Source organism: Physella acuta, unplaced genomic scaffold (assembly GCF_028476545.2).
Source record: "Physella acuta isolate Inbredline_101_S28 unplaced genomic scaffold, ASM2847654v3 ptg000447l, whole genome shotgun sequence".
Taxonomy (NCBI): Eukaryota; Metazoa; Mollusca; class Gastropoda; family Physidae; genus Physella; species Physella acuta.
In genome coordinates, this window is record NW_026731966.1 from 54,525 (window position 1) to 198,703 (window position 144,179).

The window sequence follows — 144,179 nt, forward strand, 5'->3', positions numbered from 1 at the left end:
AATAGTACTCAAGTTATAGGCTTTTGAAAAATTCAAAGTAAAAAAAGTACCACTTCCGGTTATCGGAAATCGCTCAAAAGTTGATACGGATCTACGATTTTGATAAAAAACTTATATATGAAATTACATCAACCTAGCTGTAACGGTACTCAAGTTATCGTGTTTACACACACACACACAGACAGACAGACAGACAGACACACACACACAGAGAGACACACAGACATACGGACAAGATTGCAAAATTATGTTTTTCCGTATCAGTGAGGTTTAAAACGTCGAGATTTGTAAAAATCTCGATTTTTTTTGCACGATTACAAGACTTTCTCTATACTTCTTACATACCAGAAAGTAATAAAAAATAACAACTGAAAATGTCAGTACTTAGTTGATAAATTGTGAGTGTGTGGAAAGTTAGAAAGAACTGAATAAGTGGCATTTCTTTTTTTTTTTTTTTAATAAGTAGCAGTGCTGAAACTTGAAGGACTGAAGGACTCGTTCAAAACGTTAATATAATTAATTGAAGTTTTTAATATCGTTTCTGAATAATAAGAAATGTTCAAGCATTTTAATTTTGAAAATCATCAGATTATAAGAGTAATTCTATTTGTTATATGAATATTTAGCTACATTTTAAGTTATATTGTAAATTAAATAGTTTATTTTAATTTTTTACACTCATACTTGTGCAAAATATTACCCTTTCTGTTTTTAAGGATTTAAAATTAAAAATATATTACTTGCGTCCCTTTGATTACATTTGGAGGTATATTATGATGTTCAGCCTAAGCAAAAAAAAAAAAAAAATCATTGAAAATTTGGGGACAATTAAAATGTTGCTATACGTTATATAAAATTAATGATCTGAAATTACTAACAACGAGCTCGTATTAAATATTTCGCAATGAGACTGGCAGACTCACCACCTCTGATTTAACTTTAAAAATTTAAAAACATCATTTTAAAATCTTGAAAACTATGATGTTGCTCTACAAAACTAGAAGTCTATTCATTGGTGAGATAAACAACATAACTCTCGATACTAATTTATGCACAGAATTTTTTATAGGGTATCGCTGTTTTCGTGGATTTTTTTAAAGCTAAATAATAATTTGCTTTCTTATAAAAGTTGAGTATATAATTAATATTACACAACAAGGACCTGCAACTGTGTTAGCAACTGTGGGCTAGTGTAGCCACCCCCCCCCCCCTCCCCGCTACATTTGTTCATCCTAAAATATATATATATATATATATATATATATATATATATATATATATATATATATATATATATATATATATATATATATATATATATATATATATATATATATATATGTGTGTGTGTGTGTGTGTGTGTGCGTGTATGTGTGTATTCCGTGTGTGTATAATTAATTATTAGTTTTAAATCAGCATACGTTTTTTTTTTCATAATGATGGTACAGTCGAGGGGAACACATGATCTTTGTCTACTATATCCTTGAATCAGTTCACAGATAGCACTGTCACATATTTATAGTTTCTGATGATTTTTCTAAATTAGAAAAGAAATTGCACCTATCGTTACCTGCGCACCGGGTTGTCGACTAAAAGACATGTGGTTTAGAAAATAAATATATAGGGCCTATGAAACTTTAAAAAAAATATAGGTTGGCCTAACGGAATAATAAAGAACACCTTAATGCTAATCTGAAAACAACGACTCCTTTACAACAGTACTGAATTAAAATTGTATTCAGACGATAAAAAGTGACTACCTCCAAACATTATAATAATAAACCCATTCAAACGACTAAATATAATATATCTTAACAAAAAAAAAACACTAACCTAAATCAAACGCTAACAAAGGGAAATAATTATAATGTTAATTATGAGATTTGTTTTTTTATCAGTTGCTTCCCCTTAATTACAGGTTTTGCTGAAACGCAGATTGTAGTTTGTTCTTGGTTTTGACAAAAGCTATGGAGGCAAATCCAAAAATGAAAGCAGGCTGAAATCGAAGTCAACGGCCTATATGTAACATAACAAGTAAACAGGTAATTCTTAATTGTGTTGGAGGACATCTCTTTCAACATTACAATTTAGAGCGAAGAAGTATATTTATATGTAGACGACTGTTTAAACTTTATAAAAACAGACAAGGAAGAAAAAGGGTCAAGGAGGGAGAGAGGGAGACGGTCAAGGAGGGAGAGAGGGAGGCGGTCAAGGAGGGAGAGAGGGAGGCGGTCAAGGAGGGAGAGAGGGAGACGGTTAAGGGAGGAGAGAGAGGCAGACGGTCAAGACAGTGAGGCAGACGGTCAAGGAGGTAGAGAGGGAGACGGTCAAGGAGGGAGAGAGGTAGGCGGTCAAGGAGGGAGATAGGTAGGCGGTCAAGGAGGGAGAGAGGTAGGCGGTCAAGGAGGGAGGGAGGCGGTCAAGGAGGGAGAGAGGGAGGCGGTCAAGGAGGTAGAGAGGGAGGCGGTCAAGAAGGGAGGCAGGCGGTCAAGGAGGGAGAGAGGGAGGCGGTCAAGGAGGGAGGCAGGCGGTCAAGGAGGGAGAGAGGGAGGCGGTCAAGGAGGTAGAGAGGGAGGCGGTCAAGAAGGGAGGCAGGCGGTCAAGGAGGGAGAGAGGGAGGCGATCAAGGGAGGGAGAGAGGGAGGCGGTCAAGGAGGGAGGCAGGCGGTCAAGGAGGGAGAGAGGGAGGCGGTCAAGGAGGGAGGCAGGCGGTCAAGGAGGGAGAGAGGGAGGCGGTCAAGGAGGGAGAGATGCAAACGATCAAGGAAGAAGAGAGGCTTATGGACACAGAGGCACGTCCAATGGAGTTCTAGCTACTACTATATCAAGGCAAAGAATCGCTAACCTATTTATAACCAACTCACTGGATACGTGACGCAACGGAGCGGGCTACTGACTTTTTCAATCAAGCTTTGGGGGAAGGGGGGGGGGGGGGAAATCTGTTGCTACCTGTCACTACACCTGGCTAGCAGCAGACGGCAACATCTGTTGCTACAAGCAATGAAACAGTTGGACAACATGCCTTGATGTGTGTAGGGGGGGGGGGGGGTGTAGGGGTGACAATGGTAGTAACACACTGGTCGTTTTGTGCAAGAAATATTCAGGGGAGGAAGGGGGGGGGGGCCTTGATTGAGTATATATGGCCAGCCTGTGTGGTGTGTATGTATGTGTGTATGTATGTGTGTGTATGTGTGTGTGTATATGCGTACTTGTATTCTAACGTCAAATTCTAATTTAACCACTACTATACTTCTGAGAGGAGAATATTTTTCCTGAATCAAATTTTGTTCTCGCCTAAGCCCACACTTACAGGTGTTCATTTAAGCCGTTTTTGTCAACTCAACCCTTTCCTCGGGCTTATCTTATTATTTATCTTTAGTATACTGTCAGTATACCCATACACTCCAGCATATCAGTCTTCGTATGAACTATATAAATATGCCTCTAAAGCATATACCCTCAATATTTGATACATATTACATGTGTATCCTAACTTGGTTTTGCATACCCCCCCCCCAAACCTACAATGTATATCGTAACATTTATCTTCTGTATATCACCGCCAACTGTTATTATTTTAGCACTCTATACATATAACCTCATGCCATACATTTGTGTATTTCCAATAATCATCCTATACAAATCCTCACTCTTGTATATTTCATTATTCTAACACTATTCTTCTTCATACTCTCCAATCACTTTTGTGTGTCCATACCAACACTTCTTTGAAGCATATCAACCTATCTATTACGTGTGTCTCCCCTACTACTTCAACCCACTAGTGCCTGTAAGTATCGATACTCCAGTACCGGTCAGCAAACGGTTGACCCCCCCCCCCCCCACTCCTCCAACACCCATAAATCACCGCCGTCAACCAATGCAACACCACCCTCCAGTCTCACACCCCACACGAACAAACAGCGGCCGGCAGGGGAACAAACCGGCATTGTCCTAAATCTATGACCGGCATTGTCCGGCCGTGTGACCGTTCAGCAAATGACCGGCAGCCCCCCCCCCCCTGGCCAATGTTTGTTTAGACGCCGCTGGGTCCTGGGGATTTAAGCTGACCTGATCACGTGATGCGAAAATAGTTCATCCGCCCGGGCATCCTATACTAGCTCCCCACCCCCCCCCCCCCACCCCCACTCCCCACACACCACACACACTTGGGGTAAAACGGTGACCCGCTGGATGGGTAAATTTACTTACCAGTATGTACCCCTACCATGGTTAACTAAACAGGTTACCGATACTATGTCAACAGAGTTGCATTCAGAATGTCATAATTTCAACTTTTTGACTTGTCGCGAAAATGTCACATGGACAAAAGTTGTAGCAATGTAGGGTTGCACGGCGCCGGACAGACAGCACTATATATACAGTGGCGTAGCGAGGTCGGGTGTCACCCGGTGCGGCACTTAATGTTGTCACCCCCCCCCCCCCCCCAGAGGCATAGAGACCCTTCCCAGGGACAAACTTTCAAATTTTCGATTTGCACCCCCCCCCCCTCAAACTTTCGATTTGCACCCCCCCCCCTCAAGTTTTCGATTTGCACCCTCCTCCCCCCCCTCGAACTTTCGATTTGCACCCCCCCCTCGAGTTTTTCTCTATATATTTTGCAATTTTTTGCCTTGGTGTCACCCCCCTAAATGGTGTCACCCGGTGCGATCCGCACCCCCCGCCCCCCCCCCTCGCTACGCCCCTGTATATATATATATATATATATATATATATATATATATATATATATATATATATATATATATATATATATATATATATATATACATATATATATATATATATATATATACATATATATATATACACACATATATATATATATATATATATTTATATATATATATATATATATATATATATATATATATATATATATATATATATATATATATATATATATATATATATATATATATATGTATATGTATGTATGTATGCTTGTAAGCTGCCCCTCCCCCTCCCCCCAACTCTGAGGAATTTCACAGTTTTACAAACAATGCGCATCATCGAATTATTATTTTTTTTGTTCTCTAGTGGAAGGCGATACCGAAAACAAATCTCCGTAAAATTTAAGAGATTTTTTTTTGGTAAAGGGACGTAACAAAAGGGGAGATAATAAAAAGTCCCTCTTCCTGATTTACGAATATGCCGCCGCCCTAGACGATGACCATTTGTCTGGACCTTTACTTTACTGCCCCTTGTCACATAAATTCTTCCATTTGGAAAGGGGAGAAGGGGCGTGGACCGAGGAATTTAATTAGTTGTCTTAAGAACAGCAGACATGCCAAGATTTTTGTACATTTTGGTCGGCCCTTTCTTCGGTTGTCACAATGCCTTAATCAAAGTAAGTAATATAAAAAAAAAAAAATACGTAAGCCTCACCACGAAACACAGCGACAAAAGCCGAGGGTTGAAACACAATCCTATTCAAACCAGGGGTATCAACTCCTGCTCAAACATGAACCCCCTTACTTTAATCAGGGGAAGCGACTGGAGAATAAAGGGAGGCGACTCTCGAAGAAAAAAGGGGGAGGCTATATTTGAACAAGGCGAAGAAATACTTGAACAGGGACGAAATGAACAGGTCCCACTCGACTGGATTGTAATAAAAATGACAGCTAAACAAACAAATTCAAATATCAAAAGTTGAACGAAAGTTGATATTTCAGGGGGGAGAAAGTTTTTCAAGGGAGAGAGTTCATTAAGAGAGACGCGGACAAAGAAACATTCACAGTTGTGTCCCCTTATTAGTATGCGGTATTGAATGGCCGACGTAGATGTTGCGTGTCTGACAACACGAGGGTGACACGTTATGTTTTATTCGCGGTTTTTTTTTCCCCCGGTTGGCCGGAAAAAAAATATTCGGAAGCAGCAAAAAGCAAGCGTGTCGTCCGGGACGTAGGCGAATAATATTCAGTCAATATTGACGTCTGCCGTGAAGCCGGTAGCATTCAGCGCGCGCATAAGCTGGTTTAAATTAAAAATGTTTGATTTGCGGACCTTGCCCGACCCCCCCCCCCCCCTCCCCCCCTGCTCTTCGCACCAAAAATCATACCAGTGTGCACAATCATGGACGCGTTGCTTGTTCAATCATAGACACGTAGTTGACTTGTCACAGGTTTGTTTCAATCACGGCCATGTTGCTAGCACAATCATGAACACGTTGCTTGTTCAATCATAGCCACGTAGTTTGGCCAGCCAAAGTTTTGTTTCGAATATGGCCATGTTGTTAGCACAATCATGGACATGTTGCTTGTTCAATCATAGACAGGCAATTAAAACATTCACAGTTTTAAACATGAACAAATTGCTTGCTCAATCATAGGCATAAATCTATCTTATTCATGCTAGCTTTCTTATTCAATCATGGACATAAAGCATGTTCATTCATTCTTTTGCAGGTTGCTCAATCATCTCCAGAAAGTTCATTCAAATACAACTGTATTCAAATACAACTGTATTCAAATACAACTGTATACATTATTCAGTCAACACCATATATCTTGTTTGATCATGTTTAATGTCTTGCAATGTCGGATAACTGCATGCTGTATGACTATATGTTGTATGTCTGTATATTGTATGACCTTATGTTATATGACCTCATCTTATTTGACATCAAGTTGTATAATCTCATGTTATATGATATCATCTTGTATGACCTCATGTTGTATGACATCTTATATGACCTCATCTTATATGACCTCGAGTTGCATAAACTCATCTTATATGACCTCAAGTTGAATGACCTCAAGTTGTATGACCTAATGTTATATGACCTTATGTTGTATAACCTCATGTTATATGACCCCAGGTTGTATGACTTCATGTTATATGACCTCAAGTTGTATGACCTAATGTTATATGACCTCAAGTTGTATGACCTAATGATGTATGATCAAGTCCACCAACGATATGTTCTTTTTCAAAGTTCTATACCCGCTACCTTCTCTCTCCCCACCTCCCTACAATCACACTTCATCCCTAAATCAATCTAACATAACATCCTACCCCCGCTCACTAAAAGCCATTTCTAAACCGATTTTCATCTTAACAAAATTACTGACGTGAATTAACAATGGTCGAGCTAATCAAGTTTTATTACAGCTAACTACCACATGTAGAAAACAGAACTTATCTCACTCATTTATATGAACGACAAAGGGCAAAAGACATCATTTGTATAGAAATAAGATGCTTAAACTAGTTGCCGCCCACCCCTGGAAAACTTACCCCTCGGAAGTCCCTCGGAAGTTTTCTACACCTTCCCCCCAACCCCCAATTCACGGAGAAAACGAAAAATTAATATGACCTTTTGCTGTATGACTGTATATTGTATGACCTCGTGTTGTATGACCTAATGATGTATGACCTCAAGTTGAATGACTTCATGTTGTTTGACTTCATGATGCATGGCTGTATGTTGTATGACCTCGTGTTGTATGAACGAATGATGTATGACTTCATGTTGTATGCACTCACATTGTATAATTTAGTGCAGTATGACCTCTTGCAGTATGACCTAGTTCTGTATGACCTTTTGCTGTATGACCTCTAATTGTATGACCTCTTGTTGTATGACCTAATGCTGTATGACCTCTTGCCATATGACCTAATGCTGTATGACCTAATGCTGTATGACCTAATGTTGTATGACCTAATGCTGTATGACATCTTGCTGTATGACCTAATGCTGTATAACCTAATGCTGTATGACCTAATGCTGTATGACCTAATGCTGTATGACCTAATGCTGTATGACCTAATGTTGTATGACCTAATGCTGTATGACATCTTGCTGTATAACCTAATGATGTATGACCTAATGCTGTATGACCTTATGCTGTATGACCTCTTGTTGTATGACCTAATGCTGTATGACCTTATGCTGTATGACCTAATGCTGTATGACCTAATGCTGTATGACCTCATGCTGTATGACCTAATGCTGTATGACCTAATGCTGTATGACCTAATGCTGTATGACCTAATGCTGTATGACATCTTGCTGTATAACCTCATGCTGTATGGCATCTTGCTGTATGACCTAATGATGTATGACCTAATGCTGTATGACCTAATGCTGTCTGACCTAATGCTGTATGACCTAATGCTGTATGACATCTTGCTGTATAACCTAATGATGTATGACCTAATGCTGTATGACCTTATGCTGTATGACCTCTTGTTGTATGACCTAATGCTGTATGACCTTATGCTGTATGACCTAATGCTGTATGACCTAATGCTGTATGACCTCATGCTGTATGACCTAATGCTGTATGACCTAATGCTGTATGACCTAATGCTGTATGACCTAATGCTGTATGACATCTTGCTGTATAACCTCATGCTGTATGGCATCTTGCTGTATGACCTAATGATGTATGACCTAATGCTGTATGACCTAATGCTGTATGACCTAATGCTGTATGACCTAATGCTGTATGACATCTTGCTGTATAACCTCATGCTGTATGACCTAATGCTGTATGACCTAATGCTGTATGACATCTTGCTGTATAACCTCATGCTGTATGACCTAATGCTGTATGACCTAATGCTGTATGACCTAATGCTGTATGACCTAATGCTGTATGACATCTTGCTGTATAACCTCATGCTGTATGACCTAATGCTGTATGACCTAATGCTGTATGACCTAATGCTGTATGACCTAATGCTGTATGACCTAATGCTGTATGACCTAATGCTGTATGACATCTTGCTGTATGACATCTTGCTGTATGACCTAATGCTGTATGACCTAATGCTGTATGACCTAATGCTGTATGACATCTTGCACTATGACCTAATGCTGTATGACATCTTGCTGTATGACCTAATGCTGTATGACCTAATGCTGTATGACCTAATGCTGTATGACCTAATGTTGTATGACCTAATGCTGTATTACCTAAAGCTGCATGACCTAATGCTGTATGACCTAATGCTGTATGACCTAATGCTGTATGACCTCTTGCTCTATAACCTAATGCTGTATGACCTAATGCTGTATGACCTAACGATGTCTGATCTAGATGTCTACAAGTCTCACCACGACGTTAAGACCGTGTGTTGCCGCTACCACTAAATCCCCACCCCAACAATAACCCCCCACCGACCCCCACCCACAAATTTCTCTACCCCATACCCTCCCAGCCCTCTATCTCCTTGTAATAAAAAACTTTTAATACCCACAAACTCCAGAAAGCTCCAGAACACCGCCCGGCTTATCGGTTTGCGTCTTAACGTCCCAATTAACTAACAACTTCCTGTTTATTGCCAGACATTTATTCTCTCCCGTCTTTCTGGAACCGCGTCTGTCAACTTCCCAAAACCACGTGACTCATATTAATTACCCAAGATGCCCCTAAAAAAACAAAAACAAGCCCCGAAAATAATTTCATTCAGTAGCGCAGATTCGCATTAAATTGTTCAGTTTTAGTAGCCGTAGGTTTAAAAAAAGAAACGGAAATTCCCGGACGGGAGAAAAGAGGCGAAATTTATGTTGGGGTTTTTGTGGGGCAACAGCGGAGACGGGCGCTGATGTAAAAAATTCAAGGTTTTTGTTGGTCGTGGTAATCTAATCGCTTTCCAAGGGAGCCACTAAGTTTATGGCCTCCTCGTAAAGAAGATGGGAGGGGTATGGGGTGAGGGGGGAGGGGGTGAAGATTCACCTACAAGGTGGGAACGAGTGGAGTCATTCTAGAATTTGGCACTGGTATAAATTAGGGTGACACTAGAAGCGCCTCCATACCCCAGCGGTCGCCAAACCTTCCCCCGCTCCCCCATGCCCAGGTAAAGTATCACGTGACCGGATGGCTGTGTGTAACTTAACGACAGGGCTGTGGCCAGTTTGACGTGGCTAAAAATAGTTTATGTCCTGTCAATGTCACTAGATCCCCGTGCTCGCTAGTCTCTTGGTGGCCTGTTGGTGGCTTTTTATGGCTTTTTGGTGGCATTATGGTGGTCTTTTGGTGGCATTATGGTGGTCTGTTGGTGGCTTTTTATGGCTTTTTGGTGGCATTATGGTGGTCTTTTGGTGGCATTTTGGTGGTCTGTTGGTGGCTTTTTATGGCTTTTTGCTGGCATCATAGTGGTATTTAGATGGCTTTTTATTGCCTTTTGGTGGCATTATGGTGGTCTGTTGGTGGCTTTTTATGGATTGTTGGTGGCATTATGGTGGTCTTTAGATGGCTTTTTGGTGGTCTGTTGGTGGCTTTTTATGGCTTTTTGGTGGCATTTTGGTGGTCTTTTAATTGCTTTCGATGACATTTTGGTGGTGTTTTGATGGGTTTTTTGGTATTTTTTTGGTGGGTTTTTATAGCTTTTTGTTGGCGGAAAATTGGTGGTATTTTTTGTGGCGTTTATGTAATGGCGCCTTTTTGGAGTCTTTTAGATGGCCTTTTTGTCGTTTTTTTTTTTAATTTTTTTTTAAAAATTTTTTTGTGGACTCTCTGTGTTGGCAATTTTGTGGCTGTTTTGTGTTGGTATTGTAATGGTAACCTCTTGGTCTTTCTTTCGGTGGTACTAACCTTTTGAAAGTACTTGTTAACATGGTCTTTTAAGGCAGTCTACTTGTTGTGGTCTCATTATTGTGGTCTCTATAGTGGTGGTCTATGTTTTGTGGTCCCTCTGTCGTGGCTTTGTAATGGTGGTCTACTCGCTGTGGTCCGCTGTCGTGGTTCTATACTGGCGGTCTGTTTGTTGTGGTCTATCTATTTGTTGTCGTCCCGCTGTAGTGGCGGTCTACTGGCTGTGGTGTCACTGTTATGGTCCACTGGATGTGGTCTACTGGTTATGGTCCCGCTTAGTCCAGGATTAGTGGCCTGTGTTATATTTGCCCTTAGATCGTACTCTATCTTATACCGATCTCTGGGTGGCGTCCCTTTAGTACTGCCCATGTAACCGTGCCCCTGTTAATCCCCTTACTGAAGAAACCCGTACGGGTCCTATTGTAGGTCGCTAGAAGTGGACACACAAGACAACTCGAACCTGCTTAATTCCCTTGGGTCTGCCAAGCGATTTGAAATGTCATTGTCCTGTTTAAAAAACAAAATGTCCAGAAAAACAATGGCTTGACTTCGCAAAATGAATCTTTAAGCCTGTTAAAAAAAAACATGTTCATTTCACGCAATCCACTGCTGTTGTAAGTATAAGATTGTATTTAATTTTATTAAAACAACAACCGACTATTGAAAATCAAAACTGGTTTTATCAATCATTGAACAAACAGTTGTGATCTAAAGAAGATCTTGGGTCGAAATATCTGTGTGAGGTTGAATAAACTTTCATAGTTTTGTATTGAAAAGTACTTAAACACTTATCTTGTTAGTGTTTGGTTTTCAAAATATTTTACGCATAAATAATTTATTGATCCGTGATGTTTAAAGTAATAAGTTACTTTAGTATGATTTAACTAGTATACGTCTATAATATGTAAAAAATATGTATATAATATTAAGCCTATTATTTTTATATTACAAATAAAACATTTTGTATCCCAATAAAAATAACAACGTAAATTTGTTGTCTCCCCTACCCACTATTCCCTAAAGCATTTGCTTAAATCCAGCACTACGGACAAAATTCCTTACAATAAAATCAGACCAGCCTCCCGGGAATAAGAGGGGATTAACAACCAGTAAAATAAAGACCGACAACAAAACATGAATCCCGGGTAACGACTGACCTTCACCTTGGCATCCGACCTACAGCCAAGTAAAAATATCAACTGGCAAACTACGGGATTTAATGTCAAGTTGAGATACAAAATTGTCAAAGTCTGGAGTCTAATGTCAAGTTGAAATACAAACTTGACATGGAAGATTTGGTCTGGTCTTGTTGACTGGTGTCACCCTGCCTGTCACCGCCTATTGAAAGCTCCAGGTGTAACAGAATACAGATTTATTTTTTCTCTATCTGTCACCTGGACAACACCTGCTAAAGATAGGCTTGAGTCGGGTAGTTGTTTGGCTGTAGGATAGTTTCATGTATAGCTGTTTAGTTGTAGTATGGCTAGCTAGGTGTATAGCTGTGAGATGGTTGTTTGTAGGATAATTATATGCATAGCTGTGGGTTGTAGGATAGCTAGTTAGGCTATAGCTGTGATGTGGTTGTTTGGTTGTAGCACAGCTAACTAGGTGTATAGCTGTGGGGTTGCAGTTTGCTTGTAGCATAGCTTCTTGTATAGCTGTGGGGTGAATGTTTGCCTGTAGGATAGCTAGCTATGCGTACAGCTGTGGGTATATGAATTAGATGACTATAGGCTAGCTATTTGCAGAGCTGTGGTGTTGCTAGTTTGGCTGTATATAAGCTATTTATATAGCTATAGAATACTGGTTTGATTTAGACTAGCTACGTGTAGTTGTGGGGTTCTTTGTGTGTAAGCTAAGGGTTTTTGTAGGGGCAAGTAGTTTAATATAGGTTAATGGTTATTTACACAGTTTATTTAGGATGAAGGCATGTTAGTAGCTTAGCTGCTAGATAAACATAATAAACAGCTATCTTAGCTAGGTTCTAGTTAGGGAGCGGTAAATAAATGACGTCAAGCTTTTTGTAGATTATTTATACCTCATCCCCACGTCACGCATTGTCACAATGTCACACATTGTCACACATTGTCACATTGTCCCACATTGTCACACATTGTCACACATTGTCACACATTGTCACATTGTCACACATTGTCACACATTGTCACACATTGTCACATTGTCACACATTGTCACACATTGTCACAAAAAGTCAGGCTACTCCTAAAATAATGTAACGATTAATATTCAATTTTTCTTTAAAAAAACATCATTCACCATTTTATGCTGAAAATGTTAGCTAATTCGTTTCCAGATTTAGCACCATAATCGATGTCATTACAACTTAACCAAACAAAGTCATTTAAAAAGTCGAAACAGTTGCTAAAATCGTTATTTAAAAATTACTTTTAAAAAACAACATGGTGACCAGCTATTACACCCCTCTTCCTACACGTCAAACTAATTCTGAACCCCCCCCCCCCCTTCAACGGGGGTTGCGAGGTCAATTATGGACGACCCCTAATCATAAAATCCTCCCCGAGCTAGATACTGCTAACTGTGATTACTACATTTTTAAAAATAAATTCCGAAATAGTCAATCAATATTTTAGATGAATAGTTATTTTTTTTATCCCAAATTAATTAGCTGAGGTTATCGAATCGTGAGGCGGTACACGGCGCTAGCATCTCCTAATTGAATGGGGGAATTATCGATTACTTTAATCTCGCGAGCAATTTTACCTTGGGTTTGGTCTTAGTTGAATAATTCATCATTGTTATGTTGTACAACGTGTATCCAATAGGACTCGAATATTTTACTCGTATGTAAGAATGGGATCGATATTGTCCACAGACTCCGCCCAGGTTCGATAACCATGCGGCGCTGATTGGTTCAGGTGAGATCAATGGGTGAATCTAGAGGCCAATAGTCACAGGTGTAGTGGGGGCGCCGGGCGGTGGGGGGGGGGGGGGGCGAATTGAAGTGAGGGTTATAGTGGGAGTTGTATTCAGTGGCGTAGATACATGTGTATGTACACGGCGAGTGTATCGATTTTTGCCTCTTCAGAATTTTCACTCAAAATAATGTTTCCCGGGGCGGTGCACCCCTTCACCCCCTAGAAACGCCAGGTAACGAAGTTGAAGTGTGATGTGGTGATTCTGGTGGGGGTGTAAGATGTGTGTGTCAGGGGTAAGACACTGGTTTAAAGGTGACACTATGTTAATTCTGACAATGTGTTAGTGGCAGTAAATTTTTTAAAGGTGATCAAATTTGATTGATTTGACCGCTATTTCGGTGGTGACATGCTGCGAAAGGTGACACATGAAAGCGCATATGCACTAATGATGTCAGTGCTTGTAGTAACATCCTTTTAATGGTGACACAATGTAAATTATACACCTGCACTAATGGTGTCATGGTAAATAGTTCTAAATTTTTATTTACGGCGACACTACCTACATTGCATGGTGACGCTATATTTACGGCGACACTGGCTACATTACATGGCGACGCTATATTTACACCGACACTACCTACATTACATGGTGACGGTATATTTACGGCGCCACTGCCTACATGACATGGTGACGGTATATTTACGGCGACACTACCTACATTACATGGTGACGCTATATTTACACCGACACTACCTACATGGTGACACTATCACCATATTTACGGTGACACCACGCAAAGGGTGACAACGCATTCGTGGTGACACATTCACGAAACCCGCAACTCCATAATATAAATCACTGAAATGATTTTATTAACCGTTTGATAACAGCACAAAGCCGCCCCGGGTTAATCAATCGTTGCTCCAGTCAGCTACACGAGTTACCTCCCATCTCCCCCTGCCCCTTTTACTCCATTCTCAGTTCACTCCCCTTTCGTCGGTGACAGCCCGCGTCGCCGCTTGTCGTCACGACACGCTGTCCTTACCTGTGTGTGTGACGGACGAAGGGGCTTATGAAACGTCAATACCAATTTATCAGAAGGAAACTAACAAACGTATTTCTGTTCGGGTTTGCAGGCGGCGTTACGTTGATGGTTCGTGGATCGAGGTTGACGAGATGAAATGGTGAGTCGTCTGCCACACAGAGCCAGGTGCCTCGACTCGAAAACGTGGATGGGATTTCGTTTTCTCTCGTAGACTTCAGCGTGAACGATATTGTTGTTTTTATTTTGAGTGAACAAACACAGTGGTAGAATCTGGAGTCTATACATAGTGAAGGCTAGCATAGTAAATTGACGTCCTGTGATATTGCTTATTAAATGTGTAGTTAATGAAAATTGTTAATTTTTGTTAATTAGTGAATAACTATTCTTGATTTTAAAAATTGTTTCAATCGACCTAAATAAGAAACTGCGACTATTCACAAGAACATTCAACCTGGACATATATTTCTTTATTCCTCATCGGGATTTTAACTTTATTCTCACAGGTAATTATAATTAATTTTTATATATACTTCATTAACAGCTCATGAAATTATAATAATTGTATTATATCTCACACAACTAAAAAAAAAAATGATAAGCAAACGTCCAAGAAGAAGTCATTTTTTCCACATCAAGTTAGAGTTTTTTAGTCAGGTGAGAATAGGAAGAATACACCTTCCCCTTCCGCTTGTAATTAATTACTAAAACATTCTTTGACCAAACTCTCCTTATACCTGTGTGTTAAACTTCTGTCAATTTTCATATAAATTTAAACTTTATTTTAATAATCTTAAGAAATATATTTTTGTATAAATTACTGTATAATATTAAACATATTTTCTTATTTTAACGTACCGTTCAATAAATATGCACTTTAAAGTTCATACACATTTAAACAAATATACATTCTATAGGCCTACTTGATTTTGAACTAATTTTAGAAACATGTTTACATCAATTTAAAAACGTATAATTTATACATGACCTGTCGTTCTACATCGTATATCACCTGGTTTCTTAAATATACTTTCTACTGTCTACTACATATATAATTTGTTTATAACAATATAGACCTACTTTTACTTCAAATATAATATGTTTTTGTACTGTCTACTTCATATATAAGTAGTTTTTACTTTTACTTCATATATTATAATTTGCTCAAAAACTTATACTTTCTACCACATATAATACAGGTATATAAAAATATACTTTCTACTTTATATATTAGCTATTGATAAACATACACTTTCTCTTACATATATCACATGCTTATAAACATACACTTTCTATTATATATAATTTAAGCTTTTCAACAGACACTTCCTACTACATATGACCTATTTAGAAACATAATTTATATTACCTATATTTTACCTCTAGAAATAAAAGCTGCTGTTTCTGTATAGGGCCCACATTAATGTCCAATCTATTTCTTTACAAACATTAATTTTATTTACCCCTAGGTACACACAAAGATTGTTTGTACAAGGTGACAAACGCTTTTTAGTGTTTGCTTACAAACAGCAGTTATTTCAGTTCAAAATTGTATGTTACCTCTACCTGTTTATCCACAAAATATGCATTCATTTGTTAACGAGCAAACTTGTTCTATCTACAAGTTTACCGAGTTAACAACAAAACTTGCCCGATCCCCACCACTTTTACCTAAAGACCCGTCTCACCTATACCACAAAATTACAATCTAAACGGTCAACCCATCATATTATACAAACGTTTTTAAACTGAGTTATTTGTAATTATAAAAATATGGGCTTTTTATATTAAATAAACATTAGAAAAATAGATTGTACAGAAAATTCTTGTTAAATATATTCAGAAATTACCATAAAAGACTTATGATATGTATACAAGAAAGTAAAAGGGAAATCGAAAGTCCATTCGTGTCCACTTATTAATCGAATAATTCTAAACTGTTCTGCAAAGTTTGGGGACTATAGACTAGAAAATAAAACAAAACAGTGCTAAAACAGTCTTTTTATACCAACCCTACGTTATATCAAAATATACAACATTAGGCTTACAACAAAATAATATACCACTACCTCGCCCACTTGATAATATATGTGTTATGTGCACAATCCCCAACCATACTGATATGCTTCTGGTGTTTATAAAAAAAAACGAAACAAAATTTTATTCTGTAAACAAATGGATTACACATGTAAACCTGTGTTTATCTGTGAACACCTTTTATAACATGCTGTCTATTGAGACACGTTATCGCTGTCTTAATGTTTTACATATAAACGTTATCTAAGGTTTGAGTTTTAATTCTATTTTAAACAACTTCAGCAACAAAATTTTCTTTAGCTTGTTGGTAAAATCACACCAGACATCAGCAATGTTTCTTCTAAGAGGAAAAAGCTAGTGTGTAACGTGTATTTTTTGTGCGGAGTGTTCTTAAAGTAAGTTACAATCTTATACAAGGGTATGTGAATTTTACAACATGATAGTAGTATATTAGGTCCCTTTTGGGTCGTATGGGTGAGGGGGATGCGGATGCGGATGCGGATGCGGAACAAAGGCTATATAGGAAAATACTCACCCAGCCTGGGACAACGACATATAGCAAAATACTCACCCACCTGGGTAAGTGGGTGAGCAGCCTGGGACAACGAGATATAGTAAAATACTCCCTGGGGGAGGTGGAGGTACACCGACATATAGCAAAATACTCACCCATCTGGGTGAGGGTGGGTGAGCAGGTGGCGCAGCCTGGGACAATGAGATATAATAAAATACTCACCCACCTGGGTGAAGGTGGGTGAGGGTGGGTGAGCAGCCTGGGACAATGAGATATAGTAAAATACTCACCCACCCTAGAGTGGGGGATGCGGATGCGGAGTAGGTCAGTAGGTCACCTTTTGGTGACCTTGTGACGTAATCATTGACCTAGTTACGTAATTTTAATGAGTTTTTAATGAGTTTGAATTTAATTTTTAAATTTTAATTAATTTTTGACCTAGTTACGTAATTTTAATGCGTTTTTTAATGAGATTTAATGAGTTTTTAAAGTTTTAATTAATTTTTGCCCTAGTTACGTAATTTTAATGTGTTTTTTTTATTAGTTTTAATGAATTTTTAAAATTTTAATTAATTTTTTATTAACGAGTTACGTAATTTGATTATTTGTTTACTTTTTTAATTGTTTAATTTGTTTGATTTAGATTGTTTAATTACTTTGTTTATATTGTGTAATTTTTATTAACGAGTTACGTAATTTGATTATTTGTTTACTTTTTAATTATTTTTATTTTGTTTATTTTTAATTTAATTTTATTTTTAATAAGTTTAATTAATTTGATTTTTATTTATTTTGTATCTAGTTACGTAATTTTAATTTTATTTTATAATTCGTTTGAATTTTTATTGACTAGTTATGTAATTTAATTACTTTGATTGTTTAATTAGTTTGTTTACTTGTTGTTTAATTTAATTACTTTGTTTATATTGTGTAATTTTTATTAACGAGTTACGTAATTTGCTTATTTGTTTGAAATTCATTTTAATTAATTTGATTTTAATTACTTTGTTTAATTTATTTATTTGATATATTTCTTTTCTTTGTTGTTTAATTTGTTGGTTTGTTTATTTGGTTGTATGTATGTTTTAAATTCTCCCCTACAACGACCGTGTACAAAAAACAGGTTAAATTCTCCCCTACAACGAACGTTACAAACATAGAACATTCATTAAAGATAACGATTAACAACACCTGTTACTCGCTAATGGCACCCGGCACGTATCGATTCACCAGCGATCCTTTGTTCTTATCAAGCACCGTACAAGGGCCAAGTTCATATCGATCGCACCCACGGGCCATCACACCTAATTAATTTGGTCACGCCTCGTGGGTTTATGTGTTGTTCACTAAAGCGAACACAGCAGGGGGTATGATAATTAATTGAAAGAGCTAAGTGTCTCTCCGCGAAGCCAGCGTTAAGTGTGGGAACATCTGTTACCACGTTAATCGGTTTTTTCCCCCCGGTTGGATCCCGTGCTTTTCACTAACAGTTATACGGACAGTATCATAGGTTTTTGGTTTTCACCGAGGCAATGTTTTGTTGTTGGTTGGTGTAGAGTTTATACGAGGGTCGGTGAAGTTTTCACCGAGGTTGGTTTTGAACTCGGAACATGCATGTTTAAGAATTACTAGGTGTAGAGTTTATACGAGGGTCGGTGAAGTTTTCACCGAGGTTGGTTTTGAACTCGAACCATACATGTTTAAGAATTGCTAGGTGTAGAGTTTATACTAGGGTGGTATGGTTTTGGTTTCACCATGGCTTGGTTCAAAGTTGTTACAGGCATGCTTTGGAGTTGGTAGGTTTCAAACTAGGGTCGGTGAAGCTTTCACCGAGGCAGGTTACAAAGTTGATACAGGCATGTTTTAGGAATTTGGGTGGGCCGTGTTCATACTAGGCTCGGTGAAGTTTTCACCGAGTGATGTTGGTACACGATGTTTTGGAAGGGGTTGGTGTAGAGTCTATACTAGGGTCGGTGAAGTTTTCACCGAGGCAGGGTTCGAAGCTAGACCATGTATGTTTAGGAATTGTTAGGGGTAGAGTTTACACTAGAGTCGAGGGAGTTTTGTTAACACCGAGGCATGTTGGTACATACATGTTCTTGGAATTGTTGTGGGTAGAATGTATACTAGGGTCGGTGAAGTTTTCACCTAGGTAGGTTTCAAAGTTGTTACATGCATGTTTAGGAATTGTTGGCAGTCGAGTTCATACTAAGATCGGTGAAGTTTTCACCGACGCATGTTTCAAACTCTGTCCATTCATGTCTTGGAGTTGTTGCGGATAGAATTTATACTAGGGTCGGTGAAGTTTTCCCGATGTAATATTGTTTTTGTCTTTACCAGTTCGTTTTGTGATGGTGTGTGTGTGTGTGTGTGTGTATGTGAGAGCTTTTTGGTTTGAGTGAAAAAAGTTTGGTTTGCGGTGTATAACTGACACCGATGTTTTGACTGCGTAGGATTTCAAAGTTGGATGGGAAAGTTGTCACACCTTTTAATCAGCTATTACAATTAATCACAAAAGAGCATTTAAATGTATATAAAAATTTTATTTACTTAAAACAACTCCTGATTGTGTGTGTGTGTGTGTGTGTGAATGTGCAGCCCGTACAAAAGGACAGTCTGGATAATAGCGTCGATGTTCTTCTTCTACCACACCACCCGTTTCCCAACCCCTCAACGTATTCAAACAGAAAATACACTTGACAAGGTCACCAGGTCCAATGAAGATAAAACCATTTTTAGCCAAACTGATAGGGTCGACCGGGTAGACGTCGGACCAACACCCCGAAAATGTTTGCAACCTTTCCTCCTCATCATGGAACCTGATGTCACTGTCCCTGTCAGAAGCTGGGTTGGGTGGTGGTGGTGTCTCATCAAGGGGTTCAATAAAGGTTCCACCTATAGGTCGCTGTACAAACACTCTCTCATAACCTAGATTCATCTCCCCTTGATTAGTCTCATGAAAGGTACTGATCATCTGTACAGGATACAATCTCACTTCCTCGGGTCCAATATCAAGACCCGTTTCCGTTTGATCCGACATTCCCGTGCTCTCACTGGAATCCCATCCACAGCACTGAAGACAAAAACATTCACCGGACATGGTATATGTTTCTTATACTGCGGTGTATATAGTATTCCCTGAATACTGTTTTACCACACCTGGGTGGGTTACCGATCAATGCCGTAAAGAGCTGTTTCCAACTCGGATCCAGTATTTTAAATGGTTGATTTTGATTCCAGTCATACATCTTATACAGGATACCGAGTTACATAACTTTCAGGGACAAGTAACAAAACAATAACTCACATCAAAAATTAAAAAAAAAAAAAAAAAAAAAAAAAAAAAAAAAAAAAAAAAAAAAAAGACCGTTTATATCATAAGTTTTTTATTGAATAAAAACAACCCCATCAGCATACCGTCATGGTTCTGTCTTATTTACATATTTACATTAAAGTCTCGTTAAAGTCATGGTTGGTAAACTAAAGGTTCTTATATGTCTAGGGGAGATGTTGTGACATTGTCTGCGTCTACTTGTCTTTTAATGTAAAAGTAAGAAAGTGAGTTTCTGTGTTGGGTGTAAGTGTATATCCCCGTGTTGTATGCTCTGAACCCTGTGTTTGTCCCACCACTTGGTTCCTTTGTTGTGAGGACCTGCATGAAAGATTCTTTGCCTAGTGTGTTGTGATTTTTAGATAATCCTTTGGTTGATGTTTTATTATACTCGCCAAAACAGTGGTACGTCTTACTACATAAAGATACCATCCCATCCCCTTCATATTCTAGCTTAAACAACCCCGGTGTTCTTTTTTCATAAATTTTCCTAGCCCTACACCCCAGACAATGACTATCTACCGTGCCTTTGCCGCTTATAAATTGTGGTCTATGTGAGTCACATACTTCTGAGGGGAACCATTTATCGTAAATGTCAAAAAACTCGTGTTCTAGTCCCGGTCTAACGGCTTTTAACAAGTCATCGGTACTTAAGGCTACGTATAAACTGTCCGTGTCCATCTCACATAGCTGAAAGTCGGTTCTATCTATATATTTGTCTATAAAGTCATAATAAAATTCTAACATTCTAAGTTTTGCGTACTGATAAACGAAAAAGCCTATCTGAAGAGGGAGATCCCAAACTATCTTCTTTTTTAACGTTTCTACTTCGTAAACAGCGTCGGTAAGTTTTGTCATTTTTTTAAATCGTGGATTATTAATACAATCCCCTATATCCCTATCACTACAGTAGGTCATGTCCGCATGTCGTGTTTTATCCGTCAAAGTTTTACCGTATGCCGCGTTTCCTAACAATTTCATTGTTTCACTAGTTATCGCGTATTTGTCGTCTATGTCCCCCTTTCTTCGCGCGTCTGAAACTGTATCCCCAAATGTCTTAAAACATGCAACTGGATTATATTCAACGACTTGATAAATTTTACTGACTACCAACCCATGATTTAAATACCACTTTAAAAGGGGGGTCGCTAATAAAATTTTCTCCCCTGTAAAGCTACCGATTAAAGTCCGTCTACCGCTAGTTAATAAGTTGTTATCGATCGCGTATTGTCTCATAAACGGTCCGATGTCATCCCGCGTAACGTCCGTATTTTTAAAAATAGGTGTCATCTCACTAAAATGTTCTCTTAAACTATCCGGTACTTTAATGTCGCATTCTATCAGTCCAAAACACGAGTCGTCTAAAACAGAATCGATGATCTGTTTTTCAGTCAGGGGCCATTTCTTACCATAGGTCGGTGTCGGTGTCTTTTGTGATTTGTCAATAGAGTTTAAATAGTCTTTAATAGTTGGGTTCATTTTTTTCTGGTTCCCCCACTCACATTCCCACATTTCTACGACTTTAACGTCAACAGTCTCGGTAAGGTACTTCGTAATTTCGTTTGTCTTTTTAAATAACTCAGTCAAGGGTCTTTTACTAATGGGGTTTACTGTTCTGTCTTTAGTTAAAGGGCAGTCAGGGTGTCCATGAAAGAGGCAGCCATGGAACTGATAAACGGTTCGAGTGTTCGCGTCCCACCCGTCTACTCTTATATGGCGAGATCCTAAGCTAAATTCGCCCCCGTTAAACGCGGTTTTTAAAGTTACCCCCTTTGTTTTTGAAACCCACGATAACCACTGAAAAGCCTGTTCCCCGTAATGATTCGTTTTACGCGGTCTAAACCCCTCCTCACTATTTCTAATAATCGGAAATCCCGTCGGCATTTTTTGCATTAAAGACCATAAATAAAGCGCGTTCGCATCGTACCCCTTAATTGCCTGTACCACCTTTTTACTATTCCCCCTAATGAACGTTTCACCCTTTTCGTGATGTCTATGAAAAATAATGGAGGGGCCCCCTACGATATTATTTCGGATTGTTTTATGTAACTCTGATTCGCGCTCGGAACACAAAGAAAAAGAAACGTTTTTGGGTAGTGTTTTGAATAAGTATTTTAAGGTTACCCCCGGGACAGAAATCGCGTCTTTAAAAATATCAACCCCTAAATTTCTGTAAAAATTCGTTTGCTGCTCGAGCGCTTCGATAAACGGTTTTACATCGATATTGTTATACCAAATAAGATAATCTTTAAACGTTTGCATCCCCTTCTCTACCCAAATTTGCCTACACGTCGCGTACTCCTCGGCTGAAATGTTACAATTTTTTAATGATGAAAAAAAGGCCGAATGCGGAGGTAAACCTGTTTCATCTAAGACGGCTAAATTTTTGACATATTCGTACGGAAAAAATCCCTTGGTCTCTTTAACATTATATGCGGCGAGGTATTTACTATAGCTAAACCCTGGTGCTAGATAATTAACTATATCTAAGAACTTTAATTTATTTGTTGATATACACATAAAATTATTATTTCTTTTAACTACATATTTAAACGGTGTTTGTTTATCTTCTACGTCGTCTTCATCATCGTTACAACTAGCTCTAGGTCCCTCCTCTAACCCCTCTTCTGTGTTTGAATAAGCTAAAAAGTACTGAATAAAATACGGCTTAACGAGATTTATATCATATTTTCCTGAATTAAACCCTATAACCGGCATTTGTCGCAAATACTCGTCTAATCTACCGCTAAGAAACCTATCAAACCCTTTGTCGTTCGACTTATTATCACTACCCCTAGCTTTAGGTGGAAATAACTTCCTGATTTGCTTAAAAACAGGCTCGAACTGTTTTTTCAAAATTCCATAAGCTGCCTCGGCGATTATGTGGAGTCTGTCAATAACTCTAGTCACTAATTCTTGAGGGTCACCAGTCGAAATAAAACAGATGGGTTCGACGAACCCATCTACGTTTGAGGCGACAGAGCAAGACAAAGGCACGTGTTTGGCAACGCTTTTTGTAACTCTACCTAACGTGGGTAACTCGGTATGGTCGAAATAGCATTCGAAATCGTAAGTTGCTCGGAAGGGATAAACAAAATTACTATTTACAACTACCCCATAGGACGCTAAAAACTCCCAGATTGTTTGCTGTGTGTGATAAACCCCTCCCTTATACCTATCAACGGGTTTCCCCCCATTACACCCTTTCACGTGTCTGTTCAATTGTTTAACGGTGGGCCATAATTTGTTACACACAGAACACGCGAAAGAGTGACCCGCCCCACCTATATTATTAATGTACATAAACTGATTTTGAAAAAATAAAAGATACACAGTCTCCCTAAACCTATCATTACTTCTAAGTTTCGGAGAAAGGATCTGGTTTTCGTTAAATTCAAAAATCTCAATATTTACACTAAAACAGGACTCTAAGAGGGGGATTTCGACCAACCTAACCCCGCTAAAATTATCCAAGGTCCCGAGACCTTGGTGCGCTTGCCACTGTTTCGCGAGATTTAATGTTGGAATTCTAAGATCTTTTAAGGGTGCTCCTAAATGTCTGGCTAAACATCTAAAAAAGGAAAAATTGTCTGTGTAGGGTTTTAAATTCGAATCCTTTTGTAACATGTTAATGGAGTGATTATGTTTAATAAAGTCAGGAATGTCTGTAAGAAAGCATGTGGGTGAAGCTTTGTCTGTGGTCGTGTGTAAGTCTACTGCATCTCCCCTAAGGTCGTCTACAGGAAAAATAGTGGTGTGTGAATTAAGGTTACTGTCGATGTTAGTCTTTACGCGTTTGTTGTTTGATATGTCGTCATACGTCCTTTGTCGTTTTAAGGGGCTAGTGTTGGTCGCGGTACGAGCTGTTTGGCTCGCTGTTGAGAGTTGGACAGTATGTGTGTCGGTCACTAATGTGGGTTGGATGGTTTGACTGTTGGTCGCTGCTAGGGGTTGCATGGTTTGTCTGTCGGTCACGTATAGTGGTTGTGGAGTTTGTCTGTTGGTTGCTGATGGGGTGTCGCTTGGTATAGTTTGGTTGTTGTGTGCTGTCTTATAGTGGGTTGTTAAATTTTCTCGGCGTGTAAATACTTTCCCGCAAGTTGAACACGAATGTCTTCCTCGACCATGTGCCGTCTCTTGATGTCGTATGAAATGTTGATTACGGCTGAACACTCTGTCGCAGATCTCACATGTGAAGCGAGTCATGGCTGGGTGGCTGTTAGGTTGGGCGACTTCCATTATTGATGAAGTGTCTAGTGTGTGGATGCTTGGGTAGGTCGCTGGCTATGGAATAAAAATAAATACATAAAATAAAAATCATAAAATAAAAAAAAAAACATACTTAAAACAAAATTAAAAAATGAAACGTACCTATGGTTTTGAACGTCTAAGCTGAACGTGTAGTTAACTGTATGTGGAGATCCAGAGTGGTGTAGTTGTTTGTAGTTGGAACGTTTGGTTCAGTGGATGCCTCAGGGATGGGTAGGTAGCTCACTGGTTGCCTTGTTGGGTCTGTTGTACACTAAAAAGAAAATTCAATTGACTACTTATTTAGATACATAATTATTTAAAGGGTATTTTAATGGGGTTAGTTCCCTTAAAATAAACGTACTATTCACCTTACCTCGGTGTACGATTCAAAAGTAAAGTAATTAATTAAAAGGTATTTGAATGGGGGTTAGTTCCCTTAAAACAATACGTACTATTAACCTTACCTCGGTGTACGATACAAAATTAAATACATGTGCGTACTTATTTAATAAGATTTGATTTTAATAGGGTTAGCGCCCATAAAACAAAAGTAATATTAACCTTACCTTTAATAGAATAAACACGCACAAAAGATGTGGTCCGTGTAGGGTTAGGTAGATGTGATGCTTGGTAAAGCTGGCGTGGGTTTAGTCTCAGGAGTCAACAGAGGTCTCATCCAGGATAAGTCGCTGTGACGCTTGATTTGAAGTCCGAAGTCGAAGTGTTTAGAACACAATTTTCGCGGTCATTTATACGGTTGCTCAACCTAATTACACCACCAGCTGTCGCACAACAGCTGTTGCATAATGACCTACGTACTTCGCGGAGCTAACAAAGCGATCGGTAAAATCAATTAACGTGGTAACAGATGTTCCCACACTTAACGCTGGCTTCGCGGAGAGACACTTAGCTCTTTCAATTAATTATCATACCCCCTGCTGTGTTCGCTTTAGTGAACAACACATAAACCCACGATGCGTGACCAAATTAATTAGGTGTGATGGCCCGTGGGTGCGATCGATATGAACTTGGCCCTTGTACGGTGCTTGATAAGAACAAAGGATCGCTGGTGAATCGATACGTGCCGGGTGCCATTAGCGAGTAACAGGTGTTGTTAATCGTTATCTTTAATGAATGTTCTATGTTTGTAACGTTCGTTGTAGGGGAGAATTTAACCTGTTTTTTGTACACGGTCGTTGTAGGGGAGAATTTAAAACATACATACAACCAAATAAACAAACCAACAAATTAAACAACAAAGAAAAGAAATATATCAAATAAATAAATTAAACAAAGTAATTAAAATCAAATTAATTAAAATGAATTTCAAACAAATAAGCAAATTACGTAACTCGTTAATAAAAATTACACAATATAAACAAAGTAATTAAATTAAACAACAAGTAAACAAACTAATTAAACAATCAAAGTAATTAAATTACATAACTAGTCAATAAAAATTCAAACGAATTATAAAATAAAATTAAAATTACGTAACTAGATACAAAATAAATAAAAATCAAATTAATTAAACTTATTAAAAATAAAATTAAATTAAAAATAAACAAAATAAAAATAATTAAAAAGTAAACAAATAATCAAATTACGTAACTCGTTAATAAAAATTACACAATATAAACAAAGTAATTAAACAATCTAAATCAAACAAATTAAACAATTAAAAAAGTAAACAAATAATCAAATTACGTAACTCGTTAATAAAAAATTAATTAAAATTTTAAAAATTCATTAAAACTAATAAAAAAACACATTAAAATTACGTAACTAGGGCAAAAATTAATTAAAACTTTAAAAACTCATTAAATCTCATTAAAAAACGCATTAAAATTACGTAACTAGGTCAAAAATTAATTAAAATTTAAAAATTAAATTCAAACTCATTAAAAACTCATTAAAATTACGTAACTAGGTCAATGATTACGTCACAAGGTCACCAAAAGGTGACCTACTGACCTACTCCGCATCCGCATCCCCCACTCTAGGGTGGGTGAGTATTTTACTATATCTCATTGTCCCAGGCTGCTCACCCACCCTCACCCACCTTCACCCAGGTGGGTGAGTATTTTACTATATCTCATTGTCCCAGGCTGCGCCACCTGCTCACCCACCCTCACCCAGGTGGGTGAGTATTTTACTATATGTCGGTGTACCTCCACCTCCCCCAGGGAGTATTTTACTATATCTCGTTGTCCCAGGCTGCTCACCCACTTACCCAGGTGGGTGAGTATTTTGCTATATGTCGTTGTCCCAGGCTGGGTGAGTATTTTCCTATATAGCCTTTGTTCCGCATCCGCATCCGCATCCCCCTCACCCATACGACCCAAAAGGGACCTAATATACTACTCATGATTGTGCGGTAGTTCAATCGCAATCGCGCAGCTTAAATGGCATGGAAGCTTCACAGATTCGACATTTCTTTTTGTTTCAAATATTTCTTCTTCTTCTTCGTTCTTAATGTTTAGTGTTGGAAGGGATCGAGCCTTATCTGCCAGAGGGTTTGAACTCGAGACTTTTTTCGAATTTATCAACCATTAGCTTTTTTACCGACTCGACCACGCCGATCCCTTTCAAATATTTAAAACCTCTGATTTTCAAACATCATTTCGTTGGAGTTTGCCTCCTGTCACTATTAACTGATAACTTTTGTTCTTCTGTATTTATATACATTTAGATGGGCATCACTTACACTTGATACTGTATGTCAAGTTCCTAGAGAGACATTGACTGGCAATACTTGATACTGTATTACAAGTTCTGAGGGAGACATTACTTGATACTGTACACATGTTACATTGGAATGTCAAAAAATGTAAACAAAAACTAATAATATAATTTATTTTAAAATCAATCAGGCACCAGTTGTTTTTTTTTCCAAATCTCCGCCCACTTAATTACAATCAATATAAGTTAACATAACCATCGGTTCACAGGGTAAATACACAAAACATATGACCAGCTGCTTTCATTACATAGCAGCAAATACAACCAGCGACTCACAAATTGTGTTAAATAGTGTTTTTTAACAGCCTACTAAATGAATGTAAAATGTTACATAAACGATACATATACCGTGTATGCCTATTTTTTTTTTCTTTTCCCACATACACCAGCCATGTTTTCATATATACATAGTACCTTCACCTGTCGTGTTTACAATCGACATTACAATATTACTTTTGCTGTAACATCACTGAGGAGAATTCCCTGGATCATCACGAAATGCAGAAATGTCCAAATGCCACTTATCACTAAATGTAAATCAGAAATGATAGTAAATGTTTTAAAAATTTTAAATAATAGAATACTTTCCGATTATTAAATTCCAATGTTTCAAATATTTAAAAACAAAATACTTAAAAAATATATTTATAATTAGACTTTAACAGTAAGGTATTTCGGGATGTCAGCACCTTCCGTTTCGACAGTATGGAATACACACCAATTTACAGCTGCACCGACTAGCACGTCCACTCATTCCTTGACGTGTTTAACTCATCTACCGAAGGAGAAATTGTGTGAATTTCTTTCAAAACGGAGTGGCCCCGAGTTTACCGTGAAATACTTCTGTCCAGTACATATTCACGGCATCCTCATTACGTTGGGAGCCTGATGAGGCAATGGACGAACCTGATTGGCTGGTCTAAAACAAACGGATGGTTGATTGGCTGGCGTAGAACAAAGGGAATGTATTTCGCGGAATTTGCGGATGTTAAATATTTGGGGCAGGCGAGAGCGTATTATGTGTGGTATTCCGGGTACCTTTGGGTTAAACGGTTAAATTTTTTTCACGCAGGAATGGTACACAAAATGTAAAATTTCAAAGCAGAAAATATACAATATACGCAAAATGTAAATATACACAAACTTCTAGGCATTTAAAATAGATTATATATTTTTTTAATTTAGCGTTCTCATAAAGAAAATAATAAAAACAAGAAAAATGTGTATTTGGGTAAAGTCAGTATATAACATCACACCAATGTGCCTTTGGTGACGTATATAACGTCACGCACCAATGCGCCTTTGGGTGACGTCAGTATATTACGTCACACACCAACAGCGTGAGAACACCCTAACAGCGTAAAAAAAATCCCATTTTTTTACCAGTGAGTTCACATTATCAAACCCAGCAACCCCCCACACACAAAAACCCCTCTTCACACCTTTTGTGTGGTGTCCCTGCATGAGTTCTGGAGATCAGCCTTAACACAAACATACATCCACACCTTCTTCAACTCAACACACCGGTTACAACATCTATTACTGTAGTCCTCAATTCAAACACCCCTCTACATTAGCTCGTGTCTTGTCAGTTGTTTCATCCACTTGAAGCTATACACTAGGCACGAGTGCTGCGTTGGTCGCGACACCTTTAACATCTAGTTTGACTTGCTACAGCTTTTATTGTATAGTCCTAGATGTCGGCCTTTTTACTGCAGTACCATTGTCCTGTTTGAGACGTATTCACAGTTTAGCATAGAGGTGAATTATAAATTTTGTTTCGTATAAGTTACACAATGTCATAGATCCACATTCGGATAATTTACTTAAGTACCAAAGCAATCGCTTTACGGGGCGGGCAATGCGATCCGCACAGGTGAACACGTTTTTTTTAAAAGTCGTAAAATTTACAGACAAAACAATACCTTGTCAAGATAAAGGTTAGAGAGGTGACACCGAACTGAAAATGCGAAATTCTTTGGAGGGATAGGGTGACACTCTCAGGTACCGCACAGGATGCAGAGTTTCTTCCAGGCATCTCTTCGCAGGAGGGGGACGGAGGCACCGAAAAATGTCTACCCCCCCAACCCCACGCCAAAGAATGAACTAGAATTTATATAGAAAATATGTACTTTTACCAATGTCCGCCCCCTCCCCCGTAAAATTTAGACCGCTCCCCCCCCCCCCCCCCCGAAAGTTGAAAGTTGTCGTCCCCCCCCCCCCCTCCCCCGGAGAAAAAAGGCTGACCGGTTAGGACCATTATACCTATGCTCTCTAGCTCTGAACTAACGTGTCAATTTTTTTTTAACCCTAGAGGTAATATCGTAAACTCTGACAAGCCAGAAGGTAAACATACAATAGCATACAGTTATGACAAAATATTGTGTGACGCGTGTGATGACAGACCTCGCTACAATACATGTTAAACAGTTGTATTTGATTTGTTTCTCCCACATCTTGATACGTCAAGAGCTCTCCGTGGTGGGTGCATGTCTCCACTTAACTAATAGCGTTCCGTTAGGGTCAAAACGGTCGGGGGTTAAATAATTAGGCCTTTCATCGGTCAGCGCATTAGACCCCCGGCGAAACGACGCGAGACTATACTATGCTACACGAGACTAGCTTTTTTACGAGACAACACGAGACTACGCGAGACTACACGAGAGTAGTTTTTGACAGAGATGATCGTTCATGTCTAGCCTAGTTACTGATTTAAGATGGAGGTGCTGGTCAGCATGTAGTGCTGGTCAGCACATGAACTTGAACCGCTGCTACCTGGCTGTAGTTATTCGCTCTATGACACTGTTTGCGTTTGTGTGGAGTTGAATGGAAATTACAAAAAAACTTGTATAGTTTTAGCTTGTTTAGCTGGGCATAGTGTTGATTTTTTTCTGACCACGCTAATGTTTCCTGATCACATTAATTTTTCCCGACCACATTAACTTTTCCTGACCAAATTAATGTTACCTGACCACATTAACTTTTCCTGACCAAATTAATGTTACCTGACCACATTAACTTTTCCTGACCAAATTAATGTTACCTGACCACATTAATTTTTCCTGAACAAATTAATGTTACCTGACCACATTAATTTTTCCTGACCACATTAATGTTACCTGACCACATTAATTTTTCCTGACCACATTAATTTTTCCTGACCACATTAATTTTTCCTGACTACCTTAATGTTTTCTGGCCACATTCGTTTTTCCTGACCAATTACACAATTTTCTGACTCTGATAATTTTTCCTGACCACTCTAATTTTTCTGACCTCCCTAATTGTCCAATTAAAATTTTAAGAATCATCTTTTGCTGCTCGTCTGCTCTGGTCCCACTTACAAAAGACGGAGCCAGTCCCGCAGACAAACTAATTAAGAAAACTTTTAAGTCACAAAGTTCAAATGTGCACGATATTTTAAACTGGTGTTGTATTATAAAACACAAAAATACATTAACAATAAGGAATTTACAGTAACGAGTATTATCTGTAATTAAAAAAAAAATTAATTGTATAATGTGTGTATGTGTGTATGTCTGCTTGTGTGTATGTTGGTGTTGTCGGATAAATTCTTTTAAAATGGTGTTTTATTATAAAACATAAAATATACATTAAAATAATACATTTACAGTTACTTGTATTATCTGAGAATTAAAAAAATATATATTATATAATAATTGTGTATGTATGAATGGGTGTATGTTTGTGTAGCGGAATAAGTGTTGACTGAAGGCATAAAAAACATAATTATCAGATTAGAGTTCAGATTCTATTCCGCCAACGTGACTTCGAGGGTCAAATGTTTTGAAAGGATTTGTTTTTTTTTCTTCATTGCAGCAATTCTTTTGTGACTCAAAGGGAGATTAGTATATGTCAAGTCTCGTTTAAACTTTACAGTGTCGAATCTCATATAAACTTTACAGTGTCAAATCTCATTTAAAACTTCAACGTTTTAAAATACTTCGTCAGGTTTATTTTTTTCTGGCTCCTTGTGTGTGTGTCTTTTTTTTTTTGCGTGTACAATTTGAGACGAGCGCTAATCACAAACTTGATACGACCGGCAATCATAAATTTCCCAACACCTTTCATGCCGGTTGACATATCTTGGAGCCAACCCCTGTGTGGGTTGAGATGGTTGTCCGGCCTTGCCGGTTGACTTCCTGCAGCCAAGACGTTGTGCCGGTTAACGCCGGCATTGTTCCACCGGCGGAGGGTGGAAACAAATACTCCTGAAGCAGACGGGAGTGGAACGGGAGCCGGCGGGAAAATGATATGACACATAATTGTATTGAGATTACCCAGGCCCGTGTCCCCCGTGTCCCCCCGTGCCCCCCCCCCCCCATGTTTGCATGGCGTCTATATGACAGATGATCGGGGTCTCAAATGGTGGCAGGTCCGGGGGTCGGGTGTCACCAGCCAGACGTGACCTAGTTCTTGCAGATTCCAGGCTGGTGGTTGCTCCAGGTCTACGTGGGTCGGGCCAAGGGACGGGGGACAGGGGACATAGGACGTCCTTGCTTGAGTCATACCAGGTCTAAAGTGCTTCGTCGACATCAATATACATGGTGTTGAGTGTTCGACATCAATATACATGGTGTTGGGTGTTCGACATCAATATACATGGTGTTGAGTGTTGAGTGTTCGACATCAATATACATGGTGTTGGGTGTTCGACATCAATATACATGGTGTTGAGTGTTGAGTGTTCGACATCAATATACATGGTGTTGAGTGTTCGACATCAATATACATGGTGTTGGGTGTTAGACATCAATATACATGGTGTTGAGTGTTCGACATCAATATACATGGTGTTGAGTGTTCGACATCGATATACATGGTGTTGAGTGTTAGACATCAATATACATGGTGTTGGGTGTTAGACATCAATAAACATGGTGTTGGGTATCGACATCAATATACATGGTGTTGGGTGTTCGACATCAATATACATGGTGTTGAGTGTTGAGTGTTCGACATCAATATACATGGTGTTGGGTGTTCGACATCAATATACATGGTGTTGAGTGTTGAGTGTTCGACATCAATATACATGGTGTTGGGTGTTAGACATCAACATACATGGTGTTGAGTGTTCGACATCAATATACATGGTGTTGGGTGTTAGACATCAATATACATGGTGTTGAGTGTTCGACATCAATATACATGGTGTTGGGTGTTAGACATCAATATACATGGTGTTGAGTGTTCGACATCAATATACATGGTGTTGGGTGTTAGACATCAATATACATGGTGTTGAGTGTTCGACATCAATATACATGGTGTTGGGTGTTAGACATCAATATACATGGTGTTGAGTGTTCGACATCAATATACATGGTGTTGAGTGTGCGACATCAATATACATGGTGTTGAGTGTTCGACATCAATATACATGGTGTTGAGTGTTGAGTGTTCGACATCAATATACATGGTGTTGGGTGTTAGACATCAATATACATGGTGTTGGGTGTTAGACATCAATATACATGGTGTTGGGTGTTAGACATCAATATACATGGTGTTGGGTGTTAGACATCAATATACATGGTGTTGGGTGTTAGACATCAATATACATGGTGTTGGGTGTTCGACATCAATATACATGGTGTTGGGTATCGACATCAATGTACATGGTGTTGGGTGTTAGTCATCAATATACATGGTGTTTTGTGTTCGACATCAATATACATGGTGTTGAGTGTTCGACATCAATATACATGGTGTTGAGTGTTCGACATCAATATACATGGTGTTGAGTGTTGAGTGTTCGACATCAATATACATGGTGTTGAGTGTTCGACATCAATATACATGGTGTTGAGTGTTCGACATCAATATACATGGTGTTGAGTTTTGAGTGTTCGACATCAATATACATGGTGTTGAGTGTTCGACATCAATATACATGGTGTTGAGTGTTCGACATCAATATACATGGTGTTGAGTGTTGAGTGTTCGACATCAATATACATGGTGTTGAGTGTTGAGTGTGCGACATCAATATACATGGTGTTGAGTGTTCGAAATCAATATACACGGTGTTGAGTGTTTGACACCAATACCCCCCCCCCTGTCCAAAATTGTGTTAATGTTTGTCTTTTCTGTAACCATACTGTCGTGTGCTGACGAAGACCTTGGGTCGAAACGACCATAGTATATGTAATTGTCTTTAACTTGTGAGGTAACTAACACTGTCTGTTTTATTACTCATTGAATTAATCTCACTGCAGCTACCATTTGTATTTATCTCAATGAAATTTCTAGAGTGTTGAAATAAAAATTATGGACATTTTTTGTGTGCTTGAATAGGTTCTTTACACGTTTATCCGTGTATTCAGTGTGGATCTTGTACCTTTATAGTTATGATAGCCTAGTTAAGTTAGTTAAGTGAGCAGGGACTACCTGTGAGCAGGAACTACCTGTGAGCAGGGACTACCTGTGAGCAGGGACTACCTGTGAGCAGGAACTAACTGTGCGCAGGGACTACCTGTGAGCAGGGACTACCTGTGAGCAGGGACTACCCGTGAGCAGGGACTACCTGTGAGCAGGGACTACCTGTGAGCAGGGACTACCTGTGAGCAGGGACTAACTGTGCGCAGGGACTACCTGTGAGCAGGGACTACCTGTGAGCAGGGACTACCTGTGAGCAGAGACTACCTGTGAGCAGGGTCTACCTGTGAAACATGACATCTTTAGTGTGTGTTTACATTATCTGACATGTGGCTACCTCTCTTGTTAGATACGAGATGGGGAAAAAATACTCAACTGTTTGACACTTTGAAAAAAACAAAATAAAATTTCACTGAAACCTAATTAAACTTTTACTAAAGACCGTCGTTTGTTTTATTTTATTTGTTTTTAACAAGAAAACTCTGCCTTTTACTATAAAACATGTTAACCCTTATAATGACGGCCCCCTAAAATTTACAAATTCCCCTCTCATTGTAATATATTCTCACGCCTATCTAAATTACCAGTATATTTGACATCGTGCCGACCCCTTTGCCATACATTCTGAGACCAAATGCCCAAATTACATATTCCGCCTGTCGTGTGTTTGTGTATTCAGACAAGCGGCTCCATACATGCAGGGGACATAACTCCGACATCGCTAGGCTCCATACATGCAGGGGACATAACTCCGACATCGCTAGGCTCCATACATGCAGGGGACAGAACTCCGACATCGCTAGGCTCCATACATGCAGGGGACATAACTGCGACATCGCTAATCGTCGCCGATGACACACGACACCCCACATCCACCGACCCACAGCCGACCCCGCCATATTTCAAACGACAGCAGACGATTACCAGACGTTATGGCATCTTCTGGTGCCAGCAGGGGGATTCTGCCCCGGGGGCCGCTGTTCTTGACTGACCGCCTGGAACCGCCGTTCCGAGGGCGGCATGCAAGAGCATGCAGCGCCCCCCTGGGGTGGGGAAGCAAACGAGTAAATTCAAATGACCCTAGCTCCCGCTGTCGTCCGGATGAATGGTGGCGTAATCTTCGCTGTCGGGTTGTGCCTTGTTCTAAAGCGTGTGTCAAATGGTGGAAAATTTATTACCAGGGCGATAGGTTTGGAGACAGCCATAAAACGATTGCCCTCCTGTCTTCTCAAGCGCCCCCCTCCCCCACACCCCCTATGCGCCGGTCCTCTTGTTTATCATTGACGACGGCGTAATGTAAATCTTCAAGCCCTTATTTTGATTGCCGTGGATGTGAAGGGCCCTTAGTTTGACGGGAGAGAAAAAGGACGAGGTGTTTTGAGACAAATACTCGGCGCGCGATGGTGTTGATATGCGCAGTGGCCAGTGGTATCCGTGTTGCCATGCGCAGTGGCGGATGTTTACATTGTGGAATAAAGTAGTTCGGTGTACGGTCATCAACAAACTCTCAGCCTAAAAGTGCCATCAGAAAACAGGAGAGATGGTGAGAGCGTGTGTATTGAAATAAAAAAAAGGACTCCGCCATCCATTCCCCAAGGAACTATCGTGTTTCTAGAACTATCGTGTGTGTGTGTGCTTGTTGATAAGATCATAATTTTGTTGTTTTCATACCCTCACATTGAATCTAACATCCTATAATCCTTTGACGAAAGCCTTTCAGATGTGATTAAAATAAAATAAGAAGTTTTAATTCCAATTTAGAAAACATATTGCCTAAATAATAGATGAGCGTTTAAATTGCAAACTTTACTAGCCCCCCCTCCCAAAATAGGGGGGGGGGGTTAAGTTAAAAGCGTAAGAGGCTTATCTTTACACCAAACTATTCTTTTTGTGATTTTTCCCTTGGACATTGTATTTTAAACTCCCGCTGGATGGGACATGAACCCCAGCCATTTATAGCTTTACCCAACAACCAGCCTTTATTTACATATTTATTTGGTTTTTAAACCGCTAGACCCGGTTAACCCCCGGATGTTGAGTTTATTTACATTTTAAAACTCTCGGCTCCAGCGTTTTATCATCGTGGCTCGTCGGATTCTTTTGTTTTCCTGTTGGCTGGGGGGGGGGGGGGGGGGGAGAGGAGAGGGGGGGGGGGAGGAGAGGGGGGGATTGGTTTAATGTGCGTGTGTGATTGTTTGGTGTGTGTGTGTGTACTTATGTGATTGTCTGTGTTTGTGTGGGTGTGTGATGTCTTTGCGTGTGTGTGTGCGCGTGTGTTTATATAAATTGTCCGTGTGTGTGTTTGCGTGTGTGATTAAGTGAGTATGTGTATGTGTATTTGTGTGTGTCCGTGCTTGTGGATAAGGCTGCGTGGTTTTGTGCGCGTATGTGTGTGTATATGTGTGTGTGTGCAATTGTCTTTGTGATTTTGTGTGTATGTGTTTGTGCTTGCGCATTTGTGTGTCTTTGTGGTTTTGTATGTGTGGTAACATGTGTGCTTGTATGTGAGTTAGTGTGATTGTCTGTGTATTTGTGTTAGGGAGAGAGAGAGAGAGAGAGAGAGAGAGAGAGAGAGAGAGAGAGAGAGAGAGAGAGAGAGAGAGAGAGATAGAGAGAGAGAGAGAGAGAGAGAGAGAGAGAGAGAGAGAGAGAGAGAGAGCTGATGAAGAGAGAAATGCACAATTATCCTTCTAGATTTTTTTTTCAAAACGTGTTATATTAAACACAAAAAGAAAGGGTGTGGTGATTCCATTTTTTTTAAAATTCCATTCTCTGCACGTGTGGAATTTTGGGTGTGTGTGGGTGGGGGACGCTAGACAAGACGCCCCCTGGATTCATGGTTACATTCGTGTGTGTATTTATGTCATGGTGAGTACCCAGCAAGGGAAACAACCCATGTACACTCAGGGCCCACAATCCCATAACGAAGTTATAAACAAAAAAAAAATTGTGACTTTACCCTGTCTACACCACAGGGATTCTCTCCAATCAGACGAGGGATTAAATTAAAACAAAAACAGAATCTCCATGGTTTTAATCTTAGATAACGCAACAATCGATGAAAAAAGCAGACACAGCCATTGTAAAATCGTGTGAAATATTTGTTTCTAGTTTGAAAATTAAGTTTGAATTCTAGTACCGTGGGGATATGGTGACTTAGGCGTGTGAGTGTGGTAAGGTGACCTAGTCGTGTGTGTGTGTGTATGTGTGTCTATGTGTGTGTGTGTGTGTGAGGTAGGGTTGGCAATCTTGAATTACCTACACATTAAACTACAATCAAACAATCTATATTTTCAAGAACTCACTTTCTTGTGCAATGCAAACATAAATTAGAAAAGAATTATTTTTTTTTAAATGCCACTTCCTATTAAAAAATGTAATATTTGCCCTCCTTCCCCTTCTGCTTATAACCATTACTTGGTGTCCTATAACAAATTACTTATATTAATTAAAACATACATCGAATGTTGGTTTTTTCGATCGTATCTTGGTAATAACACTGCACAAGATTTTAAAAAAATATATTTAAATGCTCCTCTGAGAGACAATTTCGTTCGATGGCATTAAATGATTTGATAATTAACAATTCTAATGAAGCAGTTTGATGACGAAAATTTGATTAAACATATTAATTATTACGTTCGATTAAATACGCTAATAGCCATATTTTTTTAAACATAACCATTTATGAAACAATTAAATGGCAATATTTCATTGAATAACTTAATTACAACGTTCAATTAAACACGCAATTAACAATAAAAAAATGTTTTATTTTTAAACCACAATGTTTCATAAAATATTATAATGAATTTTTTTGATTTAACAAGTTAATTACATAAAGTAAATATATTAATGAGAATAATTATGTTTAAAAATCAAGCACCATTATTTCACCGAGCAGATATAATTGATGACGATATTTGAAGCTATTCATCGACCATGTTTGAGCACAGAAAATATGACATGACGTCACTGTAACAGATCGAGCTGGCTGAGGTAATAAAACATACCCCCTCCCCCATCAACATCCCTCCCCCATCAACATCCCTCCCCCCCCCCCCCTCCCCCCCAATTATTTCCCCACCGCCCCGCTCCCAATATTTGTACATTCCATCCTACTGACGACGTGACGTGGACCAGTCAATCATTTTGACTCGCAGTGACACGACCATCGCTCACCCGCCCCACTCCAGCTACAGGGCCCGCAGTGGGCCACGCCCTGGCGTCGGCGGGCCTTCAGACATGTCTCAGTAGATGTCTCGGATACGTCTCAGGAGATGTACAGACACATGTCTCACTAGATGTCTCTAATACGTCTCAACAGACACGTCTCAATATGTCTCAGATACATCTCAGTAGATGAACTGACATACGTCTCAATAGATGTACAGACATATGTCTAATTAGATGTGCTTACACGTCACAATAGATGTATAGATACGCGTTACAATAGATGTAGAGACACACATCTCAGCAGCTATACAAACACACGTCTTAATGAGTTAGTAGATGTAGAGAAACATATTAAACCATGTCTTAGACACACGTGTTAGAACATATCTTAGACACATATCAATCCATAATTTGTTAATTTTACAAACATAATATGTTAGAAAACCAACATAATACGATTGGTCAATATTGAATCTAACAAATACGATAACCTGAATCAATGTTACCTGACCAACACTCTAATATTGATGAATACACTAGCTAACCAATATATGAACGTATTATACTTGATGCGCATCACTACCGTATCGCATACCCCTATCATCGAAGAACATTAAATAAAGTCAACATAACAATTGGATCCATGAACACAATCACTCCGCTCTTTTGGGCTCTTGTTCATGAAACTGGTAGTATCTTTTTGTTGACGATCAACATCTTTGTCACCATTCGATATTGTGACTTTTTAAATTTGACTTTTTCTACGTCTCCAGTTGTACATTGTTTGTACATTGTTTGTACATTGTTTGTACATTGTTTGTACAATGTACATTGTTTGTACATTGTTTGTACATTGTTTGTACATTGTTTGTACATTGCTTGTACATTGTTTGTACATTGTTTGTACATTGTTTGTACATTGTTTGTACATTGTTTGTACATTGTTTGTACATTGTTTGTACATTGTTTGTACATTGTTTGTACATTGCTTGTACATTGTTTGTACATTGTTTGTACATTGCTTGTACATTGCTTGTACATTGTTTGTACATTGTTTGTACATTGTTTGTACATTGTTTGTACATTGCTTGTACATTGTTTTCACATTTAAGATTGTGATCTTTAATTACTATCTTTATTTTTAACGCAATTTCCATTCTGGAGAATTGCGTTTATTAACCCGTCATTTCTGGATGTATGAATGAATGAATGTATGAATGGATGGATGTGTGTCCGCAGCTTTAAGTCGTATCTCCTCCTCAACGAAGCAATATCGATGACTAGTTCCAAAAGCAATTATGTTAAGCAAGTTACGAGGATGAACATAGGCTATAAAAATTCCGGGTTTCTTTCATGGATTTCCCGGAAAAGCCAAAAAACCTCGAAAAAAAGCAGTTTTTAGCCCATATCTCGGCAACCAGACCACTTAGCGACTTGAAACATGTACCAATCGATTCCTGCCATAATTTAGAACAATATTGCCGAAGAAAGTTTTCAAAAATATCCTTTCGTTCGGTCACAAAATTTTTTTGAATTAATTAAAATTTGGACCGAATTAGTAGGCATTTTTTCCAACCACACCACACGCGTCATCACGTTCAATAGCTGCACCATCACGTTCTATGGCTTCGTCATCACGTTCAGTAGCTAGGCGCGCAATGTTTTTTAGTCATGTAACTCTATTGTAAATAAAACATGTATTTTAACCAATGGTTTTACTAACCCTGCTCTTGATTTACGCTACGACAGAGCTATTTTTAGATAACATAAGGAAATTGCGCTAAAATTGTCACTAGACTTTTTAATTAACTTGTTTTCCTTTCTCGTATACGAAGTATAGAGGAATTATTGTAATCGTGCAAAAATCCGAGATCACAAATCTCGACGTTTAACACATCCCTGAGTCGGAAAAACAAAATTTGAAATTTTGTTTGTATGTCTGTGTGTGTGTGTGTGTCTGTGTGGATGAGCGTCTGTGTGTCTACGAACACGATAACTTGAGTACCATTACAGCTAGGTTGAAATTTCATATAAGTATTATATCAAATTTGTAGTACTGTGTCAACTTTTCGGCGATTTCCGGTAACCGGAAGTAGAACTTATTCTACTATTGGTTTTCAAAACCCTATAACTGGAGTACTGTTTCAGATAAATAGACGAAATTTCACATATAAGTAAAAGATCCGATTCTCTGCCTTCTGTCAATTGTTGAGTAATTTCCGTTTACCAGAAGTAGTACATTACGCTATATTCGAGAAAGTTTAGGGGAGATCACTCCCGCTTTATTTTAAAACGTGTCCTTTTGTCAACACCTGGTTTTTATTTTAAATGACCTATTGTCAAAATGTTAAAAAAGTGACCTGTTGTCAAAATCTGGGGGGGGGGGACCGTTATGAACACCTGTAAAAAACGTGACCTATTATCAACACCTGTAAAAAAAACGTGACCTCAACATCAGAGAACAGCTTCCACGAACATCATGATGTTCGGGTGGCAGCCATATGTCCCCGCCACAGTAAATTAACCACCGGATATATCCCAACATTCCGCGCATGCGCTGTTCAACACTGACTCCCCGTCCCCACGGGTCGTACCCCGCTGTGTTTTATTGCTCCGTTTCTCCCCTCACTTTGTTAAAGGTTTCGATTCAACTTTTTTTTTCTTCATCCTACCGCGTCGTAAAACACACTTTTTCATTTGAAATAAAAGATGTTTTTGTACCCCGTTCCTTCTTTCTCCACTTAAAAAGATTTATCGTTTGTTAATTGTACCTCGGCGATGTAAAAAAAATATGTATATGTTTCCCTGCTCGGTGGAGTTGATTGGGATGCACATGATGAAAACTTAATATCGTCCACCAAAAGTATGAAGTCAACCGTCCGGATAAAACAAATCACGCGTGATGCGCGGATCAGCGACGCGTGACGCATTTAGGCACCTCGGGCCCCTGGCCGACTGAATGGGCTCCTACTAGTTAACAATATGTTTGCTCTGCCTTAATTATTCCCCTTTAACGTGTGCCGGGAGTTGGCTCCCCTGTAGGGAGCGTAAAGAGGGAAAAACCATCTGCTGGATGTGGTTCAGTACCCAAGCTTATAAAACATGGATACGTCAGACCGTCTGATGAAGGGTTCGTGTCAGACCATCCAGGGTTGGGTTCAACGAGCCATACGTATCACGCATATACCACTCGCTGGAATCTGACATCAACCAGCTGTTAAATGAACCTTCACCCCTTACAACTAATTACACCAACCCACTGTAGAACCACCCCAACAACTAATTACACCAACCCACTGTAGAACCACCCCAACAACTAATTACACCAACCCACTGTAGAACCACCCCAACAACTAATTACACCAACCCACTGTAGAACCACCCCAACAACTAATTACACCAACCCACTGTAGAACCACCCCAACAACTAATTACACCAACCCACTGTAGAACCACCCCAACAACTAATTACACCAACCCACTGTAGAACCACCCCAACAACTAATTACACCAACCCACTGTAGAACCACCCCAACAACTAATTACACCAACCTGCTGTGAAACCACCCCTCAACCCCCTAACATAATATACCAACCTACCAATAAATACACAACCAACCTACCAACAAATATACAACCAACCTAACAATACATACACAACCAACCTATCAAATAATTTATACAACCAACCTACCAAATTACAACTAACCTACCAAGAAACATACAACCAACGTACCAACCAATATACAACCAACCTACCCACAATATACAACCAACCTACCCACAATATACAACCCACCTACCAATGTATAACAAACCTTCAACTCACGTGCGCCTTTCTGACTTAGAACTACCAATATTTGTGTCCCTTACATTTCTATTATCGATCAAGTTTTGTCCCTAACATTTCTATTATCAATCAAGTTTTGTCTCTATCATTTCTATTATCGATCAAGTTTTGTCCCTAACATTTCTATTATTGATCAAGTTTTGTCCATAACATTTCTATTATCGATCAAGTTTTGTCCCTAACATTTCTATTATTGATCAAGTTTTGTCCATAACATTTCTATTATCGATCAAGTTTTGTCCCTAACATTTCTATTATCTATCAAGTTTGTCCCTAACATTTCTATTATCGATCAAGTTTTGTCCCTAACATTTCTATTATCGATCAAGTTTTGTCCCTAACATTTCTATTATCGATCAAGTTTTGTCCCTAACATTTCTATTATCGATCAAGTTTTGTCCCTAACATTTCTATTATCAATCAAGTTTTGTCCCTAACATTTCTATTATCGATCAAGTTTTGTCCCTAACATTTCTATTATCGATCAAGTTTTGTCCCTAACATTTCTATTATTGATCAAGTTTTGTCCATAACATTTCTATTATCGATCAAGTTTTGTCCATAACATTTCTATTATCGATCAAGTTTTGTCCATAACATTTCTATTATCGATCAAGTTTTGAAACAGGTGAGCTGCCTTAGCAAGCTCAGTCCTCATCTCAGCACATTAAAGCTTATGGGACTGGTGCTAAGATAACAACATAACATTACCTAGTGCAGAATAACCATACCCATAATCCTTGCCTTGCTAGTATCGCAATAACGTCATAAGGTGAGGGCGGGGGTGGGGGGGGGGGGGGGCGGTCCGCACCGGATGACACCATTTAGGGCGACACCAATTTTAAAAATCGTAACATTTACAGTCAACACGAAGGTGTTGCTTTTTTTTTCTAATGAAAGAATTAAAATCTTAGGGTAAGAGTGGTGACACCAAACCGAAAATTTAAAATTATTGAAGAGGGGTTGGGCGACACCCTCAGTGACTGCACCAGATGACACCCGACCAAGTGACGCCACTGTAGTACTGTATACTTAATAAACCTCTGAACTGTGTCAATATAAACCCAACCTATATAGTACAACTTAACTTTTCATCTTTAAGCCATTCGTACTTGTGTATGGCGACAAATCAATACGAACTAAACCTTACCATTGATGACTATTAGCGTAACTTAGGAAATCGATATTTTTGTTCATGGGCTTATAGAGCTGAGTGAAGCTTAGTTAAGTGATCGATATTACCTAGCTAGCATGAATTAGACGGATACACTGTATTGATTTATCAACTGTATTGATTATCATCTATTTTATTTATCAAACATTAAGCTGTAAATCCTATTGGTTTATCCGCTAAATCGATATATCAGCTATACCGATATATTAACTTTCTTAATCTGTCAACTGTATTCTTTTATCAATTATATTGATCATCATCTATATCGTTTTATCAACTCAACTGATCTTTAACTAAACTGACTTATCAGCTCTATTGATTTATCATTAATATTGATTAGTCGCACATTATGTTTATCCTAGTGAAAAAGTAACAAGCGCTAATGATCTATAACACAATAATGACCTATGCGCTATATTGATTTTTTTTTAAATCTTTAGACTTCCTGCAATTAAAGGTACAATGGACACATTGGAGGTGAATGATTCTGTTCGATGCGTTAATTTAATTAGTTCTTGAAACAGCAGAACATTATCGTCGTGGGGAAGTGTAGTAATTAGGTTCTGTGTTAGGCTCATGAAGAGAATCAGTGTAGGGTAATGATTAGCTAGCGTAATGCCTAGGTTATGTCCTATGTGTGGGGCAAGGGTAGAGGTAAGCAACATGAAACCTGCAATAAAACCTCACTGACCCAACTAAGTATTGTCAAACAAAAACAAGGACCGGCTTATTTTTAGGGGCTATAGGATCTAGGACAACTAACTTCATTTTAAGATAACCAAAGTTTACTTTTAAAATTACATTTAAATGATATAACAGTAAGATTACTAGGTGTTTCTTTTCACGTACCCCTTCCATGCCATATTTGTGTGCGCGTAAAATATTCTAGAATTTTCACTTAGCAGTAGATTTCTATCACATCAACCAATGGCAATGCATTTAACTTATTCAAATTATATTTTAAAGTATTTATAATCATACATTCTAGGATCAAAATTTTCCGCCCTTGGCATTAGAAATCTCTATTGTGACGCTCCGTCCCTAATTACCAGTGTTAAACCGTAGCGGGCTTGCGGTAATTCCTCTGCTGGAACTATAAATAACGCGGGTGTTTTGACAAGTGCGACCGGTCTTATAATGACATCATACCCGACACAGCACAGTCACGGCAATATCCGTCCAACATACCAGGGTGTGTAAACATTTCCTGCGATTTAAAGAAAAAAAAAAGGTGTCTTTGGTGTGAACAGCTTAAGAAAAAAAAACTTCAATATACAAGAGCGGTTCTTTCAGTCTTTCTAGTTCTGCCCTACGGGGGAATGTCCAATGCAAGGGACAATGGCGGGGGAAGACGTTATGAGCTACCCGTCCCAATACCGCTGGAGCACAATGTTGGCCTACAAACCTCGCTCCGCGCCGGCTTACTCGCGGCCTCTCCACGCCTCGAACACTTGGGATCTTTTCACGGGCAGCCAGTGCAGTCGGTGCGAGGCATTGCGAACGAGCGAGGCGAAAGATCGTGGGTATTGCTGGAAGAATGGACCCCGGTTTCAATGAGTTAAAAACTCCAGGCATAATCGAAGGAGCGTTTTCTTTTTAACTGAAGTCTATCTAAAGCCCCTGAAGGGGGGAGTACGGTGGGCGTTGCTCCCCCCCCCCCCCCGGTAAAAAAAATCGCATTAGTAAAAAAATATCTTTTCAGTTGATTTCTTCTGTGTTGGCAGCGCCAAGAGTGGCAGTAATTGGAGTGGGAGATTGAAAATCACGAATTAAGGACAAACACATTTGGTTTAATGGTCGCCACTAACAGAAGGGCCGGCAACTGTGGTCTCTAGGATATACACAGAACCTGGGTGGATTGGGTGTGTTCGCCGCGATTGTATGGATCCAGTCAATGGATACAATGGCGGACTGGATGTTTAAAGAATCATAGTGGGCTGGATGTGAATATAAATAGTGGACTGGATATGCATAAATAGTGGACTGGAATTTTATTGTAAAATAAATAAGATATTTGGATCGTTATTGCGCTGAGTGGGGGTACATCTGTTGTACTGGGTATGACGAGAAGTTATATATAGTAGGCCCATATACATTAACATTATATATATATATATATATATATATATATATATATATATATATATATATATATATATATATATATATTTATATGGGGCTTGATGTATGTACATACATTCAAATATTAAACACAACGCATTGAATGCAAGTGGTAGCATGTAGCTCTTCAACATGTAGCACATTTGGACCCCAATCCACCTGGTCAGTGGATCAATATCCACGTGCTATGTGGACCAGCATCCACGAGATTAATAGATCCATGCCCACGTTATAAGCGGATCAATATATACCTACGTGATAAGTTAATCTTTTCCACTTGAACAGTGGATCAACAATACAATGACTGCCCCCCCCCCCCCCCCCACCCCTCCAGATTTTCCACCGTCCTTGTACCCGGCATAGAAAACAATACAACAAAGAACCATCACACACACACACAGACACATGCCCACACATACATTTAATTTAAATCTTTTCTGTATATTACCGTCAATATAGTAAAGTTGCCAAAACCCGTGTCTGAAAATACTCCGGTAGGCCATTACCAAACATACAAGGCAATCAATCTCCTTCAGAACGGGGATTGGAACGCCGGTAGCTTTAGATGAAAAGTAGCAAAAAAAATAATTGCAACTCTATTCGTAGGGAGGGCAGCTCCTTCCCATCCCCTTCTCCTGTGTCCTGAAGATAATTTTAGACCTTCGTGAATTTCTGTTGTGTATTTCTAATGATCCGCGAAGTTTTTCCGTAGTATGGAAACACTTACAAGTCATATTAAATAATTTCGATGTTTGAACTAATTTGATAAAATGACAAGCCATAGAAAAGGCAGATAACTCGTGATTATAGCATGCACGCAGCAAACAAATACCGCTGATTGTTCTTCGCCGGGTGGGCGGTGATAGGTGACATGTTTAGAAACCACTCGCCCCGTCTCGCCTCGTCTCGCCCCTGCTCACGTGACGGATGGCGCGGCGGCTGATTGGCTAGAAAATTGGCGCGCGTTCTGTGGCATGTGAACGTCTGAAGGCCTGTAATTAGCTGGATGTGACAAGTGGTTGTAAAGCCGAAAAAAATTGTATGGGATTTGAGTTTATACACCATGGCTGCATGCTCGGCTGCTAACAAAAGCCGGGGGAACATAGCAGATGTTTCGACATTGGGACTTCGACAAAACATATGTATTAAATTTTCAAATTCGATATTATATTAATCAATTATTTCCTAATTTCTGTTGACCCCCCCCCCCCCCCCCCCCCGTTTCGTTTTATTAATCTTTTTTGATCACTTGATCAGATTAGCTACATGTACGTCTTAGTTATTTTACAAGAACCCAGGGGAGATAATAATCAAGTTAGCCACAAACACGAAATTTATTTCGTTGCTAAAAATTTAGTAACATATTCAACACATTTAATTATTAATATTCTACATTAACCTTACATTTTTAGCTAGTGTAAATTGGTTATCTTATTCAATCATCCACATAGATTTATTTATTAAATGCAAAGTCACCAACCTAAGCCTTTGTAACAAAAACATTATTATAATCATATGTAGAGTGCATTTGGATTATTGTTTACCGGTGTTCCTAAGTTTACATTAAGTCAGATTATGTTTGAAAAAAAAAAAAGATGAAGCTAACCTATGGGTGAGTGGGGTTCAAATATGAATATGTTAAGAGCCGCGGTTTAACTTCGTATTTTACACTTGTAAACAAATCTTGAAAAGTAAATATGTTTGGGAATAAACTATGTAAACTGACGTTGTAAATTACATAGGGAGGGGGGGGGGGGAGAGTAAAAAATAAAAATAAATAAAGCGAACATGACATGGAAAACTGACACTGTAAATTTCATGTCTGAGGGGGGGGGGGGGAATTAATAAACTTATCTATACCTACAATTTCTAAGTTAATTTGTTAATAAAAAAAAATTTTGTCATACCTATTGCCAATCTTAGTATTACGTTATTTGTTATCAAAAGCTGAAGCAATGTTTTTTTTTTTTTGTGGAGAACTTGAACAAGGGTTAAATTTTTCCCCACAATTTGTTAAACTCATTACACGTAACTATTTTTGTTTCATCTAAACATCACTTGACAATTTCACTTGACAATTTCACTTGACAATTTCACTTGACAATTTCATTTGACAATTTTATTTGACAACTTCACTTGACAATTTCACTTGACAATTTCACTCGACAATTTCACTTGACAATTTCACTTGACAATTTCACTTGACAATTTCACTTGACAATTTCACTTGACAATTTTAACTGAAACAAATACAGGTACCTCTGAGATGTGTTAGTCTATTCTAAATTACACGTAAGGGGTCATCCATTAATGACGTCACGCCTTTTTTGACGATTTTACCTCCCCCCTTCCCTCCGTCACAAATCGTCACAAAAAGCCTGACCCCCCCCCCCCCCCCCAAAAAAAGGACGTCACACCTCAGCCTACAACCCCCCCCCTCTAAATTGCATTTGAATTTTTCTTAAAACACCGATGTTTTTCGAAAATCTTGTCTGAACACTGTCAAAATAGTGTATTTTAATCAATTCCTATTGCAATTTATTAAAACAGTTTTCTAAAACGCGAAATAACGTCTAAAAATCGTTTTCTAACATTGCTTTTTTATAATGCAAAAGTGTGACGTCGCACCATCTGAACCCCCCCCCCCCCCCTCCCCCTCATCACACGGTCACAAAATTACTAGTGTGACGTCATTTATGGACGACCCCTAAAATGTCTTGATCTAGTCTAAAATGCACAATGAAATGTCTATATTGGTCTAAAATGTATTAATCCAGACTTAGATGAGTTTAAAGTTCTGTTTGTGAAATTGGAACTAACATGATATCACTAGGAGCTCAGCTTTACGACTCAGCACTAATCTGTCCCCAGCGTTCTATACACCTCAGCGGTGCCGCGACATATGACGTCACGGGGCATGTTGTAAATTGTTGGGGTGAGAGGAAGTGACGTCGGCGTGACCCTAATTGCCGGGACCTGACACGCAAAAACTGACGATTTGCAGGAGAGAGGTGCTAATGTGGGGGCCTGCTGGGTGGGAAAGAGAGGGGGAGGTGAGTGGGGGGGGGGGGGGTACGTTGGGATTAGGTATTTATGGGTCAGGGGTAGTTTGATGCGACGGTTCAGTTAAAGTAGGCTTTAACGGCAAGTGATTTAACACAGGCTGATAGTAGCTTAAACATACTTTTCTTGTATATGTGGGTTCAGATCCTCTTCTTGTATGATAATTAGCTTGTATGCGTGGTACGGTCTCGAAGATTAACTTATATTTGTAGAATATTCCTGTCTGATATGTTGGACTAACCTACCTGTGTGGTATGGAGAATTAACTGATCTCTGTTGTATGGAGTATTAACTGACCACTGTGGTATAGACCATTAACCCACCTGTAATGCCTTAGAGTGGAGTGGTCGGGTGGTAGAGCTCACAACCACTGACCCAGAAGCCTTGAGTTCGGATCCCGAGCTCCCTGGGTTCGCCCAGCTCTAATAAGTATCGTAGTCACGTAAAGGAAACAAAGGCGGATGTTCAGGGTGCTAGCCATACTATCCCTCATTAGCCGTGGTAATTAAAATAGATAACCGCTGCTGTAGCTGTTCCATGTGTTTTGGGCTTTAACGGTAAATTGTGACGATGATGATGAATGCATGAAGGATTAGACTGCCTGTGTTATATGGAGGATTGATCCATTTTGTTGTGTGTATTGTTACCCAAACAGTAAAGCATACACAATTACTCCAACGGTAAATAATACAAATAAAAACACAATAGAAAAGCATACAAAATTAACTCAACAGTAAGGCATGAAAGATTAACCGAACAATAAGGTATGGAAGATTATGCCAACAGTAAGACATGAAAGATTATCCCAACAGTAAGGAATGAAAGATTATCCCAAAAGTAAGGCATAAAAGATTATCCCAACAGTAAGACATAAAACATGAACCCAACAGTAAAGCATACAAGATTAACCGATCGATAAGCCATGAAAAATTAACCCACCTGTATTGAAGTTTAACTCTACTATCTAGTCCACGAGTTTAACACACTGCAAGTTAAACCTGCGTCACTGGGGTTATACGATGTACTCACCTCATACCTTACCCCCCCCCCCCCTTCCCAACAGTTTAAGTAGACCAAATGTCAAACGGTAATGAGAAGAAAAAAAACTCTCAGGAGAAAATAGTTCCAATAGCACCAGAATAGATGAGCACATTTGGTAATCATTAAGTGTCTGATTATAATTACAAACCACGGGGGAAGAAAGGTCGAAAACTCGTTCTCGATATTCACGCAGTTATTTGCCCCTGAGAAACTCGTATGTATACGTCAATGCACGTTGTGTATGTGTTCTTGTGCAATTGTTGTATTTTATTATAGATATGAACGTGTATGTATGATTGTAGATTCGTGTATTATATGTAGAAATGTCCTTTTTAGTGTCTGAATCTTGTTATTGTAATTATGAATGTTGTACTTTTGTTATTGTAGTTTTGTTGTACTTATATGATACAATGTATCTGAATCCTGTGTTGATCCATCCCACGGGATTCTCCTATCATGCATGCGAATTAGTTTTGTTATGAAGAATATACATATTGTATTGGTTTAATATATGTGAATTTTTAAATGTATTTTGTATGCTGTTGTTTGTTTTTTATTTTTTTTTATTTTACTGTGCATTTGCGTACGTTTTATTATCAATGTATTATGTTAGAAAATGCAGTTACGATGAAGTGAATTTTTTTTTAAATATTTGTTTAAACATTTTATTATGAGCGTGTACATCACGTCATTGTAAATTAAATAAAAATATTGTATTTGTGAGCGAAATTAGCATTGTGTTAACATTGTGGGAAAACCGAAAGTGTATTGTAAAAACAGAACATATAAATACAAATTATAGCTGCAGTGAGGTTTTTGGAGGTAGTTATAAAACAGGTAGTGTCAGTACCCTCACAAATTCAAGACAATAACAATGGACGTTTCGACCCAAGGTCTTCGTCAGCATAAATACTGAACGTGTGTAGTTATATCATTGTTGTGTTTGTGAAAGCTTTAAAAAAAATTTGAGAGTTGTATTACGCTCATTGTGCAAATAATGCAAGGCGTTTAGCCTATGCAGCATAACAGTGCATTAGCAATTCAATTCTAAAACACCTTGATATGGGAGACTACTTCAGGTGCACTAGACTTAGATAAGTTTTTTTTTTTTTTTAACCCGTAAACTTTCTCGCACCATCTCTGTCCCCTATGAAAAACGATCCACCCTGCTCTTGATGTATTATTCCAGAGACGCCATTTTGGCATTAAGGATTCAACCGGTTATCTCCCTTCATCAAGTTGAAGTAGAGTCGCTTCCCTTGTTTTGGGGCCGGCCCGTTCGCCCCTGCCAGAAATTCGATCGTTAGGATTAAATCTGCGTCAAATAATCTGCGCCAAATAATCTTTCGTTTTTCAGCTGGTTAATTCCTGGAATTAAGGTTTTTAATAGACTGGGCATTCCTTGTTCCGTGTGTCACAACAAGTGTCTGCATTGTGTCGCGTGAGGTTTGTCTCCCCTGGCTGTGTCAGGCCTGTTAAGACTGTGTGTCTTCCTTTTGTGTCTAAGTTAGCGTGTCTGTTATGTTTGTATACCTTTTGTGTCTACGTTAGCGTGTCTGTTATGTTTGTCTATCTTTTGTGTCCACGTTAGCGTGTCTGTTATGTTTGTCTTCCTTTTGTGTCTAAGTTAGCGTGTCTATTATGTTTGTGTCTTCCTTTTGTGTCTACGTTAGCGTGTCTGTTATGTTTGTGTCTTCCTTTTGTGTCTAAGTTAGCGTGTCTGTTATGTTTGTCTTCCTTTTGTGTCTACGTTAGCGTGTCTGTTATGTTTGTCTACCTTTTGTGTCTACGTTAGCGTGTCTGTTATGTTTGTGTCTTCCTTTTGTGTCTACGTTAGCGTGTCTGTTATGTTTGTCTACCTTTTGTGTCTACGTTTTGCGTGCCTGTTATGTTTGTCTACCTTTTGTGTCTAAGTTAGCGTGTCTGTTATGTTTGTCTACCTTTTGTGTCTACGTTTTGCGTGCCTGTTATGTTTGTCTACCTTTTGTGTCTAAGTTAGCGTGTCTGTTATGTTTGACTTCCTTTTGTGTCTAAGTTAGCGTGTCTGTTATGTTTGTCCAACTTTTGTGTCTACGTTAGCGTGTCTTGTTATGCTTGTCTACCTTTTGTGTCAACTTTCCGTGCGTCTATTATGTATGTAAATTTTATGTGTTTACGTTGTGTTTTTATTATTTGTGTCTACTTTGTATGAGTGTGTTATGCCGATATTCCAATGTAAGCGTGCAGGGGCGGAACTACAGTGCCGCCAGACCCCGCAATGCGGGGGGGGGCCCACGCCATTTAGGGGCCCACGGCTGACCATAAAAAAAAAAATTGTTATAGTTAAAAAAAAATTCTTGCATTTTTGACTTAATGTTTGTTTTGTAAACAAGATTACCGTAGCTGCGGTTGGATTATCTTTATTCTATATACACCACCCCACGTTCATTTTTCCTTCGTTTTTAAACCACTGTGAAAGCCGAGTCCTCTTTCTCCTACAATCAAACTTCTCAAAGATAAGCAAACGTTTAAACAACTTCCATGACTTATTTCCCTTTTTTAAATAGTCAAATAGTGATACTCATAAGCCTCTTTTTAATAGATTTGTACTAAACAAATTAAAAAGCAATTACTTCTCTTTGTTATTATTTGTTTATAAATTACTTACTAAAGAATGACACTGTATAAAAAGAAAATGTATTTAAAATTAATAAAACAAATACAAAAAAACATAAAAATAAACATGACACGAGACACCATTATTTACAGAAAGCTTTCATGTTTTATATTCTTTTGACCGATATATTGATAAAGGGCTTACGACAGACATAATAAATTAATAAATAACTGCTTTTCACAAAACAGACTAATGCACTTACACACATGACATGAATGACATGATGTTGTAATTTGCTTTAATTAACAAAAACCCACGTATTTCTCAAAACACGAACAGGCCAGCAATAAGTATCCTATGTTCGTATTTTGTGTTTGAGTATATATATATATATATATATATATATATATATATATATATATATATATATATATATATATAAATATATATATATATATATATATATATATATATATATATATATATATATATATATATATATATATATATATATACATATATAGGCCTATATATTTATATGGATGGGGGGCCTAAAAAAAATTTTTGCGGGGTGGCCCCTTTTTTCTAGTTCCGCCACTGTAAGCGTGTCTTTATTATTTGTAAGTGTGTACGTGTCTATATTATATGTCTAAATGTGTGTGTTCAGTGTTTCGGTTGTCAACTTAATGAGGGTCTGTTTTGTGTCTGTATGCATTATGTGTGACAATATGTTTTATGTCTGTGTGTGCCTGCAATACGCGTTCTGCATAGTGTGTTTACCTTATGTGTGATTAGATAAGCAGCGTGACTGTAGTTTAAAGACAATTTACATTTACAGTTCACACCCTAATCCAACAACTAAAATAAAATATAAAAAAGAATTCTTACCTAAAGATTCTGTTGATTCGGTCAAGCTGTGAGATACACATCATGTCCTTCTGTCGGTGCTACACAGGCTGGTGTCAGGTAGCCTGATGGATAAACGTTACTTTAATAGGCTACATGTTAGAGTATATCAAGCCTCTGGTGGTAGAGTGACTGGAGGTAGCCCGATGCATGTTACATTTTATACACGCTATTGGATGCCAACATCGCCTCTATAATTTTCATTGGCTGAAAAATTTTAACATTTAAAAATTATAGTGCCAACAATCAGAAAAATCGTTATAGTAGATGAAGTAGAGTTCTATACATTCAATGTGGTGGGCAACATTAGCCTGTGTTCCATTAAAGCCGGACAAAACTGACCAACAAAAAAAGCCGGAAATCTGACATCAGGGGTGGACTGGCCGGCCGGTCTACCGGGAAAAATCCCGTTGGGCCCCCAGAAAAATATCTCCGTGGGCCATCAGGAAAATATCTCCGTGGGCCCCCAGAAAAATATCTCCGTGGGCCCTCAGGAAAATATCTCCGTGGGCCTCAGGAAAATATCTCCGTGGGCCCCCAGAAAAATATCTCCGTGGGCCATCAGGAAAATATCTCCGTGGGCCTCAGGAAAATATCTCCGTGGGCCCTCAGGAAAATATCTCCGTGGGCCATCAGGAAAATATCTCCGTGGGCCCCCAGAAAAATATCTCCGTGGGCCATCAGGAAAATATCTCCGTGGGCCTCAGGAAAATATCTCCGTGGGCCCTCAGGAAAATATCTCCGTGCCCCCCCCCCCCCCCCTGGAAAATATCTTCGTGGAACCCCAGGGACAGTGCTGTAATAGTCCTATAACTCTGTTTTAATTTTTTAAAAGAATTGTTGCTATTTTACAACTATGCCGTTCCTTCATACCAAGGCGTAAAATTCTGGTTTTGATGTAGAAAAAAAAATGCACATTGAAAATTTTAATCTAGGATTTGTTGCCCCTTTAAAAATTTCCCGGGCCCCTTGGAAACAGATAGTCAATCTCTGTCTGTATGACGTATACTTAACGTCTCCCCCCCCCCCCCCCTTCCCATATCCCACCAGAGCATGGAATTCTAGAATTTTCTTCAACAATGCCAGATTGAGCTGCCTCACTTAGCGTGTGTGTGTTGAGGTGTGAAGTGTTGGTGATCTGCTTTTGAAGGTGTTTTGTCACCTCATGGTGAATTGAACACATAGGCCATCTGAGGGGGTAGGCGAGGTCTGTATCCTCCCTCTCTTACCCTCCCCCACTCCCTTTTATACACCCCACACACCCACGCTTTCGATCACACAGAAGATAATGATTAAGGTGATATAAAAAGACAACCGAAGAATGTGAGATACAGCACACAGTAAAAGAAGCGGATATAAAACTTACAATAGATGCATGTGATAGATGAATGTGATATAAAACACACAATAGATGAATGTGATATAAAACACACAATAAATGAGTGTGATATAAATAGATGAACGTGATATAAAACACAATAGATGAACATGATATAAAACACACAATGTGATATAACAGTTCAGCTGTTTCCAGTCCTACTAGTTTGAAAATATTTTGTTTCATACTTTGACGTTACCGGCGTTCAAGTGTAGTGTTAATGTCTGTGTATAGTTCAAAATGTTTAAGATGTGTTCAAACTTATGTGTTCCAATGTCTGTGTTCAAATATCTGTATTTAGCTGTAAGTGTTCAGCTGTTTGCAAACGTGTGTGTTCAAATGTCGGTGTTCAAATGTATGTGTTCAAATGTCGGTAGAGACGTAGCGAGGGGGGAGGGGGCGGGGAGGGGGGGGGGGGGGACATATGTCCTTGGAAAACAAATTGAACGTTTAAGGAGGGGGGGGGGGGTGCATATCGAAAGTTTGAGGGGGCGTGCACATCGAAAGTTTGAGGGTGGGGGTGCAAATCGAAAGTTTGTCCCCGGGCGGGTTGCTACGCCTCTGAATGTCGGTGTTCAAATGCCTGTGTTTATCTTTACATGTTCAGCTGTGTTCAACCTTGTGTGTTCAACTATCTGCGCTCCATACCCCGCGTGCAAGACGTTTTATTGCTAATATATGCGGGTTTAAACAGCGAATACCCAGACGTATTTAAACCGGTAATTAAGTTCACGCCGTAGATAAGTCATGATGACGTAGAACGCAGGAACCTAATACGTTTACCGACAAAAACTCGGAGCGCCTCCAACAACTGACGATTGTATATCATGAAAAGAATTGTTAATTCGGTTTTTGAAGGAAATGTTTATTTCTGTTTAGCGCTGAAAGAAGCCTACTGTTCGTTAATGGGGAAAGATTTTTAAAATTTTAAATTGGTAGCAATTTGGTTTTCATCAGACTGTATAGATGGCGCCATATTTAACTACGTTCTAGACATTATTTTATTCAAACAACTGATTCAAATCATTTCAAATTATGCTGTAGTTGGGTTGTTGTTATTTTTTTTTTCTATTTATCTTTTTTTTTAAAAATATCAATGAATTTTTTTTTAAACAAAGACATCAAGTCATATTTAACAGACTATTCAACCACCGTAATTAAAGTTTTAAACCTTTCAATTCGCGCCACCACCACCATTCTCTCCACTGTTTATTATTTCCCCGCTAATTCGCCAGAAGAACGAAAATATAAACGCCGTAATCATGTTCACAAGAGCGTGGTGATACCGCGGGTATCGATACCCCTAGGTGTCGGGTCCGCCCGGTGGATAGTGTTGCCGCTTATCTGTCCATCTACCATTCAAATAAAGAGCTCTGCCACGGAATTGAATTACCACACCAAGAATGTGACGACACGAAGGCGCTCTGAAATTGTTTTGAAATATTTTTTTTTAAACCGTGTCTGTAGAATTTCTATGGTTGTCCCAAAAGGGTCATAAAATTTATGAGTTTTTATTTTTTTATTTTTTATATTTTATTTCGACCTCCCCCCATGGTACCGTTTTGTGAGTTGGGTAAATTGAAAGACTAGATTAAATCCCCACAATTTTTATTCCTCGATATATTTTTCTGCATTCCGTTAATGTAGAGTGTAAAGTCGACCAAGCATCAAGTTATAATAGTTTAATAGTTTTTATTTGCGTAATAACGACTAGATACCAAATAGAGCGGAGCCATGCATAAATTATCCTTGGCCTACGTGCCGAATGCCTCGTTCTTGCCAAAAAGTTGATCTCATTTTTGTTTCAACTCCTCAGGTCATTGTTGCCCAGATAGTGTAGGTGAAGTGGAGTATGGGTAACCATTTAGCTGTAGCATACAGAATTCTGGAATTTAAACAGTGCACATGGTAAGTTGTTAGTGTCGTAAGTTCGAGACCAGTCCAGACTGACTAGAATATGACTGTGTAAGATAAGTTTAGTCATTTGATTTCTTAGCTAACTTTTCTTCTTCTTCGTTCTTTAGTGTAATGTTAGACGATACTTCCTCCGACACAATTAAGTATTACGTGTCAACTTGTTATGCGCCATCGTTGATTCCGATTTCAGCCTGCTTTTCTATTTTTGGATATGCAAATATATCTAACTGTTTACATTGCATTGATTTAATGGTATGTTGAATTGGGATTTCTGAATTATAAAAGCATTTTTACAAACTCATTGCTAATACACTTTTGTGACTTTATTTCCTGTTACTTATTTCTGTGACTTTTTTTCTGTGACTTTTTTTCTGTGACTTTTTTTTTCTTGTGACTCTTTTCCTGTGATTATTATTTTTTTATACCTGAAATCGCTCCCTTAGCCTTTGTCCATCAAAGAACACGTTATAAGTATTAGCTAACTTTACGGGAAAATTATTTATCTTGGGTGTCTTCGCTATTTTAATACAACAATGTTGTACAGAGAATAAAATTGTGCTAGACTGTCTGTTGGTACTCCATGAACAACGGAGAAATAAGTGCCAGAGTTGAGATAAATCAAAGTTTTCATGTACGAACAATTTTAAAGCTTAAGTAAAACAACATGGGTGTTCTAGTGGCCATTTAACACAAGAGATTTTCAACTTGAGTGTCATGTTGACAGGTAACCGTTTGTACCCATTGCCGTGTGTCCAGTTAACTGTGTTCAGTGTCCGGGTAACCGCGTATCCGGTTAACCATGTGCGTTTAGTTAACAGTACGTTTAGTTAACAATGCGTTTAGTTAACAGTGTGTTTAGTTAACAGTGCGTTTAGTTAAACATGTGTCCAGTTAACTACGTGTCCAGTTAACCAAGTGTCCAGTTAACCATATGTCCAGTTAACCATGTGTCCAGTTAACCATGTGTCCAGTTAACCATATGTCCAGTTAACCATGTGTCCAGTTAACCAAGTGTCCAGTTAACCAATTGTCCAGTTAACCATGTGTCCAGTTAACCCTGTGTCCAGTTAACCATGTGTCCAGTTAACCATGTGACCAGTTAACCGTGTGTCCAGTTAACCATGTGTCCAGTTAACCATGTGACCAGTTAACCGTGTGTCCAGTTAACCAAGTGTCCAGTTAACCGTGTGTCCAGTTAACCATGTGACCAGTTAACCATGTGTCCAGTTAACCATGTGTCCAGTTAACCATGTGTCCAGTTAACCGTGTGACCAGTTAACCACGTGTCACACTAACCAAATGTCATGTACATTCAATCTGTCATCCATATCCTGTTAGCTTCGTGTTTGTCTAGCCCTATGGCCACTAATGGCCAGATAAATTTTGTCACGTGACCAGCTTATCCCCACTACAGGCCCGTGACGGCCGTACATTGGGTCCAGTGTGCCCGTACATACATTATCATATGTGCTGGTGTAGGCAGCTGTTAGGCCATACATAACAACATACAGGCCAACACACATCAATGTATACATACAAGCACATGCTTGCATACACACATATTTGCAGACCCACACCCAAATATATACATTCATATTTCCCACACTCAATCAGTGTCAACTACACACACTCCCAGTCTCTCATCCCCCTCCTACACACACACAAGCTATTGTCTCTTACACACACTTCTAGTTTCTCCACCCCCCCCCCTCACATACACTTCTAGATTCTACCCCCTACACACACAGCTAGTGTCTCCAACACACACTTCTAGTTTCTACCCCCCCCACACACACACAATGTAGTGTCTCCTACACACACTTCTCTTCCCCCCCCCCCCCTTCCCATAGTCTCTCTCACACACTCAGCCAGTGTCTCCCAAACACTGAAACAAAAAAAATTCCATCTTTCACTTGACCTGCACATCCCCCACCCCCATCCCCCTCCCCCATCAACCACTCCCCACCTTTCTCAACAACCATTCCCCCCCCCCTCTCCACGCGGCTTTCATCCAAAAGAACAGCGGACACCTTAATCCCGTGGATTAAAGGCGATACCTGGTCCGATACGGCCCCGCTCGCTTTGTCCTACCCCCTCCCCGCTCCTGGTCATTCGAACAGAGATTACGTCACGAACCCAGCCAGGCTTATCTTGTATTAACGTCCCCCCCCCGGACCCAACCACCTCCCCTTTATACTATCCCAACCACAATTTACGACCAGCATTTGTTCCCCACTAACCTGAACCTCTTGACCCTTGACCCTTCCTCACAAACAAAAGCACCCAAAAGGAGTACATTTTTCTGTTGTTGATGAGGTGAAGGGACGCTGGTTAAGAATTGCCCCCCCCCCCCCCCCCGCGCTCACACTCTCACATACACACACAAAATAAAACATGGCGAAGTCTCTCAATTCCCCATAAAAAGGGCCAAGAAAATTTTTCTTTTAAACCACGACGGCGTAAGGGTAGCCGTGTAGCACTGCCGGACCAGCGTAAGAGTAGCCGTGTAGCACTGCCGGACCAGCGCAAGAGTAGCGTGTAGCACCACCGCGGCGCAACCATTGTCACGGACCGGCTCGAGACCGAGCCCGGGACCGCGGGGGGAGACAGGCCCGTCTTTATCGCCCCCCGTATCCGTTTCAAATGGCCCGATACTTTTAATATCCCCCCGCGGTAACATGGGATTCGTGGATAGCGTCCAACCATACGGTCGTTCCGCTTGGCCGGATGCCGTGATTCCATTAGGGCCGGGTGTCAGGTTGTTGATCTGGAAGTGGCCGGAGTTGGTGTGTGTGTGCATGTGTGTATATGCGTGTGTGTATGTGCGTGTGTGTGCATGTGCGTGCATGTGTTTATGTGTGTGTACGTGGGTGTTCGTGTGTGCATGTGTGCTTGTGTGCTTGTGCGTGTATGTGTGCATGCGTGCGTATGTGCGTGCGTGTAGGTGCGTGCGTGTATGTGCGTGCGTGTGTGTGCGTGCGTGTAGGTGCGTGCGTGTATGTACGTGCGTGTGTGTGCGTGCGTGTATGTGCGTGCGTGTATGTGCGTGCGTATGTGTATTATCAAGTGACTGAGTTGCTAGGTTAACCAGTTTATGCCGTGGATTATTTCTGGATTCCAAAAAAAAATCCCAATAATGGATTCCCTCTGATTAAACTCGCAATGAAACGGCTAGATTAACTCGACACAAACACACTACACACACACACACACACATACATACACATACACACATACATACATACACACATACATAGACACACATTCATACATTCACGCACACACATTGTATAAAATGTTTAAAAAATGTAATGCAACGTGTGTTGTTTTTTTTTTAATTAAAAAAGATTCAGGGGGAATTTTATTGGTTCTTTTCTGTAAAAGGGCAACAGGTGTTGAGAACTTGGTGTCTATAGTTCGTTTTAAAGTTTATTGATGTCTCCTAAAAGTTATTGACTGCTAGGGTGGTGAGTACTTGGTGTCTATAGTTCGTTTTAAAGTTTATTGATGTCTCCTAAAAGTTATTGAGTGCTAGGGTGTTGAGTACTTGGTGTCTATAGAACGTTTTAAAGTTTATTGATGTCTCCTAAAAGTTATTGCGTGCTAGGGTGGGGTGGAGGGCGTTGGAAATCTTCTAGAAAGGTGAAAACAGCGGTATACATAGGATATGCTCAATGGGTTTTACAGGTAAGGGCGTGTATGTGACTCATGTAAAGATGTAGTCAGTAGTAGGGGCGTCAGTGGTAGGGGCGTCAGTGGTAGGAGGGTCAGTAGTAGGGGAGTCAGAATTTATATAGAAGGAAATATATACTTTTACCAGTGTCTGCCCCCGCTTCCCCGAAAGTTTCAGGTGCCCCCCCCCCCCACTACTGAGAATAATGTATGAAAGAAACACTTTTGATGGCGCTAGAGATATCAAAGTGACAGCGCATACCTGGATCTACTTGTGGGCTTTAGTGCTGTTTCCAATAAAGATACACCATAGATTGTATCACAGTCATGAAATCTACTCATTGTTTCTTCCAGACAATGTTTTTCATAGTAGAAGGGGTGAGGCGGTAGAATAATTATACAATGTAAAAGGTGATCGTCTTTGAAGATGTTAAGAAAAAATATTGGGATAGGGTGTGTGGGTCAAAAGTTCCATTTAGGTTAGTTAGCCTTAGATTAGGTTTGGGACTAGGATTCGTTTGACGGTAAGGCTCGACTTGTGGGACGGGGTGGCTTTGCGGTAGAGCGTTAGACTTCAATCCGAAAGTCTGGAGTTCAAATCCCCCCCCCCCCCCCCAGCTCTGATGGGTACCTAACTCACGTTATGTTAAGTAAAGGCAGTTGGGCATAGAGCTGACCAATCTATCCCTTCATATGCAGAGGTCACAGAAACAGATGGACTCTACTTCACTAGCCCCACGGACAAGGTTCGACTCACTTAAAAAAAATTAACAGTCATCTTTGCTATACTACAAGAGATGAGTACTGCCAAAAGTATGTCCGGATGAAATGTCTAACTACATTCATCTACACTGACCTATCACATGACCCCCTCCCCCATCCCTACCCAACTTTTGAATAAAACTACGGATACGTGTCTGACCTTTAAGCATAGCTCAGGGCTTACCAACGGTGTATTAATTCCTAATACACCCCTATTTTTTTTTTACCATGCAACCTTCTCCCCCTCTCCCCCCACTTCCTTTATAACCCCACCCCACCCCTCTCCCGCCCCGCCTCGCGTCAAAACAGACCGGCTGTGTTTTTTTTTTTTTTGCCGCTGTTTCGGCTACACAGCCCGAGTCTCGAGCGGGTCCTCTCGTCTGCTACCGGGTGTGAAACTCTCCTGTTGTGTCAGTCCCCCTTTCAGCCCTCGTCCACAGCAGACGATACAAGCTCATACAGACGATCGTTGATTTTTTTTTCTTTCTTTACCTGAGGGATGGAAATCAATCATATATTTTTTGTGACGAAATGTGTAGGTGCTTACGAGTGATTGGATTACTGGTGTGTACTGATCGGCCCGCTAGCCGAGGTGTGTTCCGAGCGAGCGCTGTGTGTACATCAAACGCGAGGGATGGGTTAATCTCGCGCGACACGACATGACCCCCTCGGATGGGGATCCAACGTTTCAGATGTTTACCTGGATTTAAAACTGACAAAAATTTAATTAATGACGTTCAGACCAGGCAGCTGTCCGTCCAGGTAAGGTAAAGAGATTTTGTTTGCATAAATAATTTATCATTGTAAACATAAACATGTGACTAGTTAGATCTAGGTATCTAGTCTAGATTCTAGATTTCTAGATCTAGAATTCTAGAGCTAGTGTTGGAATTAAAATCTAGAACTTGAAATCTAGATCTTAGATTCGATTCTTGAATTAAGATCTAGATATCTAGATCTAGAAACTAGATCTAGATCTAGAACTCTAGATGTCATGAAGTGTAAGTTGTTTTTCATAGCTAGACAACTCAAAAACAACATAAACATTACGTCATCACAAGTGACCAAATGAAAATAACTGGATTCTAGATCTAGATTTCTAGGTCTATCTGAGCCTGTTCCCCGAGCTGAACAAAATGTATGTTACGAAAGTTGATAATTAATTAATTTCTAGACATTGTTAATCATGTTATTGTATTCAGATCTAGAATCTAGGTTTTGTCCGATACTGCGCGTGATGAATGTTGTGTGCTCATACTCAAAATGATTAGATCTTGATCTAAATCTATTCTAGATTAATTGATTATAATTTATGATATAGGCCTAGGCCCAATTAAATTATAATATGATTAAGCGTAGGGCCTAATCTAGATTTTTTTAAAAATATTAATAAACACATCTAGATCTAGATCTAGATCTAAATCTAAAATCTAAATCTCAAATTCGCATTTTTAAGAATCTAATCACTAATTTTATTTGTTAGTGATGGTGATTGTATGATATATTCTACATCTAGATTAGATTCTAGACAAGTATCTGATCACTTGATTATGCATGATGGTCGTATAGCCTAATAATAATTATTTTTACATTATATCGTAATTAAAACTTTATACTAAAACTAAGTTTAGTCTAGATCTATAGTCTCAATAGGTCAAGTCAGAACTGTGTTGTTGTTTTTAAATACATTACTTTATCTAAATAATACAGCACTGATGAATACTGTGTTATCTAAATATCTTAAATCTTAATGTGCTGTGGGATCTACATAATACAGCAGGCTACTCTGTTATCTAAATATCACTATAACAATGTACTGTGTTACCTAAATATTATAACACCATAAATATCTAAATAACATAGTACTATATTGTCTGCATAACACAGTACTGTTATCAAAATAATACAGTTCTGTGTTTTTGAAATAATACAGTACTGTGTTAAATACATAACACAGTACTGTGTTTAATACATAATACAGTACTGTGTTTAATACATAATACAGTACTGTGTTAAATACATAATACATTACTGTGTTTAATACATAATACATTACTGTGTTTAATACATAATACATTACTGTGTTTAATACATAATACAGTACTGTGTTAAATACATAATACATTACTGTGTTTAATACATAATACAGTACTGTGTTAAAAATATAATACAGTACTGTGTTAAATACATAACACGGCACTGTGTTAAATACATAATACATTACTGTGTTAAATACATAATACAACACTGTTAAATACAGTAGCATAGGCCCTACTGTGCAGTCTTACGACTCGCCCAACCCGAACACGACGCAAAGGTGTGTCCCTGCGCTCAACAGAATGTTTTGTCTAGATCTAGGTCTAGGTCTATACAGTATAACATACTGTGTTCTTTCATACAGTTCTCCATTGTTTTTTAATACAGCATCGCGTTGTCTAAAGTATACAGTACTGAGCTTTTCAATACACTGCCGTTTTTTTTGTTGTTATTACAAAACTGTATTGTCTTTTAGATCTACAGTATTGTGCTGTTCAATACACTGTCGTTTTTTTTTTATGTAGTACTGTGTTGTTTAGTACAATACTGTTAAATACAGTACAGTGGTGTTCAATACACTGCCGTTTTTATGTAGTGATGTGTTGTTTAGTACAATACTGTTAAATACAGTACTGTGGAGTTCAATACACTGCCGTTATTTAGTTGTTAGTATAAAACTGTATTGTTAAATACAGTATTGTGCGTTGTGTAATACGGTTTGCACAGTATTGTATGGTGTGTGATACAGTTGTATGTGTTGTGTGTTGTAGTTTGTACTACGTCTTGTGTGATACATTTTGTGCTGTATGTTGTGTCATTCAGTATATTACTTACAGTTTTATGTTTCAAAGTTTGAAATACTTTATGTTTAAAATCAAAGGCCCTATGGGACGTTTTTTTTAAATTTATAATTCCTTTATTTAAATACTGTAATGAGTGTTGTGTTTTCAACCTTTTTTTTCTTAAACTATGAAACTATTTAGTTTGACTTAAAAATACAATAACATAACAATCCTAGTACGTAACATTAAAAATAAAACCTCATTATTTACGTTACTGGTGTTAACAAAAAATCGACAAAAGGAAGTTCGCATGGAAAATAAATTGTACTGTTTTCATTATTTTTATAGTTTCTTCAATGAAAAGTAGTTTCAGTATTTTATAAAAGTATGTTTATAAACATAAAGAAATCGCCCTTTCCCCCCTCGAATAATCACAATTAATAACAAAACTAGTACAGTCAGCTAAGGTGTTTCTGTTTACTGTATTGCTGTTATGGTTAGAGTCAGCCAGGATACGATTCCTTGCACACATTCCTTGCTACTATAACCCTTTGGATTAAGGTAAGGATTGGCTCAGTTATACGAGCATGTCATCTGTGACTAATCTCTCTACACTATCCTAGGAATATTCGACACACATTCGTATCTAGAAAATCCACATAACCATAAAGTTAGGTTCTGGGTTCGCTTCACCACATAACCATAACCTAAGGTCACGTCTGGGTAATCTTTATAGACTTGCGGCATTATGTTATAGACTTGCGGCATTATGTTATAGACTTGCGGCATTATGTTATAGACTTGCGGCATTATGTTATAGACTTGCGGCATTATGTTATAGACTTGCGGCATTATGTTATAGACTTGCGGCATTATGTTATAGACTTGCGGCATTATGTTATAGACTTGCGGCATTATGTTATAGACTTGCGGCATTATGTTATAGACTTGCGGCATTATGTTATAGACTTGCGGCATTATGTTATAGACATGCGGCATTATGTTACCCACTATCTGCCTACCATGTACATAACTGTTTGGTTTATCAGGACATGGCCAGTAAGCTTTATCCCACCCCTCTATTCCTCTCTCACGTCACCACAAAAAGACACCCCCCTCCCCCGCCTCCAGAAAAAAGACAGACACACCGAACATAGACCGATGTTTGATGTTTGAATATAGACCCATGTTTGAATATAGACCCATGTTTAAATATATAGACCCATGTTTGAATATAGACCCATGTTTGAATATAGACCCATGTTTGAATATGGACCCATGTTTGAATATAGACCACTCTTTGAATATAGACCACTCTTTGAATATAGACCACTCTTTTAATATAGACCCATTTTTTTAATTTAGACCCATGTTTGAATATAGACCGCTGTTTGAATATAGACCGCTGTTTGAATATAGACCCATGTTTGAATATAGACCGCTGTTTGAATATAGACCGCTGTTTGAATATAGACCCATGTTTGAATATAGACCACTGTTTGAATATAGACCCATGTTTGAATATAGAACCAGGTTTAAATATAGACCCATGTTTGAATATAGACCCATGTTTGAATATAGACCCATGTTTGAATATAGACCTATGTTTGAATATAGACCCATGTTTGAATCTAGACCCGTGTTTGAATATAGACCCATGTTTGAATATTGACCCATGTTTGAATCTAGACCCATGTTTGAATATAGACCCATGTTTGAATATAGACCCATGTTTGAATATAGACCCATGTTTGAATATAGACCGCTGTTTGAAGACATTGAGCTCAGGTGTTGAGAGTTTACTTGACAACGCCAGAATGCTGTTTGCTTAGAGATTATTGGGGAAAACGTTATCACACTTGCCGATGAATAGAACTGTTGGTGACGTCATCTCACATTTTTCATATTCTCTTTCTCCCCCCCCCCCCCTCCACTTCTCCAGTCACCTCATACGCGGGGATTTTACTAAATTCCATTGGAACAGGTGTTTTTTTTTTTAAACTAAAATATTTTATTAACTGTTTCAGTACACTTCAAATACCATAAGCTTTGCACGTACACTTTGAAATCTTAAAGATGTTTATTCACTCTAAATGATTTGCGCGAACTGCTTCTGTAAAGCGATAATTATACTATATACTTCCTCTAAGCGGCATAATTTTAAAACCAATGTTTTTGTAAGCCTCATGGTCTGTATAAATGTTCCCAGTATGCTTTGTGAATAGTTCCCCTTTACTGTTTAGTATTGGTACCGCGACTGTGGGTGTGTGTGTGGGGGGGGGGGGGGTGTAAGGAACATCCAACCGTATACAGGTCGACCCCTTTTTGAGTGGTCCCCTGATCCCACGCGTGGTATCCCCAGACCACTCACCTAACCTACACCTATTACAACTTCTATTCCGATTGAGTTTACAAACCGAATTACAGATGTTTTTTTAAAATCTATTTTTATCGCCGTTGTTATTTCTCGCACAAGTGGCGCGGTGGGGGCGCTCAAGTGGGGGAAAAACAGCTCGGATCTAAATTACATTTTAAAAACAATTTTTTTTTCGTATCGTTCCACAACACCCTAATTAGTTTGATTGCGTGTTTGTGCGCCCACGTGTCGCATGTGCTCGCTAAATGAATTAATCTAATCCAGAGAACCAAAAATATGATGTATAGCTTTCGTGTTGTAAACGGACTAGCGTGTTATTGTGTTGTAGATTGTGTGGCATCCATCTTGTCACTAGGGAGTTGTTTTTAATAGCGAAGTTCCCCTTTTCGAACTTGGCTGTCTATCGGGTAAGTGAAGTAGAGTTCATCTGTTTCTGTGACCTTGGTATGTGAAGGGATAGAGTGGTCTGAAGTATGCCCAGCCACAAATTACTTTCTTTTATGGGGCGGCTTGGTCTAGCGGTAGAGCGCTAAACTGCTAATCCGAAAGTCTCGAGTTTGAACCCGGACTCAAGTAAGTTCAACGTCCCTGAGTCCACCCAGCTCTGGTGGGTACTGAACTCACGTTAGGGAAAGTAAATGTTTAATAGTTCCGTGGAAGAAGAATCGAATTTTTTTTTAAAAATTTTTAAATCTTCACCGTCAGCGTAAACGGAAATGTTTTAAAATTACAGCATAAAAAGTGTAGCACTCGAAAAACTGACTTTTTTTTTCTCTTTTTTTCTTGTACTCTTAAATTAAATGTATTAAAATTGAAGCTCAAAAAGTGGGTTACTCGAAAAACTGATTTCTTTCTCTTTTTTCTTCTACTCTTAAACTTTAAAATGTATTAAAATTGAAGCTTAAAAAAACTAGAGCATGCACACAAAAAATATAATTAGAAATCCCGATTCAATAGCCAATTTAAATTTTGTCATAAATATGTTTGGTGTGAACAAAACTATTTGTTTAAAGGTTTCAATTTCTCTGCATTTGCACATTTTATATTTGTAACTACATTTTTTTTCCCATAATTTCGAATGTTTCATAACACTGTAATAAAAATATGAAACACAGAGAGAGCTGCTCTAGACCACTGGCCAAGCTGATGCCATTAGAACCATATATTTTACATTTTTACAAAAAAGAAACACAAAAATCTTTTTTTTTTTTGGTCATGTGCGTGTATGAAATCAGCCACTTCAGTTTTTATTTTAATTATAGAATTATAGTTTAAGCTTTAAATTCCCAGCCTATTTAAAAAAGTGTGAAAATCAATATCACATCAAGAATGCTCTTAGATTTTTATTTTATTTTTCCCGTCAGCTCTCCTGACGTGTGTGTGGGGGAGGGGGGGGGGGTGCTGCTATTATTTTATATTTCCTGCCGTAACTTCAAAGCTTCACCCCCCCCCCCCCCCCCCCCCCCCCCCAGAGTTCACCGTGTCGCTCCTGTAATCTCCCTGTTCCGTTACAAATTTTTTCTCTAAATTACACGTTTTTTTTCACGTTCTCATAAAATAATGTAAGCTTTGAGCACTTGAAACAAAATTTTGACATATATTTTTCTTTCTTTTCTTTTAATATCCCCTTCTCTGTTTTATTTATTTATTTTATTTATTGCCTTTTCTAAATGCCAATTCACTGAAGAGATTTTTCTTTTCTTGTTTAGCATCCAAAAATCTATTTTGTTAACGATTTTCTTCTTGAGATAAATAATCTCATAGGCTTAAATATTCTTATAGGCCTGCCCATGCTAAAAATCAGTCGGATGAAAGATATTGCTGTACATATTACAAAAACACCTTTATCGCGGACTATCCGGGACGAGTTATGATTCCTACCCTTTGTACACAATGTACACAGAAATGTACACAAAATTATGGTACCCTTCCCTTACAATAGCATCTATTAATGTACACAGTATTACGGTACAAGATGTGTTATGCGTTATTACAGTGATGTGGCCTGTGGTTACTATCCTGTATTTTGTTTCTCAATGTGGGGTTTGTGGAAGGGGTCTTTTTAGTTCTGTTAATCAAGGAAGGGTTAACATATTGTTTTTAAATGTTTGTAAACAATATCGATATGGCAATATCAGTATCGAGTTTATCAAAGCCTTACATATAGGGTCATAGGCCCGGGTTTATTTTTACGGTGCGATACAAAAGTTAAGAATTGAATAAGACGTGTCGAATATTCAGGACGATTTACAAACGTCTATGTTTGCTTTATGAATCGTGTGTGAAAAAAAGACTCGAATCCTACTCCATACTTTAAGACGTCTGTCAGTGCGAGGTAATTTTGACATCTGGGTCTGTGTTTTCAACAGCCAACATCACCTACCAAAGTACGACGTACAACTGAGGTACGACTAAGTGAGGTACGACTAAGTGACGTATGACTAAGTGACGAATTGAATCACTTTCCACGGTCAATTAGCCCGAACCGACGTATTCCTGGTGTCACGCCATCTGCCCGTCTCACAGTTTTTGAAAAATTGAAGTCTCCTGGGGTTTTTTTTTAAAACACCTACCCGGGGGGGGGGGGGGGTTGTCGAACGAAATGAGAGCAGGCGAAACTGTAGCAGACGATTTGAACGTTGCAACGTTACATGTAGGCCACAAGCGCTCCGTCAGCCCCTTCAGGCCTGTCGGATTATGATGGATTGTCCACTCCCCCCCCCCTTCCCTGTGGATGGTCCACTCCCCTCCCCGTGGATGGTTCAAAAGCTGGGGATCAATGGGGTTAAGAGGAGAGTATTACATCATTCGTGCTGGTCCGTGTCATGTTGTATGGGCGCTTGTCGTGGTTGTCGTCCGTTACGGATGTGGAGTTAATACAGCTGGGTGGTTGTAGCTGGTCGTACAGCTGGTCAGTTGTAGCTGGTCATACAGCTGGGCAGTTGTAGCTGGTCAGACAGCTGGGCGGTTGTAGCTGGTTATTCAGCTGGTCATACAGCTGGGCAGTTGTAGCGGGGCAGTTGTAGCCGGTCATACAGCTGGTCATACAGCTGGGTAGTTGTAGCTGGTCACTTTTAACCGGTCAGTTAATATTGGTAATTACCCTGTGAGTTATAGCCGCTTACACAGCTCATCAGTTACATTTGTTCATGTAATTTTGTTTCCACATCTGGACTAACCAAAGGATCCAATAGCCTTTGTGACATTGAGTATTTTCTAGATCACGCTGTCTTCTTGACGAATATTCCCAGAAAATTCAAAACTCGAAGTAGTGCTCTTGCTAGCCTTTAAACTCTTAATCTCTCGCTAGATTTAAAGCTTAATCTCTTGCTAAATATTAAGCTATGTTAGCACCAGACACCTGACGTATACCCGTAAGTCTACTGACAATAATGTGTGACACAAACACCTGACTTGTCAGTTGTCCAAACATCTAAGTTCCACAGGACAGCCATCCACGCATCACCCCCTAACCCACTGTGTGGTTACCTTGGTTCACGCTGTTGTAGATCTTGATTTTTTTGTTTTGTTTCTTAAATTGATCGAACTTTAAAAACAAACACCCATGGTGGTCGCGGTGATTGGTTGAAAAAACAGCCCCGGGGGTCGCGCACCCCGGGGCTGACACCCTAGTGGTGACACCTTAGTGGTGACACCAATCAAAACATCTGGATTACCGGTCCTTGTCTGCTGGAGTTACTCGCCACGTTTGATAAGAATTAGAACCCGCGGTCGTGCCCCGCTGTCCCCCCCGCCCATGTTGACATAGTATTTTGTTGTCATGGTAACGACACGGTCGGCCAATGTGATTAAATATCCCACCCCCCTCCCTGCCCCTTTTTTGCTTGTGATGTATACAGAGTATGGTTGCGTATAAAGAAATAAGAAAAAAAATTGCGGTCGTGATATATGATTGGTGGACTCTAGCGTTGAACTCAAACATAAAGCTGTGACTGGGGTGTGAACAAAAATTGACTCTCTTTCGGAATAAAACAACCACATCGGTTCGGGGGGGGGGGGGGGTCGTCGATCGTTTCAGTCACTTCCGGTCTGGTTTCTGGCATCTCATTGACATTCTGAACTCTGGCTGGGGTCAGTCAATGACCCGTACGGGTCTTGGGTTCAAGGCAGTCGGTGACCCCAGGACGTGACCTTATTGGTTACAGCGCTGGCTTGTGCACGCTGTTTACTGAAGTAATACAGTGTCCTTACTAGAGTAATCAGCGTCTTTACTGAAGTGTCCTTACTGAAGTAATGCAGTGTCCTTACTGAAAGTAATCTGTGTCCTTACTGGAGTAATCAGCGTCTTTACTGAAGTGTCCTTACTGAAGTAATCAGTGTCCTTATTGGAGTAATCACTGTCCTTATTGAAGTAATGCAGTGTCCGTACTGAAGTAATAGTGTCCTTACTGAAGTAATAGTGTCCTTACTGAAGTAATCTAGTGTCCTTACTGAAGTAATCCAGTGTCCTTACTGAAGTAATCCAGTGTCCTTACTGAGTAATCCAGTGTCCTTACTGAAGTAATCCAGTGTCCTTACTGAAGTAATCACTGTTCCTATTGATGCAACCAGTGTCATTAGCCATTTAAAATCGTATTTCCATTAAAACCATGCATTCTATAATCCATACTATAATATATCCTTATCATTCCATTATCCCTAGAATAATTCTGTTTCCCCAACATCGATATCTCAACCAGCTATTCCCATATCACCCATTTCCCTATCATCCATCTCTCCAACTTCCATCTCATCAACTCTGTTTTAACGTTTATCTCTCCACTATTTCATCCATTTCAAGTATCTCATCATCCACTCCACCGTCCATCCACCGTTTTGTTATTTCTTCCACCGTTTGTCCTTCTTAACTGTCAATCCATCCACCTCCATCCCATCATCCAGTCAATCCACTACCTCCACTGTCCATCATATCCATCTTCTGACACACACCCTCCACCCCTCCTCCCCCTGACTTCCTCCCTAGCCTGTCGTCCCCCAAACATTCCTCGCTCCGACATTGATGGATAACCCCTGGACAGGTTACATGTTCATCGCTTTGGTGCGAGTTGTCATACCATTACCAGATGTCATCTGTCATCTCATCCTCACATGTCATGTACCATTGACATCTCTGATCATCTGCCGTGTTAGCCCTAGTTTTAGCTGGTGGTACCACACCTGTCCCCCCACTCACATAGTTCAACACCTTTTCACGCCCAATACACCTCAAGACCACCTCCCCTCACTCACACACTTTTAACCCCTGCCTCCCCCCACACACACCTAAACTGTCTCTGACCACACATAAATCATTTTGCCTCTCTCCACACACAAAACCTCAACCCTACCTCCCCACACTCAAACTCTGCCTTCCCAACACATAAATCAACTCTGATTCTCTACCCCCCCCCCACACCTCAACTCTACCCCCCCCACACACACATACCTCAACTCTGCCTCCCCCACCTATCACCCATACACCTCAACTCTACCTCCCCCCCCACACATAACTCAACTCTGCCTCCCCCACCTATCACCCATACACCTCAACTCTACCTCCCCCTACACATACCTCAGCTCTGCCTCTCCTCCACACATACCTCAACTCTGCCTCCCCCCACACACAAACACCCCCACTGCCCCACTCCACGAATCCCAACCCTCAGGTAGTCGATCAGCGTGTGACGTACACATTCGACCGTGGCGGGAAGGGTTTCATCTTCCGGTATGTCAGACTCATCAAACCGTCGGTTAATCAAGTCACGTGGGAGGTGACGTCACCAGGACGTCGAGTCAATAATCTAACCGTTGAACAAATGACGGCATGAGCGCTGTTGGACATACACCGTCATCTCACCCATCTGACAAACCTGGCCTGTCAACTGCAACTGTCAATGTTATATGGATGTTACTTAAGTAGATGTCAGAGTTATATCGATGTCACAGTTATATCGATGTCTTTTATGGACAATGTGGATGCCAGTGTTAGAGAGATGCTATCATTATTTTGATGTCAGTGATGTATTTCATTCTTCTTTGTGGTCGTTCTTAGTGAGTATTATTTATATCCGAGGAATCTAACAAGTCGACCAACGACGTGTAGTTCATTCATATAAACCACGTAAGTCTTACACAATAGTTAAACTGTATTGTCTGTATGCAAGGGTGTGGGGGTATTTTAGTGTAAGGACAGATGTTTTTGTTGTTAGTTGTAGTCGTTTGAAAGATGTAAGGTAAACACGATGTTGGTCTGTTTTAGAGGTGCTTTAAATAGTGTCCTTTACAGTCACAGTTTACACATCGACATATGCATCAGCACACGTCTACTTTAGTGTCAACACAAGTCAGTTTCATTGTTAGCAAATGTGAACATTAGCAGAACGACACTTCAGGCTAGACAATAACAGACTGAGACAAAGTTGGCAAGATGTACATCAACTAGATCAGCAGCAAAGACAATTTGAGACACACAACACCAACACACTCGACATTGACACAAACAACAGCAATTCAATAAAAAAAAACACTCTTCTTCAACACTATCAACAACACAATCTACATCAATACTACATTAAACAGGACCAACAAGTCACACACATAAACACGATCAACAACAACACACTACACATCTACACACACAATAACGACCAAATCCGCATCATCACACTCAACAACACACTACACATCAACACGTCCAGCAACACACTTCACATCAACACTATCAACAACACACTCTACATCAACACTATCAACAACACACTCCACATCAATACTACCACAAACACGACCAACAAGTCACTACACATCAACACAATCAACAACAGACTACGCATCAACACGCCCAACAACACACTACACATCAACACGCCCAACAACACACTACACATCAACACAATCACCAACACACTGCACATCAATACTACCTCAAACACGACCAACACGCCAAACAACACACTACACATCTACACACCCAACAACACATACATCATACCTTGACACCACGAACAACTGGCAGCCCAGACAACCAAGCATTGAGTGTGAGTACATACGGGCCACTCCCCCCCCCCCCTGCCCCGTCCCACCTCATCATTGAATACACCTTTCTTGTCGGCTTTGTTTATTTTAACCACTTAACCACACCTAGCGACCCGACCGTGCTTTCAGTTCATCAAAACAGACATGTATTCTTTCATCAACAGCTCATCAAAACTTCACGCTTAATTTATTGGCATATCACACATATACATAGCATATTCACATATATTTCACACAAATATGTTTTACATTTGACACATAGGCTACTAGACACAGATACGATTGGCAATTTTAAAGATATTTAAACCAAATGTAAAGTTACACAAATAATTCGGTCTTATAATTGAGTTAATTAAAATTCTATAAATACACTATCCGTCATTATGTATTACTATCCACAGACATACCGCCTGCATATACCCTACACACTCACACCTATAACCACACCACTATCTACCTTATCATACACACCACTCACACACACACCTCACACACTATACCCTCACAACTACCGCCCACACACGCCTTACCCTCACACAAACTACACCACGCCCACAATCACGCCACACTCTCGAACACCCCACACACACCTTCCTCACAAACACCACTCACACACCCTCACAAACCCCATCCACACACCTCAACCTCACTAACGCCTCACCCTCAAGCACCACCATCACACACAACGCCCTCACACACCATCAGACACAACCCCCACACCCACACACTACCACCTCCCACACATCTACCTACACCCACACTCCCCGACTCAGCTCACGTCCCACCTAAACGCCCTCACCATTACGTCATCAGGTTTGCATCCATTTGGCTTTCATTTTGTTTCTCGCTAAACAGACCTGCCACGTGACGTGCCTGCAGATGGCGCCCTCTGTACTCTCTACTCCCTCTGTTTCCCTACCGACTGCAGGACGGGGACTGTACACTGTAGCGAAAGTTCTAAAAATAAACAGTGCAGGTTCGTGTGCAGACGTCACCACCTGTCATAACCAGGTTGGTGAGGTCGACATGCAAATTACCCAGGTGTCTCACTAAACATTTCCAGGTCCCTTAGCCCCAGGTGTCTCACTAAACATTGCCAGGTCCGTTAGCCCCAGGTGTCTCACTAAACATTGCCTAGTCCGTTAGCCCCAGGTGTCTCACTAAACATTGCCTAGTCCGTTAGCCCCAGGTGTCTCACTAAACATTGCCAGGTCCGTTAGCCCCAGGTGTCTCACTAAACATTGCCTAGTCCGTTAGCCCCAGGTGTCTCACTAAACATTGCCAGGTCCGTTAGCCCCAGGTGTCTCACTAAACATTGCCAGGTCTGTTAGCCCCAGGTGTCAAACATTGCCAGGTCCGTTAGCCCCAGGTGTCTCACTAAACATTGCCAGGTCCGTTAGCCCCAGGTGTCTCACTAAAATTTGCCAGGTCCGTTAGCCCCAGGTGTCTCACTAAACATTGCCAGGTCCGTTAGCCCCAGGTGTCCATTGCCAGGTCCTTTAGCCCCAGGTGTCTCACTAAACATTGCCAGGTCCGTTAGCCCCAGGTGTCTCACTAAACATTGCCAGGTCCGTTAGCCCCAGGTGTCTCAAATTGCCAGGTCCGTTAGCCCCAGGTGTCTCACTAAACATTGCCAGGTCCGTTAGCCCCAGGTGTCTCACTAAACATTGCCAGGTCCGTTAGCCCCAGGTGTCTCACTAAACATTGCCAGGTCCGTTAGCCCCAGGTGTCTCACCATGCCAGGTCCTTTAGCCCCAGGTGTCTCACTAAACATTGCCAGGTCCGTTAGCCCCAGGTGTCTCACTAAACATTGCCAGGTCCGTTAGCCCCAGGTGTCTCACTAAAATTTGCCAGGTCCGTTAGCCCCAGGTGTCTCACTAAACATTGCCAGGTCCGTTAGCCCCAGGTGTCCATTGCCAGGTCCTTTAGCCCCAGGTGTCTCACTAAACATTGCCAGGTCCGTTAGCCCCAGGTGTCTCACTAAACATTGCCAGGTCCGTTAGCCCCAGGTGTCTCAAATTGCCAGGTCCGTTAGCCCCAGGTGTCTCACTAAACATTGCCAGGTCCGTTAGCCCCAGGTGTCTCAAATTGCCAGGTCCGTTAGCCCCAGGTGTCTCACTAAACATTGCCAGGTCCTTTAGCCCCAGGTGTCTCACATTGCCAGGTCATTTAGCCCCAGGTGTCAAACATTGCCAGGTCCGTTAGCCCCAGGTGTCTCACTAAACATTGCCAGGTCTTTTAGCCCCATGCAGGTGTCCATTGCCAGGTCCTTTAGCTCCAGGTGTCTCACTAAACATTGCCAGGTCCTTTAGCTCCAGGTGTCTCACTAAACATAGCTAGGTCCGTTAGCCCCAGGTGTCTCACATTGCCAGGTCCTTTAGCTCCAGGTGTCTCACTAAACATTGCCAGGTCATTTAGCCCCAGGTGTCTCACTAAACATTGCCAGGTCAGTTAGCCCCAGTTGTCTCACTAAACATTGTCAGGTCCGTTAGCCCCAGATGTCAAACATTGCCAGGTCCTTTAGCCCCAGGTGTCTCACTAAACATTGCCAGGTCCGTTAGCCCCATGTGTCTCACTAAACATTGCCAGGTCCTTTAGCTCAGGTGTCTCACTAAACATTGCCAGGTTGTTTAGCCCCAGGTGTCTCACTAAACATTGCCAGGTTGTTTAGCCCCAGGTGTCTCACTAAACATTGCCAGGTCCGTTAGCCCCATGTGTCCCCACTAAATATCGCTCATGTAGATTTGGACAAGAAACACCAGTCAACAAACAAACTGTTATCGACATTTGAGCAATTTCTGTCTCTGCCTGCATTCAACTAGAGCCGTTGTTTCTTGAGACATTTTATGTGGCCTTTTGTCTTTGTTGTATGGCGATCTTTGTTTCTGTTTGTCTTTTATTGCAGTCTTTGTTTCCGTACATTACGTTTAGAATTTTGGTGGGTAAATATTTAACGGGAGTCTTTGTTTCAGTCTATGATTTATTGCCATCGATATTTCGTTTCTTGATTTCCCTACGATTGTATGGCACTTCGTTTGCCACTTTATCTTAATGGTATTTTCCTTTTCTTTTTAAAGGGTTCTGTGTTGATTGTCGATATTTTATAAAGAGAGTTTTGTTAAAATTTCATATATATATATATATATATATATATATATATATATATATATATATATATATATATATATATATATATACTATGAGCCACGTTTTCACCTCTAATCATAGGCTACATTTCTAGCCTTTAGCCACGACCATACCAGGAGCCCACAATTTGAATTAGCCCCCCCCCCCCTTCTACGGAGGGACTCTGTGAACGTCTGACCTTGTGTAACCAACGAAATGACTTAATGTTTATGACTTCTGGACGTCTGTTTATGACTTCTGGACGTCTGTTTATCTACTTTTATCACCGCGAAGACCCGTGTATGTATCTGTGTCTGTGTGTGCATGTCCGCGTGTGTTGTTTCTGTCGTGTGATTTTTTCATTAATTTCCCGCCGTCCGTTGTTTAGCCGTCTGCCCGTATGACCAGATAACCGCTACAAGTTGTTTTCTCAGCAAATATCACGTGCTCGGCTTAAGTTTACTGTGTCAAGGTCACTTATTTCCGTGGTTTCTTTTTAGGAATAATCCATATTAGGAATAATCCTTTTTAGGAATTACCTTTTTTAAGAACATTGATTTCACTTGAAACTAGCGTTGTGATATAGCTCATTATTCGTATAATCCTTGGTAAATTACCAATAAATAAATTAATTAATATTTTTAACTCGCTATGCGCAATAATGTGTTAATAAATAATTCCCAACTTTTTATATGAAAATGTAATCTAAACTTAATTGTTAATTGAAAATAAATAATCTTATAGTAATGTGCAATAAATATTCCAGAATTATTAAAATTACCTTAAGTTAAATCTATAAAAACTACAATACTATATGTTAATAATGCAGTGTTGAATTTATAATACTTCTAACAACTTTTTTTTCTCTAAAAAGCGACTATTATTAAAATAAAGCAATTAATTTTCAACGTATCGATCTATTGAATTCTAATGAATTTTCAGATATAATTGGTTCTCCTAGTTGATGAAATTTCATGCTGAAAAATACATCATAAAATTTAATTAAATTTTAAGTATTTGCTTTGAAAAAAATAATTAGTCCGATCAATTTTGGGCTATTTTTACTCACAAAAAAAACAACAACAAAAAACAAAAACCACTAGTTTATTTATTTTTTATATAACCACAGTTAAAACCAAAAGGCTGCTCGCTATTCGCTTTTTTCATGGGTGATCGACAATAGAATTATTGGCCTACTATTTGGTAGAAATAGTTACCATGTCCTTCCACAATTCTACTTGTATTCTCAACTGTTTTTATTGTATTATGCACTATTCTTTTAATAATTAGAATTACTTTTTTATAATAATTAAAATCATAAAAAATAAGAATAGTAATTATTAATATATTCTTTTATTATGGTTATTATTTTTATTTTATAATTAGTATATGATATTTTTTTCATTTTCTTACTACCGTGGCTCTTCTTCCTATAATAGTTGTTTTTATCGTTGTTTTAATTGCCTTTGTTTTTTTATAACGTCTCTTCTGTTTAAGATATGACTTAATTAAAGACCTGATTAAGTAAAGACCTAATTTCTTTCGTTGAATCGTCTCTAATATTTTAGCTCTAACCTATTGACAAGAGCAGGTTCAGTAAAGACAAAGACAGACTCGAACCTCTACTAGACACGAACAGGTTTAAGACAAAGACAGACTCGAACCTCTATTAGACACGAGCAGGTTCAGTAAAGACAAAGACAGACTCGAACCTCTACTAGACACGAGCAGGTTTAAGACAAAGACAGACTCGAACCTCTACTAGACACGAGCAGGGCTCTGTGTTAATTCGTAACACACAATCGCTGTTTAAAAAAACATGGCCGCTAAATCTGTCGCTCACGTGTCATGTTTTCTCTTTGCAGGTAGTAAACAGTCGCCATTTTCTTCCTTGACAACCGTGAATCCGCCTGTCTGTTGTTGGACCAGCAAACAGCATTGTTCACCGTCGTTTCGGCACCTTCTGTATCACCACCTTCTGTATCACCACCCACCGTGTCACCACCGCGCCGGTACACGGGGATGACCCCGGGGGTAGAATGAAGTCAGGTCTGCTCATGATGACGGGCATCGGTTTCACCCTCGGGCTGGTCTTCGGCCTCCTGCTGCAGCTCCCCAGCGACTCCAGCCACCCCGCCGACCAGCTGCCGCCCCACGCGCCCCCCAGCTTCCGCTCCCGCCGAAGCCTGAGCGAGGAGGGGGAGAAAAATCTCCGCCACCGGCCCCCGAACCAACAGATCCGTAATACAACATTCCCGGCTTCCTCCAGCGTGTTGGCGCAACCAATGGGCAAACAAAGATCAAACCGGCTTAAACCGGAATGGCCGGCAGGGGGCAGGGCTAATGCCTCGACGGCTGCAGGAGATGATCGCACACGCTCTAACGGTACACAGTTATCCGGCCCGGCCGTGACCTTGGGGGAGTTAGCAGGCGAAAACAAACAAGACTCTGGTCCGACTGGAAACGGTGGCCAACTGTCACAGGGATCGCGTCGGGAAAATGAGGTGAAATTCAAAATTGAGAAAGATCCAGTTCTAGTGGATACTGTTGGAGATGGTGATAACCCGAAACGTGTTGTTAAAAGGGAGGCGAGTGTTGAGGTCGCCGGTCTGGCGAACTCCTCAGAGGATAGTTTCTACCTGCAGAAGATCGTCCACGGCGTCACGTGGAGCCCGGAGCTGGAGAAGTCCTGCCCCGCGGCGTTCCTGTCCTCCGATGTGGCCGCGTGGCGGCGCCGCGTGGAGAACCTCGATGTGGTCAAGATGGAGGAAGGCTGCGGGCGGATGCAGAACCGCCTCGTGACGTTCCGTGACGCGACGAAAGCCTGCGCGCGGTACCGGCTCAACACTGACCAGATCCAGGGCGAGATCTTCTCTTTCTATCTGGCTCGTCTTCTCAACATGACCAACACGCCGCCCACAACCCTGGCTCAAGTCGACACATTGTCGTCTAAATGGCGGACCGTCCACTTACAGCTGTCTCTCGCCCAGTGGGCCGACTCTAAACTTGTGGTCCTCACCCAACACATCGCCGACCTCTCCCCCGCCCACATCCCTTTAGAGTTCAGAGAAGAGAAAAACAAATTAGAGCCGACGCTAGCGGGCCTAGGCATGAAGTCCCAGCCCGAACTCTGCGAGCTGGTGCAGTGGTCTGATCTCATCATCTTCGACTACCTCACCGCCAACCTCGACCGCGTCATCAACAACATGTTCAACCGCCAGTGGAACGACCAGATGATGAGCAACCCCGCCCACAACCTGGAGCAGCTCAAGGACGGGACCTTGGTCTTCCTGGACAACGAGTCGGGGCTGTTCCACGGCTACAGGCTGCTTGACAAGTACGCCAGCTACCACCTCGCGCTCCTGCATTCCCTCTGCGTCTTCAGGACTCAGACCGTCGACGCCGTGACGCGGCTTCACAAGGCGTCGAGCGTCGGCCAGGAGCTACATTCCCTGTTCGCCGCCAGCGAGCCCCTCCACAAACACTTGGCCAAGATACCAGAGAAGAACGTCAAGATACTTCAGCAGAGACTGGACGACGTGTACCAGCAGATAGCTTGGTGCCAGGGACAGTTTGGCAGATAGTGATGGCCAATATGGCAGATAGAGATGACCTTAGTTGGGCCAACTTGACAGATAGTAATGGCCAATTCAGATAGTAATAACCTTAGTTGGGCCAACTTGACAGATAGTGATGGCCAGTATGGCAGATAGAGATGACCTTAGTTGGGCCAACTTGACAGATAGTGATGGCCAACATGACAGATAGTGATGGCCAACATTACAGTGATGGCCAAAGTCTGACCAGCATTTGTTTGACATTAACGTGTGTTCATTGCTGGTTGATTTTACCAAGGTGTTGTCTTGTAGCTCAAGAGTATGGCCTTTTCTTTTTAGCCATGGCCAGTTTGGCCGAAACGCAGAGTGGAAAATGTTAGTTGTATTCACAGTGGCCACAAAGGATGTTGACATGGGAAGCGTTGATGTGTGTCTGGTTACAGTACAAGACATGGTAGTAGTAAACCTGTGTGTGTGTGTGTGTGTGTGTGTGACTGGTTACAATAAAAGACATGGTAGTAGTAAACATGGTGTGTGTATGTGAGTGTGTCTGTGATAAATTGACAAATGTGCCATCTCGTGGTCTGTGTTGTCACGTGGAATGTGAGGCCACTTGGCCAACTATCGTGTGACCAGTGGAAAGGGCCACTGACCAGTGTGATGTCCACTTCGCCACTGTGTGACCAGTGGAAAGGGCCATTGACCAGTGTGATGTCCACTTGGCCACTGTGTGACCAGTGTGATGTCCACTTGGCCACTGTGTGACCAGTGTGATGGCCACTTGGCCACTGTGTGACCAGTGTGATGGCCACTTGGCCACTGTGTGACCATTGTGTTGGCCACTTGGCCACTGACCAGTGTGTTGGCCACTTGGCCACTGACCAGTGTGTGCCTCCTATAAACCCTGTTCCTGTTACAGCTGCCATCGACCAACATTCCTAGCCTGGCCTTTTGTTATGTAAATATTCCCCGGCTGTCAACTCACCATCTTCATCGACCATCTATATTAATCATGTTCCCATCTATATTAATCATGTTCCCATCTATATGAATCATGTTCCCACCTATATTAATCATGTTCCCATCTATATTTTAATCATGTTCCCATCTGTATTAATCATGTTCCCATGTGTATTAATCATGTTCCCATTTTTGTTCACCAGGTTCCCATCTATACTAATCATGTTCCCATCTATATTAATCATATTCCCCTCTCTATTAATCATGTTCCCATTTTTGTTGACCATATGCTCATAATCATCGACCATTTCTCCATCCCCATTCACCTTAATCCCATCATTATTGTCCATGTTCCCATTTTCATCGTCCATCCTCCTACCCACATTGACAAATGTTCTATTTTATTTGCACTGTTGCCATCTTTAAATCTTTAACTGATTTATTGTAATATGCCTAGATCTTATTCCCAATTTCACCGACAATATTCCTCTTGTCGTGGGAATATTTATCTATATTTTCAATCAATTCCTATTTTTAAAAATTCCATTTTCTTGTGGTATGTTTTTCAAACATACCAGATGTATACCAATTGTTACGAGCCTTTATAATAGAATGTATTGTAAAACAGTTGTAACAGGTAAAACAGGACTTTAAGAAACATCTTTAGATTGACATTAGGGACACTTACCTGGGACTTTGTTTCATGTGAAAGGGATGGATTGTATTCCACAGCACAAGAATGCGGGGCAGACATTAAAATATTTTAAGAATCAATTTTTATTAAATTTAAAAAAATTTTAATGCAAAAACTTAGAAATATTTCTTTTTTTTTGCCTTTAAAGGCTACATTTTTATTTATTTATTTACATCAACTCGACATTTTAATCTGAGGTTTTACTTTAGTAAGACAAGCTTTGATTGGATGTATCATATGGAGTGGACTGTGGATTTCATTTCTGCACCCACACGTTTTAAGCATTTTTCCAGTAAATAATTTTAATTAGCCTGTACATTTGAAGACATTTTGACATAGTTATTGTTTTTTAAAGTAAGATTTCAATGTGGAATGTTAAAAAACAGTTTGCTTTTGGATGTTAAAAAAAAAACAAATCAATCTTTAGTTAACTCTTACAAATACCACATAATCATATTTTTATAACCACATCTGTCTTGAGAAAAACCGCACACAATTGTGTACAATATTGAATTGAAGAACCCCTGGGGACTTTCTCGGTGGAAAGGGGGGGGGGGGGGGCTAGACATGCAAATGTAGGTAACAAGATGAACGTAGGACATGAATTTACACAGGTATAGAACTTGAAGGACAATCATTGTGGTTAGTGACAATATGAGTAAAGGACTGAGTGTAGGAGTTTAAGAGATATGTTGTAAGAGTTCAAGGAATACTGGTGTAGGTTTTTGTTTATGTGTCCTATCTTGTATAGGACTAGATTAGATTCAAGTAGGACATTTTATGTAGGACATTTTTTTAAAGACTGACAGCGATGTTGGACCAAATAATTTATTTTTTTAAAACCAAACTGTTCGTCTAATTTGTACATTTTTTTTTTTTTGTGAAACAAAGTTCTAATGTCATCCATATTGTGATATAAAAAGATGTGAATTCTGTATACCAGAAGTATATTGTATCACATTCATCTTTTGTATATAGTTTCTCATGTTTTCTCTCAACGACTTTTGCATATGACAATGATTTATTTTCCCCAACGTATGATGTACAGTCTTTCAAGAATAAGACACGGTTGGAATGGTGTGATTGATGATTGTGTACGACTTGATTGTGCCATATGTGTGATTGTGATTTTGTGATTGCGTGATATATGCTTGTGTGATACATGATTGTGTGATACATGATATATGTAATGATTGTTGATGTGATTGTTTGGGATTGTGGTAGCGTGTTTGATTGCTTGAGAGACGATTGCGCGTAGCACAGATATGTAAATAGCTCAGGCCTTTTTGCAACAATGTGAATGATTGAACACGTTGATTGTATGATTGATTAAACTAGATGACTGAATATATAATGGAACAAAGTTAATGAATGGTTTAAAAGATTTGAGTGTATGCAAAAAATGTATGTGTGGAACTTCAAATGTTGTAATGTGAAAAGTTGAAAGATTGTGAAAAAGTGCGCTAATTAACTTGTTGATTAATTTAAACCCATCACGAACAGGCGTCAATAAAATGTCTACAATGAATATCAACTTTTTTTTATTGCTTTTGTTTGTTGTCACAGATGTTATATCGTGCTGTTGTGGCCAAATACATGTGTCAAAACACGTGCTGTCACCACATGTGTTGTGACTTGTCACATTAAGTTGACTTCACATTTTGCCATCCAGCAATTTGACATCATAATTTGTTTTCTACACATTTAGCTACTTAAGATTCACATTATGTTTACTACACATTTAGCAACTTAAGATCCACATTATTTTTACTACACATTTAGCAACTAACACGCCAACACTCCACATTATATTGACTCTACATTTAGCAACATACACTCCTACCCCCCCCCCCCCCCCATCAGATGACAGAAAATGTACTGTCCTTATGAGCCCGTCATTTTCCCATCAGTTTTGTTTTTTTCTATGTAATGGCCTACACCCTACATATGTAAACTGCTCCCCCACCCCTTCACTCCCCCACCCCTTACAAACTGGGATCCCACATAGTCACATTAAAACCACTTCCACTAGCTTTCCTCAAAGAAGACAAACTTGAGTTTCGATGTATTGCAAATGATCCTGTAACATCCACTCATGTTACCAGTAGAGGGCACCCATAATACCAACACAACCGACCTACCGGGGCCCATAAAAACGCTAAACTGACCTGCAGGGGCCCATAAAGAAAGTTTGCCCGTGGAAGATTACACGACTTGAAGCGTAAATTCTGCCCGCCTAGAGAGAGAGGGACGTCAGCTGTGGGATACAAGGCAATAGAAAAGGGCGGTCATCCATTCGATTAATCACCATCATTTATTATCTGCCATTCTTTATGGCAGGGAAAATGGTTCCAGGTCTGGAAGGGACATTTCCGGGGATAGATTGGTGGGGTTATTGGAAGTAGCTACATGTTGACGTCATAATTCCTGGGATAGATTGGTGGGGTTATTGGAAGTAGCTACATGTTTACGTCATAATTCCTGGAATAGATTGGTGGGGTTATTGGAAGTAGCTACATGTTTACGTCATAATTTCTGGGATAGATTGCTGGGGTTATTGGAAGTAGCTACATGTTTACGTCATAATTCCTGGAATAGATTGGTGGGGTTATTGGAAGTAGCTACATGTTTACGTCATAATTTCTGGGATAGATTGCTGGGGTTATTGGAAGTAGCTACATGTTTACGTCATAATTTCTGGGATAGATTGGTGGGGTTATTGGAAGTAGCTACATGTTTACGTCATAATTTCTGGGATAGATTGCTGGGGTTATTGGAAGTAGCTACATGTTTACGTCATAATTTCTGGGATAGATTGGTGGGGTTATTGGAAGTAGCTACATGTTTACGTCATAATTTCTGGGATAGATTGCTGGGGTTATTGGAAGTAGCAACATGTTTACGTCATAATTTCTGGGTAAAACTGGGACATTTGGATGGGCCTTGTCTTGTTTAATATGTTTTTGTAATTGTTTTGCCGCAGTTTGGATGATGGGGGTTGGGATTAGATGGAAATGTGTGTACATAGGCCTATGTATTGTTAGATTGTGTAGAAATGTTTCTTACATATGTGTTTGTGTGATTAGATAGAAATGCTTTTTACATGTGTACTTTTTGGATTAGGTAGAAATGTTTCTTACATGTGTTATAGTTGAATTTGGTAGAAATGTTTCTTTCTTTGGTATTTGTGTAAATGTGAATGTAATGTGGTATCTATATATATAATTCTCCTCTTCGAGCCGTTAGAAAACAAGCTGCAAACGCTCTCCCTACCTCCCCACCCCTACATGGTTTTAGTGAGCTGTGTTCACTCTAAATGTTTACAAGCAGAGCCAACGATTTTAAACGTAGGGGGGGGGGGGGAGGGGGGGGGGAAGGAAGGGGGGGGGTTATGGTCCTTAACGAGCTACTTATAGTGTTTTAAAGAAATATTTTCAGTGTCAGCGTTGGTACTGTCGAATTCACAAATTATGAATTATTGAAAATTAGAAACAACTAAATAGCGGCGTATGTTATGCCGCGGGCCGGCTCGTTAATTAGAAAAGTGAAGTTCTCCTGTAACTGAAGAATTAAGTATACATGTTTCGCGTTTTCGTAAATGAGTGATTAATTTAATTAGAAACATTACGAGCTTCTGTAAAGGTGTAATTAAGTAGAAAGGTAATGTATTACATTACCGTGATGAAGGAACCACAAATTTTACTAATTTTGTTTCTACAGAAAATCAAATCGCTGCACACAATATAAAAAAGACAGATTTTTTTTTTTTTCAAATAAAAGATTTTTAATGTGGAGATTTAAAAAAAATAATCTTTAAAAACAAAACACACCCAATGTTAACAAGTAATTATTTTTTAAAATACATAACGTGGGTCTGTAACATTCTAACCCGCAAGACTGAATGGTAAAAACTCAACATTGTAAACTATATAATCAACAAGTGTTCTCTAGCAGTAGAAAAAAAACTGCATACTTAAAATTCACGTGATGAAAAAAAAAATTCCAGCTCACTTTCATCTGCTGGCTCACACAGACATAAACTGTTGTACCTACCTCAGGGGTTGGCCCTACGCCCCCCGGCACCTGGCGCCTAACGAGAACTAATTAGCTCAGCTCATCAAGAGGTATGTCGCTACCTGTGTTCTTCATGGTGATGATCTTGTCTGCTGGCTGGCTCCGTAGTTGGTGTATACGTCATCAAAATATGTGTGACCTCATCTAATTATGTGACCTCATCAAAATGTGTGACCTCATCTAATAATGTGACCTCATTAAATTATGTGACCTCATCAAAATGTGTGACCTCATCAAAATGTGTGAACTCATTAAATTATGTGACCTCATTAAAATGTGTGAACTCATTAAATTATGTGACCTCATCAACATGTGTGAACTCATTAAAATATGTGACCTCATTAAATTATGTGACCTCATTAAAATGTGTGAACTCATTAAATTATGTGACCTCATCAACATGTGTGAACTCATTAAAATATGTGACCTCATTAAATTATGTGACCTCATTAAAATGTGTGAACTCATTAAATTATGTGACCTCATCAAAATGTGTGAACTCATTAAATATGTGACCTCATTAAATTATGTGACCTCATTAAAATGTGTGAACTCATTAAATTATGTGACCTCATCTAATTATGTGACCTCATCAAAATGTGTGAACTCATTAAATTATGTGACCTCATCTAATTATGTGACCTCATTAAAATGTGTGAACTCATTAAATTATGTGACCTCATCTAATTATGTGACCTCATCAAAATGTGTGAACTCATTAAATTATGTGACCTCATCTAATTATGTGACCTCATCAAAATGTGTGAACTCATTAAATTATGTGACCTCATCAAATTACGTGCCCTCATCAAAATGTGTGAACTCATTAAATTATGTGACCTCATCTAATTACGTGCCCTCATCAAAATGTGTGAACTCATTAAATTATGTGACCTCATCAAATTACGTGCCCTCATCAAAATGTGTGAACTCATTAAATTATGTGACCTCATCTAATTATGTGACCTCATCAAAATGTGTGAACTCATTAAATTACGTGCCCTCATCAAAATGTGTGACCCCATCTTAACATATGACCTCTTATATGACGTCATCAAACTATGTCATCTCATCAACTTATGTAACTCTATCTCAATATGTGACCTCATCAAAACATGTGACCTAATCAAGCTATTTGACCTCCTCACCATATGACATCAATAGTATACGTAATATGGGTTTTCTTGAACCTTGTGGATTCCATGACATAACTTGTCTGCTAATACTTATTGCCGGTTTTCTTCACATATCCATCCCCACCTTCTTTCCCAATCGTCTTGCCCCACTGGGATTGCCACGTGAGCTTTTCCGCGTGTTAGGTACCGTATCAGACCTTGTTACCTCGCCAGGTATAACTTCATCATATCATCAAGGCATTGAGATTCTCCTTCACACCCCACCAGTACCTCAGTGAGATTAGTCCTACCTCGTCAATGTATTACAACGATTCTCCGCCCCCCTTACACAATCAGGGTATACCTACAATAACTACCCCCTCCCCCCCCCCAATCACGTTATAACACTGTCTAAAATAGGTTAACTGCAATCAGGGTATTGCACTGGCTACTATAACTCCCCCCCCCCCCCGTAATCAGGCTATAGCAATAATAACTAGCCCCCCCCCCCCCCCCCATCAAGGTATAGCACAGTCTACAAAAACTACCCTCCCCCCTCAAAATCAAGGTATAGCACTGACTACAATACCCCCCCCCCACACACACCCACCCCCCCATCAGGGTATAGCACTGTCTACAACTACTCCCTCCCCCCTCTTAATCAGGCTAGAGCAATAATAACTACCCCCCACCCCCACCCCCACTCCGAATCAGACTATAGCTCTGGCCACACGTACACCACCCAAACAGACCATTCCCATCAACAACATTACACCTCAACAAAAGGTTACCTTTTACGACCTCCTCTAGATCTGATGCTTGTTACCTCCAAGTATAACCTCTACGATACCTCATCAAAGTTTAACATTTGTCACCTCACCGCCACCCCCTCCACCCCTAACAGCTACACAACCTATTCAGCCACCAGCCCCCTAAATAATTACAAATACCCCCCCCCCCCCCCACACCTCACCGTCCCAGGATTCCCTGATGAAGACATCCACCTGAGAAGAAGACGATATTTAGCGGAGGTGCTGGAACACAATTATGCAGAGATCAACAGATAACCCACGTATCAAGTTAGGAATAGATGAGATCGCCCCCCAACCCCCTCTTCTCACCCCCCCCCCCCCAACCTTTTACCCCGACACAGATGGCTATCTCCGACCCCTGCCTCGAGCTATTGATGAACCTCAGCCAACGGGCCTCGCACAAAAGACGGTGATCACGTGGTACTCGCGGCGTTTGTTTAGCTGGGGCTGGAGCCGACTTAAAGTTTTTTTTTTTTTTTTTTTTTTTTTTTTTTTTTTTTTTGCGTGGTGCCCTCCCCGTGAGGTCCGGGTCAGGCACCTTCCGGTACCTGTCGATTAGCCGTACCCACGTATTCGTACTGCTGGTATCGCCGGTACCAACCATACAACAATAAACCCGTTTTTTTTATACCGAACCATAACCGTACCTTTAAACACAAGCCGGACTTAAACAGTCACGTCAACGCAAACCCTTTACACCAGCCTTTAACTCTAACCACGACGCTTTTACCTTAACTTCCAATGGCTTAAAGTATCGGTTTCGAAGGTTGGCGATTTAAAGATACGGATATTGTATGGGTACAGCTTATCAAAGGCGAACATCTTGATAGCTAGGTGCTGTTTGATGCCATCAAGTTTTTGGTGTATGACACCAATTACATTATACAGCATAATAACGGCTCGTGCATATATTAGATAACGCGTGGGGGGTAGGGGAGGTGTTTTTTTTTTGTTATGAGGTGTATAGCGATTTGGGAGGGAGGTGGTAATGTTTCATAACTCTGCCTTTGATTTTATTCTAATGTTTCCAAATGTCGGCTATGTGTAAGGGTTGGGTGAATACGTAGACACAATGGACTTACATATAATACAAATACAGAAAAAGGGCTTTGTGATTTTTACTAGTCAAGGGTGATTATTTTCAAGAATGTTGTGTTGTATACAGTGTTTCTTCCAGACTTTTTTCTCCGGGGGGGCACTTGACATTTTCGGGGGAGCGGTAGACTTTCTTCGGGGGGGCGGACACTGTTAAAAGTATATATTTTCTATATAAATTATATAAATTTCATTTCGTTCGGGGGGGCGGTAAAAATTTTTCGGGGGGGCCAGGCCCCCCCGAAGAGATGCCTGGAAGAAACTCTGGTTGTATATGTTGTGTGTTGGTCTATTGGAATGTTGTGTTGTATATGTTGTGTGTTGGTCTATTGGAATGGTGTGTTGTATATATTGTGTGTTGGTCTATTGGAATGTTGTGTTGTACATGTTGTGTGTTGGTTTATTGGAATGTTGTGTTGTATGTGTTGGGTATTGGTCTATTGGAATGGTGTTTTGTATGTTTTGTGTATTCGTCTATTGGAATGGTGTTTTGTTTGTTTTGTTTATTCGTCTATTGGAATGGTGTTTTGCATGTTTTGTATATTTATCTATTGAATTCTATTGGAATGTTACACTGCACATATATTTGGTGTTGATGTAGAGATATGTTATGCTGTATAAAGAAACATTATTTTGTAATAAAATAATAAAATGTAATGCGTTGGTTTATGAAAATTGTACAATATATTAGGTCTTGATGTATGAAATGTTAAATTGTATAATAGTTTGGCTTTTGGTCTATTGAAAATAATATTTGGGATATGAGATGGATAAAATGTTCATGTTATTCAATATGTTTACGATCCTTTCTATTAGTACGCTTTCAGTGTATTATGCCGTGTAATAAGAATAAGATACGTATGCTGCATAATTGTGTTATGCAGCTTATATTCTACAAATATGCTTATGTTATGATCCAAAATACCAACTGCATCACGCAGCTTCTAATCTAGAACTATGCTGTAAAGTGCTCCTTTACAGTCCCTACATGTTTTATTATCTTGCCCCCCCCCTCCCCCCACCTTCCCTACCAGTACAGGATGTGATATTTAAGCATGCGCGATGTTTAAGGGTACTCAGTCCCACAGCGCACGTGCGAATGGCTGTCACGTGAGCGACGTTATTATGACTTGTAAGCTATTCCGTCTGGGAGATATAACAGGGGAGCCTACTCGTCGTAAACTCTAAACAACTTTTTCTCTCCCCTTTTTTTTACACGTGTCAGAAGATTTCTAATGACGGCCCAGTATTTTATCATATTAATGCCCGTCATTGGTAAGGAAGTCAAAATGATTCTCTCCCCTTTTTTATTTATTTTTTTATATTTTTACCTCCCCTTAGCTCTTATATCGCGGTCATGGGAGACAATCCTTCACACGGGACCTCAATAAAGATCGTGGTTAGTAAATAGAATCACAAGGGGGAGATTACTTTGAAGGTCGGGCGGGCGGGGAGATGAAAGACCAGTATTCCCATATTCCCGCTCATAAATTCAGCATAGGCTCACGTCAGTGCCAGTCGTTGTTTACAATAAAATAATGACTTGCTCGCGCTTGATCTGGGTGCCATGTTGTGGGTGCTTGATGTGGGTGCCATGTTGCGGGTTCACGGCTGGCTGATGATGCTTGCCAGAAACTGAAATTATATTACCCCCCCCCCCTCCCCCACACCGTCCCCCTCCCTCCTTCTCCCCAACCCCACACTTGTAATGCACGCCTGGTATGTTGTTTTTTTTTTCTGAGTGAGTAGACATTCTTTTCTACCAGCGATAATTAAAACAATGGAAAAAAAAAATACAATTTGGTCTAAATGTTTTTGGACGGTGTGGTATGTGGTTTGATTAGATGGATGTTGGCTGGTTGTTTTTGTGTTGGTTGTTTTGGGATTAATGAGATTTGTTGCTGTAGAGGTAACAAAGAGATGGAGTCGTGTGTGTGTTGTTAGGTATAATGGGAGAGTGGAGGGGAAGGGTGGGGGGCGAAGTAGAGTGGGGGATGGTGTGGAGAGTTGGAGATGGTGTGGTTGGTAGAAGGGAGGATGGGGTTGAGAGTGGGGGATAGTGTGGAGGATGGTGTGGGGGTAGTGGGGATGATAGTGTGGGGGATGGTGTGGATGGAAGAGTGGGGGATGGTGTGGATGGTAGACTGATAGATAGCGTGGATGGTATAGTAGGGGACTAGGGGATGGTGTCGAGGGAAGAGTGGGGATAGTAGGTAGAGTGGGGAATGGTGTGAATGGTAGAGTTGGGGATGGTGGGTAGAGTGGGGAATGGTGTGAATGGTAGAGTTGCGGATGGTGTGGTTGGTAGAATTGGGATGGTGTGGATGGTAGAATTGGGATGGTGTGGATGGTAGAATTGGGATGGTGTAGATGGTAGAATTGGGATGGTGTAGATGGTAGAATTGGGATGGTGTAGATGGTAGAATCAGGATGGTGGGGATGGTAAAGTGGACGATGATGTGAAACGGTCGTTGTTGGTATGGATGATGATATGCGGTTGGCGGTGTGTGGTGTGTGGTTTATGGTGTGAACAATAATGATGATGTTGATGGTGGGTCTGGATGATGGTGTATATGGTGTTATTGATTGTGGTTGTGGGTGGTGTAGTGGATTATGGTGTAGTGTACATATAGTTGGTCACGTAGCCGCGGATCCTAGACGCGGCTTACTGCGGCTCCATGCAACTCTGAGCCCCAGCGCTAGATCCTGTGCACCTTCGACTGTCTTACATGGCGACAGGTAAATCCCCGTTCTTTAATAAACTGGAATTAAACGCTCAGCGTGTAGGCCGTGTAGGATTAAGGCGGTAGTCTCCCTTGTTGTACGGGTGCTGTGGGTTGTTTGTTGTCGTTTTTTTTGGTCAAATGAAAGAATTTATAATTTTTTTAAAAACTTGAACAAAGGTGTGGGGGTTTTTTTTTATGAAACCAGGTGAGAAAGACATCACGCTGGATGACAGAATGGTCATGTCATCTCGTTATGTCAGGGCATGACATTTACTTAAAGTGGAATTGGATGGTGTACCATGTGTTAGGGGAGATATTACATCGTGTGATGCAAAACGTGAGGTCAATACATAGCTTTACATAAGACTTGAGGTCATTACATAGCTTTACATAAGACTTGAGGTCATTACATCTTGTGACACAATACACGAGACAGACCTTTGGCAGAAAGACCTAAGCGACTGACAGATATACCTCGGCGACAAAGAGACCTTAGCGATAGATACACGTAGACGACAGAGAGACAGACAGATACACCTTAGTGACAGAAAGAACGTGTTGTGTCTAGGATATTTCTGACCCCCCCCCCCCCCCTCCCCCTCAATCTACCTACCCCTCCCCTCCTCCTCCAAGCACCCTTCCCCCCTCCATGACAGATAACTTATCAAAGAACAAACACGGCACTGTTTGCCTCAGCCATAAGCCTGCCATGTAATTTCGTCGCCCCCCTGATCAGACAAACAACAAAAACATAAAGGGGCGCTAATCTCGCAGGAATTGATTGACGATAAAGGGACGCAACACCATAATTAGAGCGTCAGAAAAATACAGTTTTTATTCTCTCCCTTTATTGTTCCGTGGGGGGAAAAATTCTAAACGAAAAAGCAAAGAAAAAAGAATTGAGATAACAAAAAGCTTTATTTGAAAAAGGAGGTAGGCTTTTTACTAGAGTGCTTAACATGGACTTTTCAAAGGCGTTGTGTGGATGGATGGGCTTTATATGGGGACAATGGCGAGGGGAAGGGGGGCTTCGCAAAACTTAAATCTTTCATTTATTTTGGTGAGGGAGAAATCATAGGCGTGTCCGGTGAGGTGGGGGAAGGGGGGGGGGGGTGAAAAGAAAGGAAAATATCAAAGTGATCATTTAACGCATTATGGGTAGCTTACCGCGCTGTGATAGAAAACATGGGATATTCAAAATAACGATTAAGGCAGATGGGATTGTATGGTACTTGGATTCACGTGCTACTGAACGGCGTGGTCGAATGGTAGAGCATACTGATGTTAACCCGAAAGTTTTGAGTTTGGTTTTTTTGGGGTTTATTGGACGTTGGTTTAGGTTGAAAGGGCGTAGGTTGAAAGGACGCTGATATAGGTTTAAAGGACATTTGTGCAGGTTTATAGGTAGTTGATGTCGGTTTTAAGGACATGTGTGCAGGTTTATAGGTAGTTGATGTAGGTTTTAAGGATGTTTGTTCAGGTTTATAGGTAGTTGATGTAGGTTTTAAGGATGTTTGTTCAGGTTTATAGGTAGTTGATGTAGGTTTTAAGGATGTTTGTGCAGGTTTATAGGTAGTTGATGTAGGTTTTAAGGATGTTTGTGCAGGTTTAAAGGATGTTGGTGTAGGTTTAAATAGCATTGTGTAGGTTTATATAGGTCGTTGATGTAGGTTTTAAGGACATTTTAGTGGGTTTTGATGGTGTGGTTTATAGGACGCTTGTGTAGGTTTATAGGGCGCTTGTGTAGGTTTATAGGACGTTGATGTAGGTTTGATGTTAGGGTATAACGTTATTCTCCTTAATACTAAGGAGGAATGATGTTGTAGATTATATCATTTTTTTTTGTAACTACACTGTTCTTTTTTAAGCGACCTTGGTGTAACAAGCTAGGTAAACAAACAATTTACCTTAATGAGTTATCAAAAGAGACGGAAAGATAATTATAAACAACAGCCGTGTAATTACGTTCAAAGGCTTGTAATTATTTATTTTTGTATTATTCTCAGTTTGAATAAATACTGTACGCGTATTTTTTTGCACGATAAACTTTATCTATAAAGGAAAAAAATGTGTTGCTTATGACAATATATCCAATGTTCATTACAAGGGGAAATAAGTGTGACTGTGATTATAAGGGAGAGTAATATACACAGCAATGTCGGAGAAGGGGTGGGGGAGGGCTTCGGAGACTTCTTTCTCTCCTCCCCCTTTCCCGCCCAGTAAAAAAGAGAGAGGGGGGCGGTGTTCAGATACTCATTTCACTCATCCCTCTTTCCTCCCAGTAAAAAAAAAAGAAAGAGATTTTTTAATTAACGTTTGGTAAACATTTCACACTGTATAGCTCCCCCCAACAATAGATTCACCAAAAAACACCAAATCCAATAATACCTTACCAAGTACCAACACTTTCAATGGTTGTAAGCAATCCAAGGTCACCCTATGTGACAGTGGTAAACATTACTTTGACGTCGGAAAAACAAAAGGTTGAGTTGTACTCGGCGTGGTCGAGTCGGTAAAGCTCATGGTAGCTAAACCGGACACTCTCGTGATCGAACCCTAGGGCGGCTGAGGCTCCTTAGTTTGGGACAGCCACTCTTATAGAGACAATTCCAAAATCACACATCTGCTATCTTGTAGACAAAGGCAATCGAAGCAAATCCAATGACTCCAATTTCATCCTGCTTTTCTTTTTGACACATATACTTAATTGTGCTGGAGGGGATCCCTTCCAACACTAAAATTAAGAACGCAGATCAAGGTAGGATGAAAGTGACAATATTTTTTTTTAAAATCTCCGTTTGTTTTTAAAAACACAAAAACATAATTTCTTACACCCCCACACCCCTCACATGGCATATCGTCACCAAAATAAGAACTTCTACCCCTATTAGATTTGTTACGTTAAATATATGCGTTATCGCTACAGCCAGTAAAAATAGATAACGAAATCAACGAAACTAGACTAAAAAACACATTACAACATCTGAAACTGGTCGCCCAGGCAGTAACTTCTGTAGAGAAACTTTTTCAACAAACTTTGAAGATTTCTTTATTTGTAAAAACCCGATACGTTTTAGTGTGCTAAAATAAAATTCATGCAAATATTGACACAGTTTGTTGATTTTCTCGGTGGCAGGGGTGGGTAAGGGAAACAACTGGATTAATTGTATTTGGGATAACTCTGGTATAAAAACCTATTCAACTGCTGAAGTAATCTTGGCTTAACTTAATATTTCATATTTTATAAATATTAAGTCTGTATCAAATAAAAAATGTGTTTATTTTTTTCAAAAATATAAACTATGTTTGAAACAACTCCCATAATCAAATAAAGCTGATAAAACATTTGAAATGTCAAATATGGAGCGGAGAAAATATATTTTTTTAAATATTTTTTTTTATATTTTCTAATTCATACATTTAAAATCGAAAATATTAACTACCACGTAAAAAAATAAAAATAAAAAAAAAATAAACTACCACGTGACAATGAAATGTGACATTGCTGACCCTAATGTAATAGACCCTTCTCATTTTAAGTTCCAAGGCTTCCACATCCCTCTCAGAGTTTCTTCCAGGCACATCTTCGGGGGGGGGGGGGGGGGGGGGGGGCGAAGCCCCCCCCCCCACCCGAAATTTTTTTACCGCCCCCCCCCGAACGAAATGAAATTTATATAATTTATATAATTTATATAGTAAATATATACTTTTAACAGTGTCCGCCCCCCCCCCGAAGAAAGTTTATTAAGAGTTAATTAATTATTCAGCTATTATAAACATCCGAATTTTTTGCGAAAATAGAAATTATTTTTTTAAGTGTTACAAAGCATGTCCCTGTATCATATTCCGCCCCATACAACACATTATAACACATATATATACATATATACATATATACATACATATATGTATATATATATATATATATATATATATATATATATATATATATATATATATATATATATATATATATATATATATATATATATGTGTATACATGTATATATGTATGTATGTATGTGTGTATATGTGTATATATATACCGGTTATATATAAAAGCAGCCGGCAATGGAAAAGTTCCACATAAATCCACTGGACATTGAGTTATATCGTCCCGTGGTTTACCTGTAGTTCTACATGCGGCTAGGTCATTGTCACCTGAATTTATAGCAACGCCTCCCTGCGTACATAGTTGATGTAGTTTTATGTGCACATCGCTGAGGCAGTCAGTGGAGTTAAAGCTCACTACGTTTAGGTACGGTTACAGTTACGGTCACGGTTGCGGTTACGGTTACATTAACGGTTATGAGAAGTGAGGTGAGGTCTTGTCTGGTCTGTTCTGGTTTAGATAAGTTTAGCTTGATTTGGTTCGCTGTGGTTTTCCTTTGTTTTGTATGGAATAATTTAGTTTGGTTTAGATAGTTACGTATGGTGTTAAATTACTTAAATACTGACATTATTTCTATCCAGCCGACCCCCCCCCTCTCTTTTATCCCCCCCCCCCCCCCAAAGGAGTTCGACTGCACTCACGAAGGGTTATAGAATGTTCAAGAAAAAAAATGTTTTACACGTCTTTGTTTGAGCATACATCACTACCACATCTGGTTACTTCAGTAATCTTGTCAACATCCCCCCACCACATCTGGTTACTTCAGTAATCTTGTCAACATCCCCCCACCACACCTGGTTACTTCAGTAATCTTGTCAACATCCCCCCCCCCCCCCCCACCCATCGGTCGACTCCCCAACAAACACGGCCGTGCACATTCCAGTCGAACGTATTTACACGTCTTTAGAAGTTTCTAGAGCCGCCATGATAATCGCGCCATCTCCTCTATGACCTCCACTTCCGTCATGGCCGTGTCTCCTTGACCTAGTCCCGTCATGTGTTTGCCCCGCCCTCAAGCTCGTACCCCCCCCCCCCCCCCCTTCCACCTTCATCCAACAAAACCTGGACGACTAATAAAAGATGGAAGGTTTAACATTATATTTTAATTAATATTAATCAACCTTTACTTCATCTAGTTTGAAAACACCTTCTTATCATCAAATTTCTAACTTTTCATTAATTTATTTTTTGCGCCTTACACCTCCCCTGCTCCCAGTGGTCTATTAATAACCCGGAAGTCCCTAAAATAAATTCACGAGCCTGTCAGAACCTGACATACGTACCTACATACAGCAGGACACATCGTAAGACACAGTGTGTCGGAAGTATCATACACAAGCACACAATGCTGGGCGAAGGGCTGCTACCATCTCTACGTGGGCTCCTTGCTGAGTCCCACAGAAAGTAAGTTCAATCAGTTCATTAGCGTGTTAGCCAATTTTAATTAACTTCCAGAGAAGGTGACATTTCTGACCCAACATCTTTGTGAACTTAATTACGATAAAAAACTGTATGTTCTAGAATTTTCATGCATTGTTTGGCTCTGTTTTCTCTATTATTCGTGTCATTTAAAAAAAAACATTATGACTAGAAGCGTTACCATGACAACAGACGAGTGCATTCAAAAACATAAAAGCATATCCAAACAAACTTCTAATTTAGAAAAACAAATTCACCGAAAAACATTGAGGTAAAAAAAAATCAAATATTCAAATACAATTTTTTAAATGGGTAAAAATATTAATTCATAATGATGGATAAAAATAATTAGAACAAAATATCGATAAACAAGTAAAAGAGTTGATTTATGTAAGTTAAAAGACCCTAGATTCTTGGCAGAGTTTCTTTCAGGCATTTCTTCGTCGAGGAACCGCCCCTTACCCCCTCAAAAGGTCGCGAACCACCCCACCCCTCAAAACGAAATAGAAGTTGTATGCAAAAAAAAACTTCAACCACTGCCAGTTTTAAAGCCCCCCCCCCTTCCTCCGTAGAAAACATGAAAATGTCTGAAAGAAACACTGATTTCAGGTAAGTCAATACGTTACTCAATGTTGGAATACTATTTTGGTTTATTAGAAATAGCATTCCACCTAAGACCTTTTATTCTTACAACGTATTAATTTTCATAGTTGGAATTATTATTAAAGGTGGGTGTTTTAGAAGTGTGTGTGTGAAGGGGGGGGGGGGGTAGACGGAAGGGGAGAGAGATTTCATCAAATTCAGTGACCACGGAATGTGTATAGTTATTTGTCTTTGTCAAGAGGAAACATCACATCTTTAAGTGGTGGTAGTCTTACTAAATAAGATGTGTGTGTGTGTGTGGGGGGGAGGTATAAGGGAAAAGGATTGTGTATTTAAGGGTGGCCGGAAAGAACCGCAACGGAAAAAAGCGCAACGGAAAAAAGCGCAAAACAAAAAGCGCAACGGAAATAAGCGCACACGGAAAAAAGCGCAAAGAGAAAAAAGCGCACACAGAAAAAAGCGCAAAGAGAAAAAAGCGCAAACGGAAAAAAGCGCAAAGAGAAAAAAGCGCACACAGAAAAAAGCGCAAACAGAAAAAAGCGCAAAGAGAAAAAAGCGCAAAGAGAAAAAAGCGCACACAGAAAAAAGCGCAAACAGAAAAAAGCGCAAACGGAAAAAAGCGCAAAGAGAAAAAAGCGCAAACGGAAAAAAGCGCAAACAGAAAAAAGCGCAAACGGAAAAAAGCGCAAACGGAAAAAAGCGCAAACGGAAAAAAGCGCAAAGAGAAAAAAGCGCAAACGGAAAAAAGCGCAAACAGAAAAAAGCGCACACAGAAAAAAGCGCAAACAGAAAAAAGCGCAAACGGAAATGGTACGCTTTAAATGGTAGTAGATCACGTGATCAAACACGACACTCTCACAGCAGCCCTAACAGTCATGTATAAATGTGTCATCTAGTCCATATGGTCTTTGTGCTAAATTTCTCTTTTGCACATTTTTCGTTGTGTTTTTTCTGGTTGCGCATTTTTCTGTTTCTGTGTGCGCTTTTTTCCGTTTGCGCTTTTTTCCGTTTGCGCTTTTTTCTGTTTGCGCTTTTTTCTGTGTGCGCTTTTTTCTGTTTGCGCTTTTTTCCGTTTGCGCTTTTTTCTGTTTGCGCTTTTTTCCGTTTGCGCTTTTTTCCGTTTGCGCTTTTTTCCGTTTGCGCTTTTTTCTGTTTGCGCTTTTTTCCGTTTGCGCTTTTTTCTCTTTGCGCTTTTTTCCGTTTGCGCTTTTTTCTGTTTGCGCTTTTTTCTGTGTGCGCTTTTTTCGCTTTGCGCTTTTTTCTGTTTGCGCTTTTTTCTCTTTGCGCTTTTTTCCGTGTGCGCTTTTTTCTCTTTGCGCTTTTTTCCGTTTGCGCTTTTTTCCGTTGCGCTTTTTTCCGTTGCGGTTCTTTCTGGGAACCGTATTTAAGATGGGGGTTTTGTGAGAGCAGGGGGAACAAACGTTTATTTCTTTACATATTCAAGTAAAAGCGTCTGTCGCTCGAAGAATCCTTTCTATTATTGTTTTTGCTGATCATAATTTTTTTGTAGAAAATAGTGTGTTGGGTGAATGAACTAGTACATGTGGGTATCTCAATGCATGATTGGAACTGTACAAATGAAAATATAAGTGTGAGATTATCATAAGATGGAAAAGATCACAACAAAGGTGGAAATAAGTATGCACACAACAAAAAAATGAAGACTCCCTACTCGTGTGACTCCCTACTCGTGTGACTCCCTACTTGTGTGACTCCTTACTTGTGTGATTCCCTACTTGTGTGTCTCCCTACTTGTGTGACTCCCTACTTGTGTGTCTCCCTACTTGTGACTCCCTACTTGTGACTCCCTACTTGTGATTCCCTACTTGTGTGTCTCCCTACTTGTGTGACTCCCTACTTGTGACTCCCTACTTGTGTGACTCCTTATTTGTGACTCCCTACTTGTGACTCCCTACTTGTGTGACTCTCTACTTGTGACTCCCTACTTGTGACTCCCTACTTGTGACTCCCTACTTGTGTGACTCCCTACTTGTGACTCCCCACTTGTGTGACTCCCTACTTGTGACTCCCTACTTGTGACTCCCCACTTGTGACTCCCCACTTGTGACTCCCTACTTGCGTGACTCCCTACTTGTGACTCCCTACTTGTGTGACTCCTTACTTGTGACTCCCTACTTGTGACTTCCTACTTGTGTGACTCCCTACTTGTGACTCCCTACTTGTGACTCCCTACTTGTGTGACTCCCTACTTGTGTGACTCCCTACTTGTGTGACTCCCTACTTGTGTGACTCCCTACTTGTGTGACTCCCTACTTGTGACTCCCTACTTGTGTGACTCCCTACTTGTGTGACTCCCTACTTGTGACTCCCTACTTGTGTGACTCCTTACTTGTGACTCCCTACTTGTGACTTCCTACTTGTGTGACTCCCTACTTGTGACTCCCTACTTGTGACTCCCCACTTGTGTGACTCCCTACTTGTGACTCCCTACTTGTGACTCCCTACTTGTGACTCCCCACTTGTGTGACTCCCTACTTGTGACTCCCCACTTGTGACTTCCTACTTGTGTGACTCCCTACTTGTGACTCCCTACTTGTGACTCCCTACTTGTGTGACTCCTTACTTGTGACTCCCTACTTGTGACTTCCTACTTGTGTGACTCCCTACTTGTGACTCCCTACTTGTGACTCCCTACTTGTGTGACTCCCTACTTGTGTGACTCCCTACTTGTGACTCCCTACTTGTGTGACTCCCTACTTGTGACTCCCTACTTGTGACTCCCTACTTGTGTGACTCCTTACTTGTGACTCCCTACTTGTGACTTCCTACTTGTGTGACTCCCTACTTGTGACTCCCTACTTGTGACTCCCTACTTGTGTGACTCCCTACTTGTGTGACTCCCTACTTGTGACTCCCTACTTGTGTGACTCCCTACTTGTGACTCCCTACTTGTGACTCCCCACTTGTGTGACTCCCTACTTGAGACTCCCTACTTGTGACTCCCCACTTGTGACTCCCCACTTGTGACTCCCTACTTGCGTGACTCCCTACTCGTGTGCCTCCTTACTTGTGTAACTCCTTACTCGTGTGACTCCCTACTTGTGTGACTCTCTACTTGTGACTCCCAGCACAGACGTAGCTTATTTCCCCAGGGTGAGGCTCGCCTGATACTATCAGACAGTGAGTACCATAAAACACGCAGCCAACTGGCAAACTCACACACAAGGATAATGAGCATGCACGTGTTTTATCAAAGACCCATCAGTAATGGTATAATGGTTAGAATTAGGGTTAGGTTGCTACTTAATTAGAATCCAGACAAAGGTTAATGTTTATATTAATAGATTAATTTAGGATTAGATTTATGTATACATCAAGATACAGGTTTTAAGCTAGATTTGGTGTTAGAATTAAAAGAAATTTCATACCTATTTCATACCACCTGAAAGTAGAAGTAAGTTTTATTTTTAGGTTTTTCTAGAACAACCAGCTAACTTTCTCGAAGAAAAGCTCCACGTAAAAGTCGATTAACTCTTCGTGCCTATAAATAACTACAGCTATTTTAACTTAATTATCATAGCGGGAAACTCTCACTGTTGACGATCCATTCTTTTTATTGAAAATCGTAAACCACGTCAAGCCATTTTCTCGGAAATTCCATTTGGTCGCGCGCGTCGTTCGGGAATTCCCATTACAGTTGTTAACAAAGATCTAGTAAACAAGATAACTGTTTACTTGTTAGAAGTTAAAATGGACTGGCTGAGTTCTCTCTACACAGGTTTTTTTAGTCACTTGTGAGTTCTCTTATTGAGCTTTAGTAAAGATATATACATTTTATATATATATATATATATATATATATATATATATATATATATATATATATATATATATATATATATATATATATATATATATATATATATATGTGTGTGTGCTTGTGTTTTACTATGTGTGTAATATTCTGTGTGTTTGTGTGTGGTGTGTGTGTGTGTATCGATAGACGTGTGTATCTGCCTGAGTTATTATCTGTTAGTGCTTGTGTGTGTGGTGTGTGTGTTGTGTGTGTGTCTGTCTGTCTGTCTGTCGGTCTGTCTGTCTGTGTGTTGTGGATCAACGTGTAAGACAGGCTGGCAATCAAATGCTGACCGACAGCTAGGCTAGAACAGTTGTTTGAATAACGATTGACTCTATTAGGTAGAGTGAATGACTTAGTAAGATTGAGTGACTTTATTAGAGTGATTGACTCTATTTTAGACAAGTGGATATGTTGGTCCACTCACTTTGTAACACTAAATGACTTTGCTAGTCTGATATTGTAACTGGTTGACTTTGTGAGTTAATCTGTTACTTTGTTACCCTGACTTTGTTAGTCTGGTTGACCTTGAGACTGTACATATGACCCTGATGACGTCTAATGTTCCAGACGAACAGAGCGGCACCAGGAGAAAGTTGAGAGGAAAATGTCGAGAAAACTGGGTCGTCTGGAGGTCAAGGCCGCCAAGCTGGACTACAAGGCAGCCAAGTTCCAGGTAAACTTTTGTACACACTTTGTACACAAGTTCTAGGTAAACTTTTGTACACATTTTGTACACAAGTTCCAGGTAAACTTTGGTACACGAGTTCCATGTAAACTTTTGTACACACTTTGTACACAAGTTCCAGGTAAACTTTTGTACACAAGTTCCAGGTAAACTTTTGTACACACTTTGTACACAAGTTCCAGGTAAACTTTTGTACACAAGTTCCAGGTAAACTTTTGTACACAAGTTTTAGGTAAACTTTTGTACACAAGTTCCATGTAAGGTACACACAAGTTCTATTTAAACTTTCGTACACACTTTGTACACAAGTTCAAGCCATTTTATCCTATCTCTCCCCTTTTCTCCTCCATGCCACTCTAATACCTTACAGGATCTTACAGGATTGTCTTCCATATGTCGCTAGATCGTGCTTAGAAAATCTTCGAAAGGAAATCTACCACACAATGACAAAAACTGTCACCCAAAATCATGACTTTCCTTTTTAGTTTTTATTTACCTTTTCTTTCTTTCTTTACGGACATCACCGGCTGAGAAAATTGTCTTCCATTAGCCAGGCATGCCTCAACAAACTCCACTAACTGGCTTGGATATCGGTTTGATTTCCGTGTATCGGTCTTTAAACAAACTAAATGACTGGGATGTGTGTGTACAGTCCAGACTACGGAAAATCGCAACACACACATACACACACAAACTAACGATCAATCATGGCTAATGAGTTTAATAAGCATACAACAGCCAACTAACTCGCGTTTGTTTGTCTACAGTACCGGGCCGACCACTGCAGTACTAGGAGGAAGCAGAAACTAGAGAGGAAAGCCGAGAGACTGGGCAATCGGGCGGCGCTGCTGAAAACCAAAGGGAAGGAAGCGGGGATCATCCCAGGGGAGGTCACCGAGGTCAACCACGACACGGTTCTCCCCCTGGACAAGTATGACGTCACGCTCCAGCCGCCATGTTATGAGGAGGCCATGCAGGTCCCGCCCCCTTACAGCGAGGCGCCACCTGCCGGCGGTTTGTACCCTGTACTCAAGTGAGAGACAACTCTCGCTAGCCTGTCTCAGGCAAGAAATATGTGTTAAGCTTTGTCCGACTAAATCTAAATACAAAATATAATTTCAACATCTACAAATTTAAATTATTAAAAATTGTTTTGTTAAATTTTAACAAATGTGTTTAATTCTTTACTTAGATCTATGATTCAAATAATTATTTTTATATCCAAAATACGGATTAAAGATTTTTAAAAATTCAGTTGTCTTGTTGAAAATGTATCCTCTATTAACCCCGTTACGCCCATTACATTTACGTAAACATTGAATCAAATTTAGTCCCAGCATCAAGCGAACGTCACAGAGAACCTACTCTTTACCACAGTTCACTGAAACATAGCACTATTAAACAACAAGGTGTTTAAAAAAATTTCAAGGAATTATTTGTTCTTTTTAAAATTCCAAGAATTGTTTCTCTAATATTTAAATCCCACTTTTTAAGAAATCATTTTGTCTTTAAAAAATCTCTCGGGTTGTTCCTCTAATTTTTAAATCCAACTTTTTAAACGAAAAAAATATCCTGTTTGACCAGCGTGTTGCAGAGGGTCAGAAGTCAAACGATGCTAAGCTGCAGGCATGGATTATAGGACTTGAGTTAACCCTGGAGCTAAACCCTGAGCTAAATCTCCTACTGCTGGTAGTCCATTGTGGCTCGGCTGGACTGGAATGTTCCACAGTGCGAAAAGTGAGGCTTTAAAAATCTGCTTCAGGGGCGTGGCTAGGGTTTGGGTCAATGTACGTGTTGACCTAATTTACACTCATGGAAGTTTCAAACAATTTAAAGAGTATCAGAATTCAGAAGCAGTTAATCAAGACCAAATATAAAATCATATTTGTTGTAAAGAATGTTTAAATCTTTAGTTAAATCCAGGACCGGATTTAGCTTTGATAACGCCTAAATTATATGTATAGGGAACACTTTAAAAAGTCAGATATTATGTCAGTGCCCAATGTTTTTTTTTTTTTAATGACGTTTGCCAACAACAAAAAGTGTGTTTATAATTGTAGTAGAAATAAATATTGGCCTTCGCCACGGTTTGGAAAAAAAGAAAATAAAATTAGGAATTAATGTTAAAAAGTAATTTGATGAAAAAATGCCCACCTCGGTTTCAAGAAAATACTTTTGGAGAAGGAAAAGGGCCAAGAAAGTGGGAGCCCTAAGTTATAGCTAGATTAGCTCATACGTTAATCCATCATTGGCTAGACCCATGAGTCTAGCCTTTTGAACCCCACGCTATTTATGTGTACTGGCTACGCCCCTGATTCTTTCGTTCACCCAGAGGGCATAGCGAGGCGTTTATAGACGTGGCGTGCTAGACGCACTATCCGAATGGTGTGTCGGCCAAATCAATTATCGTCGCCTGTATTGATTTCTTATCAATATCGCACCGAGAGACAAAAATATTTTAGACCTAGCTCAACACTCACACACAAATAATTCCAAACTCAGTGTAGCACAAAAATATATTTTAGACGCAGTATGAAAGTGTAAACAAATATTTTAGACGCAGTATGAAAGTGTAAACAAATATTTTAGACGCAGTATGAAAGTGTAAACAAATATTTTAGACGCAGTATGAAAGTGTAAACAAATATTTTAGACGCGGTATGAAAGTGTAAACAAATATTTTAGACGCAGTATGAAAGTGTAAACAAATATTTTAGAGCTGCTTTTGTTACACATACTCGAGCTACAAATTACACGCAATATAATATACTAACAAAACTTTGTTTTATTTTAGTCCAAGTAGAATATATATTTAAAAATTTGGACCCAATGTAACAGACATAAAAAAACGTAACTGAGATCAATATAGACATAACCCATCATAAGAAGCAGATTTTAGACTAGAATACAAACAAAAAATTATTTTGAACATGTCTATGATGCGTAGAAATCTTTAGACCCACGATAACCCACTAGCTATACAGAAAAAAAAATTCTTTAGACCCATGATAACGTACTGACTACACAGAAAAAAATCTTCAGTCCCAGTATAACGCACTAACTACACAGAACAAATCTTCATACTCAGTATAACGCGCTGGTTACACAGAGAAAAAAAATGCATGTTTTAACATCACTTCCTGCCGGGTTCCGTTGTTTGTTTTTACACAAGGAAAGGGAGGCTATTTGTTATGACTTGTCAAAATCTGTTTCTTGAATTATTTCCCTTTGATGTGTAAATTTCACGGACCAGAAGAAATGTAAGAAAAACATTTGAAAGGCCGAACAGAGAGTTAGTTAACATAGAAGTTGTCAAGTGAATTTAAGGTTAACTCTGTTACAGTGTGTTTATAAAATATAAAATAAAGATGGTGAAGAAGACTTGCAGCTTTATGCAGTGTATTTCCAGATATACACACTTGATTATGTATATAATATACTATATACTGTTATACACACATATACACAGTAATACAGATTAGTAAACTTAGTGAGGGTTGATTCAGAATACGACAAGTAACATTTCAAAATAGATCCACCAGTATGTGGAGTAATAAGGGAAATAAGCGGGTTATTAAAAACAATTACTTTTAAGACGGTTGCTTCCCTTTAATTATTACAAAGTGGCCGTGGTATTTTTAGCGCAATTTCCATACTGGACAATTGCGATTATTAACTTGTCATTTCTGGTAGTGGATGTGTGTCCGCAGCTTTAAGTCGTATCTCCTCCTCAACGAAGCAATATAGAGGACTAGTTCCAAAAGCAAATATGTTAAGCAAGTTCCGAGGACGATTGTGGGCCGACAAAATTCCCGGAATTCCTTCCTGGATTTCCCGGAAAAGCCAAAAAACCACGAAAAAATGCAGTTTTTTTGCCCATATCTCGGCAACCATACCACTTAGCGACTTGAAACATTTACCAATCGATTCCTGCCATAATTTAGAACAATATTGCCGAAGAAAGTTTTCAAAAATATCCTTCCGTTCGGTCACAAAAAATTAATTAAGGAAATTGCGCTTAAATTGTCACTAGACTTTTTATTAACTTGTTTAAGATATGAATAAATGAAATTCAATTTTGAAATATATAATTGTAACATGCATACTTACAAAAAAAATTACAATTATAATTTAAGATTTATATCATTTTGATATTCACCAGTTTTATTTATTTGAAAACAATAAAACACAGTAACTCTAAAGCTCAAAACGTTCAGTTAACATTCAGTTAACATTGTTTGTCTTTTCTAAAGCCCTGTGATGCTAAAGAGAATTATTCATGATTAGGAAGAAGATAACACATGTTATAGATATAAATTAACCAGCTGTTGTAGTTAAAGGAGTTAAGATATGTCATACGTTTCTACTTGTTTTCATTTACTTTTTCTTACACATGGATCGCTCAACATTGCTGGTGCGAAGTGTTTACAAAAATTTAATTTCAAAAACAAGAATTTGTTTTCATCGTTTTATAACATAACACAATGAGCACATCATATTTTTCCAACAATGAAAAGATCAAATATTTTCTCAATAATGGAAATATTAAATATTTTCTCATCAATAGAAACATCAAATATTTTCCCAACAATAGAAACATCAAATATTTCTTCAACAATGGAAACATCAAATATGTCTCAACAATGGAAACATCAGAAATGTCTCAGCAATGGAAACATCAAATATTTCTTCAACAATGGAAACATCAAATATTTCTTCAACAATGGAAACATCAGATATGTCTCATCAATGGAAACATCAGATATGTCTCAGCAATGGAAACATCAAATATTTCTTCAACAATGGAAACATCAAATATTTCTTCAACAATGGAAACATCAAATATGTCTCAACAATGGAAACATCAGATATGTCTCAACAATGGAAACATCAGATATGTCTCAGCAATGGAAACATCAAATATTTCTTCAACAATGGAAACATCAAATATTTCTTCAACAATGGAAACATCAAATATGTCTCAACAATGGAAACATCAGATATGTCTCAACAATGGAAACATCAGATATGTCTCAGCAATGGAAACATCATATTGTCTCAACAATGCTTGTTATTGGCGGGGATAAAGTTGGTGGTGTTGACCCCCCATGACCTGAGGCTGTACTTGAGAGACCCCAAAATTGTTGGGGGGTTCTGGATGTCACGTACTAGGATATAGGCCGTTTCTGTGGGGGACGGGGAGGTTCAAACATCCTAATTAATCAACGGAGTGTGCATATCGAACCTTATAAATGTAAGCTTCAAAAAAATTAATCAAGCTAATTAAAAAGATCTATATAACAGATGATATATATATTATATATATATATATATATATATATATATATATATATATATATATATATATGGACTGACCTAACAATATACCAAAGATATTTGAAGGTTGTATGCAAGAGTACACGACAGCATATGTGGTGTAATCTCAACTGCCCAGGAGTTTAAACTAGGGACTCATTGGTTTAGCAACAACAAGCTGTACCAACCTGACCACACCGACCCCTTATAGTGAGACAATGAATTAAATATTTTTAAAAGTTACTGCAATTTATTTATTATAAAGCAAAAATATGAACAAAAACCAATAAGTGTATAACAAATCAACTATTTATTTTCTACAATGAAAAATTCTGATCACACATAGATGCTTATTATATTACACAAGTCCATAATAAAACTAGTTGAATTGATTAACAAGTCACCTTGGTTTAACATTTCATGTTGCTGATGTAATTCTTGTTTAACAAGGCTCTTGTGAAGTGAAATAACAATGACTTATATAAATGTCTATCAGGGTGATCACAGTGGTCTCCCCTTAATTGCACACATAATGGTAAAAGAGGATAAAAATTGAACAAATATTACGAGTAAAAAAAAGCATGGCAGTAAACATTTTCCTAAAAAGGACTCTTCATTACTTAAGAAATTACAGTAAAAATAGAAACAGATAATAACATAACCATTTTTTGCAATTCCTATTTGAAACTGAAAGCATTTCCTAAAGTACCATATTATAACGGTACTAATTGTTAAATACATAACAGAAGTGAGCTGTTTTATACTGAAATATGATACACTGTAACCATGTGATTAGTGAGTCACGTGACACATCTTTCCCTTTATCCAATGAAGTTCAATATTTCAATATGATTTGAACTAGTAAATATTTAATTTAGATGACACAGCAATACAGATGTTATTTGTCTAGACAACTAAATTGTATGAGGCTGGTTAGATTTTATATTTTGATTGTCTACAGCAGGGGTCTCCAAACTACGGCCCGCGGGCCTGATGCGGCCCGGGATGTCCTCTCATCCGGCCCGCAGAGATCTTATTGTCCACGGAAAAAATCATTTGTTGGTGATGGCTGAGGAACTTTGCCCAGAAAAATCAAAGACATGCCTGGAAGAAACTGGCCTCGAACTGAAATTTGATATTAATGCAGCCCTCGGACTGAAAAGTTTGGAGACCCCTGGTCTACAGTAAAGATGTATGAATACAAATTGGAAAAGCAAAAAATGAAAGCATACATTCATGTGAATGAAATTAAACATTAACACTGTAGTATAGTGTCACTGAATAATTTTTTTTAAAAATGAAAGCGGTATAATCTATTGTACTAGATAAATATGACTAAACAAACTATGGCTATTATAGAGCACAGTAAAAGGTTACATTTATCTATGTATCATAAAACTACCAGTACAAGTAATTACTTTACATTTATCTATGTATCATAAAATTACCCATACAAGTAATTACTTTACATTTACACTTTCTATAATACATTAATGAGAATGTCAATTTAGAAATTAAAATAAATTCCAAGTAGAAAAATGTAAAAATTCCAAGTCAAAACATTTAGAAAACTTTCTGTTGCACAAACAGCTGGAGTCAAACATAAATTGCAAGAGATTCTTACTCTTCAACAGAAGAAAAATAAAAATCTACTTGACTCAGTGACCAAAACAACTCTGGGATTCAATACTCTTTTTGGTGCATGGAAGATCAAAAGGCAAAAAAATTTTCATAAAAAACGTTTTAATAACAAGCTTGTATGTAATAATGCACTAAAATGTAGGAAATAAATTATACGCTACTATTTAAATTACTACTATAAAGAAAAGCGTGGGTCACTTTAGTATCTATTGGATACCTTTACTAATATTTAGGAAGCGACCCTTGCTTTTCTTTATAGTAATTTAAATAGTAGCGTATAATTTATTTCCTACATTTTAGTGCATTATTACATAAAAGCTTGTTATTAAAACGTATTTTAAGAAAAAATTTTTTAGTACTTTACATGTTTTTATTTACAATAGAGTTAAACGACTAAAAACTATTCCGCAGCCATTGAACGTGATGATACATGTGGATAGAACTGCCTACTAATTTGGTCAAAATTTTAATTAATTCATAAAAAATTAATCAGGCGACCAATTAAGTGGAATTGAATGTCACGATGCATTGTCTTCTTGTCTTGACCCACATACCAATTACGAACCGTATCTGTCAGTTAGAAGTGCCTGCAATTTCGCTCAGCCATTTCGATCTAGACAGACAGACTGATGACAGACAGAGGAAGCTTGTAAAATGTAACATTTCATCTTTACTCTTTTTTTGGGTCAGGGTTGTCTCTCCAAATTCTGTAAGTAAGGACAGATGCAAATGAGACCCATCCCAGATAAGGCAGCATGAGGTAGGAAGCTGTTTCATTGATGCCATGGAACAGGTAGGTGGTTCCAGCGATACCTCCCCACAAGAAGACTATGTCAATCAGACCCTATGAAATAAAAATTTCAAGAATAAAAGAAAATGTAAAAAATACTGCTTGGGAGTTTTGTGACATTTTCTTTTAATATAAAATTAGTATTCATGAGGATAAGAAAAAAATCACTTAGGCCTACATTAAATCTTAATCTGAATCTTTCAATAAAAAAGTGAACTCACCCATTTAAGACTGTGTGCTCCAAAGAAAATTGGAGACCAGGCCCAATTTAAAGCCAGCTGGGTGCCATAAGCAGCAAGTGGTAGGGCAGCATCACCACCAAACCCACCACCATCACGCCACACCAAATAAGAGGCATAGCCCATACTACAGTAGAGAGCTGTCCAAACTGGTGGAAAGACTTGGTTTGGTGGACGCCATGAGGGAAGTTTTAAGCCCTGAAATGTAAACATTACCATTTTTAAAATAAACCAAGAGTGATCTCCCTTAAACTTTCTTGAACATTCTTATATAACACTAAGGGGGATGGCAACTCTGAATATAGACATGATTCTTAATCCATTTTTAATTACTTAAACTTTTTAAAATAGAATAGAATCTCGTAGAGAAAAGAATTGCGCACCAAGTGAATGCCAAACAATATGTATATAATAGTGTGGAATATTATTAGTACTTTATAAATGCACAGAAGGAGTGGGGGGGGGGGGGTTATCATCCTCAACGAGCTACTGATAGTGTTTTAAAGCAAATATTTTCAGTGGCAGCATTGGTAATGTCGAATTCACAAATTATGAATTACTGAAAAGTAGAAAATAAAACAACTAAACAGCGGCGTATTGTACGCCATGGGTCAGCTCGTATTAAGTAAAGTTCCTCTTTAGACCTAACAATCCATTGGGCTGATGAAGAAGAGTTCATATGTTTTTTGACCTAGCCACATAAAGAGATGGTGTGGTCAGCACTATGTCCAGCCGCCTTTACTTTCCCCATTGTAAGTCAGGTATCCCTCAAAGCTGGGTGGACTACAATCACAAGTCTAAACCAAGATCCAAACTCAAGACCTTGGTTAGCAGCCAAACGCCCCACTACTCAACCACACAGTTCCATGCCAAACTTATTAAGAAGATATTTTTATTTAGGCCTATTAACCAATTGACATAGAAAGTAACACCTGTAACTTTGAGCTAAAAAAGGTTAGATGTAAGGATTATCTACAGCAAACTTACCTCATACCATGTTTCTATGCTTCCACTGCTCCTAAAACCTGCAGCTATTGCTCCAATTTGTGGAAGAAAAATAGCAGCGGCAGGGGCAATATAGTCAGACATCTATTAAAATGAAGTAAATGATTAAATAGCATGAAAATTTAATATTAATTTATTATAAAATGTACTAAAAAATAGGAGTTGTTGGGGTGGAAGATAGCTGCTTGATTATATTTGTTAGCTGAAATGCAGGCCTATTTATTAGTACTAATAAAAATAATACGGAGGCCAATCCATCTGCCCAGAGCAAGTACCTACAAACAAAATGATGAAAGGCTGATTACATATTTTTACAAGTTTTTAAAGAAAACAATTTTGTTTTATTATTTTTTCTACCCTCTAATCTCAACTAAAATAACAAAACATTTGCAGATCCATATCTACTTATTTCTAGCATTCAAGATGATCTAGATTTGAGAATCTAGATCTAGATTCTACTAAGGCATAAATCTATATACAGATAAAAATCTAAATATGTGACTATACTATTATGCATTTAACCAGACAGCCACAAAACTTTGGGAGTACCCTCTGAGGAAGGTTTCTGCGATGAAACAAAACTTAATTATCAGAGGAGCACAGTGGCAGCGTGCTGTTTGACACCCTGGATTCCCCAGCAACTATCATAATACCTGATAACTGATAAGGTGTTCTGCACAGAGGGACGATGTGTCTGGGATTCAAAGTGTTGATTCTAAATACCATCCTTAATGTATAGTATCATGCCTTGCAATGATGCATTTCTACTTTACCCATTACCATGAAAATCTTAACTGACATGAACATTGTACATAATTTTTTAATTTCAAGAAAAAAAAATCGAAATAAATAGAATACATTCTAGATCTAGATCTATCTATTATCTAGATCTAGAATCTAGTACACTACACAAATAGTACTACACATTCAATTTCAATATTCCAAATTTTGAATTTTTCTCAAATTTTTACAAAATTAATTTAAAAAACTAAACCAAAAAATTCATAAAGAAATACTGAAATAGTTCAGAAATAGGCCTAGTGATTTCCTAACGGTAAAATCTTAGTTTAGCGTCGTAAATTCGGCCAAAACTAGTAATGTGGGAGAGAGTGAATTAATGAATATGTCATTAAATATGAGTATATTTTCGTATATTTTAATAAAATATTATAAATAATTGAATAATAGATCACCATTGATGGTTAAATCAATTTAAATATCCTGAAATTAATTTTGGTAAAATCTTAGTTTAGCGTCGTAAATTCCAACGTAGCTAGTAATGTGCGATGAAGGTAACTAATGAATATTTCTTTCATTTGGCCATATTTATGTCATATTTTACATAACATAACAGATAATTGAATAACAAATCACAATCCAAGACCAAACCAGTCATAAATATCCCGGAATAAACTTTAAACTACCCCGTTCGAGACAACAATGAGTAAATACAAGCAGCGGCCATGTTTTAAAAACAATAAATTGTCTATTCGCATGTCTTTTGTGTTGATTATGTGGTTTAATATGATTGTTTTGTATTGTTTTAATATATGCCGGGGGGGGGGGGGGTCGTCCATAAAAGACGTCACACTCGTAGGGGGGAGGGAGGTCCGTAATTTTGTGACGTTGTGTGATGAGGGGGAGGGGTTCAGATGGTGCGACGTCACACTTTTGCATTTTAAAAAAGCAATGTTACAAAACGAATTTTAGCGCGTTTTAAAAAACTGTTTTAATACATTGTAATAACAATTGATTAAAATACTCTATTTTGACAGAGTTCAGACAAGATTTTGGAAAAATATAGCTGTTTAAAAAAATTCAACTGCAATTTTGAGGGGGGGGGGGGGTTGTAGCCTGAGGTGTGACGTCATTTTAGGGGGGGGGGGTCTGGCTTTTTGTGACGACGTGTGACGGAGGGGAGGGGGGGGGGTAAAAATCGTCAAAAAAGCGTGACATCATTTATGGGTGACCCCCTGTATAGTAATTTTTCTTTTTTTTAAATATAGTTGACATGAATGACTAATAGACCTTATCAGACTTAATAGTGTGCACCCAAGACCACAACAATTGTTGGGAGGTCGAACTTTTGAACACTTTATTTGCAGTAAGCAAATCAATATTAGATCGCTCATAAATGACGTCGCTCTTAAGATAGTAATGACAGCGTGCATTATTACAGAGCAAACATATGAACGTATTGTTTCAGATAGAAATTGTGATTTGTGGTGGGGAGAGGTTGAGTAGAACTCAGCGATGTGATTTTGGAGACGGGTCAGGTTTTTTTTTTTCGTGAAAACGGGATGGTTGTGGGGGAAAGACCAGCTGTAGAAGTATGACGCGTCATTCATTGGTGATCCATTTTCTCAGTGGGGACGAAAGAACTATTAAGAAGGGTCAAGAAATGTAAAAAGCTTGCCGAGTCGCGTTTCTTGAACCCTACCTTTTTCATTCCCCCACTTAGCACATCGTCACCGAGTTAACGCTCGCACGTGACGTCATGTAGCGGTACCGCCGACCGTTAGGCAAATTTTATAGAAAAAAAAGCACTGCCTTTTTGACGCTTTTTCGACGTTTAGTTTGATTACATAAGTTGGTGTTCATTAAACAGCCCCTAACACATCTATCACTCGTCCATTTAAACGTACGTAGTTATTTCTGCAAGCTTGCTGTCTTGATACTTTCGGCCCTTTAAAAATGTATTAAGCTCACACCGTATAGAACTAGACTACCCATATTAAGCTCCAAAAGAAGCTTGGTGAAAACAGGATGGCCGTCCGATTTTGTAGCTGCTCTGCGCTTTATAAAAACCACAATAAACGATAAGATGACACTTATATTAAAGTAAATTATAGTTCTGAATCTTGATACATTAAAAGTGATATTCGGAAATTAAGAGCCAGACAGTCAACATGATATTTCAATTTAAGTTTAAGTCCAAGAAAATAAATTTCCTCAAACGATGGAACATTACTAAATTTTCGCGCAGTTTAGCGAAATTGAATTTAAGTATTTACGTCATCTTACAAAGCGCGATAGCCTACCGGTGCTCTAACGCGGTCCATGCTAATGGCCGTATTCCTAACACCCCGCATTAGACGCGGCTTATTCGTCGGCAGGCATTTGGTGGCAAGCCTTTTTGACGGGGATAATGTGTTGCGGCCGGTTTGCCGAATGTCTTAAACTAGCAGGCTTGCAACATTTGTGATGATTCGTTTTAAGCAAGGTATACATATACTAATTAGGTAGTCCAAACTGAAATTAACTATTGATTGCAGACTTCTGGAGTGAGTATGTCATGAAAGAACTTTTAATTGTAAGCTCTATGCCACAAATTTTATAAAAATATCTTAATAAATAAAAAAGTTATGCGATTTTTAAAAAAGCAAATTTTGGTAAAAAACTGATTTTTAAAAAGTGCCATTTTTGAGAACCCATATTTTCTAAACTAAATAACATAGAAGTGTAGAAATTGGTAAGGTTACTGCAAAGTGTGTAATATATATGCCCAATTTTTTTCAGTCATCTAAAATGAGTCTTTCTAAGGTAAAAAAATAATTGAAAATGACAAAAATGCGTTTTGGTCACTTTTATTTTCAAATTTTTTTTTTTTTTTTTTTTTTTTTTTTTTTTTTTTTTTTTTTTGCTTTGGACATAGAATAACTCTAAAACTATTTGGTGGTAACATTAACAGGAATAATGTGTTCATTATTTTCAAAAATCACATGAGTTAAAATATTATTTTTAAAAAATGCCACAGTTATCTAGAGCAGGAGAAACAGAATCAAAATTTAGTGGAGTAATGTAATGTAATCTAATAAAGACGTGATGCCTACAAGTAATGCAGCAGTTTCTGCTACATTCAAACCCATTGGGTTGATAACTGCTTTGGGGGAACAGTTTTTAAAACGACAACTCCACATCTTTGTATGTCTAGTAACCCCCAACCTTGATCTTGTTGAGCATCAAGAGTAAGTGATATGTTTTGGGAACTGTAGTTGGGGGTGGGGGGTGGGCTTGGCCTTCTTCCCTTCCCTTGTAAGGAAAGTTCTGGATAGGCCACCATAAATGTCTCCAGCTATGGAATAAATAATTGATTTAGTGATTAATAAAATATAATTAGATTTACTACTAGCCTATTTTGTAGGCCTACTATTTATCCTGTGACTGTAGCTGGAAACATGAAAAAGCCTGAAAACACCTTTTTGTTTAAAGAAATGTAAACTTGATAGTATATTTTGAACATTAATTCTATTGAATGAAATATTCGTTGTTTGAGCCACAATGGTTGAGATATCCAATGATGAAGGTGCCATACTGTAGTTCTCAACATCATATAGGACAACTTAACTGTCCTTCATTGTTACTATATGCATATAAAATAAATAAATAATGAGAAGTACTACTTACACTTACAACTAATATAACATTTAAAACTAAGTCACAACATGTACAATCTTATTAAATTGCACCACCATCTAAAAATTGATCTGGTACATTTTATTAAGGAGACTGGCGCAGACCATTTCACATTATTCAGCAGGGGAATCAGAATCAAAGTGCACAACAGAAAATTAAAAATTAATCACATTAGTCCTTAAACTTTAGTGTCTTTTGTTTTAAATAAATTGATAAAAATGTATAGTTATTACAATTATAAGTTTCTTTTGTGTTTCAATAATATTTTATAAGTATTTAACCTTCGTTCCCTGTAAATAATTGAGTTCGTCCACATAGTAACCAAAAATGTCTGGTGGCCATTTTGAATTTGTCGATTCATAATTTTGACGCGATAGTCCAGATAAACTGTAGTAATACGACCCTATCATTAATCCCATTCGATAGATTTTAAAGAATTAGTAAACACTAGCATCTAATAGTTAAGTGCATCCATATTTTAAGTCCCTAGAATGTCCTGAATTAAATAGCTTCACGTTTAAACACACCCTGTGTACAAGCGTAGTTCACACGCTAAAACCGTTGACTAGTAGGGTTCAAATTTACATTAATAACGTGTGCTAATTAAACCAAACTGACATTCAAACTTAAAATTCATTTATTAAAATGGAAATGAAACTTTAAAAATGATACTTACAACTTGTTTGAAGGCTCTAGCAAGGGTAAAATCCGTTTAGCATCATCGGTCGTCAACCTTTAAAACCGTTCGGCGAGCAACTGACTAGGGGCTGAAAGTTGACTCGAGGGTTATATGCTTATTGAGGGTACGGCTTCGCGATCGTAAATCAGAAAGACTTGAATTTACAACACAAAGTAGTTATAAAAGTGAACTTTACATCGGTGTAAAGATTGAAACAGAATTAGTTTGTTTTCGTGTATATATCGTCATTTAAAGTTTAAAAACTGATTTTTTAAAATGAAATAAGCAAGTTATTTTTTCAATTTATACATCAAACGATAGACTAGAATTCGCTCTTTAAAATGACATTAAGATTATGCTTCTACGATGCTTCGTCGCGAAGCCGCAACCAAATGAAACAGTGTGGGGTCGATCGGTACACGCAAAACGGTGAAATTTGTTGCCGTAACTGATACTTTTCAAACAAATATCAAACACATTCAAACATATGTTACAGATATACAAATACCAGATTACGACAGATAAAGGCTTAAACTTTATTGACATATAATTTTTATTCTTATAGGACAACTAGAAGTAGTGAAATTTTATTTTTGAAAACCGCAAAAACTGACCCTAAAACGCACTTTTTCGCCAGTTTGGACTACCTATACTAATGCCTATTTATCGTTATTTTGATTGAACAAAGCATTATACAGGTTCTCCATCAACCATCTAGGTATTTTTCCCCGTTCACCTCCTTTCATGAGACCGACACGTCATAAATTGCAAAGCCGCCAGAGTTGACGTCACAAATCTTCACTCACTCCCGAGGCAAATCATATGTGACATCATTTATGGACAACCCCATATCACTCACTTGTGTACTTGATATTGACAATTTGACAACAAAGGATAACCAACATGTGTCTGGCAGGTGGAGACTTGCAATCGACCATAATGACAACACGCACTTAAGGGGTGGACTGGCTCATTGTTTTAGATGATGTTTTACGAGGGAAGCTGGTGGATAATACATTTGTCTCTCTGTATATATAAATGATGACAAACATTTAATGTTGTCAAAATTATGGTTAGAGATCTTAGATAAGGCAGAGTGAAGCGTAATTTTTTACATTATGACTTGATGTGACATTGACGACAAAAATATGACGGAGGTTGGGGTTTAATTAAGGTAAAGAGAAGTAAAAAAAAATGTCATAAGTTACGATAGAATTACTAATAATTATTATTGATGAAAAGAAAAACCTGAAACTGAAATGAAAATAGTGAACATTATAACAATAAGAAAAAACTCACAACTATTTAGTAATAGTAAGATCAAATAAACATTAGTTTAAAAAAAAAACGTGATTAAATACATGGATACAAGTTGCATCTCACAATGCTTCTAGAATTAATAAAGTTCTTTGTTAGGAAATTCACATTTTTAAAAAAAATGCTTTGTAATATGGACTATACAACAAGACGATCATATTTAAATACATTTTCATATGAATAGAAATGAAAGGGAAGCTACTCTCAATAACATTTTCTTAAGATGGCTGCTGTTTTTAATAGCAAATTTACTATCTCGAACAGGGTTGATAAAAATTAATTTCAGGATATTTAAATTGATTTAACCATCAATGGTGATCTATTATTCAATTGTCTATAATACTTTATCAAAATATACGAAAATATACTCATATTTAATGACATATTCATTAATTCACTCTCTCCCACATTACTAGTTTTGGCCGAATTTACGACGCTAAACTAAGATTTTACCTAAAGTTTTATTATTGTACCAGCTTTTAAACAATCGTATTAAAACTTTTCAGTAATAAATAAAGACTAGCGATTTTTTCATCAGATGCAACCAAGCTCATTTACTTTAGTTGCCATGTTGTTTATGTTTTTAGAGATTCAGGGGAAACCACTCTAACTTAAATTTCAGATGACAGCTGTTTAGGCCCTATAGAGGAACTTGTCGTCCTAAACTGGGGGGAGTAGATAGAGAGTTTATAGATAAACAAATTGTCGTCCTAAGCTGGGGGGGGGGGGGGGTGGTAGATAGAGAGTTTATAGATAAACAAATTGTCGTCCTAAGCTGGGGGGGGGGGGGTGGTAGATAGAGAGTTTATAGATAAACAAATTGTCGTCCTAAGCTGGGGGGGGGGGGGTAGATAGAGAGTTTATAGATAAACAAATTGTCGTCCTTAGCTGGGGGGTGGTGGTAGATAGAGACTTTATAGATAAACAAATTGTCGTCCTTAGCTGGGGGGGGGTGGTAGTCTGGTAGATAGAGAGTTTATAGATAAACAAATTGTCGTCCTAAGCTGGGGGGGGGGGGGGGGTGGTAGTCTGGTAGATAGAGAGTTTATAGATAAACAAATTGTCGTCCTAAGCTGGGGGGGGGGGGTGGTAGATAGAGAGTTTATAGATAAACAAATTGTCGTCCTAAGCTGGGGGGGGGGGTGGTAGATAGAGAGTTTATAGATAAACAAATTGTCGTCCTAAGCTGGGGGGGGGTAGATAGAGAGTTTATAGATAAACAAATTGTCGTCCTTAGCTGGGGGGTGGTGGTAGATAGAGACTTTATAGATAAACAAATTGTCGTCCTTAGCTGGGGGGGGGGGGTGGTAGTCTGGTAGATAGAGAGTTTATAGATAAACAAATTGTCGTCCTAAGCTGGGGGGGGGGGTGGTAGTCTGGTAGATAGAGAGTTTATAGATAAACAAATTGTCGTCCTAAGCTGGGGGGGGTGGTAGTCTGGTAGATAGAGAGTTTATAGATAAACAAATTGTCGTCCTAAGCTGGGGGGGGGGGGGTGGTAGTCTGGTAGATAGAGAGTTTATAGATAAAAAAAAATGGTCGTCCTAAGCTGGGGGGGGGTTGTTGGGGTTAATAGATAGATTTTTTAAAGGAACGAAAAAAGAAAAGAAATACCTACAATATCAAATCAATTATAAAAGGACATACAATATCACTACAAATATAAAAAGACCTACAATTTCGCAGCAATTATAAAAAGACCTACAATATCACAACAATTACAAAAAGATATTTAACATCTTTACAGATGAAGCACATCTTTACACACAGAGCACATCTTTACACATAGAGCACATCTTTACAGATAGAGCACATCTTTACACACAGAGCACATATTTACACACAGAGCACATCTTTACACATAGAGCACATCATTACACACACGGCGCACAGAAAACGTTAACATATAACATCAAAAAAACATCTAAATTTGAATTAGCAGCCCGAGTATAGTTGTAAACACGGCAATCTAATAACCAAAGTGTAAAATTTAAAATATTACCTATCAGTGGCGTAGCCAGGATCGTCGCAAGGGGGGGGGGGGGGTTCCAATTTTTACCCGGGGACAAACTTTCGATTTGCACCCACCCCCCCTCTAACTTTCGATTTGCACCACCACCCCCCCACCCCCCTCAAACTTTCGATTTGCACCCCCCCCCCCTTATACTTTTTATATGGCGAAATTTCTCGGCCTTAAAGTTCTTACGATATGCTACTTTTTGAAAGTTTGTTATACAAGTATTATATTCCAAAGGTTTTCGAGAAATCCGAAAGTGATTAAAGTAGTGTTTTCCGGTTGCCGGAAATCGCTCAAAAGTTAAAAAAAATTCTACGAACAGGAGCTAATTTATATATATAAAATTTAAAATTTCTTCCTCTTGAAATGATTCAAGTTGACATGTTCAAAAGACAGTAGAAAAAAAGTCCACTTCCGTTTACCGGAAATCACTCAAAAGTATAAAATCTTCAACTTAAATACACAATTTCTTCCATTTTCAAACAGTGCGGTGTCCACTTGCTTGAAAATATAGCCTAGACTATGCCTAAGTCTAGGCAAGATTACAACAAAAAGTTGATTTTCAAGTGTTTTTATTAAATTTTCGGTATTGTTTTATTAAGATTTTTAACGTAGTGTTTACACATTTAACTGCCGCAGTGAAATAAAGAAGTAAAGAACTATTATTATGTTTTGAGTTCTTTTTAACATTATTATTTTAAAAGTTCTCGGGGTTTTTCAAATCGTTGTTTCATTTTTTTTTTTTTTTTTTTTTTTTTGCAGTAAGGGGATATAACCAAGCGGAGACAGTTTTATGTAAAAATATTTACTGAGTATTTTCCCTTTGTATTGAAATTTTAAACATTCTTTGATTCATTGATCACCAAAAATAATTTATAAAGACAAAATTAGAAAAAAAATTTAACTAAAAGAATACATTTAACCAGTAGCGTAGCGAGGGGGGGGGGGGGGACATATGTCCCCGGGCGCCGACCTTAAGGGGGCGCCAACATGGGTTGGAAAAATAAATTGAAAGGTTGAGGGGGGGGGGGGGGAATGCAAATCGAAATCTCGAAGGGAGGGGGGGATGCAAATCGAAAAGTTTGTCCCCGGGCGCCGGGAAGGGTCGCTAAGCCTCTGCATTCAACACATTTTTTAAAAATTCAACAGTGCGACACTTTCATCACATGCATATCTGAACCATATTGACTCAAAAGTCAGAGCCCCCCCCCCCCCCTCCCGTAGGTGTTTGAACAGTCCGTTAAAAAATACTTCTACGTATTGTAAAAACAAATATCTTTCTTAACTTTGTACGTTTGTAGATAATAAAAAAAAAATTATATGTTCGTTGTTTTTCATGATTGTTTCCCTTGATCGTGTCGTCAAACCAACTGATATTTTATTGTTAGATTCTCCACGGTGAAGAACACGCATACAACGTTCCTGCTACCAGTTGCGCGTTCATTTCGGACTATTGTATCTGTTTACATGAGACCTTTGTAGCTTTTGTTTTCAAAACAAACTTTCAAATATTTTCCTTTCTACTCCCTCCTCCCTTCAATCCTCCCCCCCTCCCCACTCAACAATACTTATTACAATTTGAACAAGTGAAATAATTTTGGTAGATTTTAGATTTCTACTAACTGGGTTAACCTGACCCAGATGTCAAACATGTTGCAGGTTGTGTGCATCGATTTCGTCACACGCCTCGAACACATTGTCACACACACCTGGACACATGCACACTTTGATACCCACATAAAACACATGCACACTTTCATACCCACACAAAACACTTGCACACTTTCATACCCACACAAACTCTTCTACCTCACACACCACACTTTCATACTTGAACACCCACACACCACACTTTCACACTTGAACACCCACACAACACACTTTAACACCCACACACCACACTATAACACCCACACACCACACTGTAACACCCACACACCACACTGTAACATCCACACACTAAACTATAACACCCACACACCACACTTTAACACTCGTACACCACACACCACACTTGAACATCCATACACCACACACCACACTTGAACACCCACACACCACACTTTAACACCCGTACACCACACACCACACTTTAACATCCATACACCACACACCACACTTGAACACCCACACACCACACTTTAACACCGGTACACCACACACCACACTTGAACATCCATACACCACACACCACACTTTAATACCCGTACACCACACACACTTAAACATCCATACACCACACTTTAACACCCACACACCACACTTCCACACTATAACAGCCTACACGCCACATAAACAACAATCTGTAGGCTACATGGCTTCACATTACGATATATTTTCAAAAACAAAAAAAATTCAAATATTTTTTTTAATTTTTTATTTTTTATTTCACCAAAAATGGTTATTTCGTTTTTCAGATTTGAAACTGTTTTTAAACTCATAATCTGGCCTAAATGACACAACACAAAAAAACAACAGAAACATCAAATATTTTCTCAACAATGGAAACATCATATTGTCTTAGCAATGGAAACATCATATTGTCTCAGCAATGGAAACATCATATTGTCTCAGCAATGCTTGTTATTGGCGGGGATAAAGTTGGTGGTGTTGACCCCCCATGACCTGAGGCTGTACTTGAGAGATCCCAGAATTGTTGGGGGGTTCTGGATGTCCCGTACTAGGATGTAGGCCGTCTCTGTGGGGGACGGGGAGGTTCAGACATCCTAATTAATGAACACAGCGTGCATAGGGGAGCTTATAAATGTAAACTTCAAAATTATTAATGAAGCTAATTTAAAAAATCTATATAACAGATTATATATATATATATATATATATATATATATATATATATATATATATATATATATATATATATATATATATATATATATATATATATATATATATGTGTGTGTGTGTGTGTGTGTGTGTGTATGTATATATGGACTGACCTATTTTTATACCAAAGATATTTGAAGGTTGTATACAAGAGTACACAACAGCATATGTGGTGTAATCTGTGGTGACGATGTACAAGTTGACATAGCCATTGCCGTAGCCTGAAATAGACATTCACTCACATACACGCTTAGCTTAAAATAGACATTCACTCACATACACGCTTAACTTAAAATAGACATTCACTCACATAAACACATAGAATGAAAAAGACAATAACCCCACATTGGTTGAAATAACCAAGTTTTGTTTGAAAACCTGACATTCGTCTCACATCCCATTTATCTGACATCCACATCCCATTTACCTGACATCTGTCTCTCATCCCATCTGTCTCTCATCCCATCTGTCTCTCATCCCATCTGTCTCTCATCCCATCTGTCTCTCATCCCATCTGTCTCTCATCCCATCCCTCTCTCATTCCATCTGTCTCTCATCCCATCTGTCTCTCATCCCATCTGTCTCTCATCCCATCCCTCTCTCATCCCATCCCTCTCTCATCCTGTCTATCTCTCATCCCATCTGTCTCTCATCCCATCTGTCTCTCATCCCATCTGTCTCTCATCCCATCTGTCTCTCATCCCATATGTCTCTCACCCAAACTGTCTCTCATCACATCTGTCTCTCATCCCATCCGTCTCTCATCCCATCTGTCTCTCATCCCATCTGTCTCTCATCCCATCTGTCTCTCATCCCATCTGTCTCTCATCCCATCTGTCTCTCATCCCATCTGTCTCTCATCCCATCTGTCTCTCATCCCATCTGTCTCTCATTCCATCTGTCTCTCATCCCATCTGTCTCTCATTCCATCTGTCTCTCATCCCATCTGTCTCTCATCCCATCTGTCTCTCATCCCATCCCTCTCTCATTCCATCTGTCTCTCATCCCATCTGTCTCTCATCCCATCTATCTCTCATCCCATCTGTCTCTCATCCCATCTGTCTCTCATCCCATCTGTCTCTCATCCCATCTGTCTCTCATTCCATCTGTCTCTCATCCCATCTCTCTCACCCAATCTGTCTCTCATCCCATCCGTCTCTCATCCCATCTGTCTCTCATCCCATATGTCTCTCACCCAAACTGTCTCTCATCACATCTGTCTCTCATCCCATCCGTCTCTCATCCCATCTGTCTCTCATCCCATCTGTCTCTCATCCCATCTGTCTCTCATCCCATCTGTCTCTCATCCCATCTGTCTCTCATCCCATCTGTCTCTCATCCCATCTGTCTCTCATCCCATCTGTCTCTCATTCCATCTGTCTCTCATCCCATCTGTCTCTCATTCCATCTGTCTCTCATCCCATCTGTCTCTCATCCCATCTGTCTCTCATCCCATCCCTCTCTCATTCCATCTGTCTCTCATCCCATCTGTCTCTCATCCCATCTATCTCTCATCCCATCTGTCTCTCATCCCATCTGTCTCTCATCCCATCTGTCTCTCATCCCATCTGTCTCTCATTCCATCTGTCTCTCATCCCATCTCTCTCACCCAATCTGTCTCTCATCCCATCCGTCTCTCATCCCATCCGTCTCTCATCCCATCTGTCTCTCATCCCATCTGTCTCTCATCCCATCTGTCTCTCATCCCATCTGTCTCTCATCCCATCTGTCTCTCATCCCATCTATCTCTCATCCCATCTGTCTCTCACCCAATCTGTCTCTCATCCCATCTGTCTCTCATCCCATCTATCTCTCATCCCATCTGTCTCTCATCCCATCTGTCTCTCATCCCATCTGTCTCTCATCCCATCTGTCTCTCATTCCATCTGTCTCTCATCCCATCTCTCTCACCCAATCTGTCTCTCATCCCATCCGTCTCTCATCCCATCCGTCTCTCATCCCATCCGTCTCTCATCCCATCTTTCTCTCATCCCATCTGTCTCTCATTCCATCTGTCTCTCATCCCATCTGTCTCTTATTCCATCTGTCTCTCATCCCATCTGTCTCTCATCCCATCTGTCTCTCATCCCATCTGTCTCTCATCCCATCTACCTGGTTGTCCGTCAAACGCAACTGACCATTGGGCAGGATGTGAAGGGTCAATGATGGTTGCCTCCCCCTGAGATGTCACCTCAGATCTCCAGACGCTTCGTCCTAAGCTGGGGTGGGGGTGGTAGATAGAGAGTTTATAGATAAACAAATTGTCGTCCTAAGTTGGGGGGGTGGTAGATAGAGAGTTTATAGATAAACAAATTGTCGTCCTAAGCTGGGGGGGGGTGGTAGATAGAGAGTTTATAGATAAACAAATTGTCGTCCTAAGCTGGGGGGTGTAGATAGAGAGTTTATAGATAAACAAATTGTCGTCCTAAGCTGGGGTGGGGGTGGTAGATAGAGAGTTTATAGATAAACAAATTGTCGTCCTAAGCTGGGGTGGGGGGGGGGTAGATAGAGAGTTTATAGATAATTAAATTGTCGTCCTAAGCTGGGGGGTAGATAGAGAGTTTATAGATAAACAAATTGTCGTCCTAAGCTGGGGTGGGGGTGGTAGATAGAGAGTTTATAGATAAACAAATTGTCGTCCTAAGCTGGGGGGGGGTGGTAGATAGAGAGTTTATAGATAAACAAATTGTCGTCCTAAGCTGGGGTGGGGGTGGTAGATAGAGAGTTTATAGATAAACAAATTGTCGTCCTAAGCTGGGTGGGGGGGGGGGGGTAGATAGTGAGTTTATAGATAAACAAATTGTCGTCCTAAGCTGGGGGGTGTAGATAGAGAGTTTATAGATAAACAAATTGTCGTCCTAAGCTGGGGTGGTAGATAGAGAGTTTATAGATAAACAAATTGTCGTCCTAAGCTGGGGTGGGGGTGGTAGATAGAGAGTTTATAGATAAACAAATTGTCGTCCTAAGCTGGGTGGGGGGGGGGGGGGGTAGATAGAGAGGTTATAGATAAACAAATTGTCGTCCTAAGCTGGGGTGGGGGTGGTAGATAGAGAGTTTATAGATAAACAAATTGTCGTCCTAAGCTGGGGTGGGGGTGGTAGATAGAGAGTTTATAGATAAACAAATTGTCGTCCTAAGCTGGGGTGGGGGGTGGTAGATAGAGAGTTTATAGATAAACAAATTGTCGTCCTAAGCTGGGGGGTAGATAGAGAGTTTATAGATAAACAAATTGTCGTCCTAAGCTGGGGTGGGGGTGGTAGATAGAGAGTTTATAGATAAACAAATTGTCGTCCTAAGCTGGGGTGGGGGTGGTAGATAGAGAGTTTATAGATAAACAAATTGTCGTCCTAAGCTGGGTGGGGGGGGGGGGGGGTAGATAGAGAGTTTATAGATAAACAAATTGTCGTCCTAAGCTGGGGTGGGGGTGGTAGATAGAGAGTTTATAGATAAACAAATTGTCGTCCTAAGCTGGGGGGGGGTGGTAGATAGAGAGTTTATAGATAAACAAACTGTCGTCCTAAGCTGGGTGGGGGGGGGGGGTAGATAGAGAGGTTATAGATAAACAAATTGTCGTCCTAAGCTGGGGGGTAGATAGAGAGTTTATAGATAAACAAATTGTCGTCCTAAGCTGGGGTGGGGGGGGGGGGTAGATAGAGAGTTTATAGATAAACAAATTGTCGTCCTAAGCTGGGGGGTAGATAGAGAGTTTATAGATAAACAAATTGTCGTCCTAAGCTGGGGGGTGTAGATAGAGAGTTTATAGATAAACAAATTGTCGTCCTAAGCTGGGGTGGGGGTGGTAGATAGAGAGTTTATAGATAAACAAATTGTCGTCCTAAGCTGGGGTGGGGGTGGTAGATAGAGAGTTTATAGATAAACAAATTGTCGTCCTAAGCTGGGTGGGGGGGGGTAGATAGAGAGTTTATAGATAAACAAATTGTCGTCCTAAGCTGGGGAGGGGGTGGTAGATAGAGAGTTTATAGATAAACAAATTGTCGTCCTAAGCTGGGGGGGTGGTAGATAGAGAGTTTATAGATAAACAAATTGTCGTCCTAAGCTGGGTGAGGGGGGGGGGGGGTAGATAGAGAGTTTATAGATAAACAAATTGTCGTCCTAAGCTGGGGGGTAGATAGAGAGTTTATAGATAAACAAATTGTCGTCCTAAGCTGGGGGGGGGTGGTAGATAGAGAGTTTATAGATAAACAAATTGTCGTCCTAAGCTGGGTGGGGGGGGGGGGTAGATAGAGAGTTTATAGATAAACAAATTGTCGTCCTAAGCTGGGGGGTGTAGATAGAGAGTTTATAGATAAACAAATTGTCGTCCTAAGCTGGGGTGGGGGTGGTAGATAGAGAGTTTATAGATAAACAAATTGTCGTCCTAAGCTGGGGTGGGGGGGGGGGGTAGATAGAGAGTTTATAGATAATTAAATTGTCGTCCTAAGCTGGGGGGTAGATAGAGAGTTTATAGATAAACAAATTGTCGTCCTAAGCTGGGGTGGGGGTGGTAGATAGAGAGTTTATAGATAAACAAATTGTCGTCCTAAGCTGGGTGGGGGGGGGGTAGATAGAGAGTTTATAGATAAACAAATTGTCGTCCTAAGCTGGGGTGGGGGTGGTAGATAGAGAGTTTATAGATAAACAAATTGTCGTCCTAAGCTGGGTGGGGGGGGGGGGGGTAGATAGAGAGTTTATAGATAAACAAATTGTCGTCCTAAGCTGGGGTGGGGGTGGTAGATAGAGAGTTTATAGATAAACAAATTGTCGTCCTAAGCTGGGGGGGGGGTGGTAGATAGAGAGTTTATAGATAAACAAATTGTCGTCCTAAGCTGGGTGGGGGGGGGGTAGATAGAGAGTTTATAGATAAACAAATTGTCGTCCTAAGCTGGGGGGTAGATAGAGAGTTTATAGATAAACAAATTGTCGTCCTAAGCTGGGGTGGGGGTGGTAGATAGAGAGTTTATAGATAAACAAATTGTCGTCCTAAGCTGGGGTGGGGGTGGTAGATAGAGAGTTTATAGATAAACAAATTGTCGTCCTAAGCTGGATGGTAGATAGAGAGTTTATAGATAAACAAATTGTCGTCCTAAGCTGGGGTGGGGGTGGTAGATAGAGAGTTTATAGATAAACAAATTGTCGTCCTAAGCTGGGGTGGGGGTGGTAGATAGAGAGTTTATAGATAAACAAATTGTCGTCCTAAGCTGGGGGGTAGATAGAGAGTTTATAGATAAACAAATTGTCGTCCTAAGCTGGGTGGGGGGGGGGGGTAGATAGAGAGTTTATAGATAAACAAATTGTCGTCCTAAGCTGGGGGGTAGATAGAGAGTTTATAGATAAACAAATTGTCGTCCTAAGCTGGGGTGGGGGTGGTAGATAGAGAGTTTATAGATAAACAAATTGTCGTCTTAAGCTGGGGTGGGGGTGGTAGATAGAGAGTTTATAGATAAACAAATTGTCGTCCTAAGCTGGGGGGTAGATAGAGAGTTTATAGATAAACAAATTGTCGTCCTAAGCTGGGGTGGGGGTGGTAGATAGAGAGTTTATAGATAAACAAATTGTCGTCTTAAGCTGGGGTGGGGGTGGTAGATAGAGAGTTTATAGATAAACAAATTGTCGTCTTAAGCTGGGGTGGGGGTGGTAGATAGAGAGTTTATAGATAAACAAATTGTCGTCCTAAGCTGGGGGGTAGATAGAGAGTTTATAGATAAACAAATTGTCGTCCTAAGCTGGGGTGGGGGTGGTAGATAGAGAGTTTATAGATAAACAAATTGTCGTCTTAAGCTGGGGTGGGGGTGGTAGATAGAGAGTTTATAGATAAACAAATTGTCGTCCTAAGCTGGGTGGGGGGGGTGGTAGATAGAGAGTTTATAGATAAACAAATTGTCGTCCTAAGCTGGGGTGGGGGTGGTAGATAGAGAGTTTATAGATAAACAAATTGTCGTCCTAAGCTGGGGTGGGGGTGGTAGATAGAGAGTTTATAGATAAACAAATTGTCGTCCTAAGCTGGGTGGGGGGGGGGGGTGGTAGATAGAGAGTTTATAGATAAACAAATTGTCGTCCTAAGCTGGGGTGGGGGTGGTAGATAGAGAGTTTATAGATAAACAAATTGTCGTCCTAAGCTGGGTGGGGGGGGGGGTAGATAGAGAGTTTATAGATAAACAAATTGTCGTCCTAAGCTGGGGAGGGGGTGGTAGATAGAGAGTTTATAGATAAACAAATTGTCGTCCTAAGCTGGGGGGGTGGTAGATAGAGAGTTTATAGATAAACAAATTGTCGTCCTAAGCTGGGGGGTAGATAGAGAGTTTATAGATAAACAAATTGTCGTCCTAAGCTGGGGGGTAGATAGAGAGTTTATAGATAAACAAATTGTCGTCCTTAGCTGGGGGGGGGGGGGGGGTAGATAGAGAGTTTATAGATAAACAAATTGTCGTCCTAAGCTGGGGGGGTAGATAGAGAGTTTATAGATAAACAAATTGTCGTCCTAAGCTGGGGGGGGGTAGATAGAGAGTTTATAGATAAACAAATTGTCGTCCTAAGCTGGGGGGGGGTAGATAGAGAGTTTATAGATAAACAAATTGTCGTCTTAAGCTGGGGTGGGGGTGGTAGATAGAGAGTTTATAGATAAACAAATTGTCGTCCTAAGCTGGGGTGGGGGTGGTAGATAGAGAGTTTATAGATAAACAAATTGTCGTCCTAAGCTGGGGTGGGGGTGGTAGATAGAGAGTTTATAGATAAACAAATTGTCGTCCTAAGCTGGGGGGTAGATAGAGAGTTTATAGATAAACAAATTGTCGTCCTAAGCTGGGTGGGGGGGGTAGATAGAGAGTTTATAGATAAACAAATTGTCGTCCTAAGCTGGGGGGTAGATAGAGAGTTTATAGATAAACAAATTGTCGTCCTAAGCTGGGGTGGGGGTGGTAGATAGAGAGTTTATAGATAAACAAATTGTCGTCTTAAGCTGGGGTGGGGGTGGTAGATAGAGAGTTTATAGATAAACAAATTGTCGTCCTAAGCTGGGGGGTAGATAGAGAGTTTATAGATAAACAAATTGTCGTCCTAAGCTGGGGTGGGGGTGGTAGATAGAGAGTTTATAGATAAACAAATTGTCGTCTTAAGCTGGGGTGGGGGTGGTAGATAGAGAGTTTATAGATAAACAAATTGTCGTCTTAAGCTGGGGTGGGGGTGGTAGATAGAGAGTTTATAGATAAACAAATTGTCGTCCTAAGCTGGGGGGTAGATAGAGAGTTTATAGATAAACAAATTGTCGTCCTAAGCTGGGGTGGGGGTGGTAGATAGAGAGTTTATAGATAAACAAATTGTCGTCTTAAGCTGGGGTGGGGGTGGTAGATAGAGAGTTTATAGATAAACAAATTGTCGTCCTAAGCTGGGTGGGGGGGGGGGGTGGTAGATAGAGAGTTTATAGATAAACAAATTGTCGTCCTAAGCTGGGGTGGGGGGTGGTAGATAGAGAGTTTATAGATAAACAAATTGTCGTCCTAAGCTGGGGTGGGGGTGGTAGATAGAGAGTTTATAGATAAACAAATTGTCGTCCTAAGCTGGGTGGGGGGGTGGTAGATAGAGAGTTTATAGATAAACAAATTGTCGTCCTAAGCTGGGGTGGGGGTGGTAGATAGAGAGTTTATAGATAAACAAATTGTCGTCCTAAGCTGGGTGGGGGGGGGGGGGTAGATAGAGAGTTTATAGATAAACAAATTGTCGTCCTAAGCTGGGGAGGGGGTGGTAGATAGAGAGATTATAGATAAACAAATTGTCGTCCTAAGCTGGGGGGGTGGTAGATAGAGAGTTTATAGATAAACAAATTGTCGTCCTAAGCTGGGGGGTGGATAGAGAGTTTATAGATAAACAAATTGTCGTCCTAAGCTGGGGGGTAGATAGAGAGTTTATAGATAAACAAATTGTCGTCCTTAGCTGGGGGGGGGGGTAGATAGAGAGTTTATAGATAAACAAATTGTCGTCCTAAGCTGGGGGGGGGTAGATAGAGAGTTTATAGATAAACAAATTGTCGTCCTAAGCTGGGGGGGGGTAGATAGAGAGTTTATAGATAAACAAATTGTCGTCCTAAGCTGGGGGGGGGGTAGATAGAGAGTTTATAGATAAACAAATTGTCGTCTTAAGCTGGGGTGGGGGTGGTAGATAGAGAGTTTATAGATAAACAAATTGTCGTCCTAAGCTGGGTGGGGGGGGGTGGTAGATAGAGAGTTTATAGATAAACAAATTGTCGTCCTAAGCTGGGGTGGGGGTGGTAGATAGAGAGTTTATAGATAAACAAATTGTCGTCCTAAGCTGGGGGGGTAGATAGAGAGTTTATAGATAAACAGATTGTCGTCCTAAGCTGGGTGGGGGGGGGGGGTAGATGGAGAGTTTATAGATAAACAAATTGTCGTCCTAAGCTGGGGGGTAGATAGAGAGTTTATAGATAAACAAATTGTCGTCCTAAGCTGGGGTGGGGGTGGTAGATAGAGAGTTTATAGATAAACAAATAGTCGTCTTAAGCTGGGGTGGGGGTGGTAGATAGAGAGTTTATAGATAAACAAATTGTCGTCCTAAGCTGGGGTGGGGGTGGTAGATAGAGAGTTTATAGATAAACAAATTGTCGTCCTAAGCTGGGGGGTAGATAGAGAGTTTATAGATAAACAAATTGTCGTCCTAAGCTGGGGTGGGGGTGGTAGATAGAGAGTTTATAGATAAACAAATTGTCGTCTTAAGCTGGGGTGGGGGTGGTAGATAGAGAGTTTATAGATAAACAAATTGTCGTCTTAAGCTGGGGTGGGGGTGGTAGATAGAGAGTTTATAGATAAACAAATTGTCGACCTAAGCTGGGGTGGGGGTGGTAGATAGAGAGTTTATAGATAAACAAATTGTCGTCTTAAGCTGGGGTGGGGGTGGTAGATAGAGAGTTTATAGATAAACAAATTGTCGTCCTAAGCTGGGTGGGGGGGTGGTAGATAGAGAGTTTATAGATAAACAAATTGTCGTCCTAAGCTGGGGTGGGGGTGGTAGATAGAGAGTTTATAGATAAACAAATTGTCGTCCTAAGCTGGGGTGGGGGTGGTAGATAGAGAGTTTATAGATAAACAAATTGTCGTCCTAAGCTGGGGGGTAGATAGAGAGTTTATAGATAAACAAATTGTCGTCCTAAGCTGGGGGGGGGGGGGGTAGATAGAGAGTTTATAGATAAACAAATTGTCGTCCTAAGCTGGGGGGGTAGATAGAGAGTTTATAGATAAACAAATTGTCCTCCTAAGCTGGGGGGGGGGTAGATAGAGAGTTTATAGATAAACAAATTGTCGTCCTAAGCTGGGGGGGTAGATAGAGAGTTTATAGATAAACAAATTGTCGTCTTAAGCTGGGGTGGGGGTGGTAGATAGAGAGTTTATAGATAAACAAATTGTCGTCCTAAGCTGGGTGGGGGGGGGGTGGTAGATAGAGAGTTTATAGATAAACAAATTGTCGTCCTAAGCTGGGGTGGGGGTGGTAGATAGAGAGTTTATAGATAAACAAATTGTCGTCCTAAGCTGGGGTGGGGGGGTGGTAGATAGAGAGTTTATAGATAAACAAATTGTCGTCCTAAGCTGGGTGGGGGGGTGGTAGATAGAGAGTTTATAGATAAACAAATTGTCGTCCTAAGCTGGGGTGGGGGTGGTAGATAGAGAGTTTATAGATAAACAAATTGTCGTCCTAAGCTGGGTGGGGGGGGGTAGATAGAGAGTTTATAGATAAACAAATTGTCGTCCTAAGCTGGGGTGGGGCTGGTAGATAGAGAGTTTATAGATAAACAAATTGTCGTCCTAAGCTGGGGGGGGGTGGTAGATAGAGAGTTTATAGATAAACAAATTGTCGTCCTAAGCTGGGTGGGGGGGGGGGGGGTAGATAGAGAGTTTATAGATAAACAAATTGTCGTCCTAAGCTGGGGGGTAGATAGAGAGTTTATAGATAAACAAATTGTCGTCCTAAGCTGGGGGGGGGGGGTAGATAGAGAGTTTATAGATAAACAAATTGTCGTCCTAAGCTGGGGGGGTAGATAGAGAGTTTATAGATAAACAAATTGTCGTCTTAAGCTGGGGGGTAGATAGAGAGTTTATAGATAAACAAATTGTCGTCCTAAGCTGGGGGGGGTAGATAGAGAGTTTATAGATAAACAAATTGTCGTCCTAAGCTGGGGGGGGGGGTAGATAGAGAGTTTATAGATAAACAAATTGTCGTCCTAAGCTGGGGTGGGGTGTAGATAGAGAGTTTATAGATAAACAAATTGTCGTCCTAAGCTGGGGTGGGGCGGTAGATAGAGAGTTTATAGATAAACAAATTGTCGTCCTAAGTTGGGGGGGGGGGTAGATAGTGAGTTTATAGATAAACAAATTGTCGTCCTAAGCTGGGGGGGGGGGGGGGGGTAGATAGAGAGTTTATAGATAAACAAATTGTCGTCCTAAGCTGGGTGGGGGGGGTAGATAGAGAGTTTATAGATAAACAAATTGTCGTCCTAAGCTGGGGTGGGGTGTAGATAGAGAGTTTATAGATAAACAAATTGTCGTCCTAAGCTGGGGTGGGGGCGGTAGATAGAGAGTTTATAGATAAACAAATTGTCGTCCTAAGTTGGGGGGGGGGGGGGTAGATAGTGAGTTTATAGATAAACAAATTGTCGTCCTAAGCTGGGGGGGGGGGTAGATAGAGAGTTTATAGATAAACAAATTGTCGTCCTAAGTTGGGGGGGGGTGGTAGATAGAGAGTTTATAGATAAACAAATTGTCGTCCTAAGCTGGGGGGGGGGGTAGATAGAGAGTTTATAGATAAACAAATTGTCGTCCTAAGCTAGGGGAGTAGATAGAGAGTTTATAGATAAACAAATTGTCGTCCTAAGCTGGGGGGTAGATAGAGAGTTTATAGATAAACAAATTGTCGTCCTAAGCTGGGGGGTTGTTGTGGTTAATAGATAGATTTTTTAAAGGAACGAAAAAAGAAAAGAAATACCTACATTATCAAATCAATTATAAAAGGACATACAATATCACAACAATTATGAAAGGAACAACAATATCACAGCAAATATAAAAGGACCTACAATACAGAGTTTCTTCCAGGCATCATTTCGGGGAGGGTGGATGAGGGGAAGGAATTTATATAGTAGTTGCCCATGCCCCACTTCTCCCCCTACCCCTCGAAAATATCAAGTGCCCCCCACCACCCCGGAGAAATAAGTCTGAAAGAAACACAGCTACAATATCACAGCAATTATAAAAAGACCTACAATATCACAACAATTATAAAAAGACCTACAATATTACTACAATTATAAAAAGACCTACAATATCGCAGCAATTATAAAAAGACCTACAATATCACAACAATTATAAAAAGACCTACAATATTACTACAATTATAAAAAGACCTACAATATCGCAGCAATTATACAAAGACCTACACTGCCACATCCACTACCCCCTCGACACTAACACCGATGACGTCGATGTTGTCAAGCCGCTGTGTGAATGTCAAGGTGAGGCAGGACACACCCTCCAGGAAAGAGTCAGGGAAGCTCTCCAAAACTTTCCAGCGCCCCGTGAACTGATGGAGAGGGAGTTAAGTAAAATTAAAAAACACCACAAGAGCATGTTCACTTATGGGGCCCTCAGTAGAGACAAACACCTTTTACCAGAGTTTGCACTGACCTTTTGGACATCGAAGTCTGACTTGACCGGCACCTGAACACAGCGGGTCGTTGTCATGACAACAGAGACCGGAGACGACATTCCGAAGCCGAAAAGCACCAGAAAGACTGCGGCCATTTTCCTGTAGGTCTTGATTAGATGGAAAGGAAAATCAGACAAAACAAAAACTGATTTAAATGGGACCTGGATAAGTCGCTGGCGCCACTAGGTTGGGTTATATCCGGTGCAGAGTTTCTTTCAGGCATCTCTTGTGGAGTGGGGGGGGGGTGGATGCTAAACTATTTTGGTCATTTAGTTCATCTTACAGCTACAATTTTTTTTTCCTAAACATAATGGAACGTAACTAGAATAAACTGAACATGTTAGCTTAAATTATTCTTTATAATTTATTATTATCTTTCGCGCCCCCCCCCCCATTTTATAATGTTGTGGAAGAGTAAGACAAGTGAATTTAAATTACTGCGAGGTACGGTTAGATTCAACTTTTTGTTGTATGTCTTAAATCGAGGCACTCGTATGTCGAGGCACTCGTATGTCGCGGCACTCGTATGTCGAGGCACTCGTATGTCGAGGCACTCGTATGTCGAGACACTCGTACGTCGAGGCGCTCGTATGTCGAGGCGCTCGTATGTCGAGGCGCTAGTATGTCGAGGCACTCGTATGTCGAGGCACTCGTATGTCGAGGCACTCGTATGTCGAGGCATTCGTATGTCGAGGCACAACAATCAAAGACAGCACATCATCGCAGTACATAAGTAACAATAATTAAATATACCCCTATATCAAACGTTATACGAATGTTTATTTAGTAATATTAGTAATACTAACAGTGGGGGGGGGGGGAGTTCATCGTCAATTTAAACAATGGCCGCTTCAAATGTTCTCAGTTTCAACATACAACGTCATTTAACCACTAAGTAACGTTTTTAAAATCGCCATTTGCCATGTGGCGCGTCGATTTCAAATGCAAAAATCAATGAACATCACGTAACAATCCAGTCATTATGTTTATGACTTCAGACGAATAAAGACAAACGATTTTTCAATCTTTGATCTACCTGAACTTTGTTCTTGATTGTTACGTCCGGGTTAGATTCAACTGAACAACGATTCGTGACACATATAGTATACTTTTATTTGGACTCAATTCTTCACATAACAGAGTAGCCTTCGTCCTAACCGCTACCAACTAACCCGCTGACACCCACAATCGTTCACTCGCGCTTTATAGGGCTAGTAAGTAGGTCACCAACCAGTTCTACGGCTCAATAAAACCTGCATGTGCCATATAACTGGTTGGTGACCTACTGATCAGCCCTATACCCGCATTCGACGTTGGGATAACAATACAATAACACACGAGGTTACTACACAGTAGGGTGAACTCAACTCACACCCGCACTCTCCCCTGAGTTCTAATCTGACCTCACAATGACCCGTAACATTGATGTTCACTGAGGCGAAACAGACTTACAGTTGCATCGATTGTCGCCGTCCATGTCGTTTATGAAGTTATCAAACGTGTGCGATCGGTGAATAGGTTAGGTGAATATACCACATGGTTACACACCTAGACCACATCTTTACACATGGAGCACATCTTTACACATGGAGCACATCTTTACAGCTGGAGCACATCTTTACACCTGGAGCACATCTTTACACATAGATCACATCTTTACACAAGGACCACATCTTTACACCCTGAGCACATCTTTACACATAGAGCACATCTTTACACCTGGAGCACATCTTTACACATAGAGCACATCTTTACACATAGAGCACATCTTTACACCTGGAGCACATCTTTACACATAGAGCACATCTTTACACATAGAGCACATCTTTACACCTGGAGCACATCTTTACACATGGAGCACATCTTTACACATAGAGCACATCTTTACACACAGAGCACATCTTTACACATGGAGCACATCTTTACACACAGAGCACATCTTTACACAAGGATCACATCTTTACACATAGAGCACATCTTTAAACATATAGCACATCTTTACACACGGAGCACATCTTTACACATAGAGCACATCTTTACACATAGAGCACATCTTTACACATATAGCACATCTTTACACACAGAGCACATCTTTACACATAGAGCACATCTTTACACAAGGACCACATCTTTACACATGGAGCACATCTTTACACCTGGAGCACATCTTTACACAAGGACAACATCTTTACACATAGAGCACATCTTTACACACGGACCACATCTTTACACCTGGAGCACATCTTTACACATATAGCACATCTTTACACCTGGAGCACATCTTTACACCTGGAGCACATCTTTACACCTGGAGCACATCTTTACACAAGGACAACATCTTTACACATAGAGCACATCTTTACACAAGGACCACATCTTTACACAAGGACCACATCTTTACACCTGGAGCACATCTTTACACCTGGAGCACATCTTTACACATAGAGCACATCTTTACACATAGAGCACATCTTTACACATAGATCACATCTTTACACCTGAAGCACATTTTTACACCTGGAGCACATCTTTACACATAGAGAACATCTTTACACATAGAGCACATCTTTACACATAGAGCACATCTTTACACATGGAGCACATCTTTACACATATAGCACATCTTTACACATGGAGCACATCTTTACACCTGGAGCACATCTTTACACCTGGAGCACATCTTTACACATAGAGCACATCTTTACACAAGGACCACATCTTTACACCCTGAGCACATCTTTACACATAGAGCACATCTTTACACCTGGAGCACATCTTTACACATAGAGCACATCTTTACACATAGAGCACATCTTTACACCTGGAGCACATCTTTACACATGGAGCACATCTTTACACATAGAGCACATCTTTACACACAGAGCACATCTTTACACCTGGAGCACATCTTTACACATAGAGCACATCTTTACACATAGAGCACATCTTTACACCCTGAGCACATCTTTACACATAGAGCACATCTTTACACCTGGAGCACATCTTTACACATAGAGCACATCTTTACACATAGAGCACATCTTTACACCTGGAGCACATCTTTACACATGGAGCACATCTTTACACATAGAGCACATCTTTACACACAGAGCACATCTTTACACCTGGAGCACATCTTTACACATAGAGCACATCTTTACACATAGAGCACATCTTTACACCTGAAGCACATCTTTACACCTGGAGCACATCTTTACACATAGAGCACATCTTTACACATAGAGCACATCTTTACACAGAGAGCACATCTTTACACATGGAGCACATCTTTACACATATAGCACATCTTTACACATGGAGCACATCTTTACACATATAGCACATCTTTACACATAGAGCACATCTTTGCACATGGAGCACATCTTTACACATATAGCACATCTTTACACATGGAACACATCTTTACACCTGGAGCACATCTTTACACCTGGAGCACATCTTTACACAAGGACCACATCTTTACACCCTGAGCACATCTTTACACATAGAGCACATCTTTACACCTGGAGCACATCTTTACACATAGAGCACATCTTTACACATAGAGCACATCTTTACACATAGAGCACATCTTTACACATAGAGCACATCTTTACACACAGAGCACATCTTTACACAAGGATCACATCTTTACACATAGAGCACATCTTTACACATAGAGCACATCATTACACACACGGCGCACAGAAAACGTTTACATATAACATAAATAAAATAAACCGGGAGTGATCTCCCCTAAACTTTCTCGAATATTCTAATATAACACTACAGGGGATGGCAACTCGGGATATAGACTTCTAGACATGATTTTTAATCCATTTTAAATACTCACATTTCTTAAAATAGAATATAATCTCGTAGAAAAAAGAAATGCACACCAAGTGAACGCTAAATAAAAAAGCGCATAATAGTGCGCAATATTATTAGTACTTTATAAATTTACATGCGTTTTTTGAGAAATCGGAAATAGCGTAAATAAGTACTTCCGGTCAACGGAAATTACTCAAAATTTGACAGAAGGTAGAGAATTAGCTATTTTACTTACATATCAAATTTCATTTATCTATCTGAAATAGTACTCAAGTTATAGGCTTTTGAAAAATTCAAAGTAGAAAAAGTACCACTTCCGGTTATCGGAATTCGCTCAAAAGTTGATACGGATCTACGATTTTGATAAAATACTTATATATGAAATTTCACCAGCCTAGCTGTAACGGTACTCAAGTTATCGTGTTTACACACGGACACACAGACACACACACAGACATACGGACAAGATTGCAAAATTATGTTTTTCCGTATCAGTGAGGTGTAAAACGTCGAGATTTGTAAAAATCTCGATTTTTTTTTTTGCACGATTACAATACTTTCTCTATACTACGTATATACGAGAAAGTAAAAAACATCTACATTTGAATTAGCAACCCGAGTATAGTTGTAAACACGAAATTCTAATAATCAAAGCGTAAAATTTAAAATATTACCTATCAAAATTCCCGTTCTGTGACATGCGATACATCAGTTTAAAACATTTACACATTATTCCATCATGATTATATGGCATTGTTCATACGAAAATGTAAAACATCACAATATTCAGTGGCGTAGCGAGGTCGGGTGTCACGCGGTGCGGCACTTAATGGTGTCACCCCCCCCCCCCCCCAGAGGCGTTGCGACCCTTCCCGGGGACAAACTTTCAAGTTTTCGATTTGCACCCCCCCCCCCCTCAAGTTTTCGATTTGCACCCCCCCCCCCACCCCTCAAGTTTTTCTCTATATATTTTGCTATTTTTTGCCTTGGTGTCACCCCCCTAAATGGTGTCACCCCTGCACATATTATCACATATTTCATGAAATTATCTTTTCGGACAACATCTAAATATTTAAAAGCCAGTAAAAGATTGTTGTTCTTTTTGTTGAAAGCTGAACCCATATTGACCGCGGCCATGGTGTCAAGTGCATTTAAAAGTAAAGAATCCTCTTTAGACTTAGCGATCCATTGGGCAGATGAAGTAGAGTTCATATTTTTCTTGACCTCGGAAAATGAAGAGAAGGTACCCATCAGAGCTGGGTGGACTCAGGGACGTTCTTTTCCGCTGTTCTTTTTGTCGCTAGTCCCCCCCCCCCCCCGAACGAAATGAAATGTATATAATTTATATAGAAAAAAAATATTTTTTAACAGTGTCCGCCCCCCCCCCCCCGAAGAAAGTCTACCGCCCCCCCCCCTCCCGAAGAAAGTCTACCGCCCCCCCCCCTCCCCCCCAAAAAAAATTCAAGTGCCCCCGGAGAAAAAAGTCTGGAAGAAACACTACGTATTAGAACATTAAAAATTTAAATACCCTAAAAGTATTATTAAAAACTATGTATATATGCTAAAGGAAGTTAGTCTTACTTATTTATATTACCCGGCATATAAAAATATGCTCTATCATATTAAAAAAAACCTACCTTCATTTAACAAGAAACTAATTTTTTCAGCCCGAACACAGAACGCTATTATCCTATCTATGTGAACTGTGCACACTAGATGTATCAGCCGCCCCGTTTGGTCGATACTTTATGGCTTTTATAAATCAGCTGCAATAGCTTTACATGTGGGGGTAGCTATTTCAAGTGGGAGTGAGCTATACATTTTCTCGTATTTCTTGTATAACTGTAAGCGTTAGGGTGGACTTCCTTTAAAATCAGGCTAAAGAATTTTTTTCGCGAAATTGCTCGGCCTTAAAGTTCTTACGATATGCTGCGTTTTGAAAGTTTGTTATAAAAGTATTATATTCCAAAGGTTTTCGAGAAATCCGAAAGTGATTAAAGTAGTGTTTTCCGGTTACCGGAAATCGCTCAAAAGTTAAAAAAAATTATATATATATATAAAATTTAAAATTTCTTCCTTTTGAAATGATTCAAGTTGACATGTTCAAAAGACAGTAGAAAAAAATTCCACTTCCGTTTACCGGAAATCACTCAAAAGTATAAAATGTTCAACTTAAATACACAATTTCTTCCATTTTCAAACAGTGCGGTGTCCACTTGCTTGAAAATATAGCCTAGACTATGCCTAAGTCTATGCAAGATTACAACAAAAAGTTGATTTTCAAGTGTTTTTATTACATTTTCGGTATTGTTTTATTAAGGTTTTTAACGTAGTGTTTACGCATTTAACTGCCGCAGTGAAATAAAGAAGTAAAGAACTATTATTATGTTTTGAGTTCTTTTTAACATTATTATTTTAAAAGTTCTCGAAGTTTTTCAAATCGTTGTTTCATTTTTTTTTTGGTTTTTTTTTTTGGTTTTTTTTTTTGCAGTAAGGGGATATAACCAAGCGGAGACAGTTTTACGTAAAAATATTTACTGAGTATTTTCCCTTTGTATTGAAATTTTAAACATTCTTTGATTCATTGATCACCAAAAATAATGTATAAAGACAAAATTAGAAAAAAAATTCAACTAAAAGAATACATTCAACCAGTAGCGTATCGAGGGGGGGTTGGGGTGGGGGGCGGGGGGGGGGGGGGGGACATATGTCCCCGGGCGCCGACCTTAGGGGGGCGCCAAAATGGGTTGGAAAAATAAATTGAAAGGTTGTCCCCGGCGCCGGTAAGGGTCGCTACGCCTCTGCATTCAACACATTTTTTAAAAATTCAACAGTGCGACACTTTCATCACATGCATATCTGAACCATATTGACTCAAAAGTCAGAGCCCCCCCCCCTCCCGTAGGTGTTTGAACAGTCCGTTAAAAAATACTTCTACGTATTGTAAAAACAAATATCTTTCTTAACTTTTTTACGTTTGTAGATAATAAAAAAAATTATATGTTCGTTGTTTTTCATGATTGTTTCCCTTGATCGTGTCGTCAAACCAACTGATATTTTATTGTTAGATTCTTCACGGGGAAGAGCAAGCATACAACGTTCCTGCTACCAATTCCTATGAGTTGCGCGTTCATTGCAGACGATTGTATCTGTTTACATGAGACCTTTGTAGCTTTTGTTTCCAAAACAAACTATCAAATATTTTCCCTTCAACCCCCCTCCCCACTCAACAATACTTATTAAAATTTGAACAAGTGAAATAATTTTGGTAGATTTTAGATTTCTCCTAACTGGGTTAACCTGACCCAGATGTCAAACATGTTGCAGGTTGTGTGCATCGATTTCGTCACACGCCTCGAACACATTGACACACACACCTGGACACATGCACACTTTGATACCCACACAAAACACTTGCACACTTTGATTCCCACACAAAACACTTGCACACTTTCATACACACACAAAACACTTGCACAGTTTGATTCCCACACAAAACACTTGCACACTTTCATACCCACACAAAACACTTGCACACTTTGATTCCCACACAAAACACTTGCACACTTTCATACCCACACAAAACACTTGCACACTTTGATTCCCACACAAACTCTTCTACCTCACACACCACACTTTCACACTTGAACACCCACACAACACACTTTAACACCCACACACCACACTATAACACCCACACACCACACTATAACACCCACACACCACACTTTAACACCCGTACACCACACACCACACTTGAACATCCATACACCACACACCACACTTTAACACCCGTACACCACACACCACACTTGAACATCCATACACCACACTTGAACACCCACACCCACACACTACACTTTAACACCCGTACACCACACACCACACTTGAACATCCATACACCACACACCACACTTTAACACCCGTACACCACACAAACTTAAACACCCACACACCACACTTTAACACCCGTACACCACACACCACACTTGAACATCCATACACCACACACCACACTTTAACACCCGTACACCACACAAACTTAAACATCCATACACCACACTTTAACACCCACACACCACACTCCCACACTATAACAGCCTACACGCCACATAAACAACAATCTGTAGGCTACATGGCTTCACATTACGATATATTTTCAAAAACAAAAAAATTTCAAATATTTTTTTAAATTTTTTATTTTTTATTTCACCAAAAATGGTTATTTCGTTTTTCAGATTTGAAACTGTTTTTAAACTCATAATCTGGCCTAAATGACACAACACAAAAAAACAACAGAAACATCAAATATTTTCTCAACAATGGAAACATCATATTGTCTCAGCAATGCTTGTTATTGGCGGGGATAAAGTTTGTGGTGTTGACCCCCCATGACCTGAGGCTGTACTTGAGAGATCCCAGAATTGTTGGGGGGTTCTGGATGTCTCGTACTAGGATATAGGCCGTCTCTGTGGGGAAATGGGAAAATATGATGCTGCTTGTAAATATTACCATAAAGACAAAATTATATATATATATATATATATATATATATATATATATATATATATATATATATATATATATATATATATATATATATATATATATATATATATATATATATATATATATGTATATATATATAATTTATTTATTTATATGTCTATATATATATATATATAATTTATTTATATATATATATATATATATATATATATATATATATATATATATATATATATATATATATATATATATATATATATAACTGGATGAAAATCTCTAATATAGAAAGATGAACTGACCTATCTTTATATCCAGAATTGGTGACGGCTGTGTACACGAGTAAACGATGGCGTAGGTGTGGTAGTCGGTTGAGACTACGTAGAAATTGACGTTGTTGGCGTCATATTCTGCGATAAAACATGGGACTCAATAGCGTGACGTGACGTTACACCACTACACAACAAGTACTTCACTAGTGTGACGCTACACTTTTACAAACCATAGACTTCATTAGTGTGATATGACGTAACATAGCTACAAATTAAAGACTTCAGTTGTATGGTGTTATGTCATAACAAAATAAAGACTTCGTTTGTGTGACGTTACGTGATTACAATACGTCAACTGTAGTAGTTTTACGTGAAGTCACACCATTACAAAACAAATACGTCATTAGTGTAAGGTTACGTTATTACAAAAACTGACTCAAATAGTGTGACGTTACACTTTATCACCATCTTTTACCGTTCACGCCCAAGTCACACGTGGCAGGTGAAGTAGAGCTCATTTGTTTTAATGTCCTCGGCATATGAAAGGATAGTGTGGTTAGCACTATTCCCAGCCAAATTTGTTTCCTTTATGTGAGTCAGGTGCCCATTAGAGCTGGGTGGACTTAGAGACGTCCTATAGTCTCTAGCCTGGGATTCGAACTCGAGACGTTCAGGTTAGCAGTCGTTAACTCTACCATCCGACCACGCCGCCACACTTTCACTCTTACGTCATCACAAAACACAGATTCCAGATTATTCCAGAATGGTGTGACGTTTCGCCTACGTCATCACAAACCATGGAAGCTCAGTAACGTAGCGAGAGGGGGGGGGGCATATGTCCCCGGGCGCCGACCCTAGGGGGCGCCAAAATGGGTTTGAAAAATAAATTGAAAGGTTGAGGGGGGTGCAAATCGAAAGTTTGAGGGGGGGTGCAAATCGAAATCTTGAGGGGGGGGGTGCAAATCGAAAGTTTGAGGGAGGGGGGTGCAAATCGAAATCTTGAAGGCTGGGGGGGGGGTGGAAATCGAAAAGTTTGTCCCCGGGCGCCGGAAAAGGTCGCTACGCCTCTGTGGAAGCTAGTCGAGTAATATGACGTCATGCCTACGTCATTACAAAACTGCCATGTTAGTTACGTCATTTCACCCTTAAGGTACCTGGCTGTCCGCCGTACGTAACTGACCACTGGGCAGGTAGAGTAGAGTTGATGATGGTGGCCACGCCATCATACTCGACCTTTGACCTCCAGATGCTGCGACCAAAGCTGAAATGACGTCAGACCACTGCGTCAAAAGTTAGACCACGGCGGATATGAGTATGTGTTATGTTAATTGGCGTGTAAATATGTGCTGGTGTGTATATTTATGTTTTTGTGTACAGTGAGAAAAAAATTTACTCAAACATTACATGGAGGACGAATAACCTTTAACTTTTAGGAACAAATGACAAATACTATAACACTGTTGATAAAATGTTTGCAACGTCGCATTCAGGGGATATTACCAACACGGAAAAATGACCTAAACATGACATCATATACTAATGACCAACTACGTGACACTATGAAAACATGACAAACAACATGATAATTTGAACAAATGACCTACAACGTGACAACATGGACGAATGACCTACAACGTGACACCATGGACGAATGACCTACAACGTGACACCACCATGGACAAATGACCTACAACGTGACACTATAGACAATTGACCAACAACGTGACACCAGCATAGACACATGACCTACAACGTGACACTATAGACACACGACCTACAACATGACACGACCATGGACGAATGACCTACAACGTGACACCACCATAGACCTACAATATGACGTCGACTATTCCCGTGATGATCACGTCGATGATGTCGTAGTTGTCCGACTTCTGTGTGAAGGTCATGGTCGGGCAGGACACACCCTCCAGGTACACGGTGGGGAATAACTCATGCACTTTCCAGAGGCCCATGAACTGATGGAGGGTCAAAGGTTAAATGTCATATAAAGGTGGAGCAATGAAATCCGGATTTTACAACTACAAAAAAAAATGCTAATCTTCGCAATCTGGGATTATTAAAAAGAAATTGTATCCCACTAACATGGCAGTTTATTTGATTCTAGAATGTACGCTGCTACTAGTGGTACTCTATATGCGCGAATTAAATTACTTGACCGTGGCCTATTCTACGAAAAGCATTCTTTTTTTTACTTTCTCGTATATACGTAGTATAGAGAAAGTATTGCAATCGTGCAAAAAATTTAAAAAAAAAAAAAATCAAGATTTTTACAAATCTCGACGTTTTACACCTCACTGATACGGAAAAACATAATTTTGCAATCTTGTCCGTATG

At 39.5% G+C, this 144,179-nt stretch overlaps 4 protein-coding genes and 1 long non-coding RNA gene across 8 annotated transcripts in view; 2 read left to right on the forward strand and 3 right to left on the reverse strand.

The window, feature by feature from the left end:
- The first annotated feature begins 14,638 nt into the window (after positions 1 to 14,638).
- LOC131943221 (four-jointed box protein 1) lies at positions 14,639 to 79,462 on the forward strand. 3 transcript variants are annotated; one of them, XM_059303232.1, is made up of 2 exons: positions 14,639 to 15,011; positions 77,661 to 79,462. In XM_059303232.1, the coding sequence occupies exon 2, from the start codon at positions 77,835 to 77,837 to the stop codon at positions 79,377 to 79,379; it is 1,545 nt and encodes a 514-aa protein (XP_059159215.1). In that variant the 5' UTR covers positions 14,639 to 15,011; positions 77,661 to 77,834; the 3' UTR covers positions 79,380 to 79,462. The 3 variants fall into 3 exon arrangements, with proteins under 3 accessions (XP_059159215.1, XP_059159213.1, XP_059159212.1); XM_059303230.1 differs by lacking the exon at positions 14,639 to 15,011 and adding an exon at positions 60,820 to 61,205; XM_059303229.1 differs by lacking the exon at positions 14,639 to 15,011 and adding an exon at positions 60,820 to 61,200.
- A 16,516-nt stretch (positions 79,463 to 95,978) lies between these two features.
- On the forward strand, positions 95,979 to 102,501 carry LOC131943216 (uncharacterized). 2 transcript variants are annotated; one of them, XM_059303225.1, is made up of 3 exons: positions 95,979 to 96,124; positions 101,130 to 101,235; positions 102,015 to 102,501. In XM_059303225.1, the coding sequence occupies exons 1-3, from the start codon at positions 96,066 to 96,068 to the stop codon at positions 102,282 to 102,284; spliced, it is 435 nt and encodes a 144-aa protein (XP_059159208.1). In that variant the 5' UTR covers positions 95,979 to 96,065; the 3' UTR covers positions 102,285 to 102,501. The 2 variants fall into 2 exon arrangements, with proteins under 2 accessions (XP_059159208.1, XP_059159209.1); XM_059303226.1 differs by lacking the exon at positions 95,979 to 96,124 and adding an exon at positions 100,349 to 100,497.
- Positions 102,502 to 106,860: 4,359 nt separating this feature from the next.
- Positions 106,861 to 108,323, reverse strand: LOC131943217 (uncharacterized). Its single transcript, XR_009386871.1, has 2 exons — positions 108,039 to 108,323; positions 106,861 to 107,992 (listed from the first exon to the last, which is right to left on the reverse strand). It is a non-coding gene; the product is annotated as an uncharacterized LOC131943217 (long non-coding RNA).
- Positions 108,324 to 108,704: 381 nt separating this feature from the next.
- Positions 108,705 to 117,214, reverse strand: LOC131943218 (translocator protein). Its single transcript, XM_059303227.1, has 4 exons — positions 117,209 to 117,214; positions 110,221 to 110,322; positions 109,216 to 109,431; positions 108,705 to 109,048 (listed from the first exon to the last, which is right to left on the reverse strand). The coding sequence occupies exons 2-4, from the start codon at positions 110,320 to 110,322 to the stop codon at positions 108,875 to 108,877; spliced, it is 492 nt and encodes a 163-aa protein (XP_059159210.1). The 5' UTR covers positions 117,209 to 117,214; the 3' UTR covers positions 108,705 to 108,874.
- A 24,034-nt stretch (positions 117,215 to 141,248) lies between these two features.
- LOC131943220 (apolipoprotein D) overlaps positions 141,249 to 144,179 on the reverse strand; it is a 4,529-nt gene continuing 1,598 nt past the window's right edge. The window contains exons 2-5 of the mRNA XM_059303228.1: positions 143,658 to 143,800; positions 142,979 to 143,085; positions 141,855 to 141,962; positions 141,249 to 141,515 (exon numbers count right to left, since the gene is read on the reverse strand). Coding sequence (XP_059159211.1) covers positions 141,388 to 141,515; positions 141,855 to 141,962; positions 142,979 to 143,085; positions 143,658 to 143,800 — 486 coding nt within the window. The 3' untranslated portion in view covers positions 141,249 to 141,387. The remainder of the gene's footprint in view (positions 141,516 to 141,854; positions 141,963 to 142,978; positions 143,086 to 143,657; positions 143,801 to 144,179) is intronic.

What these genes read in the sequence shown, in the direction of transcription:
- LOC131943221 (XM_059303232.1), top strand. Translation starts at nt 77,835, where the DNA reads ATGAAGTCAGGTCTGCTCATGATGACGGGCATCGGTTTCACCCTCGGG.
- LOC131943216 (XM_059303225.1), top strand. Translation starts at nt 96,066, where the DNA reads ATGCTGGGCGAAGGGCTGCTACCATCTCTACGTGGGCTCCTTGCTGAG. An exon ending in CTTGCTGAGTCCCACAGAAA is followed by an intron (nt 96,125 to 101,129) that starts GTAAGTTCAATC and finishes CTAATGTTCCAG; the next exon opens with ACGAACAGAGCGGCACCAGG. An exon ending in ACAAGGCAGCCAAGTTCCAG is followed by an intron (nt 101,236 to 102,014) that starts GTAAACTTTTGT and finishes GTTTGTCTACAG; the next exon opens with TACCGGGCCGACCACTGCAG.
- LOC131943218 (XM_059303227.1), bottom strand. Translation starts at nt 110,322, where the DNA reads ATGTCTGACTATATTGCCCCTGCCGCTGCTATTTTTCTTCCACAAATT. An exon ending in GCATAGAAACATGGTATGAG is followed by an intron (nt 109,432 to 110,220) that starts GTAAGTTTGCTG and finishes TTTACATTTCAG; the next exon opens with GGCTTAAAACTTCCCTCATG. An exon ending in GAGCACACAGTCTTAAATGG is followed by an intron (nt 109,049 to 109,215) that starts GTGAGTTCACTT and finishes TTTATTTCATAG; the next exon opens with GGTCTGATTGACATAGTCTT.